General features: G+C 42.8%; 3 protein-coding genes across 3 annotated transcripts; 2 read left to right on the top strand and 1 right to left on the bottom strand.

Annotated features, from left to right (window-relative positions):
• The first annotated feature begins 7,710 nt into the window (after window positions 1-7,710).
• On the top strand, window positions 7,711-27,551 carry LOC135507811 (sodium/hydrogen exchanger 9B2-like). The gene is made up of 13 exons (XM_064927478.1): window positions 7,711-7,812; window positions 12,915-13,170; window positions 14,608-14,806; window positions 15,365-15,535; window positions 17,321-17,463; window positions 18,338-18,465; window positions 20,498-20,673; window positions 21,193-21,299; window positions 22,740-22,889; window positions 23,347-23,455; window positions 23,584-23,720; window positions 24,089-24,272; window positions 26,506-27,551. The coding sequence occupies exons 2-13, from the start codon at window positions 13,081-13,083 to the stop codon at window positions 26,562-26,564; spliced, it is 1,653 nt and encodes a 550-aa protein (XP_064783550.1). The 5' UTR covers window positions 7,711-7,812; window positions 12,915-13,080; the 3' UTR covers window positions 26,565-27,551.
• A 1,831-nt stretch (window positions 27,552-29,382) lies between these two features.
• Window positions 29,383-33,626, bottom strand: LOC135507812 (CDGSH iron-sulfur domain-containing protein 2B). Its single transcript, XM_064927479.1, has 3 exons — window positions 33,428-33,626; window positions 30,604-30,818; window positions 29,383-30,108 (listed from the first exon to the last, which is right to left on the bottom strand). The coding sequence occupies exons 1-3, from the start codon at window positions 33,528-33,530 to the stop codon at window positions 30,019-30,021; spliced, it is 408 nt and encodes a 135-aa protein (XP_064783551.1). The 5' UTR covers window positions 33,531-33,626; the 3' UTR covers window positions 29,383-30,018.
• Window positions 33,627-36,826: 3,200 nt separating this feature from the next.
• On the top strand, window positions 36,827-62,857 carry LOC135507810 (succinate--CoA ligase [ADP/GDP-forming] subunit alpha, mitochondrial-like). The gene is made up of 9 exons (XM_064927477.1): window positions 36,827-36,935; window positions 40,133-40,233; window positions 42,114-42,230; window positions 42,364-42,576; window positions 42,746-42,803; window positions 43,651-43,734; window positions 45,197-45,348; window positions 53,419-53,607; window positions 62,454-62,857. The coding sequence occupies exons 1-9, from the start codon at window positions 36,902-36,904 to the stop codon at window positions 62,478-62,480; spliced, it is 975 nt and encodes a 324-aa protein (XP_064783549.1). The 5' UTR covers window positions 36,827-36,901; the 3' UTR covers window positions 62,481-62,857.
• The last annotated feature ends 66,066 nt before the right edge of the window (window positions 62,858-128,923 follow it).

Genomic DNA, 128,923 nt, shown 5'->3' with positions numbered 1-128,923 from the left:
ATGAGATGTGGCCAGAGTCCATATCCACTCTGATCCTCTTATCTCTGACAATGTAATTAGTCAAGCAAAACGTTGGAGTGATGAATATTTGTGTACAGCACCTCCAATGCTGCAGTCATTGGTCTCACCAAGTGTGAAAAACATTAGGAACACCTGTTCTTTCCGTGACATAGACTTACCAGGTGAATCCAGGTTACCAGGTTACCTAATTGATGTTACTTGTGAAATTCAATTCAATCAGTAGCTGAAGGTGTGGAGACAGATAAAAAAATTATTAAGCCTTGAGACAATAGATGCAGATCGTGTATGTGTGTCATTCAGAGAGTGAATGGGCAAGACAAAATATTTAGGTGCCTTTGAACACAGTCAAGAACTCCAACACTGCTGGGTTTTTCACGCTCAGCAGTTTCCTGTGTGCATCAAGAATGGTCCACCACCCAAAGGATAACCAGCCAACTTGACACAACTGTGGGAAGCATTGGAGTCAACATGGACCAGCATCCCTGTGGAACGCTTTTGACACCTTGTAGAGTCCATGCCCTGGCGAATTGAGGCTGTTCTGAGGGTAAAAAGGGGTGCAACTCAATATTACGAAGGTGTCCCTAATGTTTTGTACACTCAGCGTATAGCAGCCCTGGTCAAATGTAGTGAATTAAAAAGGGAATATGGTGTCATTTGGGACTCATTCCTTGAATAAAGTCTGATTAAAGTGCTTCTCCATTTTAATCATATACTCCACTATTACTCAAGGACAGCACATACTGTGTTATATTATGACACACTTGAGGACTAATGACACAACAGCAGAGTGGAATATCTAAATGGTTCCAGCATGTCTCAGTAAGAGCCCAGTATGTAAGTAACTTTAAAGCTGTCAATGTTTTAGAGATGACCATGCAGTACAGAGTTGGTCAGGCAGGCAGCCACATAATGGCTTATGGTAGAGGTGGTGGCTTCCCTTTATGAGAAGGGTGTATTGCAGTTGTTTTACCATTGTGGTTTACCATTAGCCTGTGTTCCAGTCTGTTTCTGCTCTCTTGACAAATAAGGTGTTGGCGAGCGAGCAGAAACCAACTGGTCCATGTAAAAGGACCCATGAGCACCTACATGTGAAGTTCATAGGAGCATGTCAAATCTGGTGTCAAATGCTGCGTCTATATTTTTGAGAAATTAAGGCATACATACAATTGTCAACCATTTTCTATCTTAAATATTAGGAATAAGCGAAGGCTTTGATTTCTGGTCAAACAGATGGAAAAGGGGAATTAGAAAATACAGTTGAAGTCGGAAGTTACCATACACTTAGGTTGGAGTCATTAAAACTCGTTTTTCAACCACTCCACAAATTTCTTGTCAACAAACTAAAGTTTTGGCAAGTCAGTTAGGACATCTACTTTGTGCATGACACAAGTATTTTTTTTCACAGACAGATTATTTCACTTATAATTGTAACGGCCGTTGGTGGAAGAAGGTGAGGACCAACGCGCAGCGTGGTACATGTCATTTATTAAATAGAACTGAACACTAAATACAAAGTAACAAAAAGAACCGAAACAGCTCCGTCAGGTACAAAACAGAAAGCAACTACCCACAAATGTGGGCAAGAGCTACCTAAGTATGGTTCTCAATCAGAGACAACGATAGACAGCTGTCCCTGATTGAGAACCATACCAGGCCAAAAACAAAGAAAAACAAAAATATAGAAAAAGGAACATAGAATGCCCACCCTAGTCACACTCTGGCCAAACCAAAATAGAGAATAAAAGCCTCTCTATGGCCAGGGCGTGACAATAATTCATTGTATCACAATTCCAGTGGGTCAGAAGTTCACATACACTAAGTTGACTGTAACTTTAAACAGCTTGGACAATTCCAGAAAATGATGTCATGGCTTTAGAAGCTTCTGATAGGCTAATTGACATAATTTGAGTCAATTGGAGGTGTACCTGTGGATGTATTTCAAGGCCTACCTTCAAACTCAGTGCCTCTTCGCTTGACATCATGGGACAATTTGTAGACCTTGGAATTTTTTTTTTGTAGTCCTCCACAAGTCTGGTTCATGCTTGGGAGCAATTTCCAAATGCTTGAAGGTACCACATTCATCTGTACAAACAATAGTACACAAGTATAAATGCCATGGGACCACGCAGTCGTCATACCTCTCAGAAAGGAGACGCGTTCTGTCTCCTAGAGATGAAAGTACTTTGGTACGAAAAGTGCAAATCAATCCCAGAACAACATTAAAGGACCTTGTGAAGATTCTGGGGGAAACAGGTACAAAAGTATCTATATCCACAGTAAAATGAGTCCTATATGGACATAACATGAAAGGCTGCTCAGCAAGGAAGAAGCCACCGCTTCAAATCTGCCATAAAATGATGTCTCAAATGTCACTTTAATTAGTATCCCCTGTAGCTTCACAATCATTGCAAAGTTGCTTCCTTTTTCAGCCACGTCTTTGGATCGTGATTGGTTGACAAATAGTGCCTCCTACTAGGCAGGTGATGGCTGCATGAAGCGACTTGAAGGTGACTTCATAAACAACTGCATAATCTTTCATCACATGGATTTTGTAAAGTTCATGCAGTTGACGTGTAGGCGCAAGTCGGATAATTTCTAGCCCCATAATGCAACACACTTTGAAAGGAGATGGCCAACGATGGTCACCGACTAGACAAAATGTATCCGTGCCCAAGGTGTCATGCCTGACACACCATTCTTTCCCAGACATCTTTGAATCTTAATTTGAAAACGTGGTCACATAAAAAAGAGGGAGATTTGACTGAAATTCTGTTACCAAACTTTGCATCTGCATAGTTCTTTCAGTAATGTGTTTTTTCAGTGTAAATTGTTAAAGGGAGTCCTTGTGCAAAGAGTTGTATGGCTTGTTAAACTTTGAAATCAAAGTTATTTTATTTGGCGTACATTTTTTACTTAAATGTGACTCTCAGTGCAATTCTGTTACCGTGGAATTGGCCTGTACAATGTGTCTTCTCTGCTCTATAGGGACTGTTGACACTCATTCTATGAGGGGGACGATGCAGATTTTGACTAGATGGTATGCAGCTACGGTCATAAAATATGTTTTGTAGCATGTTAGGAGAACCGACACAAGTAGAATTAACGTAGCACGTTAGTAGAATTAGGTTAAGGTTAGGAAAAGGGATAGGGTTAGCTAAAATTCTCTAAGACAAGCCATGACCGAGGATGTAGGCTTGGCTGACATCCTGTTGAGTCACAATACAGGCTACCTCACTTCAGACGAGGTCAGGAGTGTAAACTTTATCCTGCCTGTCGTGCCAGGTGGGCGGGGTTTGCTCAACCAAGCACAGGTAAAGTAATTGACATGCATATGATTTCAAATTTGAACCCACGTGCATTTATGGTCTAGAGCGATTTAAAGACTTGCGAAGCTGGGTTTGGGTCTGCAGTAGAATGTCTGAATATTGGTTAATGTTTGATCTGTGTTAACATGCATTAGTAAGTCACTGGGTTGTGCTAAATGACAGCTGTAGTTTGTATCTGCTAATGCAGTCAGAGGTTAGTTGACAAATGTTTTTTTCAGGTAACACATTACTAGTTATGGCTGACGGAGAGTTTAAATGAAGTGTAACTGTTTTTTCCTCCTCCCTTTAGTCTGCCTAAAAAAGTCTGAAGAACTTTGAAGAAATATATTTTGATTTGGTAAAAGACCAAGTCCATATTATGGAAAGAACAGCTCAAATAATCAAAGAGAAACAACTGTCCATCATTACTTTAAGACATAAAGATCAGTCAAGATCTTTGAAAGTTTCTTCAAGTGCAGTTGCAAAAACCATCAAGCGATATGATGAAACTGGCTCTCATGAGTACTGCCACAGAAAAGGAAGACCCAGAGTTACCTCTGCTGCAGAGTATAAGTTCATTAGAGTTACCAGCCTCAGAAATTGCAACCCAAATAAATGCTTCAGAGTTCAGGTAACAGACACATCTTAACATCAACTGTTCAGAGGGAGACTGCATGAATCGGGCCTTCGTGGTTGAATTTCTGAAAAGAAACCACTACTAAAGGACACCAATAAGAAGAAGAGACTTGCTTGGGCGAAGAAACACGAGCAATTGACATTAGACCGGTGGAAATCTGTCCTTTGGTCTGATGTGTCCAAATTTGAGATTTTTGGTTCCAACCGCTGTGTCTTTGGGAGACACAGAGTAGGTGAACTGATGATCTCTGCATGTGTGGTTCCCACCATGAAGCATGGAGGAGGAGGTGTGATGGTGTCAGGGAATGCTTTGCTGGTGACACTGTCAGTGATTTATTTAGAATTCAAGACACACTTAACCAGCATGGCTACCACAGGATTCTGCAGCGATACACCATCCAATCTGGCTTGCGCTTAATGGGACGTTCATTTGTTTTTCAACAGGACAATGACCCAACATACCTCCAGGCTGTGTAAGGGCTATTTTATCAAGAAGGAGAGTGATGGAGTGCTGCATCAGATGACCTGGCCTCTACAATCACCCAACCTCAAACCAATTGAGATGGTTTGGGATGAGTTGGACTGCAGAGTGAAGGAAAATCAGCCAACAAGTGCTCAGGATATGTGGGAACTCCTTCAAGTATGTTGGAAAATCATTCCAGGTAAAGCTGGTTGAGAGAATGCCAAGAGTGTGCAAAGCTGTAATCAAGGCAAAGGGTGGCTACTTTGAAGAATCTCAAATACAAAATATATTTTGATTTGTTTAACTTAAGGATGGACCCACCTAAAACAAAATACCCAAATCGAACTGTGTGTAACTCCCGACCTGAAGCAAGTATATGCATATTCTTGACACCATTTCAAAGGAAACACTTTGAAGTTTGTGGAAATGTGAAATTAATGTAGGAGAATAAAACACATTAGATCTGGTAATAGATAATACAAACAAAAAAAATATACGTATTTTATTTTGGCCTTTAATCTTGCATTTCGAAGATGATGAAAAAAAAAATAGAATAATTTTTGTTTTGTATTTTTTGGGGTTTATATTATCTCTTACCAGATCTAATGTGTGATATTCGCCTACATCCTACAGTGATGTAGGATTCTAGGTGTAATTTCGATGTTGTCAACAAGACCACAGCAGTGTGTCTGCAAAGTGTCAGATGGATCCATTGAAGAATTACATAAGTCCGCCAGGTGTCCGTCACGAGTTTGCTGTGCTGAATTGGTCAATTGATACATTTTTAAGTCAATAACTATAGAGAACATACAAAAATGCTATGGTAATAAAATAATTACATTCACACACTCCCAGGAATGTCATACATGATGGACCATTATCTTCCCTACAGAAAAGACACTAACCTTCACACATCTAGATGGCTGTAATAGCATATGTAATAGCTACTGTGAAGTGGACACTGCAGTTAGATTAACAATAATTTAAGCTTTCTGCCCATATAAGACATGTCTATGTCCCGGAAAGTTGGCTGTGGTTTACAACGTCATTCCAGTCACATTATTTCATCTCGGTTTCGGGACACCTATTCAGCAGAGTTTTTAACAGTTTTTTTGGTTACTACATGATTCCATATGTGTTGTTTCATTGTTTTGATATCTTCACTATTATTCTACAATGTAGAAAATAGTAAAAATAAAGAACAACCCCAGAATGAGTAGGTGTGTCCAAAGATTGTTCATGTTTTATGATTATGTGGATTATGTTAAATTGTCTCTTGAAAAATAACAAAATGTCTTTTAATTGTGTCTGTTTTGTATCATGAATACCCAAAACGCAGCCTAAACAATAAAATACTGTGGCTGAGTTGATCCGTGTACAGGGCCGGCTCTAAGGGGGAGCAAAGCTGGGCATGGAGCCTCCAGATAGAATGGTAGTGAAGGTAGGAAACAACACCTCCACTACGCTAATCCTCAACACGCGTGCCCCACAATGGTGCATGCTCAGCCACCTCCTGTACTCCCTGTTCAACCATGACTGCGTGGACATGCACGCCTCCAACTCAACCATCAATTTTGCAGACGACACAACAGTGGTAGGCCTGATCACCAACAATGACGAGACAGACTACAGGGAGGAGATGAGGGCCCTGACGGAGTGGTGCCAGAAAAATAACCTCTCCCTCAACATCAACATTCAGGAGACAGCAGAGGGAGCACTCCCCCATCCACATTGATGGGCCACAGTGGAGAAGGTGAAAAGCTTCAAGTTCCTCTGTGAACACATCACTGACAATCTGAAATGGTCCACCCACACAGACAGTGTGGTGAAGAAGGCACAACAGCGCCTCTTCAAACTCAGGAAGCTGAAGAAATATGGCTTGGCCCCTAAGACCCTTACAAACATTTACAGATGCACCATTGAGAGCATCCTGTCATGATGTATCACCGCCTGGTACAGCAACTGTACATAAAAACCGTAAGGCTCTCCAGAGGGTGGTGCGGTCTGCCCAACTCATCACTGGGGGCACACTGCCGGCCCTCCAGGACATCCACAGCACCCGATGTCACAGGGAGGCTTAAAAGATCATCAAGGACATCAACCACCCGAGGCACGGCCTGTTCCCCCGGCTATCATCCAGAAGGTTAGGTCAGCACAGGTGCATCAAAGCTGAGACAGAGAGACTGAAAAACAGCTTATATCTCAAGACCATCAGACTGTTAAAAAGCCATCACTAGCCGGCCTCCACCCATTACCCTGCCCTGAACTTAGTCACTGTCACTAGCCGACTATCACCTGGTTACTCTACCATGCACCTTAGAGACTGCTGCCCTATGTACATAGGCATTGAACACTGGTCACTTTAATAATGTTTACATGCTGTTCTACTCATTTCATATGTATGTACTGTTTTCTAGTCAAGGCCATTCTATTCAACTATTGCTGTATGTATACTATTCTATCCTGCTTATTGTTAGGTTCTAAATAAACAGTGCAAAACTCACGGACGCTGAATAAGACTCAAACCAAGTTTATTCATCCACTGGGTCATACAGCTGCATAAGAAAAATACATATTTCCACCAGTGGTAAAATATATATCCCAAGAGTCTCCTCCTTCTCTCTAAACATGACATCTTCATTGCTAGGCAGGAAGTTAAGTGATGTGGGCAATAAACTGTTCCTTCGCCCTTAATGTGACCTGACCTGACCTCGGCCCGCCTCCTCACTAAACCACATCTCTCCACCCTGCCTGCAAACGTGATTGCCTTTCCTTTACTCAATACATTCCATGCTTAATTACCTCCACCATATACATTCCTCCTACAGATGGAAGTGGTTTATGGTAGAGAAATGAACATTCATTGGCAACAGGTTGTTGATATAGCTTGTATGGCTCTCTGGGCGGACCCCTCCTTCTGCCCACCAAGCCATTTGGTGGGGTTGTCTGCACAGGATCGGCAAAGACTGGAAGTAGTTAATTAAGCACTAAAACTAGCGAATTAGATCCGAGATTAATTTCTCTCCCTAGCCAGCCAACTAACGTCCGTCAACCGGCGAAAAAGCTAGGAGGTAACAGTGACGTAAGTATAATGCCGCAGTTTTACGAGCTTTGGTGTTTAGGTTCATCTAAATATTTTTGCAATTCAAAAGTGAACATTAAAATGTTTTTTGTTTTTTTAACTAGGCAAGTCAGTTTTTTAAGAACAAATTCTTATTTACAATCACGGTCAAACCCTGATGACGCTGGACAATTGACCGGGGTCTTGTCATCCCTCCTGCCCATCATAATCACGTACTCTGTGCAGGAGTGGACATCACTCATCCTTCTAGCCAGCAGGTACACGGACAGTTCATACATGGGCATGGCAGTTATTGCGGTTTTGAGGTGAGTGACAGTCAAATATCGTGACTACTTTATTGGTGTGATTTTTATTTACACGTGTACAGTAAGTCAGTTGTAGTTATTTTTCTGAAAGTTTACGCGCGGTAAATCGGTTCAGCTGGTGTGGAATAATAGCGAGGCACGGTGTTGGGTAGCTATGTTTTAACATTCTACAGGAATACATCCATTTTTTTAAAGGCCGTCGATGTGAATAATGTGAAATGTAAAGATCCGATAATGAAGCCAATTCGCTAGCTTGTTGCTAAGGCGTGAGACCATATGCCACAGTCTTGCGATTAATGTTAGCGTGCTAAAGTAGCTAGGTTCCAAAATGTGCCATATGGTGTCGAGCTAAACCTAGCATTGATTAGTGTTGGCCTCTTCAAAATTGGATTAGCTAACGTCGGTCAACGTAGTTTACTGGCATCAACAACGTTGCGGGTCATGTTGGTTATCATTTTCAGTAGCCTAATGGCTGGTTTGCAACAATGTGTTTTTCAAACTTTGCAGCTTTGACGTGCGAGACTTGACCACGGTTACATGCACACAACCATACGATTATTGTAGATAGACAGATAATAGTTATTTGAAAACGTTGACATGCTTTTGCAAGAATGACTTCCCTTATTATCCAGTTTACATCGATACATCTGAAATCACGGGACTTTTTAATTGATTTAACTAGGCTAGTCAGCTAAGAAAAGTTTAGGGGCTCCGGAGTGGCGCAGCGGTCTACCCAGGCCAAACCCTAACCCGGACGACGCTGGGCCAATTCTGCGCCGCCCTATGGGACTCCCAAACACGGCCTGTTGTGATACAGCCTGCAATCGAACCATGGTATTTAGTGACGCCTCTAGTACTGAGATGCAGTGTTTTAGACCGCTGCGCCACGTGGGGGAAATAAATATAGAAAATCGCTTATCACAGCTACCATGTTGGTTTTGCGAAACCTGTTTGATTCGGACATATACAGTATATGTGAAAACGATTTCTAATATGCATGCTTTAAGTTTGCTCAAGCTACCGGTGCTGGCTGGCACATGCGCAGGTCAAATACAGTGCTGGAACACCGAATTATTTTTAGTTAAGAACAAATTCTTGTTTACAATGACGGCCTAGGAACAGTCGGTTTACTACTTTGTTCAGGGGCAGAACGAAATATTTTACATTGTCAGCACACAAGAAATTAACAACAGTAACAAGGCTATATACAGGGGTTACCGGTACCAAGTCCATGTGTGTGGGTACAGGTTAATCGAGATAAGTTGTACAGTGACTACGGTAAAATGTTTCATAAACAGCGAGGAGTAGCAGTGTAAAAACAAAAGGGGGGGTTCAGTGTAAATAGTCCGGGTGGCCATTAGTAGTTCAGCAAGCAGTCTTCTGGCTGCGGGGTAGAAGCAGCCTGGGTGGCAGGAAGCTTGACCCCAGTGATGTACTGGGCTGTACGCACTACCCTCTGTAGTGCCTTCCAGTCAGATGCTGAGCAGTTGCCATAACAGGCTTTAATGCAACCGGTCAGGATGCTCTCGATGGTGCTGCTGTAGAACTTTTTGAATAGCTGGGGATCCATGCCAAATCTTTTCAGTCTCCTGAGGGGGAAAAGGTGTTGTGAAACTGTCTTGGTGTGTTTGGACCATGTTAGTTTGTTGGTGATGTGGACTAGAGGTCGACCGATTATGATTTTTCAATGCCGATACCGATTATTGGAGGACCAAGAAAGCCAATACCGATTAATCGGCAGATTTTTTCACTTTAATTTTATTTTCGTTGTTGTTGTAATAATGACAATTACAACAATGCTGAATTAACACTAATTTTAACTTAATATATAAAATAAATTTAGCCTCAAATAAATAATGAAACATGTTCAATTTGGTTTAAATAATGCAAAAACAAAGTGTTGGAGAAGAAAGTAATATGTGCCATGTAAAAAAAGCTAACATTTAAGTTCCTTGCTCAGAACATGAGAACATATGAAAGTTGGTGGTTCCTTCGAACATGAGACTTCAATATTCCAAGGTAAGAGGTTTTAGGTTGTAGTTAATATAGTATTTATAGGTCTATTTCTCTCTCTACCATTTGTATTTCATATACCTTTGACTATTGGATGTTCTTATAGGCCCTATAGTATTGCCAGTGTAACAGTATAGCTTCCGTCCCCTTCCTCGCCCCTACCTGGGCTCGAACCAGGAACACATCAACAGCCACACTCGAAGCATCATTATCCATCACTCCACAAAAGACACGGCCCTTGCAGCGCAAGGGGAATAACTACTCCAAATCTATAAGCGAGTGACGTTTGAAAAAGTATTAGTGCACACCCAGCTAACTAGCTAGCCATTTCACATTGGTTACACAAGCCATTAGGCTGATAGGCTTGAAGTCATAAACGGCGCTGTGCTTGCGAAGAGCTGCAGGCAAAACGCACGAAAGTGCAGTTTGAATGAATGATTACGGGCCTGCTGCTGCTCAGTCAGACTGCTCTATCAAATCAAACTTAATTATAACATAATAACACACAGAAATACGAGCCTTTGGTCATTAATATGATCGAAAACTATAATTTCGAAAACCAAACGTTTATTATTTCGGTGAAATACGGAGCCGTTCGGTATTTTATCTAATGGGTGGCATCCCTAAGTCTAAATATTCTTGTTACATTGCACAACCTTCAATGTATGTCATAATTACGTAAAGTTCTGGCAAATTAGTTCGCAATGAGCCAGGCAGCCCGGAGTGCAATGGTTAGAGCGTTGGACTGGTTAACTGTGCGGTTGCAAGATTGAAACCCCAGAACAAGGCAGTTAACCCACAGTTCCTAGGCAGTCGTTGAAAATAAGAATGTGTTCTTAACTGACTTGCCTAGTTAAATAAAGGTATTTAATTTTTTAAAATATATATATTTTTTTTAAATAATCGGCGCCCAAAAATACCGATTTCCGATTGTTATGAAAACTTGAAATTGGCTCTAGTTAATCGGCCATTCCGATTAATCGGCCGATCTCTAATGTGGACTCCAAGGAACTTGAAACTCGACACGGCTCCACTTCAGTCCAGTCAATGTTAATTTGGGGCCTGCTTGGCCCTCCTTTTCCTATAGTCCACAATCATCTCCATTGTCTTTCTCACATTGAGGGAGAGGTTGTCTGACCTCCCTATAGGCTGTCTTGTCGGTGATCACTGTTGTCGTCTGCAAACTTAATGATGATGTTGGAGTCGTGCTTTGCCACGCAGTCGTGGGTGAAAAGGGAGTACAGGAGGGGACTAGGCACGCACCCCTGAGGGGCCCCAGTGTTGAGGATCAGCGTGGCGAATGTGTTGTTGCCTACCCTTACCACCGGGGGACGGCCATCAGGAAGTCCAGGATCCAGTTGCAGAGGGAGGAGTTTAGCCCCACAGTCCTTAGCTTAGTGATGAGCTTTGTGGGCACTCGTGTTGACTACAGCTCAGCGTTCAATGAACAGCATTCTTACATAGCTGTTCCTTTTGTCCAGGTGAGAGGGCAGTATGGAGTGCGATTGAGATGGCGTAGTCTGTGGATCTGTTGGGGCAGTATGTGAATTGGAGTGGGTCTAGGGTTTCTGGCATGATGTTGTGAGCCATGACCAGCCTTTCAAAGCACTTCATGGCTACAGACGTGAGTGCTACGGGGTGGTAATCATTTAGGCAGGTTACCTTCCCTATCTTGGGCATAGGGACTATGGTGTTCTGTTGGGAACATGTTGTTATTAGACTCAGACAGGGAGAGGTTGAAAATGTCAGTGATAGCACTTGCCAGTTGGTCTGCGCATGCTTTAGGTACACGTCCTGGTAATCCGTTTGGCCCCACGCATTTGTGAATGTTGACCTGTTTAAAGTTCTTACTCACATCGGCTATGGAGAGCGTGATCATACAGTCTTCCGGGACAGCTGTTGGTCCCAATGCATGCTTCAGTGTTTCTTCCCTAAAAGAGAGCATAAAAGGCATTTAGCTCGTCTGGTAGGCTCGCGTCACTGGGCCGCTCTCGGCTGGGTTTCCCTTTTGTTTTCCGTAATAGTTATCAAGCCCTGCCATATCCGACGAGCGCCAGAGCCAGTGTAGTAGGATTCAATCTTAGTCCTGTATTGATGCTTGCCTGTTTGGTTTGTCTGAGGGCATAGCAGGATTTCTTATAAGCATCCAGATCAGTGTCCCGCTCCTTGAAAGAGGAAACTCTAGCCTTTAGCTTGGTGCGGATTTTACCTGTAATCCATGGCTTCTGGTTGGGATATGTACGTACGATCACTGTGGGGACGACGTCGTCGATGCACTTATTGAGGAAGCCGGTGACTGATGTGGTATACTCCTCAATGCCATTGGATGAATCCTGGAACATATTCCAGTCTGTGCTAGCAAAACAGCTTCATCTGACCAATTCTGTATTGAGGTTGTCTACATGATGAGATTATTATGGAAGAGCAAGGATCATTTTTTGTTTGTCAAGCACCAATCATCATGTCACCAAAATAAGACCCTATTTATTGGAAAGCGTTATCAAGCTCATCACGGTGCACTGTCACCACCCTGTGAATTTCATCATTTATTTAATCTGTAACCTAATAAACACAATTGTTTCCCAAGTTGTAGTGGGAGGACCAAACACCATGTCATCACGACTTCCAAGTTTACTCATACGTGATGGTTATTATACTGTATCAACATTTGTGCATAAAGGTGTATGTAACCACCGCCATTTCGCGCGGAATACATTTTACAGACACAAAAAGATCCCACCATGTTGAACAAACAAATGATCTGTCGGCATTTATAAAATTGTACCGAAGCTTAATGTTTCCATCACAGCTGTCACAATTTATTTTTATACAGTAGGACTTTACTCGCATAACTGAAGTTAAAGAAGAGGAAATTCTGCATTGATGCCCTTACTCCCAATCTCATTCCATACTGGTAGCAGAATGCTGAACATTGAAAACTGTTTTACAGTCCTGTTTATCTTCACCTTTGATTGCTCCTGCTCTTGGCTGGTTTCCACCTCATATCTCTACAGCCATGTTTGCCTCAAAATGCTTCTGGCCAGTTCAACCAAGCAAACACTCACTGTCACTGCCTGACTGATAAACAGGTGACGACTCACTGAATGGGAGCTAGTGCTGGACAGAGTCTGACCTTAGGATACAACAGGAGAAGAGCAGAGCAGCAGTGCATCGATGGCCCGCCCAACCCCTCAACAGGTTTGCTGTGAGGTTCGAGAAGAAGTGTGGAGGAGAAAGTGAACTGTACTAGATGCCATGATGGAGGACGACCAGCTGCCTACATCTTCTCCCTTGCTGGACCTAGAACACTGTCCCGGAGCCTCTTCAGTAACGAACCATGCAGAGGTATAGTATATCTAGTGCTTTGGCCAAAATGCTAATAGATAACCTTTTACATAATTTAATGATGCTGAAGCTATGAGAAATGGCTGACCGAAAGCTTTGGCGTAATCATAGACAATTCCACACATATTGATCTAGAATCAGTTTTGAAGGCATTAGTTTAAATGTGTTATTAGCAGTGTATTGTGCACTCTTATTTGGCACTATGCATTTATGGGGTCAAATATTTACTTGAAAACAAAAGTAAAATCATCATTGCTGACTTTCTGTTAGGTCATTTGATACACCTCGAGATGTCCCCTACCAGCAGATTTGCACATGATTTTTGCCAGCCTCTTTTTCCACAGTGTGGTATTTCTGTAAGTTGGATCAAAAGCCCTGTTCATGACATTGACTGTTCACATTGCGGCACACTCTTTGTAGTAAAAGTCGGTATCTACTCTTTAGGATAAGCATGAGAACTATTGTTTACTGGGGATGGGTTCTGACTTCTAAACTTGAAACATGAAATGTCCCTGTTCATGGTACTGCGGGAGAGAGGGGAGTGCAGAGGATGTTATTGTTAGACTTCAGGTATCATATTGAAAGTTGAAGGGCCACAGTCTGGTTTCAGTTGTTGGGTTTTAATTTGAAATACTTGCTACACCAGAAGTGAATGGTTATCTGTAGGAGGAATGTATATGGTGGGGTCAATTAAGGTTGGATATGAGCCAGGGACTTGGAATGTTACTAAGTAAGAGAAAGGCAATCACATGGTTGTGGTCACTGATAAGGGTGGATAGCTGTGGATTAGTGAGGAATGGGGGCTGAGGCCAGGTCACATTTAATGGAGAAGGAACAGTTTATTACCCATATCACTTAACGTTCTGCCATATCACTTAACGTTCTCTCTTGAGAGATTGCAATGATTTCAGCTCAAGAAGTTAATGCTACAATATGCAGCTTTTTGGGTGACCTTTCCAAATTCACATAGAAATATTAATTATAGATCAGTAATTCTCATTGAAAGCAAGATCTGTTCTCTGTGCACTATTTCTATGCTTCTGTTAAGTTTAGTTTTTGTCTTTTGGTTTTGTACACCAGCTGAAAATATAATCTTTTTGGTTATTGAAAATATATTTAACAGCGGTTTGAATGGTACATTGTTTCTCTATATTATACATTGCTTGTTATGTTACATAAACTTAAATTAAGCGTACTATTTGAATTTTAGCAACCAGAAAATGACGGGGCAATTTCTGCATATTGCACCTTTTAACTGGTTAGAGTACGATAGGAATCTTTATGAAATAATATAAAAATATCCAGTAGTTACTTTTTCAGAAGCTTGTATTGAAATGGCATTTTTGTAGTAAGAAAGTTTAATTTAAAAAGTATTGCTACGGACACATTTTCATATTGAACTAAGACCCCTTTCCTCTACGTCCATCCTCCTGGTAGTTCCTGGGTGTCAACCAGATTCAGGTGGTGGTGAGCCGGAGCCCAACCCCCCAGGTCACGGAGGAGACCTACTTTATCCCCCGTAACCCGGTGGTGGATGCGGGCACCAACACCGACCCCCCGGTCATCTGCTGTGGCAGGCTCCGCCGGGCATGCCCCTGCCCGCCCCGAGGCCTCCTGGCCTCCCTCATCACCAAGGGTGGGCACCAACATAGATATAGGCCACTCTAATATTGTCTAGAGTGGCCTATGGACACCAGAATAGAGATGCAATATAGGCCTAACACTAGAGTGGCTTCAATGTGCTGATAATGCCATTTTGGTCTGTTTTATTTACTTCTGGGCACCAGGGGGGGCTAATGCTACCGTAGAGATGTTACCATGGTGACATTGCTATGGGATCAGGGGTTGGCATCTTGTAGCATTCTGTGCTTGGGCGAGTGGAAAATGGTGGGGGTTTGTAGAACCAGTGTGTTTCTCTCTTTATCCAGCGCACGCTGTTGAACAGTGCCACAGTACCCAGAGGCATTTATATAGCACAAATGGAGTAGGTTTACAGATGGACTAAAGCACGACCCGCTGTTCCTGATATACTGCCATTTACAAGTTAACATTTAGGCTTAGTAGTAGACTTTTGGGACCATTGTACCTTGCAAACCAAATCAAGTACAGCACATGCAATCTATTATTTTATTTGGCAGGTAAAAGGCAAAAACTACTGGCTACGTACTGACTTCTGACCTCTCCTCCCTCCCAGTCCTCGTTGCATTAGTGCTGTTTGGCGTGGTGTGGTCCATCACAGAGAAGGAGTGTCTGCCGGGGGGGAACCTGTTCGGCATCACCGTGCTCTTCATCTGCTCCGTCACCGGGGGCAAACTGGTGGGCCTCATACGGCTTCCCAAACTGCCTCCATTTCCCCCGCTCCTGGGTAGGTAATGCGAATGGAAAGAGTGAGTGTTTGTGTGTGTGTTGTCGGTGATGGTGTCTGTCTTGTCTGTGAATGTGCAGCATACAAGTTATTTTCTGTAACCTCTACTTAATTTGACTTGTTGAGAATGAGAAGAAATGCCATCTTCAGGGAGTTGAGTGCCCTACATTCTCCTTAGCAACAGTCAGACACGCCATCGGCCTGGCTGCTGGTAATATATATCTGCTGATATAGTAGGTAGAATACACCTACTTACTATAATAAGCACACGTTCAGATTAAGCACACCTACTCACTATATTTAGCCTGCATGCACTTGCTTGTCCCCTAACTACTACTCTTTACTATACACGGATGGTCAAACACTCCCCCTATTATTCTGTCTGGCTTTGCCGACGCTGCTACATGTTACTATCATACCTAAACAGTGAAGTGAGTTTATATCACACCTTATCCCATTTTTAACCAAATTAAACACCCTTGTTGACTGATAGGAATTGAATGAAACATTTATTTTCATTTCTCAACAAACAAGAGAGACTTGGTTGAGCTTTGACCAAAGTGTCTCTTGATGCCGGTAACCACATGAAAAGTCCTGTAGTTTGCACAGACCCCTATAATAAGACAGTGGCCACTCATTTAGCCCGCAAGAAGGTAGAAGGCTGTCGTTCCGGTTCACAGCCTACTCCTCACTTTCAACAGTCCAGAAAAGAGATTGTAGATAATAAAGAAGTGTTTGTGCTGGGTCTTGAATTTCTAAACGTTGATCGTTAGCGTAGTCTATCCGACAGAGCCCACTCCCATAGTCCAGAATTGAAGTCCTGTTTGTTGGATATAGATCTTTGTTATTTAATGTCTCTCCAACCCCTGTTTTTCTTTATGTGAACCCAGACATGCTGCGTCCCCGTTTTATTGTTTGAGCTGAATACTTTTTTGGGCCTGCGTTGCCTGGGGACGCAGCATTGAAACGGAACAAAGCAGGAATTCTATTTCATTTTAAGCTTTGTTACAGCCTTGAAGGTATTTATTTTTTACTTAACTTAGGCTAACCGACAGTCGGTCCCACATTCTTATGCCTGTCAACTGGTTCCTCCCTGCTCAGACAGTAGTCATTGCTTGCGTCCCAAATGGGATGGAATTGTTCTGTACTTTCTTGATAATACACTATTAAGCAGGCATTTTATCCAAAGCGGTTTACAGCACAGTGATTTAAGTGCATACGGTTTTGCATGCCACCAGTGGGGAATCAAATCCACAACCCTGATGTTGGCTAATGCCACTCTCTTACCAACTGAACCACACAGGACCATATTGATCTTTCTGACCTTCAAAGGCAATTCAATTTCATACAGTAAATGAAAGACTCCACTGTATGCATGTCTTCAGTTTGTGCTATTCCTACATGGAAAGGTTTTTCCTTTACTCTCAAAAGACTCCTATTCCTAGAAGCCTTTTGATATCTTAAACCAATTGATCTTCAACCTTTTTAATATGCAGTTCCCAGACTATCAGCACAAAGAATGTCGTAAAATATGTATTTCTTGGCATTTGAACCAATGTGAAGATGGGAATAATAATATCTTAGCCTCTGTTTAGCTCTTTTTTTATATATATATTTTTTTATAAAAACACGTTTGTTTTCAGAACGACACAGCAAGACATCGTTTTTTTGTCCCTCTTGCTGTGAGAGAAAGTCCAAAGAATAACACCATGGTTGCTTATAGAAGTATTAACTTTAATAATATAATAGTATGATAAAGTATCATTGTTCTCTCATTCTCTACAGGTATGCTATTGTCGGGCTTCCTGCTGCGTAATATCCCCGTGGTAACGGATGCCGTGTACATCGACTACCGATGGTCCGCCTCCCTGAGGAACATTGCCCTTGCTGTCATCCTGGCCCGAGCAGGCCTGGGATTGGATGCCTCGGTATGTCAATAAAACACTCTTTCGGTGGAATATTCTATTCAAAGTGAGAGAGACTTTGTCATTTCTTCAAACAATCATCTTTATTCAATATCGATGAATTATTGCAATAATGAAACCGTCGACCCAACAGTCTTGGTTGTTGGGCCAAGAGCCTAACTGATAATGATAAAACCGAGACCTTTAATAGGACTTAAAAATGCTTAGTCAGACTGCTTCCAACTCCCATAAGCCACCTTGGTTATCTACATAGGATGGTGTTTTGCCCTCAACCCGGCTTAGTTTCCCAGATGCCAGGAAGATTACAACAACATTGTTCTAAGCTCTTTCAGGTTATATCTATCTTGGGTCACACACACCACATTTTGTCTATAGAATGCTTGATCTTATGCCCAGACTAACTGCAGGAAGCTAGAGTGGAAACCATCTCTTTACAGAAATACATAATTAAACAGAACAGAAATGTCCTATTTGTAAAGTATTAATCTCGAACTGTCAAACGAACCAGGTAAATATGTAATTTTTTGATCACACTCCATATGCCAAAGCGTTTAGTGTTTAGTCCTTTTCTATTTGTGTTCCTGTGATAACCTGTGTTAAAGGAGAAATCCACTCAAAAACGGTGTGTATTTTTTTCATTAGTCCACTGTTTGTTACAGTCCCAAAATGTTTTGCATTTCAGCAGTCAAGTTTTCAGGACCTTCAAGAAGCAAAGTGTCACTTGCCACATTTATGTCAACTTTACTGCTGACCTGCAAAACATTTGGGGCTAATGAAATGAGATTGTTCCTTTTAACTTGGGATTGTATCAACAGTGGACTAATGACATTTATATTTTTCCATTAATGTGTGTGTTTATATACATGTGTGTTCCCAGGCTCTGAAGAAGCTGAGTATGGTGTGTATACGCGTGGGAATGGGACCCTGCATCATCGAGGCCTGCACCATCGCCATCGCCTCCCACTTCCTCATGGGCCTTCCCTGGATCTGGGGATTCATCCTAGGGTAAACTCTCTGTCTTTCTCGGGTCTGTCGGTCAGTCGTCTAAATTCCACTTAGTATTCTGCAGCCTCCCGATGCATTTGTAAAACTAAAGGGCTACCTAACACCACTTGCATTCCATGAAGACCGGTATAGAGTATTTGGCAGCTACTGTAACTCACCGTGAACACTTGAAGTATACTTTATACCAGTCCTCTCCAACCCTGTTCCCGGAGAGCTACTGTCCTGTAGGTTCACTCCAACCTTGATCTAGCGCACCTGATTGTAATAATGAGCTGGTTGATAAGGTGAACCAGGTTAGTTATAACTGGGGTTTGAGTGAAAACCTACAGGAGGGTAGCTCTCCAGGAGTAAGATTGGATACCCAGCCTTTATATATTTTCATTTCATCCTCTGACTCTTAGCCCCTTGCACTCTGTCTTCTCTATTTCTCTCATCCTCTCTCCTCTTACTCTCTCTCTTGTCCTCTCCACTCATATGGTCTCTCACTGATCTATCCATCGTTCTATTCATCCATCCCTCTAAATACACTACCCTACCTTACCAAAAGTATGCTTGTCGAACATCGCATTCCAAAATCATGGGCATCAATATGGAGTTGGACCCCCTTTTGCTGCTATAACAGCCTCCACTCTTCTGGGGAGGCTTTCAACTAGATATTGGAACATTGCTGCGGGGACATGCTTCCATTCAGGCACGAGCATTAGTGAGGTTGGGCACTGAGGTTGGGCGATTAGGCCTGGCTCGCAGTCAGCGTTCCAATTCGTCCCAAAGGTGTTTGAATGTGTTGAGGTTGGGGCTCTGCAGGTTAGTCAAGTTTTTCCACACCGATCTCGACAAACCATTTCTGTAGGGACCACACTTTGTGCACTGGGCATTGTCATGCTGAAACAAGAAAGCACAGAATCATCTAGAATGTCATTGTATGCTATAGTGTTAAGATTTCCCTACTGAAACTAAGGGGCCTAGCCCGAACCATGAAAAACAACCCTAGACATTATTCCACCTACACCAAACTATACAGTTGGCACTATTCATTGGGGCAGGCAGAGTTCTCCTGGCTTTCGCCAAACCCAGATTTGTCCTTTGGACTGCCAGATGGTGAAGCGGATTCATCACTCCAGAGAACAAGTTTCCACTGCTATAGAGTCCAATGGCGGCGAGCTTTACACCACTCTAGCCAACGCTTGGTTTTGCTAATGGTGATCTTAGGCTTGTGTGCAGCTGCTCGGCCATGGAAACCCTTTTCATGAAGCTCCCGACCAACAGTTTTTGTGCTGATATTGCTTCCAGAGGCCGTTTGGAACTCGGTAGTGAGTGTTGCAGCCGAGGACAGATGATTTTTCCGCACTACGTGCTTCAGCGGTCCTGTTCTGTGAGCTTGTGAGGCCTACCACTTCACGGCTGAGCTGTTGTTGCTCCTAGACATTTCCACTTCACAATAACAGCACTTAGTTACCCGGGGCAGCTCTAGCAGGGCAGAAATTTGACGAACTGCCACACAGCTCTTCAGTAAGGCCATCCTGCTGCCAATGTTGTCTTTATGGAGATTGCATGGCTGTGTGTTCAATTTTATACAGCATTGATTGTGGCTGGGCTGTCAACATACTTTTATATGTATAGTGTATATCTCAAACTAATTCCTATTAGTAAAGCTGCATCATTAAACACTTTGTCTATACTCATTGTATTATCCCCCATAACCCCTCCCCTGTCTCTTCATGGTTTGTGATGTCTTCATATTAATCAATCAAATGCATTATTTTTATTTAACATCAGCAGTTGCTCAAAGTGCTTTTACAGTCCTTTGAAAGCATCTTCTACAGGGCCATATTATATGATGAACTCTCAGTGTGTCTCCTCTCCTGTCGGTTTGTACTGGCTATCTGCTAAATGGTCATATGACAATATTATTATCAGTATTCATATTACAGGTTGTTACTTCGGAGGTCGCTCTTCAGCCTGGCAAACACAAACCTGATGAATATGATATTATGATGATTAACCCTCACTTTGGCTCTCCTGTCTCTTGTAGATTTGTGCTGGGAGCCGTGTCCCCGGCCGTGGTGGTTCCCTCCATGCTGCTGCTGCAGAAGGATGGCTACGGCTTGGAGCAAGGCATCCCTACCCTCCTTATGGCTGCCGGCAGCTTCGACGACATCCTGGCCATCACCGGTTTCACCACCTGCATGGGCATGGCCTTCGCCACCGGTAGGGATCCAATCAGTCGGGAGCATGTTGATCTGTTCTTCTGCTCTAAGCCAATCAGGAGGGAGGTTGTTGATCTGTGCCTCTGCTCCGAGCCAATGATGCGAGAAGACCACTAGAAAAAGAATAGAACTTATCTGTTTTTGTTGCAGCGTTAATAGAAATCTTCCTGCAATCTGTCCTGGATCCAATAGATGACACCCTCACACTTCGGGAATCGAACCTACGATCCCTGTTGTTGCAAGCGCCATGCTCTACCAACTGAGCCACGGGACCATTAGTATGAGCAAACTGCATGTGTTCTGCTATTACTGTGTCTTCCTCTGTATTGCATGATTTTTATTATTGACTTCCTGCTGGAATCTGTGTCCTAAATGGCGTCGCATTCCCTATATAGTGAACTACTTTTGACCACGGCCCACATAGGTCTCCGGTCAAAAGTAACAGGGTGCCATTTGGGACGATCCTGTCTGTTTTGATATTAATTTCATATGTTTTGTTGTGCTGTGTGTCTCTCTGCAGGCTCCATGTGGTACAACCTGCTGAGAGGTATACTGGAGGTGGGAGGGGGAATGGTAGCTGGGGTCCTGCTGGGATTTCTGTTGCGTTACTTTCCCAGCAAAGACCAGGTACGAATCACCATTGAAAAGGACTCGGCTTTCAAATCAAATGTTATTTGTCACATGCGCCAAATACAGCGGGTGTAGCATTTCACTGTAAGGTCTAACTTACAAGCTCTTAACCAACAATGCAGTTTTAAGAAAATACCCCCTAAAATTAAAGTAACAAATAATTAAAGAGCAGCAGTAAAATAACAATAATGAGGCTATATACAGGGGGTACCGGTACAGATTCAATGTGGGGTGGGAATATGTAGGTAAGAGTTATTAAAGTGACTATGCATAGATAATAAGAGTAGCAGCAGTGTAAAGGGGGGGGTGCGCAAATAGTCTGGGTAGCCATTTGACTAGATGTTCAGGAGTCTTATGGTTTTGGGGTAGAAGCTGTTTAGAAGCCTCTTTGACCTAGACATGGCGCTTCGGTGCCGCGTGGTAGCAGTGAGTACAGTCTATGACTCAGGTGACACCGCATGGTATAGAGGTTCTGGATGGCAGGAAGCTTGGACCCATGTACTGGTCCGTATGCACTACTCTCTGTAGTGCCTTGCGTTCGGAGGCCGAGCAGTTGCCATACGGGGCAGTGATGCAACACGTCAGGATGCTCTCGATGATGCAGCTGAATAACCTTTTGAGGATCTGAGGACCCATGCCAAATCTTTTCAGTCTCCTGAGTGGGAATGGGCTTTGTCGTGCCTTCTTCACGACTGTGTTGGTGTGCTTGGACCATGTTAGTTTGTTGGTGATGTGGACACCAAGGAACTTGAAGCTATCAACCTGTTCCACTTCAGTCCCTCCGATGACAATGGGGGCGTGCTTTGTTCTCCTTTCCCTGTAGTCCACAATCATCTCCTTTGTCTTGATCACGATGAGGGAGAGGTTGTCCTGGCACCACACGGCCAGGTCTCCTCCCTATAGTCTCTCTCGTCGTTGTCGGTGATCAGGCCTATCACTATTGTGTCATCGGCAAACTTAATGATGGTGTTGGAGTCGTGCCTGGCCGTGCAGTCATGAGTGAACAAGGAGTACAGGAGGGGACTGAGCACGCACCCCTGAGGGGCATCCGTGTTGAGGATCAGCGTGGCAGATGTGTTGTTACCTACCCTTACCACTTGGGGGAGGCCCGACAGGAAGTCCAGGATCCAGTTGCAGAGGGAGGTGTTTAGTCCGAGTCCTTAGCTTACTGATGAGCTTTGAGGGAACTATGGTGTTGAACGCTGAGCTGTAGTCAATGAATAGCGTTCTCGCATAGGTGTTCCTTTTTGTCCAGGTGTGAAAGGGTAGTGTGGAGTGCAATAGAGAGGAAACTGGACTGTGAAGTTGACCTATAACGGAGCTCAGTTTTCTCAGTAGCGTTTCCCTTTCTCAGTAATGTTACTCCAGGGACATAGTCCTTGTTTGGAAAACCTTTAGTAATACATCCTTCCTTCTCTCTCACTCTTTCTACTGTAGGATAACGTAGTGATGAAGCGCTCATTCCTGCTACTGGGCCTGTCGGTGTTTGCCGTGTTCGGCAGCAACATGGCCGGCTTCCCCGGCTCGGGGGGCCTCTGCACCCTGGTCCTCGCCTTCCTGGCCAGCCTGGGCTGGAGAAGGTCAAAGGTCAGTCAATCACACACACATACAACCCCGTGCCGACCACTCGCTCAACCCGCCGTACTCTGCATCTTCTAGCTAGGCACTTACACTCTCACCCAAATGCCCCCCGAGCCCTTACCTCCAACACAGTGGACTCAACTAAAGCATTGGATGTTCCAGTGCAGCACAAACTACTGTCTTAACACACAGTGGGACCCTTCCAATCAGGATAGAGGCCCAATCCCAAATATACAGTCAGTCACATCTCATATTGTCTCTATGGGAGGCAGATTCTCCAGTAGAGTAACACAGTTGTGAAGTCTTGGTGTTTGCTGAACTCTCTCTGTAGTCTGGTTTGTGTCGTGGGTGGTTTTTCATGGTTTTAACACCCCTCCATTTGCTCTACTTTCACATTGTATTTGAAAACGTCAGTACTTTGAGAAACCGTAACGTGTGTCTGTCTGACTCGGTGTATGTGCAGGTCCCTGTGGAGGACATAGTGGGTATTGCCTGGGAGGTGTTCCAGCCACTGCTCTTTGGCTTGATCGGGGCCGAGATCCAGATCTCAGAGCTGGACAAAAACACTGTCGGTGAGAACACACACTACGTATACATTTATACCCGCTCATTGGAGATAATCTATTAGGGGTGTTTTCCTACTTTAACTTGAAAAAAGTGTTTATCATTCAACCCCCTCTTAACTTCTCTGTCCTACCAGGCCTGGGCATAGGCTCTCTGGCCATTGGTCTGCTGGTGCGTGTTCTCTTCACCTTCGTCTGTGTGCTGTGTGCCGGCTTCAACTTCAAAGAGAAGCTCTTCATCGCTCTGGCCTGGCTACCCAAAGCCACTGTACAGGTACTTAACGTTAAATAGAAACTACGGTGGCCTGGAGTGGTCTAAACCCCTGCCTCTGGAGCACATGTTTGATGTACTACCTCTGCCAGCATGGGCTCGAATCCAGCTTACTGCTCTTTCAACATTCTTCTCTCCATTTCGCTGTATCCAATAAGCATACAAAACAGGATCCAAGGATGAAATTGGCTTCACACAAAAAAGGCTTAACAAGCAAAATAACCATAACGTTTGAATATTCTAACTAGTGATTGCGTGACATGCAACACTTATTATTACCTATGTCTGCGTTATTTTAACTTTTATGACAGAGTTCCAGCTCTCACAATGTTGAGGGTGACGTGGCCAATGGGTCGATCTTCTCTCCCCAGGCGGCCATCGGCTCCACAGCGCTGGACATGGCCCGCACCAAGGAGGATAAGGAGCTGGAGAAGTACGGCATGGACGTGCTGACAGTGGCCGTGCTCTCCATCTTGCTTACCGCCCCCATAGGGGCCCTGGTCATAGGGCTCACAGGACCTCGCCTGCTGCAGAAACCAAAGAACGCTGCCTGGGGTGAGGACGCACACACAGAATGTGCAAACACACTGTCTGCATAAATGCACAGACAGAAGCACACAGCAACAGGAAGGACTGCCACACCATCACTTTTAAAATAGAAACACACAAAAACCCACACCTACTACTAACCTAGCTTGAGTGTCAGCTGTTATCCCCACATGATGTACAGAGGCTTGCGAAAGTCTTCACCCCACTTGGCATTTTTCCTATTTTGTTGACTTGCAACCTGGAATTAAAATGGATTTTTAGGGGGTTTGTATCATTTGATTTACACAACATGCCTACCACTTTGAAGGTGCAAAATATTTTTTGTTGTTGTGAAAAACAAGAAATAAGACAAAAAAACAGAACTTGAGCGTGCATAACTATTCACCCCCCAAAGTCAATACTTTGTAGAGCCAGCTTTTGCTGCAATTACAGCCGCAAGTCTCTTGGGGTATGTCTCTATAAGCTTGGCACATCTAGCCACTAGGATTTTTGCCCGTTCTTCAAGTCAAAATCGCTCCAGCTCCTTCAAGTTGGATGGTGTACAGCAATCTTTAAGTCATACCGCAGATTCTCATTTGGATTGAGGTCTGGGCTCTGACCTAGGCCATTCCAAGACATTTTAATTGTTTCCGCTAAACCACTCAAGTGTTGCTTTAGCAGTATGCTTAGGGTCATTGTCCTGCTGGAAGGTGAACATCCATCCCAGTCTCAAATCTCTGGAAGACTGAAACAGGTTTCCCTCAAAAATGTCCCTGTATTTAGCACCATCCATCATTCCGACCAGTTTCCCAGTCCCTGCCGATGGAAAAACATCCCCACAGCAGGATGCAGCCGCCACCAGCATGTTTCACTGTGGGGATGTGTTCTCAGGGTGATGAGAGGTGTAGGGTTTGTGCTAGACATAGCGTTTTCCTTGATGGGCAAAAAGCTCAATTTTAGTCTCATCTGACCAGCGTACCTTCTTCCATATGTTTGGGGAGTCTCCCAAATGCCTTTTGGTGAACACCAAACATGTTTGCTTGGACACTCTTCCGTAAAGCCCAGCTCTGTGGAGTGTACGGTTTAGTGGTCCTATGGACAGATGCTCAAATCTCCGCTGTGGAGCTTTGCAGCTCATTCAGGGTTATCCTTGGTCTCTTTGTTGCCTCTGATTAATGCCCCCCTTGCCTGGTCTGTGAGTTTTGGTGGGCAGCCTGCTCTTGGCAGGTTTGTGGTGCCATATTCTTACAATTTTTGAATAATGGATTTAATGGTGCTCTGTGGGATGTTCAAAGTGTCTGATCTTATTTTTTATAACCCAACCCTGATCTGTACTTCTCCACAACTTTGATATTTAAATAAAGTCCATTTATATGACGTCCAAATAAAAATCAATTTAAATTACAAGTCGTCATGCAACAAAATAGGAAAACCGCGAAGGGGGGTGTGAATACTTTTGCAGGGCACTGTAAACGGTGACACCCCATTATGGGTTTTAACCTCTACTCCTATTAAACTCAATTGTGCTTTTTTTAAAGCAGCTTGTCACAGCTTTGTCCACACAGTATAGGGAAGGAAGTGTGTTCATGAAAAGCAGTGTACCTTTATGACTGTAGCCTAGTGGTTAGAGCATTGGACTAGTAACCGGAAGGTTGAGAGTTCAAACCCCGAGCTGACAAGGTACAAAATCTGTCGTTCTGCCCTGAACAGGCAGTTAACCCACTGTTCCCAGGCCGTCATTGAAAATAAGAATTTGTTCTTAACTGACTTGCCTGGTTAAATAAAGGTAAAAAAAATGACTGAGATCTTTATTTAAAAAAAGCCTGGAATCCAAACCGATATGCATTGTTTCAACATTGTTGACAGTGGTGAAACGGAGCATGTCAGTCAGGCTCTCAGGCTAATAAAGAGAAGCTGTGGATTGGAGAATGATTTGCATCGTGGCTTCAGGTAGTCTTTGTTTCATGCCTCATGTTTTGTCTCAGCCCTGTCACCACACAATGGTGGCTTTTTTTTTGTTCTTCATGTTTGGAGGGAGATCTTTTTATTTGACTACACTGTGTGTCCTGCCCATCACTGTGTCTCAGACTGTACACTCGCTGAGACATTTTCCATATTGACCATTTGGCCTATAGTCTTATTTAGTTTATACTCACATGGAGGCACTTCAGTTTCTCTTGCACACACATGCATGCACACACACTGCAAAGGCAATTTTTTTTAATCATTATTTTTTTACCCTTTTTCCTTGGATATGTAGAGCGGGAGCAAAGCGGAACTATAACCGAGACCCCAATCACCTACGAGAGTACCCTCTGATGGCGGGAACCAGGAAGTACACTTCACCAAGGAGGAAATGACATGGATGGATCGTAGGGAAATGGGGGCACTTCAAGCGTGCATCTAAAATGGCACACTATTCTAGTGTAAAAATGGCACCCTCTTCTCTTTAGTGCTGTACTGTTTAGAGAATATGGTTCCTATTTCAGACTGGTGACACCCAGGATATTGCCTTTTGGACAGTGGGGTCTCATCTGTGTGTCTGTCCTTGGTGTGTTTGACATCCTGCAGCGTTTATATCTCCCCCGAGGGTAGTTTCCAGGCCTCGAACTACAGCTGCCACTCAACCAACAATCCATTATATCCAAGCATTATGCACTATACTGAAAATTCAGTAATGCTACTATTAAAATGATACCCTATCATTAAAAGTGGTTTGATGAGCTGAGCCACTAGAATTGAATGTTTTTTTGACATTGACTATCAGGCATAATGTGTGTTCATTATCATACAGTCATACACTGTATGTACGCCTTCACAGCATTTATTTTTTGTCCTTAGGCCTTACGCATCAATTATTTACCAGCTGCTAATGTTGTTTTCTGTGTGAATGTAATGTATTTATGAGAAGGTTGTTGTACTAGCTTGTTGTGCAGTTTGATTCAAAGAAAATATTATATTTCGCGTTGGACTATTGTCACTAGCTAGACTCCAGACGAAGGCAAGACCATTTTATTTATTGTACGTTACCATTTAAGCAATATTCAAATCATGCTGTGCACTAAATGTGACAGAATGTCACAAAAAACATGAATAATATGGACCCCAAGCTAAGATATATTTATGACGGGTCTTTCATGCAAAATCAGTGTGGCTCAGATAATAGCGTCACATTCAGAGCAATATACTGTAAATCTGTTTTTAAGAAAAGACTGCCAAACAGTCCGTTTATTTGTTCTATTCATTTTATCGTTATTATTCAGTATGTATGATTTTGATTCCATAAAGAGTTAATTGTGCAGTTGATTTAGAGATACTTTTGTAACGTTTGTATGGACTCTTGAAAGGGTCCCTTTAGGTTTTTCAGTAGTAATTTGTAATATATCATAGCATTTAAGAGTCCTGCTTTAACTTTTGAAACTTGAACTGTTAAATTGTAAAAAAAAATATTTTCTGAGATCAAAGCACATTTTCTGTTCAACCAATTCCATTTGCTCCAGATTACGTATATGCTGTAGGTCTAGCTCAACTGGGAAATTATTTTATATTGGTAGAAAAAGTCAACACTGGCCCTTTAACGAAAGTGGTAGTGTTTTGACACGAAGAACACATTAAGGACACCTTCCTAATATTGAGTTGCATCCCTTCCTTTTGCCCTCAGAACAGCCTCAATTTGTCCGGGTATGGACTCTACAAGGTGTTGAAGTGTTCCACAGGGATGCTGGCCCATGTTGACTCCAATACTTCCTACAGTTGGCTGGATGTCCTTTGGGTGGTGGACACACGGAGAAACTGTTCAGCATGAAGAAACCCATCAGCTTAGCAGTTCTTGACCCAAACCGGTGCCATACGATTTTCAAAGGCAATTAAATATTTTTGCCTAGCCCATTCACCCTCTGAAGGGCGCATTCAGAAAGTATTCAGACCCTTTTCTATGAGGCTTGAAATTGAGCTAAGGTGCATCCTGTTTCCATGGATCATCCTTGATGTTCTACAACAAGATTTGAGTCCACTTGTGGCAAATTCAATTGATTGGACATGATTTGTAAAGGCACACACCTGTCTATATAAGGTCCCACAGTTGACAGTGCATGTCAGCACAAAAACCAAGCCATGAGGTTGAAGCGCCAAGACAGGATTGTGTCGAGGCACAGATTTGGGGAACTGTACCAAAGAATGTCTGCAGCATTGAAGGTCCCCAAGAACACAGTGGCCTCCATAATTTTTAAATGGAAGAAGTTTGGATGCACCAAGACAATTTGATCAATTTAAGGCTAACAAAATGTCAAGGGATCTGATTACCTTCTGAATGCACTGTATACGCAATCCATGTCAAGGCTTAAAAATACTTTAACTTGTCTTCTTCCCTATATCTACAATACACTAATTGAGGTGGATTTAACCAGTGATGTCAATAAGGGATCATAGCTTTCACCTGGTCAGTCTTATGGAAGGAGCAGGTGTCCTTAACGTTTAACACAGCGTAGATGCTACATGTACTGTAATCACATTTTTGTGTTAGAGGTGAGCAACATTCTTATCTTTAATGTGGTGATATAAGGGGTCAGATGTTTCTATCACCATCAAAAAGCACAGGTCAGGTCCTAGCATCAAGGTTTTGGTATGGAAAGCAGACGCAAACAGTAACTGGTGCTGCTGGTGTCCTTAGGTTATGTTGGCATTTAAAAATGCCACCAATCGTTGTCAACATTTTTGTGTAAACTCATGGGAAGTGTGTTTCAAATGATTGTAAATCAATTCCCAAACTTCAAGGCCTGTTTCTTTCTTTTTTGCCATTTGACAAAACTCCTTTCCTAAAACAAAGTAACTCGGGTCAACTTTTATTTTACAGAAGTCCACAGGCGGGCACAGTTTGCCTAAATCCCAGTAAAACTGGTATTTAACATAAGGATCAGTAAATCAGTAAATCTCATGATGAATGTATTAAGAAATATTTGCAATACATTCAGCTTTAATGCAAAGTCAATCAGACAACTGACATGTCTGATACTGTAAAGGCAAAACATTGAATAGCTTAAATATTTGTAGAAAAACAAGGGTTCGTTGTTGAGTGGAGGAGTTTTGTGAAATTGAGATGTATATTCAACCTGACAATCTTAAGACAACAATATGAACACAGAATTAAGGCATGTTTTATAAGGTTAGGAACAAAGAAATGGCAGAGAAAATAAATCCTGGAAGTGTGTTTGTATGCAAGTGAAAGACTTCAAGCTTGCAGTAGTTCAGAGATTGAAAAGGCTAAGTATGCATATTTTTTTTCAACTTCACAAAATATACTGCTACCCTAATTGCAATCATGATTCAAGTTCCCCTCAATGTGATCCCAATAGTTTGGAACCGAGCGGTGCTACCAAGGAGACCAAAGTTAACTGTTTCTAACGAGAGCTGCTAACCAGACTGGAAAATGGCCACTGTACAAAAAGTTCTCAGGAGACAATAAGAGGGAGTGGTGATAGTTTGAAAGGTTTTATGCTACTCTGTGGTATAACCTCTGTTAATGTCCATTATTGTCAATTTGAAATAAATAAGATTTACAAAAGTGTTGATGGTAAAATCTTTGAGTTAACGTGCCACCAACATTTCTACAGCATATCACCACCAAAAGGAAAGTATGTGCCATTTTTTTTTTTACCAAAACAAAAGACATTGGAAGAGTGCAAAAGGTCATGCCCTAAAATACAGACTTTTTTTTAAAGAACCAAAGACAGAAGTAGGGAGTGAAGATGGCGGCTCCCTCGGTGTTAAAGATGGATTATATTATCTTCTTCTTGAGTATGAGAGGCCCCACGTTGTCTCCAGTCAACTCATTGTGCTTTATGTGTGATTTGTCACAAACAGGAAACTGCAACAGGAAACAACTTAATATTAGACTGATACGTACAGTACGAGGCATTGCTTATAGATAGGCTAACTTGAGCCCTTCCCCTCCATAGTTCACCATTTCTTAACAGTCATTTGCTTCCCTTTGGCCTCAAGACAGTGAGAATGGAAAAAGAAACTTGATATCTGCATAAATTGCTAAGGTTAGAAGACCACTAGCTATTGCTAAGTCTTTGCATCTAACATGATCTAAAACCAATCTCCATCCAACTCCCCCCACCCCATTCCCTTGGCACCGACCCATGAAGGCTGATCAGGGCCTTTTTCAAAAAGTGTCCCAGAGTAGTACTGCAATCTAAGATTAGGTTCCCCCTGTCCAGATCGATCATAATGGATAAGATTATCAGGCAGTATTGATCCTCAGCACTCCTGAGAGACTTTGAATATGGGCCCTGAAATTACTAAGAAGGTATAGTGTTAGCAATAACCATCCAACTCTCCCTCTAGTCTAATTTACCGTTTTGGAGCGCCAGCAGCGGCAGTAGCAGACATTTGTGCTCTTCAAGTCCTCAATATCTATCTCGTTGACCACTTTGGGGTTCTCCTTCTGGATCTTCAGGTTGATCAGGCTGTCCTTCTGCTTCTTCTTCTTGGGCAGGAAGGGCCGGATGGTGAGGTAGCTCAGCAGGGCCAAGATTCCCAGGAGAGGCAGCAACCGGAGCCAATCAAGGACTGGGAAGAAAACACAGGCAGGCACAGGTAAAACACGCAGTGATATTGGATCTCCTCAATTGTTCCACCCCTGTGGTTCCCATAACATGCCGCCTCGCCCCATAACATGGGGTTATCGCGGAGTCATACAATTACACAACATGTATAGAGTACCACAGTATGAATCATAAAACCTAGCGGTCAAACAAGGAAATGGTTCCAATCGTTTTCCCACCATTCATTTTTAAAATAAGGGCTTACCATGGCATGAAGTTTTGGTAACCATTTAAATCTCTAAGACAGGGTGACTTATCAATATTTTCACCTGTATTTACCATACAAAAATGAAATGCTAATTAGCTGCTAATGTGGCTATCATAAAGAACTACAAATGCCATGATGATCTGGACGAGACTGCCGAATTCAGGCAAAGGTAAGAATCTCTGGATTAACTGTCTAATGTTAGCTAAATTTAGTAATTAATAAATTGCCTACATTTTTTTCAATTCTGTCAACTTTCTTGTGCAATTTTTTATTTTACACAATACTTGTTAGCAAAGGTGTAGGCTTGAAATTATGTGCAAGAGCTTGCAGGGATTTGTAGTCTTGTGCGATGTCTACTTTGATGCTAATTAGCATTTTCTAATCAGTAAATACAGCTGAATATATTGATCAAAGTCATCTTGTCCAAAAGAGATTTACATGGTTATCAAAAAAATAAAAATAAATAAATAAATCAGGTCCATCCTGTCAATTATCTTATTTATTAAGATCTTAAGGCAAAACTGATTCTATATCAGCTCTCATACTCTCAGACCATCTTAGTATCTGATAGGCTGGCCTACCCATCGATGCACAGTTCCAAGAGGCCAATATAACAGTGCATAATGTCCCATGGATTATTCCATTGACTATGACAACTTTGAGGGCTGTGGATTTGAATCTCAGGGCAATTAAATTAAATGGCTTTTGATTAAAAAGAAGGGTGACTAAAGGGAGAAAGTTAATCTCATTATACGATTTCTCGACTTCAAAGAAGGCAAATGTAAAAACACCATCAAATCCGGACAAAATAATTTAATGAGGTGCTCACCCTTAAAGCTGCTAGACTGAATTTTGCTGCGGAGGCATCGTATATACAGGCATCAAATTCTAATCTTTTTTCCACTAATTGGTATTTTGAGCAATCACATCAGATCTTTTTACATCAGATTTTTTTCAGAGCTGATCTGATTGGTCAACAATTAGTGAAACAAATACCAGAATTGGTCTGCCTGTGTAAACACAGCCTTATATATATATTTTTCCACTAATTGGTCTTTTGACTGTCTAAACACAGCCATAGTGTCTTTAGATTCCTGCAGGGACCTTTCACTTGACTCCCATCTTTTCCTGAGAGTGAAAACATTAACATGACAAATGTAATATAGGGGTGGAAAAACCTCAGTACTTATGCTACTAACTTCAAAACTACACTGAACGGCAATGAAATTAACAATTGAGCGTCCAGTGCCATGTCAATTATTCCAGTCGCTTCGTGTTTATGCATCTCCTATAGATTTGCTACCGAAGACTTAAATCAATGTTTACAATGTCAATGAGCTTCAGTATGGAGCATCTCAGAGCAATGGGAGAAACCATAATTTACCACCACTGCTTTCCAGACCTGGGTTCAAATCCTATTTGAATTCATTTCAAATATTGTACTCTATCTGTGCTTGATTGGGCTTGCCTGGCTTAATGAACAAATAGAATAGTCCCACAACTGTAAACCCCTCCCATCTGGCAATTCAGACAGAATTAGGGGAAAACATTCAAAAGTATTGGAAAGATTTTGAAATAGTACCCATGTCTGTTGCTTTCTTTCAAAAAAACGTCATGCTTTTATTTAATTAACTCGGCAAGTCAGTTAAGAATAAATTCTTATTTACAATGACGGTCTACCCATGTCATCTGCACACTCAAGGATATCTGCCAGCCACTAGTTTAGGTAGGTGAATTTCAGAAGCTCTATACTTTTGCTTCATTGACTGATTGGTCTCAATGTGCCTGCCTGCCATGAGAGCAAGAATCATCACTGCTAATAGCATATACTTTGTTCATGTCAAGTAATGAGCTCCATCAATTGAAGCTTGGAGATGGTTGTTTATGCATACAGGAGTATGTAAAACACGCATAGCCTGTATATCAAAGTAGAAGCAGCCTCAACTTGGATTTTAATTTGTACATATTTTGTTGTAGCCTAATGTTTCATATGCTTGGAATAGTTCCCTTCCATAGCCAAGAGAAGATATATGCTACATACAAACGAAACACTTGTTTGACTGTACAATTAATAAGTTTCCACTCAGAGTCTGATACATGTTCTTGTACTGTTACAATGCATCTCAAAGTAGTGCACTGTTAAGCTACCCTTCAATGTTCAATCAATTTGACCTGAGCCAAGTAAGGAACTTTATTCAGTAGGAAGTGGATTAGCACTTTTACAGCCACACAGAACCCGAACATCTATAAGAAATTTGGAAAAACCGCACTAAAACTGGCGAACTACTGTAGCTAATCTTGTAGGCAGGCATGCATGGGGACAAACTATTCTGTCTTTCCTTTTTTTCAACACCGTAACAATTTACCTGTTAACCTCGCAAATCCTCCGATCGTCTCAGGAAGGGGGAACTTCTTGAGGTAGGCTGGAAGCTGGGTTTTTATGATCTTTGAAATAGTTTCTAAAACCATCTTGAATGAAACTATAGGCAGGTTTGAGCTGGATATTTCCTGAGGTCCGTTTGCGTCATTACGCTATTTTAGAAGCTCAAGTCTTGACAGTTGCGTACAAATTGTCCGTGCAAAAGAAATACATAGAGAAGGCGCGTAGATGTGTTGGTGAATAGAAGCAATTGCGGAAGATGATGCTAAAACATGTAGCAATGAACGTTGGCAGAGTTGGTGTCATCTGATTGGACAGTTTCTAATGGCGCAGATAAAGAGAAAGTAGCCTATTTCGTTACTTTGTTTGATACATAGGCCTGTGTGATGTTTGTATGACAAAGTATCTTACCGATGTTTTCAGGGAAAAAATACATTGTATTCCATGCTATTGTATGCTATTATATTTGTTATTTATTTATGCTTTGGCTTCAATCATTAATTTATTCATTGATTCATTCAGCCTTCCTAATCAAACGTGTAAATGTTTGTTTACTCATAATTTCACCCATATAATAATACTTTAAAGTTTGATTAGAACTCCAAGAGGAAATTTAATAGGCTGGGATATATATATATATGGGAATCCCAATCACGTCCGGATGTGATGCAGCCTGGATTTGAACCAGGTACTGCAGTGACGCCATTTGCACTCTTGAGATGCTGTGTGTGTGTGTGTGTGTGTGTGTGTGTGTGTGTGTGTGTGTGTGTGTGTGTGTGTGTGTGAGTGAGTGAGTGAGTGAGTGAGTGAGTGAGTGAGTGAGTGAGTGAGATATGGGTAGTTGGCTACAGATGGGATCCACCTAAAAGTTTAGGGGCTACATATATCTATGTCTCAGACATAGTTCATAATCTGAAATTATTTAAGTTTAAAATGTTTTTCTCTCTCTCCATAGTACATAATGGCTTGTCCTTGTCTCCTCTGTTCTGCAATCTGAGCTGATCTGAAAACACAAGGAGAGGTGAAGTCAATGTGGATGATGATTTGCTTACGCCTGTCAAATTATTTCACCTCACTCCTGATGAATGGAAGGACTATTGAAATGCACATAGGAAAAGCATGCAAGACGTTGTATTTTCCGTTTCCAGTTTATATTTACTTCCTTATGAATCCAAATATAGTGAACAAAAATATAAACACAACATGTAAAGACTTGGTCCCATGTTTCAAGAGGTGAAATAAAATATCTCAAAGACTTTCCAAAACTACAAAAAGCTTATTTCTCCCAAATGTTACATCCCTGTTAGTGAGCATTTCTCCTTTGCCAAGCTGATTAAAGAGCATGATCATTGCACAGGTGCACCTTGTGCTGGGGATAATAAAAGGCCACTCTAAAATATGCAGTTTTGTCACACAACACAATGTCACAGATGTCTCATGTTTTAAGGGAGCGTGCAGCAATGTCCACCAACCACCCGGACAGCTGATGAAACTGTGGGTTTGCACAACAGTCAGAAACGGTCTCAGGGAAGCTCATCTGCGTGCTTGTTGCCCTCACCAGCGTTGTGATCTGACTGCAGTTTGGCGTCGTAACCGACTTCAGTGGGCAAATGCTCACCTTTGATGGCCACTGGCATGCTGGAGAGGTGTGCTCTTAACACAGTTTCAACTGTACCGGGCAGATGGCAGACCGCGTGTATGGCGTCGTGTGGGAGAGCGGTTTGCTGATGTCAACTTTTGTGAACAGAGTGCCCCATGGTGGCAGTTCGGTTATGGTATGGGCAGGCTTAACCTACAGACAATGAATACATTTGCATTTTATTGATGGTAATTTGAATGCACGGAGATTCCCTGACGAGATTCTAAGGCCCATTGTTGTGCCATTCATCCACCGACCATAATCTCATGTTTCAGCACGATAATGCACAGCACCATGTCTCAAGGATCTGTACACAGTTACTGGAAGCTGAAAAAATTCCCATTTCTTCCATGTGTAACGGATGTGAAATGGCTAGCTTAGTTAGCGGTGGTGCGGGCTAAATAGCGTTTCAATCGGTGACGTCACTTGCTCTGAGACCTTGAAGTAGTGGTTCTGCAATGGCCGCGGCTTTTGTGGAGCAATGGGTAACGATGCTTCGTGGGTGACTATTGTTGATGTGTGCAGAGGGTCCCTAGTTAGTGCCTGGGTATGGGTGAGGGTACGGTCTAAAGTTATACTGTTGCATTGATGCTGTTGACCCGGATCACTGGTTGCTGTGGAAAAGGAGGAGGTCAAAAGGGGGGTGAGTGTAACGGATGTGAAACGGCTAGCTTAGTTAGCGGTGGTGCGCGCTAAATAGTGTTTCAACAGGTGACGTCACTTGCTCTGAGACCTTAAAGTAGTGGTTCCCCTTGCTCTGCAATGGACTCTGCTTTTGTGGAGCGATGGGTAACGATGCTTCGTGGGTGACTGTTGTTGATGTGTGCAGAGGGTCCCTGGTTCGCGCCCGGGTATGGGCGAGGGGACGGTCTAAAGTTATACTGTTACACATGTCCTGTATACTCACCAGACATGTCACCAATTGAGCATGTTGGGGATGCTCTGGATCGACGTGTACGACAGCATTTTCCAGTTCCCACCAATATCCAGCAACTTCGCGCAGCCATTGAAGAACAGTGGGACATTCCACAGACCACAATTAACAGCCTGATCAACTCTTATGCGAAGGAGATGTTTTGCGCTGCATGAGGCAAATGGTGGTCACACCCGATACTGACTGGTTTTCTGATCCACGCCCCTACCTTTAAAAAAAATATATATTTGTGACCAACAGATACATCTCTGTATTCCCAGTCATGTTGGCCTTTGTAGCTCAGTTGGTAGAGCATGGTGCTTGCTATGTCGGGAGTGTGGCTTTGATTCCCACCCATACTTAAAATGTATGCATGCATGACTGTAAGTCGCATTGGATAAAAGTGTCTGCTAAATGGCTTATATTATGTGAAATCCATAGATTACGGCCTACTGAATTCATTTCAATTGACTTATATGAACTGTAACTCAGTAAAAACTTAGAAATTGTTTCATGTTTCTTGAATATTTTTGTTCAGTGTAAGAATCAAATTTTCATAGCAGATTTTACCCTTCGGGTTTTCTATGATGGGCATAACAGGCACTTTAGTGTTTGAGGCATGCAAGCCTCATCCGAGTTGTTGATGAAAGTTTGAACTCCACTTTCCAGAATTCTTTGCTGTTTTAAAGCCAACCTTGAATCTTTGCCTGGATAAATTTCCATCTCACTGGTTGTACAATTTTTGTCAGCGACTTAAATAATAGGTATAATAACAACATAGTTAAATTGGTATGAACAAGTTCAAAAACGTTTGCAGTACGTTTTATTAGTTGGGCATATTTGTAGTCAGCCCTTTGCCTTTTACGTGTAGGTCCGTAGCCTCCCGTGTCATTGGTGAATGACCGAAGATGTCGAATAGTAGGTTGTTTGCCCGGCTGCTCTGTAAGTACAACAACATATGTGTTCTCCTCAAGTCTTTAAACTGTTTAGGTTTTGCTAAATTAAGTGCTTCACGGAGCACGTTTTGGACGGAATTTGGGGTTTCTTGCTCACAGGGTAGCCATGGCAAGCAGCGCAAGGGCCTCTATTACTGGCTAACTGTTTTAGCATTCTGATAGATAGCGCATCAATTTCCAGGCCACACAGTCCGCACTACCGAACTTTGACCGTGCTTGTCCTTTAGGCTTTATATTTTTGTGTCAATTCTTTAAATTAGATTAGGGCATGTAGTTAGCTATACTATAACGTAACTGTCATGTAACGTTAGCTGGCAATTGGTAAGCTAATGCTACCTAACGTTACTCCCCCATTGTATTGTAACGTTACAAACAGCTAGCGTTAGTAAAGCTTTCAATTTGTGATTTACAACGTTATCTCTTTATATGGAAGTAGCTACAGGCTGTTGGTTGCAGTGTTGGGGGAAACTATAGTACTAGTACTCTGAAAAGAGTTAACCAAGCTACCAATTACTTGACTGAAAGAACCATAGCTTTAGTGTACCTTCATTTAAGAAATGGTTTACTTTACTTAACTTAGTCACTTTGAAAAAGTAGTTCACTACATCCAAACTACTTCGTGGGAAAAAATGATCACATGAAATCTCAAATGTCAGACTAGAAATTGCTCGAACAGATCACATTTACATTTAAGTCAAGATCACTTTGGGATGATATGTTATCAGAATGTGTGATTTAGCCTATTAAACACAAACGATGTTTTAAAGTGAGTATTAGGAAGGTCTGATGCAGTGATGCCGAAAAAGAAAGGGACCTTACTTAACACATTTAATTAGATGTTCAGGAGGCTTATGTCTTGGGGGTAGACGCTGTTTAGAAGTACTCTGAAAAGAGTTAACCAAGCTACCAGTTACTTCACTGAAAGAAGCATATCTTTAGTGTACCTTAATTTAAGAAATTGTTCACTTCACTAAAGTTACTTCCTATAGAGGTCCTGGATAGCAGGAAGCTTGGCCCCAGCTTGGCCGTACGCACTACCCTCTGTACTGTCATGCGGTCGGAGGCCGAGCAGTTGCCATACCAGGCAGTGATGCAACTCGTCAGGATGCTCTCAATGGTGCAGCTGTAGAACCTTTTGAGGATCTGAGGACCCATGCCAAATCCTTTCAGTCTCCTGAGGGGGAATAGGCTTTGTCGTGCCCTCTTCACGACTGTGTTGGTGTGCTTGGACCATGTTAGTTTGTTGATGTGGACACAAAGGAACTTGAAGCTCTAAACCTGCTCCACTATAGCCCCGCAATGTTAATGGGGGCCTGTTTGGCCGGCATTTTCCTGTAGTCTACGATCAGCTCCTTTGTCTTGCTCACATTGACGGAGAGGTTGTTCTCCTGGCACCACACAGCCAGGTCTCTGACCTCCCTTAAAGGCTGTCTCATCATTTTCAGTGATCAGGCCTACCACTGTTGTGTCGTCAGCAAGCGTAATGATGGTGTTGGAGTTGTTTGGCCATGCAGTTGTGTGTGTGTGTGAGAACAGGGAGTACAGGCGGGGACTAAGCACACACCCCTGAGTGGCGTCAGTGTTGAGGATCAGCGTAGCAGATGTGTTGTTGCCTACCCTTACCACCTGGGGGGCGGTCCAGGATCCAGTTGCAGAGTGAGGTGTTTAGTCCCAGGGTCCTTAGCTTAGTGATGAGCTTCGTGGGCACTATGGTGTTGAACACTGAGCTGTAGTCAATGAACAGCATTCTCACATAGGTGTTCCTTTTGTCCAGGTGGGAAAGGGAAGTGTTGAGTGCAATAGAGATTGCGTCATCTGTGGCTCTGTTGGGGCGGTATGCAATTTGGAGTGGGTTTGGGAGGATGCTGTCGATGTGAGCCATGCCCAGCCTTTTAAAGCACTTCATGGCTACAGACGTGAGAGCTACAGGGCGGTAATCATTTAGGCAGGTTACCTTTGGTTCCTTGGGCACAGGGACTATGGTGGTCTGCTTGAAACGTGTAGGTATTACAGACTCGGTCAGGGAGAGGTTGAAAATGTCAGCGAAGACACTTGACAGTTGGTCCATGCATGCTTTGAGTACACGTCCTGGTAATCTGTCTGCGACTTTGTGAATGTTGACCTGTTTAAAGGTCTTGCTCACATCGGCTACCGAGAGTATTTCAACAGAGTCGTCCATCACAGCTGGTGCTCTCATGTATGCTTCAGTGTTGTTTGCCTCGACGCGAGCATAAAAGGCATGTAGCTCTTCTAGTAGGCTCGCTTCACTGGGCCACTCGCAGCTGGGTTTCCCTTTTGTAGTTGGTAACAGTTTAAGACCTGCCACATCCGATGAGTGTCAGAGCCGGTGTCGTAGGATTCAATCTTAATCCTGTATTGACATTTTGTTGCCCTCTTCTACCAAGCTTTCATGGCCAAATAGCAGATATATATACACACATTTTTTTTTTCTCCATTTTTCCAGAATCTCACACGTCTGTAGATTACACATTCATGGTCATTTGTTTCTTTCCCCTTATTTCTAACCGGCCTTTTGTGAAATAATAATCTCACCATGACTGCCATGCAGAACTGCACATACTAATGCCGTTCATAGGCTTCTCTTGGCGGGTTGGAGAGTTGGGCCAGTAACCGAAAGGTTGCTGGATCGAGTCACGGAACTGACAAGATAAAAAATATTTCTTTCTGCCCCATAGCAAGGTAGTTAACCCAGGTGCCGATGATGTCGATTAAGTCCCCCGCACCTCTCTGATTCAGGGGTTGGGTTAAATGCGGAGGACATGTTTCAGCTGAATGCATTCCATTGTACAACTGACTAGGTGTCCCCCTTTCCCTTCCTTCCAATTTCAATCCTGAGGGAATGAGCACAATGGGTAGCAAAAACTCGTTATCCAAGCGTAGTGGCCTACATAGTGTATGTGTGTTTTACTTCTCACAGTTGCTACTGTGTGCTGTAGGTTTTGGAACATAGCCGCTGGGCCTACCTTCAGGTCTGTTTTAATTGGATTTAAACTAATTAGAGGAACATCATGTGACAACAGCTCAGGCAACAACGCTGGACTATGTCTCCTAGATGGCAATCCTTCTCCCCTTTCCATCATGATGTGACTTTGACAATAGTGTTTTTTGGAAATCTCACCTGTGTGTGGTCTCACTTTCCTCTCCTTCTGCCTCCATTTGCAGTGCAGCAAAATGGGGTAAGGAACTGTTATACTGCTTCAAGGAAGCACCTCTTCATTGACAAAGACACCAAGGTCATTTGCCAAGGCTTCACTGGGAAGCAGGTGTGTATGCTACACAACACCCAGCCGACACTGCGTGCTTTCTGCATTCAACTGGGTTGTATTCATTACGGCACTCAAAGGAAATCTTAACTTTTACAACTGAAATGATTGAAAATGTGCGTTTCCTATAAGACAAGTCCAGGTAGTCCCTCCCTGTCTCAATCTGCTTTCATCCGTTTGGTCCCGAATGAACACAACCCTGATTGGGTTATTGTTTCACTGTCAACAGACATTGTTGAAGATCTGCCTGTGCAGAGTCAAAACAGCTCAATAATCTTCCCAAAACATTAATTGACAAAGTTGCCAGAGGAGCATGTAGGCATAGAAATTTAAAAATAACCAACTGTATCCACTAGTTAAGGATTTGAATTTGCGATGTTACATTGAGTTAAAAAAAATATTAAAGTAAAAAAAATAATAATTAAGCAGCAAACAGTAGCTAGCTATCTGCAACTGAGCACCTTATCCACAGACAACGAGTGGTCGTTAAATGACCCCAGAATCTCTTTCCACAATATCGCCTTGGATGAGGATGGAAGGTCTCTGTCAAAGTCGATAGAAGAGTATCGGCGTCATTGTCCAACAAGCGAACACCTCTCTCCTCTTTCACCTTGTAGGTTAATGACCGTCCCCCCTCCGCTCCAACAACTCTTCGACTTAATATAGTGTTATTAAATATAGTTCTTCTTAATGAACACTCATGCTAATTAGAAAGGGCTGAGCAATGACTCAAGTGTCGCTGCTGCTGCACACCGACTTTCATCTATGGTTTGCTTATCAAGCCATATACTTCAAATTCATTGTCCTTTCATTAGTGGATGATAGTTAGGACTGCCACCAATGGGGGAAAGCACAAAGTGGGCAGACGGTGCACGTTGCGTTTATAAATGAACAGAGGGAGTAAAAAAAGATGAGTCTGGTGAATGGAAGAATTATTGTAATGAAAAGATATCTGCGTTGCAAGGGAAAAAATTGCTGGCTCAGTTTTTCCTTTCTCTTTACTGCTGGTAATTATAGTTTTAACTTTAGGGTCATTGGTTTTGGATGTGTCGTAGTTGGCCCTCGTAGCCGCTTATCTATAGCGTTTCTTAACAGCCTCTGTAATTATTAACTGAGAAGGCTGATGGAACTTGGTAGGTTGAATATTCATAATGTTATTATTATTATATTACAACACATTATTGGACTCAATGCCCCTGAAAAAGTGAAGGTGGGACTGTGAGTGATTTATTTTTTATTGATGACCTCAAGAAATACGGAGACATGATGCCATTTGATTATGGTCATTTAGTGTGCCTGGGTTGGATTTCACTTGCAGGTGAATCCTAACTTACACTTAAGTTGAATGTTCACTTAGTCATGCATTTAGGTCAATGGGATACTAAGTGACAGTTAGACACCGTAAACTATGTACCAAATCTCCTCTCGGAGACCCCCATTCATAGTCATTGATTTACCTGCTGATGTACCTAGTCTTAATATGCTGGTGGTGTCTGTGTGCCCACCCATGTCAGCTTGATTCCTATGCCCCCTCCCTCTGCGGGCACCGGACACCATTCTGCCCAGTTGATTAATGGTGGATGGCAGGCCTGTTCTTCTCATTCCCCACTACATGGCTTTAATGATATCTCAAGGTTGGTGGATGGCGCCGCCAATGACTGGGACAATTCCCCTCTCTATCCATCACACACTGTTAGCTGCTCCCTCCCTACCCTTTCCCCTTGGCACTAACCCTTTGAACTGAAAGGAACTTCACAATATTGCTTCCATCTTGCAGATCTGCAGTCAAACATTGAAGCGGGCTAAGGTCAAGAGAAACGACTGGGTGGATTGGGACTTGCTGATTCTCTCTGACTCTTCCTCTTTCTCTCCCCCTCTAGGGGACGTTTCACAGTCAGCAGGCAATCGACTATGGCTCCCGGCTAGTCGGTGGTGTGTCCCCCGGCAAGGGGGGGAGGACACACCTTGGCGTGCCTGTCTTCAACTCTGTCAAGGAGGTTAAATGTGTTCCACTATTTGTGTTTCCCTAAAAGTGAACTGGTTCTGAACTAACTTGCCTGGTTAAGAAATTGTTAAATACATACATTGATGAATAGCAAGCCCTAAATTCACCATGTCCCACACCTGCAGGCGAGAGAGGGCACCGGGGCCGAGGCCACAGTCATCTACGTGCCCCCTCCGTTCGCGGGTGCCGCCATCATGGAGGCCATCGACGCTGGCATGCCCCTGGTGGTGTGCATCACAGAGGGCATCCCCCAGCAGGACATGGTCAAGGTCAAACACAAGCTGTTGCGCCAGAGCACCACGCGCCTCATCGGCCCCAACTGCCCCGGCGTAATTAATGTAAGAATATACACATATACACACTGGTATGTAGTATACACACATACAAGCTGCTGCGCCAGGGCGCTACCTGCCTCATTGGCTGCAACTGCTTTAGAGTGGTCAACGTAAGAGGCTGGAACACACACGCACTCTCTTGGTGTTAACATTGTGATTTCCTATTTTGCAGCCGGGAGAATGCAAGATCGGGATCATGCCGGGCCACATTCACAAGAAAGGGAGGATTGGTGAGATATTTTTGAATCATTGAATAAAATCTGCTTTTACTTGGCAGCTGTGTCATAATGCTGACAGACCAACATCTTGTTCTGTGATGGAAAGTTAACAGTAAGTTAGAGATCCTACAATACTTGCTTCAGTCTCCAAAATTACATGCGTGCAGTTGAATTGTGAGAGGGAGAAAGGACCTCTGCCCATGTGGCTATCAATGATAGTCGCTCAGTGAGCGTCCAAGCAGTTTCTCGCGGCAGACAGTTTGATAAGCTGTCAGTGCTGCAGCCCTGCAGGCAGCAGAAACAGCCATAGCAAATGTTTCTCCAGGTGCATTGGAGGCTGGTGGGAGGTGCTATCGGAGGACGGGCTCATTGTAATGTCTGTCTGGAATGGAATAAATGGAACGGTGTCAAAACATATGGAAACCACATGCTTGACTCTGTTCCTTTTGTTCCATTCCAGTCATTACAATGAACCTGTCCTCCTATAGCTCCTCCCACCAACCTCCACTGGTGTAGTGACTGCTGGGGAGCTGCATCGCTGCACAGACATCCTACACCACTTGCTGCTTATTGCGAAGGCATACTGTGTCTGTGTCCCCAATGCTACCCTGTTCACAATAGTCCCTGGGGCTCCAGTCAAAAGTAGGGAAGATGATGCAATTTGGGGTGCACCCATACAGTATGAATACAGGTCCTTTGCAATACTTAAAAATGCATTCTTCTTCCTTACCTCTCAAGAAGAAGGAAGGATGCATGTTAAGATAATTACAAGTTGTCCTCAGTCTCCCCTTATCTACTGACAGCAAAGGGAACTGTGTTGGCACCAGTGTGAAATAAAGGTATTTTGTTTTTCTGTCAGGCATTGTCTCTAGATCGGGAACTCTCACATATGAAGCTGTTCACCAGACTTCACAAGTTGGCCTGGGACAGTCTCTCTGCATCGGTACGTGGGACTGAACGTTATGATATACACATACTGCAAATGTATAGACCAGGGATGAGCAAGTTTGATGGGGGTGGGGGCCACTAAAACCTCTGAACTGATCATGAGGGTCCTCCGATTTATGAGGGGCCTCAGTGGTTCTGTGTACACACCCATGCAGTCAAAGCCGGCCCTAGCCTTTTTGAGAGGCCCAAGGAAAATTTCAAACCGCATAATTTCACTAATTGAAATTGTTTTCTCCCCTCTTGACGGCAGAGAGAAAAATCTGAAGTTTTAAGAGTAATTTCATGCAATTCTACACTTTTTCCACGGGCCTACAAAAAGGGCCGCCAGTTGCCCATCCCTGGTATAGACAAAATACTGTGCCTTCGGAAAGATTTCAGACCCCTTGACCTTTTCCACATTTTGTTACATTACAGCCTTATTAAAATTTTTATTAAATATGTTTTTTTCCCCTCATCAATCTACACACGATACACCATAATGACACATTTACATAAGAATTCAGACCCTTTGTTACAGCACCTTTGGCTGCGATTACAGCATTGAGTCTTCATGGGTGTGACGCTACAAACTTGGCACACCTGTATTTGGGGAGTTCCTCCCATTCTTCTCTGCAGATCCTCTCAAGCTCTGTCAGGTTGGATGGGGAGCGTTGCTATTTTCAGGTCTCCAGAGATTTTCGATTGGGATCAAGTCAGCGCTCTGGCTGGGCCACTCAAGGACATTCGGAGACTTGTCCCGAAGCAACTACTGCATTTGTATTTGCTGTGCGCTTAGGGTTGTTGTCCTGTTGGAAGGTGAACCTTCGCCCCAGTCTGAGGTTCTGACTCCAATACCTTGACTTTGTTGTCCGTAAACTATTTTTCCATATCTTTGGAAGTATGCTTTGGGTCGTTGTCCACCTGTTGTATTCGGCGCATGTGACACATAGAATTTGATTGATTATTTCTTGGATTGTGCATGTGTGCCGTTCAGAGGGTGAATTGGTAAGACAATATTTTTAAGTGCCTTTGAACGGGTTGTGGTAGTAAGTGCCAGGCACACCGGTTTGTCAAGAACTGCAGCACTGCTGGGTTTTTTACGCTCAACAGTTTCTCGTGTGCATCAAGAATGGCCCACCACCCAAAGGATAACCAGCCAACTTGACACAGCTGTGGGACACATTGGAGTCAACATCGGCCAGCATCAGTGTGGAACGCTTTCGATGCCTTGTAGAGTCCATGCCCTGATGAGTTGAGGCTGTTCTGAGGGCAAAAGGGGGTGCAACACAATTTTAAGAAAGCGCTCCTAATCTTTTGTGCACGAAGTGTAGTTATTTTTACTGCAACCATAAAACTTTCCAAGTCACATATAAAACCAATTAAACCTAAAAAATGATGAGTACATGGTACTCTATGCCTTCCGTCAGGTCTGACATTCATAAGCAGCGTAACAGTGATTTCTTATGGTTTTTGTTCAGGCATTGGCGGGGACCCCTTCAATGGGACAGACTTCATTGACTGTCTGGAGGTATTCCTGCAGGACCCTAAGACCGAGGGCATCATCTTGATCGGAGAGATCGGGGGCAACGCCGAGGAGAACGCTGCCGATTACCTCAAACAGCACAACTCTGTAAGAGGAGAGACCCACACGTTAAACATGCTACCAGACTGTTAATACTTTGCCAATGATCCACCAGTACTTTTGTGAATCATCCAGACCCTTTTTGAACGACGAGTGTAGTTCTGCAGGTACTCCCTTTCATCTCTTTGATTCCGACGACCCCCTCGGGAAGTCCCACTCCGAGCCCCCAGGTCCAAAATGTGTGCTTGGGTGGGTGGACATGTTTCACTATATTTGTGAGTACCAGAAGTGCTCACAAGAATGCTAAACTAACTTAAATAACAGAGAAGTGAGGACATTTTGCCGGTCCTTTACTTGTAAAAAGGCAATTTTAAGGGTAGAGTTAGGGTTGGGTGTTAAGGAAAATAGGATTTTGAATGGGAGTCATTTGTTGGTCCCCAAAAGTCCTCAAGTATAGTAAGACATACTCTGTGTGTTCTCACCTGCAAATGGATCTTGGAATTCTGGACAGGCTGAGGGTGTGAGCTATAGTGCATGTTTTTTATTTGTTTTATTTCACCTTTATTGAACCAGGTAGGCAAGGTGAGAACAAGTTCTCATTTACAATTGCGACCTGGCCAAGATAAAGCAAAGCAGTTCGACACATACAACAACAGAGTTACACATGGAGTAAAACAAACATTGTCAATAATACAATAGAAAAAATAAAGTCTATATACAATGTGAGCAGATGAGATAAGGGAGGTAAAGGCAAAATAAAAGGCCATGCCGGCGAAGTAAATACAATGTAGCAAGTAAAACACAGGAACGGTAGAGTGGAAGAATGTGCAAGGCTGAGAGAGAAATAATGGGGTGCAAAGGAGCAAAATAAATAAATACAGTAGGAGGAGAGGTAGTTGTTTGGGCTAAATTATAGATGGGCTATGTACAGCTGCAGTAATCTGTGAGCTGCTCTGACAGCTGGAGCTTAAAGCTAGTGAGGGAGACAAGTGTTTCCAGTTTCAGAGATTTTTGTAGTTTGTTCCAGTCATTGGCAGCAGAAAACTGGAAAGAGGCAGCCAAAGGAAGAATTGGTTTTGGGGGTGACCAGAGAGATATACCTGCTGGAGCGCGTACTACAGGTGGGTGCTGCTATGGTGACCAGCGAGTTGACATAAGGGGGACTTTACCTAGCAGGGTCTTGTAGATGACCTGGAGCCAGTGGGTTTGACAACGAGTATGTAGCGAGGGCCAGCCAACGAATCTCTTTGGGAATCTCAGACGACACGAAAGAGAGGTTGAACAGGCTAGTAATAGGCATGGCAGCAATTTCGGCAGATCATTTTATAAAGGGTCCAGATTGTCTAGCCCGGCTGATTTGTAGGGGTCCAGATTTTGCAGCTCTTTCAGAACATCAGCTGACTGGATTTGGGAGAAGGAGAAATGGGGAAGGCTTGGGCGAGTTGCTGTGGGGGATGCAGTGCTGTTGACCAGGGTAGGGGTAGCCAGGTTGAAAGCATGGCCAGCCGTAGAAAAATGCTTATTGAAATGATCAATTATTGTGGATTTATTGGTGGTCACAGTGTTTCCTATCTTCAGTGCAGTGGGCAGCTGGGAGGAGGTGTTCTTATTATCCATGGACTTTACAGTGTCGCAGAACCTTTTTGAGTTTGTGTTGCAGGAAGCAAATTTCTGCTTAAAAAAGCTAACCTTGGCTTTTCTAACTGCCTGTGTATATTGGTTTCTAGCTTCCCTGAAAAGTTGCATATCACGGGGGCTGTTCGATGCTAATGCAGAACGCCATAGGATGTTTTCGTGTTGGTTAAGGGCAGTCATGTCTGGAGAGAACCAAGGGCCATATCTGTTCCTGGTTATAAATTTCTTGAATGGGGCATGCTTATTTAAGATGGTGATTAGAAAGGCCTGCTTGCTGAAGAGTTTCATGGAGCATTTGACAGTGATGAGTGGAGGTCGTTTGACCGCTGACCCATTACGGATGCAGGCAATGAGGCAGTGATCGCTGAGATCTTGGTTGAAGACAGCAGAGGTGTATTTAGAGGGCAAGTTGGTTAGGATGATATCTATGAGGGTGCCCGTGTTTACGGCTTTGGGGTGGTACCTGGTAGGTTCATTGATAATTTGTGTGAGATTGAGGGCATCAAGCTTAGATTGTAGGATGGCTGGGGTGTTAAGCATGTTTCAGTTCACATATGGTGTCCAGAGCACAGCTGAGGGCAGAGGGTGGTCTATAGCAGGCAGCAACAGTGAGACACTTGTTTTTAGAGAGGTGGGTTTTTAAAAGTAGAAGTTCAAATTCTTTGGGTACAGACCTGGATAGTAGGACAGAACTTTGCAGGCTATCTTTGCAGTAGATTGCAACACCGCCCCATTTGGCCGTTTATCTTGTCTGAAAATGTTGTAATTAGGGATGAAGATTTCAGAATTTTTGGTGGTCTTCCTAAGCCAGGATTCAGACACGGCTAGAACATCTGGGTTGGCAGAGTGTGCTAAAGCAGTGAATAAAGCAAACTTATGGAGGAGGCTTCTAATGTTAACATGCATGAAACCAAGGCTATTACGGTTACAGAAGTCATCAAAAGAGAGCGCCTGGGGAATAGGAGTGAAGTGTTTACTTCCAGTTAGGAAGTTAACTGAATGTACTTCCAGTTAGGCTTCATGGTGCAGAATACAGCACACACCTTGGATTGACACACTCATTCCAGGCAGATGTGGGAGAGACTGATCTTTGGAGCATGGATGGAGAATTATGCAAGGCTTGAAAAGTGGTTAAGTGCCTTTCAGCAACAGTTATTGCCAAGTGTGTGTTTTACCCTCTAAATTTGTCAAGACACAGAATTTTGATTGAGAAAGTGTGTGTCTGTCTGGTGTTCAGCAGCTGAAAATTTAATTTGATGTGCTTTCAGCTGCCCTAATGCATGTAAATCTCTCACCACTCTTTGGCTGAGGCCAAAATGACTCCATATTTCCTAATAGCGTACATCTTTTGACCAGAGCCCTTTGGGCCCATGTCAAAAGTAGTGCGCTACATGGGGCTTACGGTGCCATTTGGGACGCAACCACTCTCTCTCCCTTCCTCATGTACAAACCGGCTCAACCAATCATCCAAAGTGTTGACAACCAGAGACCAATGGCCATAAAAAATACATCTATTTATTTAGAAATGGCATCCACTGTGTGCACTTCCAGTAATACCGTATGACGGTATGGAAATCTGGATACCGCCCAACCCTAACACAAATATTAACTGTATTGTACAACAGGCACACACATACATTTATTTGACGCTAATTCGTCATTAGATCAGCTCGGCATATTTTCAGACACTTAAGGGAATCATACATGAATAGTACAATACAATGACACTGTAGGGAATAGGGTGCCATTTGGGACTCAAAGTAGAATATAATATCACATTGGTATGCCCTTACCAATGTCTAGCTACTGGTATGCCATAGCTAGATATTTCAAAATGATCTCTTTCTTCAGACTTATAGATCGGTCGGTGTAGCACTTGTGAGGCACAGCTGAGCATAAATTTAAAGAATGATATTTTTTTATTTTACTGCTGTCATGGTTCTTTTTAAGACAACTGGGGGGGGCGTCCGTGATCTTCAGATCGGAAAGTCAGGCATCTTTCTAGAGCTCTGAGTTGGATCACTGTTCAAAACCATTCTTGAAAGCACGGAAGTCTGAGATTTCCGATTTCCCAGTTGTTTTGAACACCGCATTTAGTCTCAGCTGAGGGAGGGAGAAATCAGCGGAGGGTCCTCCTCTCAAGATCCCCGCTCTCTCTCCTTCCTTTCCTCCGTGTGAGACTAATCAGAAAGGGGACACCAGCTTCCACCTGATGATGAAACTCAAGTCGCAATGCAGCTGCCTCATGCACAAATTCATGTTGTTCCTATGACCAGAGAAAGTTAAATATTCCTCTATTAAAACAGACGAGATGAGCTGCTAATAAAAATGTAGGGCTATTGATAGACTTGGCTACTCATTCATTACAGCGCGGGTGGAAGTAGGGAGAAGTGCGTTTTTTTATGTTTTGTAATGGTATTGAATAGAGTGTTGACAGTGCTGAATAACTTAACATAAATTCACTCATAATAACAGCAGCTCTTTGCTGTATTCTTTTACAGCCTCCCTCTGGTCATTGTTTTAAAAGTTATGAAATCTCACGTAGGCTAGTATCAAACTTTGCTGTGGCCGGGGCTGTGGAAGCCGTAGGCACGATGATTTGAGACAAATTAAATGGTTAAAAATAGGAACACTTTGCCTACCCGATGCATAAGGCTTCTGAATGAAGTGCACCTACAACCAACAGCGCAAGAAATAAAAGCCAACCTTTATTGGCCTTTCTATTGAAAAGTTTGGTGATCGACAAGAAATACCTTGGAAAGATTGCGATCGACCGTTTGGTGACCACTTGTACACGATTTAATTTTAGGGGATGAAGATCAAATTGTCGAGCTTGAGTCAAATCGGTCTTTATTAAGTGTTACACTTGACATAAAATATGCCTAACAAAAAATGCGATGTATAAAAATAGACAACTAATTTACAAAAGATGTGCCAACCTGGTCTGTTTTAGTATACTGAATAAAAATATAAAGTCAACATGTTAAGTTTGGTACCATGTTTCATGAGCTGAATTTTTTGTTGCAAATTTTTTTTTTTTTTTTTTTGCTCACATTTGTTTACATCCCTGTTAGTGAGTTCTTATCCTTTCCCAGGATAATCCATCCACCTGACAGGTGTGGCATATCAAGACACTTATTAAATAGCATGATTATTACACAGGTGCACCTTGTGCTAGGGACAATAAAAGGCCACTCTAAAATGTTTGGTTTTGTCACACAACACAATGTTGTAAGAATTTTTTTTAACCTCTTTTTCTCTCCAATTTCATGATATCCAATTGGTAGTTAGTCTTGTTCCATCGCTGCAACTCCCGTGCGGACTTGGGAGAGGCGACGGTCAAGAGCCATGTGTCCTCAAACACGACCCTGCCAAGGCCCACTGCTTCTTGACACACTGCTCGCTTAACACGGAAGCCAGCCTCACCAATGTGTCGGAGAAAACACTGTACACCTGGTGACCGTGTCAGCATGCATTGCCCCCGGTCCGCCACAGGAGTCACTAGTGCGCGATGGGACAAGGACATCCCTGCCGGCCAAACCCTCACCTAACCCGGACGACGCTGGGCCAATTGTGCGCCGTCTCCCGGTCTCGGCCGGCTGCAACACAGCCTGGGAGGCGGATGTCTCCATTTTTGATGGAGTGTGCAGTTGGCATGCTGACTGCACAAATGTCCACCAGAGCTGTTGCCAGAGAATTTAATGTTAATTTTTCTACCATAAGCTGCCTCCAATGTTGTTTTAGAGAATTTGGCAGTACGTCCAACCGGCCACACAACCGCAGACCACGTGGAACCACTCCAGACCTCCCCATCCGTCTTCTTCACCTGCAGGATCTGAGAGACCAGCCACCCGGACAGCTGATGGGTGTGAACAACCGAAGAATCTCTGCACAAACTGCTGGAGATGAATCCCTTTTTCAACTGTACTGGGAAAATGGTGTCGTGTGGGAAAGCGGTTTGCTGATGTCAACGTTGTGAACAGAGTGCACCATGGTGGGGCTATGGTATGGGCAGGCATAAACTACGGGTAACGAACACAATTGCATTTTGATGGTAATTTGAATGCACAGAGATACCGTGATGAGATCCTGAGGCCCATTGTTGTGCCATTCATCTGCCGCCACCACCTCATGTTTCAGCATAATGCACAGCCCCATGTCGCAAGGAGCTGTACACAATTTCTGGTAGCTGAAAATGTCCCATTTCTTCCATGGCCTGCATACGTGTAACAGCCTCATCGACTCTATGCAAAGGAAATGTGTTGCACTGCATGAGGCATCTGTGACCAACCGATGCAGTTCTGTTTTCCCAGTCATGTGAAATCCATAGATTATGGCCTAATTAATTTCAATGGACTGATTTCCTTTTATATGAACTGTAACTCTGTCAAATCTGGAATTGTTGTTTGTTGCGTTTTATATTTTTGTTCAGTGTAAGTCACCTTTTCAGAAGGTCTTAAGCGCTTTTCTTTTTGAGACTTCTACTTCTAAATCCCACCTAGTATTCTTCAGCCTCCATGCATTTGTAAAACAAATGAGCTACCTAAGACGTAACACCTTTGGGCCCATGCTTTCAAACGAGACAGAGTATTTGGCAGCTAACCCACGTGAACACTAAATGTATCCTTTTCCCTGTCATCCTCGACTCTTAGCCACTGCTCGCTCTCTCTCTCTCCGAGGTGCTTTACGCACAATACAAAGCCCAAGCACAATGCATTCACTAACACACAGCGGTGGGGCATGTGTAGCGCACTCTATTCACATCTACTTTGCGAATAGGGGGCCTCATCAATTTGTAATTGTCTGTTTGTCGTCTTAATCTGACAAGATTGAGGCTCTACCCCCGAGCATACAGCAAGGCCCATTTCGAAACAACCCCTGCCGCCTCCTCCACCCCTACTCCTGTGGGGGAACAAACTGAAGAGGTAGGGAAACGACCTACTCCTTCTCTTTAGTTCCATTATTAAAGTAATAGATCTCTAAGGTTAACAATGTAGGACAAAGGCGGTGGGAACTTTCAAATGCTATTTCGACTTCTCTTATTACGCTCTGACTTCTCTGAGGGAAGATGAAGATTAATTGACTAATTACAGCCTAACTTGTTTAGGTAGGTTTTAAAAGTTGATTCACACAGGGGGTGGTTTGTTTGTCAAAGCTGTGAAATTCATTAGGATGGGACAAGCGAGAGCCTGAACTGGAGTGTTTAGGGCCTAGCTAGAAGAACAGCATTGGGCCTGCATTCATAAAGTATCTGAGTAAGTAGGAGTGCTGATCCAGGATCCGTTTTGCCTTGTTGACCATAATGAATAAGATTGTATGGACAGGAATGCTTTGTGAATAGAGATTCTAAAACAGACGTGGCCACCCCTCCTCCTGGAGAGTTACTGGGTGTTCAGTCTTTTGCTACAGCCGTACTTCAGCTCGTGAAGGTCTTGAAAAGCAGTTAAGTAGTAGAATCAGGTGTGGAACAAAAGCCTGCAGGAAGGTCAGTCTTTAGGAAAAGGCATGGCCACCCTCGTTCTGACCCATTTAGAGGAAAAAATGTTGGGCCACCTTACAAGAGGAAACATTTACCTTGAGTAATTAGTATCCTCCCGGTACCTTTTTTCCCCCTTGATTGCAGTCATATTCCCCCGTTTTTAGTGAACATTTTGCTTTCAGAGCCATCTCTTGTTAATACTGTACATTGTTAGTCAGGTTTTTAAAACCATTTTTTTTAACATTCATTTTCTTGGCCCGAGAGACGAGCGGGTTGGCTGCTCCGCTTAAACAATTATGCAGTGTCTTCAAGCATGTTGAAATGAATAGCGGTCGTCGGGCAGTGGTCTTGCTGTACATGCCTGCCAGTTTCAGTAGGGTTCCATTTAGAATGGTAGCAGGGAAGTAAAGACTTAAGCAGGAGGACCACCTTTCCTGGCTTGTCGGCCAGTTTGTTCTACACGCCGTGTTAACTCTCATCTGAAGAAGAGGGTATGAGGGAGAGAAAGATGGAAGGAGAGCCTTATCACAAGGCAAGTTCCTGAGAAGGAGTGTCTGAAGAGAGGACTGGCTTGTGTTCAGTTGGCAAAAAAAAATACTGAAATGGGTGGCTACTACAGTACCTGGTCGAATAAGAAACTCCACCAGGATGAGCTGAGCGGACAGGGCCAGAGCTAATCGGTGTCCGCGTGACTAATAACCTGCTTCTGCGAGAATGAGATCATGTGAAATGGCAGGGAGGGGTGTGTATCTGCCCATGCAATTAAATGGTCTCATTGACTCTTTCACACACATCTGGACAGAGCATGTAATATAGTATTGGCATGAATGTGAATATAGCATTTACTGTCCTTTTTATTTAAATAATAAAATAAGACTGTTCTAGGAATACCTATTTGAGGGTCTGTTAATAGGAAGACAATGTCTTTTGTTTTGGAACGTCTATTCTGTTATTTGTCTGAGAACACAAGTATGACTGAGGCTGTCTCCTTCTCCCCCCCTCAGGGAACGAATGCCAAGCCCGTGGTGTCTTTCATCGCCGGGCTCACTGCCCCGCCGGGCCGTAGGATGGGTCACGCCGGTGCCATCATCGCAGGGGGAAAGGGTGGAGCCAAAGAGAAGATTGCTGCCCTACAGCAGGCGGGCGTTGTGGTCAGCATGTCCCCGGCTCAACTGGGCAGCACCATGTTCAAGGTGAGACTAGAGAGATGTATTAAAGAGCTAATCTATCTTTACCATGGCTCGAGCTCTCTAGCCAACTCTATGGGTGAGATCCGTAGCGATAGATAAATGTCATTCAGTGGCGCGACGGACTACCATTCACCCATAGCTGGGGGAGGACGGCAAAAGGGTTACTTTGGTCGCTTTAGTCCCACATCCCAACTTTTCCTCTTCCCTCAAATATACTAAAAACAATCTCGACTAGGGTTGCAAAGGGTCGGAAACTTTCCCGTAAATTTCTGGAAATTCTTCATGAAATATTCCATGGGACGTTAAGCCTGGGAATTTGGGGGATTTTGCTTAAATTCGTCAAAAACGTTAGCTTATAAAACAACTTTTTAATTGTGTGATTACAAAAGGCAGTTATGGGTCTTGTGGCATATTTTGTTTACTGTCCCCAAGTCAATGGAATTCCAAACATCTGCATGCAGAGTGCATTTTTCCATCACGTGCAGTGCATCACATGTACAGCTGATTCTCAAGATCTTACACACTACTGAGATGCTATTGAGCCAAGGACTACATGTTTTCTGGTAAGTTTTGATTACAATACTGGGTGGGGTGAATATATTTGATATGACATACTTTTTTGGTTAACTAGTAAATAGTAGCATGCACCAAAGTGTTTAAATAATTTCTAACTTGTTAACAGTTTCTGCTAGTTAGTTTTTGCTACCAAGTGGGTTTTATCTTGCTTGAGCCTGCTAACTGAGGAGTGTTAATTCACCTGTTTACATACATGTTTCATTTCTAAACAACTCCTTTGTAAGATAGATTGTTAAATGTTTTATCTAACTGCTTATCTGTACATGGAATTGTATTTTTTTTATTTTGACTCATTTGTTTCCTAATCTTTAAAGGAAAATGCCACGGGCACTATCTGATGTGTGGAGACATTTCACTGCAGCTAATGTAGATGTGAAGAATGCAACAAAGATTCAGTGTCTGTCCAAGTGCATCAAGTTCCCTCAGCGTTCACAACAAGCAAACTCTGACAAAAGTCCTTCTACATCCATTCGAGGTGAAAATGATGAATCGGACACCTTATCAATAGCAACAGCTTATGGCCCTCCTGGAATCAGAAGTTTTTATTTGACTCAATGGAGGAACATAGTCAGAGAAATGCTGATGAATGTCTTACACGAGCTGTGTATGCAACTGGTTCACCTCTGATGCTCACAGGCAATGTGTATTGGAAGAGATTTCTGAATCTTCTTTGCCCAGCATACACCCCTCCAACTAGAGACATGATTTGTCTACTCATTTGCTGGAGTTCAAGTGAAGGTCAAGCAATTCATAGAGAAAGCAGACTGTGTTGCAATCATCTCTGATGGGTGGTCGAATGTCCGTGGGTAAGGAATAATTAACCACATCTCCACCCCTCAACCAGTATTCCACAAGAGCACAGACACAAGGGACAACAGACACACCGGTCTCTACATTGCCAATGAGCTGAAGGCAGTCATCAATGACATTGGACCACAGAATGTATTTGCACTGGTGACAGACAATGCTGTGAACATGAAGGCTGCTCGGTCTAAAGTGGAGGAGTCCTACCCTCACATCACACCCATTTGCTGTGCTGCTCATTCTTTGAATCTTCTCCTCAAGGACATCATGGCACTGAAAACAATGGATACACTCTACAAGAGAGCCAAGGGAATGGTTAGGTTTGTGAACGGTCATCAAGATTTATAGCAGCAATCTACCTCACAAAGCAAAGTGAGAAGAATAAGAGCACCGCATTGAAGCTGCCCAGCAACACCCGTTGGGGTGGTGTTGTCATCATGTTTGTCAATCTCCTGGAGCGCAAGGCAGGGTAGCCTAGTGGTTAGAGTGTTGGACTAGTAACCGGAAGGCTGCAAGTTCAAATCCCCGAGCTGACAAGGTACAAATCTGTTGTTCTGCCCCTGAACAGGCAGTTAACCCACTGTTCCTAGGCCGTCATTGAAAATAAGAATTTGTTCTTAACTGACTTGCCTAGTTTAAATAAAGGTAAAATAAAAATCTCTCCAAGAAATGGCCATATCACCGTCTGCCAATATGGACAGCCCCATCAAATGCATCAAAAATCGTGAAGATTTCTGCCTGAAGCCCATACACTTCGCAGCGTACATATTGGACTCCAAGTATGCTGGTGCAGAGATCAACAAGGCCTATGGTGTCATCACTACCGTGTCTCGCCACCTTGGCCTGGATGAGGGCAAGGTTCTTGGCAGTCTGGCGAAGTACACTTCCATGCAAGGTCTTTGGGATGGAGGTTTAATAATGGCAGTCGTGCCAACATATCTCATCAGTCACCTGGTGGAAGGGACTTAATGGTTCTGAGGCTCTTTACCCTTTTGCCTACATCATCATCCAAATCCCACCAACATCAGCCGCCTTAGAGCGCAACTGGTCCTTGTTTGGGAACACACAACAAAGCACGCAACAGGCTGACCAATACAATGGTTGAAAAATTGGTGGCCATCCGGGAAAATTTGAGGCTTTTTGAGCCTGACAACGAGCCATCCTCCACAAGGTTGGAAAGTGACAGTGAAGATAAGGCCTCAGTCTGCTGTTCAGAGGAGGTCCAGGGAGAAGACACGGAAACCCGAGAGGAAGACAACCAAAGCTTTAGTTTCTAGACTAATTTTAGAGATGTATGTTGAAAACATTTTTGGGAGATGCGATGGATCATTGGGGACCATTCAATATTTATTTAGTTAGTTTCCTGAACTCATTTAATTAAAGTTCAATTCATAACTAAATGATTTTTGATTTCAATTGTTTTAATAATTTGCAATGATGTCTACTCATGATAAGGTAAAAGGTCTCCATGTGATATGGTGTGTGTATATACACTGCTCAAAAAAAATAAAGGGAACACCAAAATAACACATCCTAGATCTGAACAAATTAAATATTCTTATTAAATACTTTTTTCTTTACATAGTTGAATGTGCTGACAACAAAATCACACAAATTATCAATGGAAATCAAATTTATCAACCCATGGATGTCTGGATTTGGAGTCACACTCAAAATTAAAGTGGAAAACCACACTACAGGCTGATCCAACTTTGATGTAATGTCCTTAAAACAAGTCTAAATGAGGCTCCGTAGTGTGTGTGGCCTCCACCTGCCTGTATGACCTCCCTACAACGCCTGGGCATGCTCCTGATGAGGTGGCGGATGGTCTCCTGAGGGATCTCCTCCCAGACCTGACTAAAGCATCCGCCAAGTCCTGGACAGTCTGTGGTGCAACGTGGCGTTGGTGGATGGAGCGAGGCATGATGTCCCAGATGTGCTCAATTGGATTCAGGTCTGGGGAACGGGCGGGCCAGTCCATAGCATCAATGCCTTCTTCTTGCAGGAACTGCTGACACACTCCAGCCACATGAGGTCTAGCATTAGGAGGAACCCAGGGCTAACCGCACCAGCATATTTGTCTCACAAGGGGTCTGAGGATCTCATCTCAGTACCTAATGGCAGTCCGGCTACCTCTGGCGAGCACATGGAGGGCTGTGTGGCCCCCCAAAGAAATGCCACCCCACACCATGACTGACCCACCGCCAAACCGGTCATGCTGGAGGATGTTGCAGGCAGCAGAACGTTCTCCACGGCGTCTCCAGACTCGGTCACGTCTGTCACATGTGCTCAGTGTGAACCTGCTTTCATCTGTGAAGAGCACAAGGCGCCAGTGGCGAATTTGCCAATCTTGGTGTTCTCTGGCAAATGCCAAACGTCCTGCACGGTGTTGGGCTGTAAGCATAACCCCCACCTGTGGATGTCGGGCCCTCATACCACCCTCATGGAGTCTGTTTCTGACCGTTTGAGCAGACACATGCACATTTGTGGCCTGCTGGAGGTAATTTTGCAGGGCTCTGGCAGTGCTCCTCCTTGCACAAAGGCAGAGGTAGAGGTCCTGCTGCTGGGTTGTTGCCCTCCTCCACGTCTCCTGATGTACTGGCCTGTCTCCTGGTAGCGCCTCCATGCTCTGGACACTACGCTGGCAGACACAGCAAACCTTCTTGCCACAGCTCGCATTGATGTCTCATCCTGGATGAGCTGCACTGCCTGAGCCACTTGTGTGGGTTGTAGACTCCGTCTTATGCTACCACTAGAGTGAAAGCACCGCCAGCATTCAAAAGTGACCAAAACGTCAGCCAGGAAGCATAGGAACTGAGAAGTGGTCTGTGGTCACCACCTGCAGAACCACTCCTCTATTGGGAGTGTCTTGCTAATTGCCTATAATTTCCACCTGTTGTCTATTCCATTTGCACAACAGCATGTGAAATTTATTGTCAATCAGTGTTGCTTCCTAAGTGGACAGTTTGATTTCACAGAAGTGTGATTGACTTGTAGTTGCATTGTGTTGTTTAAGTGTTCCCTTTATGTTTTTGAGCAGTGTATATCGAATGCAAAAAACATCTACATTTAAATGGTACTAAAGTTAATTTGCATATATTCCATGTTAATTCCTACAAAGTTTACTCTGAATATTCCCAAAAATGTGCAACCCTAATCTCGACATACAAAAGTAGAAAAAAAAAACCAATGAACTTACAGTAACCTTTATGTTGTTTTCAGTCTTTGGGTTCGTTAACAAGTAAGGTTGTGGGACTTGTGGATTGAACTTTTTTAATACGTAATAAACAAAAGGCAACGGTGAGGGGGAATTAATGGCTGTTGATGCCGGGGCGGGCAACTTTTCTACGCTGCTGCTGCCTATATTTCAATTTATCACCGGAGGAAGCCGGTTTTAACAAGACGTATAAAAAGTTCAAGCTTGTATTACACCCATTCATCTTATTCTTTCATTACGAGCGAGCGCAGGGTGGCAAACCCAAACACCCAGTTATTGATTTGCGTGGCGGTGGCACTGTTTTCGTTTTAATTCATAATCATTGCGTGTAATGTTGAACTATTTCCCGGCCTGTTAATTTCCCAGCGATTTTGTGTTCATACATCTCTGTTAATCTCATTGGCGCTGCTGTAATCGGTGTAATAATACACACGACACAACAGAGCAAACAAACAAAGTAGTGCCCGATGGGGGTAATTAATTTGGTTTGGTTTAACATGCTCAGCTCTCAGTACAGTACAAGGCCCAACTCTAGTGTTTTGTTTGTGCTTGTCGGTGAAGTTCTCCTTGTGTCCACACCTAGATTCAAGTATTTGTTTTCTTTCAAATACTATAAATGCTCTAGATTAAACTTGCATGTCACCGAAAGAATAGTCCCAAATGTGCAAACTCCACCCACCTAGCATTCAAGGCAGACTGTGTCAAGCCCACATAAACCTCCAGTCACCCATGTGTGCTGCTTGCTCCGTTTTTCACTCTTTCTCATGGCCTCCCTTGACAAAATGTCCCTGTTGCACACCAGCACTCTTCATCACTCCCTCTCTCCTTCCTCCTGCCCTCATCTCTCTTCATCTTACCCCACCTCTCCCCTTCTTTCGGTATTGAGCACCTTTGACACACACACAAGGACGATCGCAACTCTTTCTCTCTCCTGTTCCTCTTACTCTACATCTTTTGTTTACAGGCTGTATCACAACCGGCTGTGATTGGGAGTCCCATAGGGTGGCGCACAATTGGCCCAGCGTCCTATTGTAAATAAGAATTTGTTCTTAACTGACTTGCCTCGTTAAATAAAGGATCAATATAAAAATTAAAAATAAAGTCGTTTCCCCTCTGCTTAAATACATATCTCAAGCAAGCACTATTTCTCCTTCTCCTCTGTCCTTGCCCTCTTCAAATCAAATTGTCACATGCTTCGTAAACAACCAGTGTAGACGAACATTGAATGAAACGCTTATTTACAGGTCCTTCCCAACCATGCATATATATATAGAAAAATAATAATGAGGAATAAATACAGAATGAGTAACGATAGCTTGGCTATATACACGGGGTACCAAGTTGAGTAATGAGGTAATTGAGGTAGATACAGTGGGGCAACAAAGTATTTAGTCAGCCACCAATTGTGCAAGTTCTCCCACTTAAAAAGATGAGGCCTGTAATGTTCATCATAGGTACACTTCAACGATGACAGACAAAATGAGAAGAAAAAAATCCAGAAAATCACATTGTAGGATTTTGAATTTATTTATTTTAAAATTATGGTGGAAAATAAGTATTTGGTCACCTACAAACAAGCAAGATGTCTGGCTCTCACAGACCTGTAACTTCTTCTTTAAGAGGCTCCTCTGTCCTCCACTCGTTACCTATATTAATGGCACCTGTTTGAACTTGTTATCAGTATAAAAGACTTCTGTCCACAACCTCAAACAGTCACACTCCAAACTCCACTATGGCCAAAACCAAAGAGCTGTCAAAGGACACCAGAAACAAAATTGTAGACCTGCACCAGGCTGGGAAGACTGAATCTGCAATAGGTAAGCAGCTTGGTTTGAAGAAATCAACTGTGGGAGCAATTATTAGGAAATGGAAGATATACAAGACCACTGATAATCTCCCTCGATCTGGGGCTCCATGCAAGCTCTCACCTCGTGGGGTCAAAATGATCACAAGAACGGTGAGCAAAAATCCCAGAACCACACGGGGGGACCTAGTGAATGACCTGCAGAGAGCTGGGACCAAAGTAACAAAGCCTACCATCAGTAACACACTACGCTGCCAGGGACTCAAATCCTGCAGTGCCAGACGTGTCACCCTGCTTAAGCCAGTACATGTCCAGGCCCGTCTGAAGTTTGCTCGAGAGCATTTGTATGATCCAGAAGAAGATTGGGAGAATGTCAGATGAAACCAAAATAGAACTTCTTGGTAAAAACTCAACTCGTCGTGTTTGGAGGACAAAGAATGCTGATTTACATCCAAAGAACACCATACCTACTGTGAATAATGGGGGTGGAAACATCATGCTTTGGGGCTGTTTTTCTGCAAAGGGACCAGGACGACTGATCCGTGTAAAGGAAAGAATGAATGGGGCCATGTATCGTGAGATTTTGAGTGAAAACCTTCCATCAGCAAGGGCATTGAAGATGAAACGTGGCTGGGTTTTTCAGCATGACAATGATCCCAAACACACTGAACGGGCAACGAAGGAGTGGCTTCGTAAGAAGCATTTCAAGGTCCTGGAGTGGCCTAACCAGTCTCCAGATCTCAACCCCATAGAAAATCTTTGGAGGGAGTTGAAAGTCCGTGTTGCCCAGCAACAGCCCCAAAACATCACAGCTCTAGAGGAGATCTGCATGGAGGAATTGGCCAAAATACCAGCAAACGGTGTGTGAAAACCTTGTGAAGACTTACAGAAAATGTTTGACCTCTGTCATTGCCAACAAAGGGTATATAACAAAGTATTGAGAAACTTTTGTTATTGACCAAATACTTATTTTTTTTCACCATAATTTGCAAATAAATTCATTAAAAATCCTACAATGTGATTTTCTGGATATTTTTTTTCATTTTGTCTGTCATAGTTGAAGTGTACCTATGAGGAAAATTACATACCTCATCTTTTTAAGTGGGACAACTTGCACAATTGGTGGCTGACTAGATACTTTTTTGCCCCACTGTATGTACATATAGGTACGGATGAATTGACTAGGCAACAGGATAGGTAATAAACAATAGCAGCGTATGTGATGAGTCAAAATTATTTAGTGCAAAAAGGGTCAATACAGGCAGTCCGGGTAGCTATTGGTAAACTATTTAGTAGTCTTATGGCTTAGGGGTAGAAGCTGGTCAGGGTCCTATTAGTTCCAGACCTGGCGCATCGGTACTGCTTGCCGTGCGGTAGCAGAGAGAATAGTCTCGATCATTCTCCCTCTGGACTATGAGTGGACCTTGTGCCACCTTCCACCCTTCTCCCTCCTTCCATCCATCAGAGTGCCTGAAGCCTCGTGGCCACCATGTCAGAAGCCCTAACACAGCCCCGCTCATCCCCCGGTCTCTTTCTCCTTCCCCCTCTTCTCTCTCTCTCTCTTTCACAGAAAGTCAAGGGCCCGGCCTTGATCGGCGCGTACAGATACACTTAATCCGCCCAGCGTGAGACTGAAGGGCGTCTTCCCTTAACACTCCTGAGTGTTACATTAGATAACACACGCACAGCCCGCCAAGTTGCTCTAGCACTCTGTCAAAGTTGAGGCGTTGAGCCGAAGTAGACATTTTCAACCACTTGGTGGCAGTAGACATTCAGGTATTTTGGAAGTAAGGCATTTTCCAATGGGCAACATCATGCATGTGTGTTTCAGTCCTGATAAATGACATTTGCATAAAGGAAGCTTTTTCCTCTGTGGCATGGCGGAATTCTAGGATGGGAAGGAGAGTATTTGTTTTATAGTCCTTCCCGTCCGTAATGTTCTCTGTCCTTTTGGTTATGTGCTTTTACGTCTTATTTTCCCTGTCGTATAATATCACTATGGATCTTGATGCTTTGGTGTGAATATACATGTTTTCTGTGTATGGACTACTCTACACTGAACATGAGCCTTGCATAGCCTTATTCGGTTTGTAAGGTATTTATATTTGCATCCAAAATAACGATTTTGAATGTTATTTGTCTAGATCTCCTTCATTAATCCCTGATGAGAGGGAGAGAAATTGTCTACATCCCAAATGGCACCTATAGTGCCCAACTTTTGACCCGAGTCCTATGTAGGGAATGGTGGTGCCATTTGGGACGAAGTTATTCCTTCCCCCACCTCCCCAGGAAGAAATTGCCTAGTCAGGGTCTACTAGCACCCCCTCCAATCCCCCACCCCGTGTAGCTTCCAGATGTAAACAAACTGTGAATCTACATGAATAAATAATTATTTCCTCTCCTTCCCCCTGTTTCCCCCTCCTGTTTGTTCTGTCCCTCTCTCCGCAGGAGTTTGAGAAGAGGAAGATGTTGTAAACGGGGAAAGGCACCCCCCCCCCCCATCTTCCTGACCGAAGCCCCTACTACCATACACACTCACTACGCAGTGTTTTTAAGATGTTTTTGATTTCAGCTATGAATTCATACTATTACACAGAGTAAATATATCAGTATATCTTGATGTCTTTTAAATATGTGATACCATGTCTTTTAGAGGACAGTTATTGGCATCTGTTATGGTAGCTTCTGATGTGTTTAGTTTGACAACAGAGGAGGAATGCCAAGGTAACGGAGGTGATCTGGTTCCTGTGTTGTCTTTCTACTACTACACTCTCCTACTGTAACCAAGTATTCCATCAAAATGTCTGTTCTCACTGGCTATACAGCTGAATAAGAAAATATCTCGAATACGGTTTTGGTTGTGGGCTCATTTTTATGTTCGTCTCTCTCTCTTTTGCATGCACACACAGGTTAGCATGACGGTGTTGAAGTGTTATCACACTGTGGTATTATTGGGTGCATATGACGTGTGGTTCTGCAAAGTTTTACAGTGTAATAGCATTAAAAACAATATCTGTTTGAAAGTGGTATGTAATACTAGACTTTATTTGGAAGATGTTTTTCTTTTGTTCCAATTTGAAAAGGTTGCCACTGAACTAAATTCATCCAATCACACTCCCCCGTCATGCAGTGTCACTCCCTGGCGAGGCCAGTTAAGAGGCAGGATATACAATCCAGGGATTTGATTTGCTATAATCGAGCTAACATGTCACCCATTAAGGGATTTGCATGTGCACACATTTTCTCTTCGCCTCATTAGAAGAGGTGGTGTGTAGGAGGCCTTTTATTGGTCCTACAGTATAATTGCATTGCTTCATTACATAATGACATGTAAAAACGGTATATCAGACAAATGCTAATTCCTTCTCAATTCACACTTCATAACTCCTCTTGAAGCTGTGGTTTAAGGGATTAATACTAACGTTGTGTTAACGGAAGCAGCCCAACTGTGATATTTGTTCCCCCCACTAACTGGTCTTTTGACTAATCAGATCATCTCTGAAAAAGATCTGATATGATTGGTTAAAAGACTAATCAGTGGAGGGGTTTATTGGCTTGTTTGTCAGTGCAGGTGACAACCGACCTTCAAATCCCCTTGCATCATAACTACTAATTATTATTCGAAGATCAGACAGTCGGTCACCATTTACTCACAATATAGGACCGAACAGTTGTATGGTACTGAGCTGGCCTAGTTAAGCATTCACAATAGTAGCATAGTGTGAATCAGACATTACATTATGACCATCACAGCCTCAGTCAATAGGCCCACTTGTAGGTTACATTCAATTAATTCATTGTTTACCTTGTCCAGGCTAGTAGAGAGCATACAGTGCCTTCAGAAAGTATTCATACCCCTTGAATTTGTGTTACAGCCTGAATTTAAAATGGATTCAATCATTTTATTTTCACCCATCTATATACAATATCCCATATTGACAGAGTGAAATCCCATTTTTAGAAACTTTAGCAAATGTATTGGATGTTAATCCAGAAATATCTCATTTACATAAGTATTCCCACCCCTCTGTTATGACACTTCAGATTGAGCTCCAGTGTAACCATTTTCCTTTGATCATCCCTAAGATGTCACTACAACTTGATTGGCGTCCACCTGTGTCCAATTCAGCCCAAATCCATTGCATGTGTTGCAGTCACATGAGAAGGAAGGCTAATGAAGAGGACTGTAGCTATATTGGGAAGATGCTCTCAAAATGTTAGCACCTAGAGAATACATGTTTCGGAGGTGGGCAGGATGATTATGAGATGGAGTTGCGTCGGGATATGGGTTGCGAGTGAAGTCCGGAGAGGCGTAATATTGGGACAGGGACACAGAAAGGTAGAATGGGGGGAGAAGAGAATGAGGAAAGCAGAGGTTGAATTTGAGAAAGATGGCGAGAAACATGGAGTTGGGGTGTCGAAGCAGATTGGTGTTGAGTGCAAACCGAGTGAGCCGTGTGCCAGACCAGGCTCTGGAGGTGAAATTGAAGTGAAGGGGTGTGGGTTAAGTGAGGAGGAAGGTGTGGTGAAGAGCTGGGAATCCGAGCTTGGCGTCAATGGACATGATAAAGAATAATCTGGTCCCGTAGGAGTGACACTTTTGAGAGAAAGTGTATCCTTTTTTTGGCTGATCCGTTTATGGTTTCAGGGTGGGTGAGAAAGGAGTTGGGTGCACATGAGTCTGTGAAGGTAACCTGTAGTGGACTTGTGATGTTTGTTTGTTTTTCTTCTGACCAGAGGGAGAAGGGTACTCCGTGTCACGCAACTTGGGTCAAGATCCGTTTCTTGCTTTGCTCTTAGGAAGAGGGCACCATTGAATGGTGTGTTTTCTGGGGTAGCGTTAAGTGTGGAGCTAGAGCAATTGCAGTTGAAGTTTCCTGGTGTTTGATGCCTGCCGTTTGGTGCGACGCAGATCCGGTGGTGAGCGTGGTGAAACAGTCACTGCCAGTCCTTTTTGAGTCAGTCTTTACCCGACAAGTCATAGTTAGAAAATATCGGTTATCCTGTTAGAGCTTTTGTGCCGCATCCACTGTGCTGTTTCATGTGCAACGTTTATGGTCATGTCACAGCATTGTAGGAGCGAGATTCCAAGAAGTGGAAAGTGTGCAGGAGGGCATTGGGATAGAGGATTCTATAGTTTATGTGGATAAAGTTGTGTGTGTCAACTGTAGGGATGCATATGTTGCTGGGGATTGGAAGGGTCTGGTGTGAGAGAGACAGGTTGAAGTGACCAGAGTCAGAGTAGTGCAGGTTTCATATGCTGAGGCAGTAAAGAAAGTAGAGGAGGATGGGTCGAGGGTGAGGGATCCTGAGAGGACACCTGTGAGTAGTAGATCTGTGCCAGCACAGAGGGATAGGCCAACGAATGATATGTGCTTCAGTAAGTTTGGGAAAAGTTTTTGGGTATTTGAGGTTTGAAGAGTTACAGGGTGTGTTGAGTGGTGGTGTCCCATCCTCCCAGGCCGACTGCATGGTGCAGGAACAGATGGGGTCAAATGTTGTATTGAGTTTTTAATGTATAGGGTTAGTTGGTAGGGTAATAAAAAATGTATTTTTATTTTATTTTTCCCATGTTGTATAACAAAGTGTATTGGATTTATACTATAGTTGGGGGCGGTATTGTAACATATTGGATGCCAACCGCCGTTAAATGCATGTCAGACTGGTCTCGACCGGGCACCGAGGTAGATTGGCTGACCGAATTTGAAGTGGAGGTAGTACAGGGCTTAGCATGTCTTTCTCGGAGGCTAGAAAGAGATTTTGGCTTGGAAAAGTTGAATATTTTCAGAAGCAGTCGGGTAATTGGTTAAGGGAGGAGGATTGGAGGGAAAGAGAGATTGAAAAGACTGAGGGAGGCAGAGGATGGGTTTGAATCTGTTGAAGCTAGCAATAACAACGGAGAGGGTATGCCGAGGAAGATTGGTGAGCCGGACACCAGTTTGAGTTCTGGAGGTGAAATGGCGGGGTAGAAGGTGTTGTGAGGATATATGAGTTATGCTGTTAAGAGCTTTTGTGCAGAATCCACTGCGGTGTTCTAGGTATCACCTTCATGGGCTTGTCACAGCAGTGTGTAGGAGGGGGATTCCAACATGTGGGAAGTGTGCATGAGAATATGGGACGGAGGAATGTGTTTGTTTGCGTGGAAAAAGCTGTGTCAACTGTAGCTCATGTTGCTGTGGACCCGACATGTCCGGTGCGAGAGAGGCATGTTGAGGTGGCCAGGGTCAGAGTTGGTCACGAAGGTTTCGTATCCTGAGGCTTTGAAGAAACTAGAGGAGGGTTGATCAAGGGTGAAGGATTCTGAGAGGATCCCTGTGAATAGTAGATCTGTGCCAGAACAGAGGGACAGGTCAATGAGTTTTATATATATATATATATATCACAAAAGTGAGTACACCCCTGACATTTTTGTAAATATTTGAGTATATCTTTTCAAGTGACAACACTGAAGAAATTATACTTTGCTACAATGTAAAGTAGTGAGCGCTCCCCATTCACACCTGAGACCTTGTAACACTAACGAGTCACATCACACCGGGGAGGGAAAATGGCTAATTGGGTCCAATTTGGACATTTTCACTTTGGGGTGTACTCACTTTTGTTGCCAGCGGTTTAGACATTAATGGCTGTGTGTTGAGTTACTTTGAGGGGACAGCAAATTTGCACTGTTATACAAGCTGTACACTCTACTTTACATTGTAGCAAAGTGTTATTTCTTCAGTTTTGTCACATGAAAAGATCTACTCAAATATTTACAAAAATGTGAGGGGTGTACTCACTTTTGTGATATACTGTATGTGTGTTTTAGTAAGTATGGCCTCTTAGCATTCATAGCAATGGTTATCAACTGTACCGCAGAGATGGAACGTACAGTCACAGAAAATAGATGTTGTGGTGGCAGCTGCAGAGAAGTACTTGGGGGGTATGAGATTTGACTTCAGAAGAGTTACAGCGTATGTAAAGTGGTAGTGTCCCGTCCTATCATGCCGTTGGCCTGGGGAAGGATCAGATAGGGTTAAAGTAATGGAATAAGGTGATGGGTTTCAATGAGTATAGGGTTAGTTAGTAGGGTAATTAAACATAGATGTGTGTTTATATAAACATTATATATGTATTGTTTTCCCTGGTTCAACTTTCCCATTATGTATCATAAAGTGTAATGGATCTATACTATAGTTCAGTTTGGGGCGGTAATACAACATATTGGATTCCAGCCACCATTAAACCTCACTGAAGAAGTGCATGTCAGAGCAGACACTATTCCATGAAGTCCAAGGAAATGTCTGTAGAATTCCAAAATAGATTTGTGATGAGGCCTTTAGAAAGTATAAACACCCCTTGACTTATTCCACATTTTGCATCACTGGCCTACTACACACTACCACATAATGTATTTATTTATTATTAATTTTTACAAATTAATTATAAATGAAAAGCTGAAATGTTTTGTCATATTCAACCCCTTTGTTGTGGGAAGTCTAAATAAATTCAGGAGTAAAGATGTGCTTAACAAGTCACGTAATACGTTTAATGGATTCACTCTGGGTGCAATAAGTGTTTAAAACCCCTTGGAGTTATTAATCTAAGTAACATAATAAATAAAAAAAACATCAAAATCCATCAATTTAAGCTAGAGATATAGTTTAAACTAGATATATTTTTGCATTGGATGTATCTTAATCCACTGATCCGCTGATGTTGCACTTCTGCATCTGCGGTGAAAGGTGGCAAAGCTAGAGCGGTGTCTGTGGAAAGGGGAGACTCACGAACATGAATATGTTCTCCATTTTGCTTTACGACCACCACGTGTCAGGGGACTCATCTGAAGTCTGTACTGTCTATATGCCAACTTCTGATTGTAGTGTCCGAACCGTTTGGGCTACGAACTAATGTGACCCCATTGTGAATAGGGGAGATTCTCATGAACACGATTGTTTGCTCTACAGATGCCACAGGACTCATCTGAAGGTAACCAGTAACGGGTTAAAAAGAATAATGGAAGTACAGTGCATTTGGAAGGTATTAAGTCCCCTCCACTTTTCCCACATTTTGTTATGTTACATCCTTATTCTAAAATGGATGAAATGTTTTCCCCATCATTACACACACTACCCCATAATGACAAAGCAAAAACAGGTTTTTATATCTTTTTTTCCACATAAAGAAAACAGAAATACATTATTTACATAAGTATTCTGACCCTTTGCTATGAGACACAAAATTGAGCTCAGGTGCATCTTGTTTCCACTGATCATCCTTGAGATGTTTCTACAACTTGATTGGAGGTCACCTGTTGTAAATTCTATTGATTGGACATTTTTTGGAAAGGCACAACCCTGTCTATATAAGGTTCCACAGTTGACATGACAGGGCATGTCAGAGCAAAGACCAAGCTGTGAAGTTGAAGGAATCGTCCTAGCGTGCCGAGACAGGATTCTGTCAAGGCACAGATCTGGGGAAGTGTACCAAAAAATGTCTGCAGCATTGAAGGTCCCCAAGAACACAGTGGCCTCCATCGTTCTTAAATGGAAGAAGTTTGGAGCCACCAAGACTCTTCCTAGAGCGGGCCTCCGGCTCTTCTCTGGGCCTTGGTCAGAGAAGAATGGGAGAAACTCTCCAAATACAGGTGTGCCAAGTTTGTAGCGTCATACCCAAAAAGACTCGAGGCTGTAATCGCTGCCAAAGACGCTTCACAGTGTACTGAGTAAAGTGTGTTAATATAATATGTACATTTGATATTTCTGTATTTAATTTTCAAGAAATGTGCCAAAATGTATAAACATGTTTTCACTTTGTTTATTATGGGGTATTGTGTGTCAATGGCTTAGGGGGAAAAAATGCAGTTGAATCCATTTTGAAATCAGACTTCCACATTTTGTTGTGTTACATAAATCCAAGGGTATGAATACTTTCTGAAGACACTGTATATTTTAGTGAAGATGGTGTGATCACTAGTTGACTCTTTCAGCCCGAGATTCATTCCTCTCCCATTTAGGCATATTAACCTTGGAAAGAAGTTGCACAATAGGTAACAAAGACATACAGTATAGAAAGACATGAAGATTAGGCCAGTTAAGCCAAGGCCTACATATATAGACTAGAAAATGTAAGTCTGCCATTGAAAATTGAGGAACAGCGTTACAGATGGACAACTGAATATCTTCTCTAAATATGCAGGGATTGGAGTCGGTTGATGAAGCTTTAAAATGCCCCCCTATACCGAACGTCTCTGAAGTCTGTTTATCTTCAACCGGTAGGTGGCCAAGATTTATTATGTGTACACATTGTTAGCAATTACTTTCTAATCTGCATTAGAAAAATTACCATACTACCAGTGGAATTTGAATCTTATTTGTTTTGGGGCTCAGGAGTTTCTATCTGTTACTCTCTTTATAACTGTTGCCAAGTGAGCACATAGCCAACGGCAAGCTTTTTATCTAGCTGCGCATATCTAATGAGACGGGCGAGAGGAACTCGCTGCATGAGTCCTGGCCGTCACCCTCTGAGCGACAGCTTCGATCGCGGAGATCAAAAGGAGTAATGCCCCATGTTCACTAGCACAAGGTGCTGCGCGGTGAAACACCGCTTCCCATTCATTTCCAATGGAAGGGAAGCAGAGAAGGCGGGGGACCTTTGGGCTGTGCGAAGGTGGCGTGGGAGGCGATGAAAAATAAACTTTTCCAAACTTTATGCCTGAGTGACAGGCGATGAGGCAAAAATAAGCCGAGGTTTCTTCCTCACTGACCCTTTCCTATTTTGAAGTATTCTCTCTTCTCTTTTGAAATTTCTAACTTTAAAGAAATAAATTGTACATTATCTACATGCATGCACACTTACACTCAGGGAAGGCATTATAGGGGTCCTGGCCCGCCCTGCTGTACCTCCTTGCCTGTCCAAATAAAAAATATTGAAATATTGATCATTTATTTGACTGAGAGGCACATCGACAGAAAGAGGCGTCTTGCTCAGATAAAGCATCCCGAGCGAGTGAAACAGTGCCCCCCTGTCACAATATGTGCAGACCATGTATATAATGCTGTATGGATAGAAATAGCATGGTATGTCATACTATTTATGTCCAGACAGCATCGTATAGTAACACAGAGGGGGTCTGTTTTAGTCGCTTGGATGATTTTTCCGGTGAGATATTTTCTTGCAGAGGAAGAGGCGGAAGCCAGTGTGCTCACTTGCCAAAATCTGTCCAGAATAAACCCAATAGGTTTATTCCCGCCTTTAGGACAAAGACTCCCATTGTTAGGGCAGAGACATGAGCATCTCGTAATTACATTTAAGTCATTTAGCAGATGCTCTTATCCATAGCGACTTAAAATGATTGCATTCATCTTAAGATGGCTAGGTGAGACAACACATTACAATTGTATCAAGTGTATTTCCCCCCAACAAACTACGTATCAGTAAAGTCAGTGCTCGTGGGAAAAGAGAAGTGCCTTTTAAACAATTGGGGGGAGGTGGCCGTTGGGGGCACCAGATCTCTGGTTTCAGCCACTTAGGAAAGGAATGTTGTCAAGCGCTCTGTTCGCATGCTGGCTTCCCCTAAAGTAAATGTTTGTTTCGGCAAAATTACATCATTTCTCCTGTCTAAATCAAATCATTCAAAATACTTTAAAATGTTGAGACAGGAAGGGGAGGGGTGTGTGGTAGAGATATGTTGCGTGTCCGGACAATTCTTGGCTTTCATTGTGTGAATTGTTTGCCCCTTTGTATTGTTTATTTGTATAAATTCCCCATTACATGTCACAAGTAGGCCTAGTAAATGTTACATCATTTGGTTACATAAATTCTGTTAAAACCTCTTGGTGTTAGGGGGCAGTATTTTCATTTTTGGGAAAAAAACGTTCCCGTTTTAAACGGGATATTTTGTCAGGAAAAGATGCAAGAATATGCATATAATTGACTTTGGATAGAAAACACTCTAACGTTTCCAAAACTGTAAAGATATTGTCTGTGAGTATAACAGAACTGATGTTGCAGGCGAAAGCCTGAGAAAAATCCAATCTGGAAGTGCCCCAGGTTTTGAAAGCGCTGCGTTCCAATGACTCCCTATTCAGCTGTGAATGTACCATCAACGAGCTTACGATTTCTACATATTCCCCAAGGTGTCTACAGCATTGTGACGTAGTTTTACGCATTTCTGCTGAAGAATAGCCGTAGGCAGCCACATTGCGTAAGTGGTCACATGGTGGCTCCGAGAGAGACTCGGGTAAAATACAGAGGTAGCCATTACTCCAATCGGTCAGAGTGAAAAACGAATTGTCCCAACTGATATATTATCGAATAGATATTAGAAAAACACCTTGAGGATGGATTCTAAACAACGTTTGCCATGTTTCTGTCGATATTATGGAGCTAATTTGGAATATTTTTTTGACCGCAATTTCCGGGCGATTTCTCAGCCAAACGTGAAGAACAAACGGAGCTATTTCGCCTACAAAAATAATCTTTTGGGGAAAAACGAACTTTGGCTGTCTACCTGGGAGTCTCGTGAGTGAAAACATCCAAAGTTCATCAAAGGTAAACGATTTAATTTGATTGCTTTTCTGATTTCCGTGACAAGTTTGCCTGCTGCTAGCAAGGCATAATGCTATGCTAGGCTATGATAAACTTACACAAATGCTTGTCTAGCGTTGGCTGTAAAGCATATCTTGAAAATCTGAGATGACAGGGTGATTAACAAAAGGCTAAGCTGTGTTCCAATATATTTCACTTGTGATTTTCATGAATAGGAATATTTTCTAGGAAGATTTATGTCCGTTGCATTATGCTAATCAGTGTCAGATGATGATAACGGTCCGTTCACGGGCCGTTCACTACAGGTTATTAATACGTGTATTAATTAGGCTACAGTCATTTGCCATTCTCATTCTCATTGTTTACAGAGTTCACAACCTGCTTCACTGGTGCGAAATAAGTTTTGGTTAATTTCATAACCCAGCATATACAAATGTAGTAATTGTCTTTGGAGTGCTCTTTGTAAGCAATGATCATGTGTCTGGTTTCTCTCTCCTGATGACAGGAGCACGAATGCTCCTGTCCGCCTGGGCCCGCATAGAAGTAGGCCTACCTGGCCTACCGTGTACAAATGAAGGAAAGTGCCCATTTGGGATATTTGATTTCTGATTATTTTAACTCACAACTAATAAGCTGAGCTTCTCAACATTGTGAATGATAAAAGTTCCTCACAGTGTTCTAAAAAATATTTTCAACACTCTCCGGGCCTCGCTAATCACCAAGCCTCGATGTGAAAGAGCAAAATATCATGACCTGATGATTCCATATATCTAGTGGAAACGTCCTAAAGAAACAGCTGTCTGTCCTGAGCTCACTGGTCTGACACTGACAGTCCGACACTTCGGACACACCGGCAGCATCAATGCTCAAAATAGTCTGGGTATGTATGGAACAAAAGTTCAACATTCACCTTCTGCTACCATTTCTGTCAAGTTTGACAGAAGTTTGACAAGTTTGCCTGCTGCTAGCAAGGCATAATGCTATGCTAGGCTATGATAAACTTACACAAATGCTTGTCTAGCGTTGGCTGTAAAGCATATCTTGAAAATCTGAGATGACAGGGTGATTAACAAAAGGCTAAGCTGTGTTCCAATATATTTCACTTGTGATTTTCATGAATAGGAATATTTTCTAGGAAGATTTATGTCCGTTGCATTATGCTAATCAGTGTCAGATGATGATAACGGTCCGTTCACGGGCCGTTCACTACAGGTTATTAATACGTGTATTAATTAGGCTACAGTCATTTGCCATTCTCATTCTCATTGTTTACAGAGTTCACAACCTGCTTCACTGGTGCGAAATAAGTTTTGGTTAATTTCATAACCCAGCATATACAAATGTAGTAATTGTCTTTGGAGTGCTCTTTGTAAGCAATGATCATGTGTCTGGTTTCTCTCTCCTGATGACAGGAGCACGAATGCTCCTGTCCGCCTGGGCCCGCATAGAAGTAGGCCTACCTGGCCTACCGTGTACAAATGAAGGAAAGTGCCCATTTGGGATATTTGATTTCTGATTATTTTAACTCACAACTAATAAGCTGAGCTTCTCAACATTGTGAATGATAAAAGTTCCTCACAGTGTTCTAAAAAATATTTTCAACACTCTCCGGGCCTCGCTAATCACCAAGCCTCGATGTGAAAGAGCAAAATATCATGACCTGATGATTCCATATATCTAGTGGAAACGTCCTAAAGAAACAGCTGTCTGTCCTGAGCTCACTGGTCTGACACTGACAGTCCGACACTTCGGACACACCGGCAGCATCAATGCTCAAAATAGTCTGGGTATGTATGGAACAAAAGTTCAACATTCACCTTCTGCTACCATTTCTGTCAAGTTTGACGCGATAAAATCCAGAGTATGCACCACACCGAACGCACTGCAACTGCATCTGCAATGCAATGCCTCAAGGCAAACGCAGTGTTTCATTGGAAATGAATGGAATTCCGGTGTACCAAAATGCAATGACGCTGTCGGTGGGATCGAAGCGTGAGGGCCTGAGTAAGATAGTTGTTGCAAGTTCGCTAGCGAAGGTTCAGGCCTGACCCAGTTGACTGATTTGATACAATGTTACACCTCACTAGTGGTAGAGAGCTGAATGCAATTGAAAGAATCTGTATTTTCATCAGGATATTTTCTACTGTTTTTATTTTGTCGGCTTTAGGACTAGGTATTCTATTTAGTTGAGGATGGAAGTTAAAGGCCTACTGCTGGGCTGGCCTATAGGCGCTCTTTTCTTTAACCGCCAATTGTTCAGTGTATCAATGTGTCCATATCGCAGAGGCTGGTTCTCTCACATTAGTTAAATTTTTAAAATATTTTCATCATTTTAATTTAGATTATGATTAACCACGTGTCAATGATTTTGAGAAACGAAAACGTTATTATTCAAATGCTCAGATAAAAAAATAATCACAACTGGCACGCAGTTTGGGTAGAAATGGTAGGATAAATTGTAAGCATCCCCAAACTAGAAACTCACGAGCCACCTATGGTCTTTGCAATAACACCCATTTTTTTAAAAATAGGTGGCCCCGTGAAAAAAACATGCCAAATCAAATGCCCTTCCAACTGATTCATTCTGGCACTGGCCCTGCACACATCTAAACTAGATGATTTAATTCCAGCCGTTATGAGCCTGTCCTCCCTGATTTCACCATGCACTAGCCATCACTGGATCCTGCACTCAAACTAATGGCACACACCTGTTTGTTTGAAAGGACCTGGATGGACCTGATAAACTGCAAACAAATTCTTAGAATTTTGAAAATGGTGGATTGGAGGAGGAGAGACACGTTCTCGGTTGAACTGTGTAACGAGGTGACTAGAAACTAATGAGACCGATTGTTTGACCGCAAGTGAGAGTTGTTTGATATTGTTGAATCTTGTTTTGCTGTTGTAGAAATGTGGTAAGAGGTTAATGGGAAATGGTGGCGAGTAGTGAGGCTGAAATGGAGAAAAGGTTGGTGATGCAACATCTGTGCTGGAATGAGAACAATATGGGTGTCAGTTTTGATAGTATGGAGCGGTCGGATGATGGTCAAGGGCCGGAATGGTCGGTAGTGGAAAGACATAGGAAGAAGAGATCATGATACAGAAAGCAGTGGCTCGTCTAGCAAAGAAAACAAAGAGGGCCAAGGTAGGAAGCAAGAGTAGTGATGTGTTGGAGTGGAAAGTGCTGATATTGTTTGATGAGACCACAGGGCCTCATTTACACCCTATCTGACTAACTAATGCTGTAGAGAAAGAGGCATGTGAAGTGAAATTAGCATGGTCCATTGTAAATTGTAAACTGTTAATATTGTGTGTTTGCCAGGCTCAGCAAGGGAAGATTTTGAAAATGTAGAAACTTAATGGGATGAAGATTAAAAGCCATGTACCTGGTGCTTATGCTAGGTTAAGGGGATTTGTCACTGGGGTCCCAATATCTATGTCCACAGATGATATTAAGAAAATGTGAAGGGAGGCAGAGGGATTGAGGCCAAAAGGTTGATCAGTAGGAAAGAGGGACAAAGAAGTGAAAGCTTATCATTGATGCTGAGGTTTGAGAAAGTCTTGCTGGGAAAAGTACAGCTAGGATTCCTTAGTTTCAATGTTAGAGATTTTGTCCCATATGCACTGCAGTGTTTTCAATGCCAAAGAATGGTACATGTAGCTGCTCAGTGTAAAGGAAAGAAAAGATGTGCCAAGTGTGGAGGAGCACATGATTACGGTGAATGTGGAAGCAATGTTAAGTGTTGTAATTGTGGGGGAGAACACAGTGCAGCATTTGATGGATGCCAGGTATCGAGAGAGAGGCTCAGAGATCTAGGATCAGCCATGATGTATTGTATGCAGAGGCCATAAAACCAGATTGGTGGAACTACAGTGCGGACTGATGGAGCTTACATGGATGTACCTGGTTTAAGTGGACCTACTGTCGGGGCTGGTGCTCCTGATAGGTCTGGCATGGTTTCGAGGCCTGTTCAGAAATCTTGTGCTCATGAATGTATGGTGTCAAAGGACACTTTGATAATGAATAAAGTTGACTTCTTAGCTTTTATTGGTAATGTTATCAATACGACTCGGGTTGTGGAAAGCAGAAATGCCACGTTGAAAGTTATTGTAGAGACGGGAAAAGAGATATTGGGGGTAGCAGATGTTACTGTTGAAATGGTTGTTGAGATGCTGAACAATCCTAAGGGTGGAGTGTTTCAGAATAATATAGGATAATGTTTAATGGGGTTGGGGAGGAGGTGATAGAAGTTTAGGGATTTATTTGGTTTAGAATTTTATTTTCATGGCAGTACAGAATTGGGCAGATCATGATTGATCGTATATTCCAGCACAGTAGGTGGCGCAACAATTGTTTGCAGACTGCCCAGGTATTTTACCTTTATTTAACTAGGCAAGTCAGTTAAGAACAAATTCTTATTTTCAATGACTGCCTAGGAACAGTGGGTTAACGGTCTGTTCAGGAGCAGAACTTGTCAGCTCAGGGATTTGAACTTGCAACCTTTCAGTAACTAGTCCAACGCTGTAACCCTGCCCTTTTTTAATTAGCATTAGCATTGCCTCCTCCGTCATATGAATGCAATTGGAGAGTTAAAAAACTGCTCTTTTTTTCATTTAGTTCTAACCTAGGCAAATAAGAACATTTTAAATTGCAGTTATGTCTAAAAAATTAGCCTTAAGCTAATTCAGCCATTTATCTATGGCAATTGCTGTTTTTATTATTTAAATGTATCCGTGCTAATGTCTTGCTGATGTTATGGAGAACAGTCATTTGTAGGCTAGGCAAAGTATGTGTTTGGTGCTTCATGGGCATTTCTTTTTTATTAAACACGATGTGGAGGAACAAAAATACTTATGTGCTGTATATTATGATGCAAGAAGGCTGCAAGATACAGCTCACCAACAGGTAGGCCTAGGTTTCACACCTGGGGTGTTCTTCCATGACATGTTTCTCTTTTCTTCCCATTTTAAATGGACTGCACTCAGGCAACCACTTTGTCAGTTGGTATCTCAATGTGCTCAATAATTTGAAGGTAGTCTTTTCAGTCTTCTCACAGCCACTGTCTGCATGCAGGGCGCTTTGAGTGTGACGAGAGATAATTTCCAACGTGACTTTTGAACCATAAATGAATTAAATTACATTTGGGTTGTTAAGTGCAGCCTGGAAGTTATTTTAGTCAAATGGATGCTGTTTCAAAAAGGAGTCGTCGATTTGTGTTTTGAACATTTTAGTGATGAATTATGGTCTGAACTTATTATTTCAAACAAACCTGATAGCAAAAAAAATCTATATGTTCAGAGTGAGATGGGATCACTACCTAGGTACTGTTGTTGTGAAGTTCTATAAGGGACTTTTCAGACGTTCTGCTGTTTTGAAGGTTTTGCAGCCAGTCAGAGCAGCAGAATGTGTTCCATTCAATACATCCAGGTGAATTCCTGAAAGTTGTGCCATCTCTATGGCAACGGGGCAGCAGTATACTCGCCAGGCGAATGACCAAGGCCCCTCTTTAGACCACAGGGGCCTGTCCATCTTTATGAATACAGTCATTGTGACTGATACCCAACCACAGACCAACCCCGAGGCAAGGATCTCATTACCTGTCGAGTGCACATCTTCGACTCCATCGGAGAGACACACACCGAGAGGCAGTATTTAGAAAAAAGTATAACCCCTCCTCCCCCCCAAATTCCTTCAGGCAGACAACCCCTAATGAACTTGACGGATTGCCCTAGCAAGTGCTCTTCACGCACAATGCTACACCTAATGCGTAATGTATTCAAAGAATACGCAGTTGGAATGTGCCAGGAAGTGCCTTGCATTTAAATGAGCTCCCAGCTCGTTCATTAAATGCCTCTGCTATTAAAACCGGTCTGATTCGCTTTCTCTCCTACTGTTCCGAGAGGCTGGCGGTATTTAGCTAAATTCCCAGAGTGTATTCCAGGGCATCTTGTACAATGAGGAGAATGTTGACGGGATACAAGGTGGGTGGTTAACTCTGACGGTTTGCCACTCAAACATAACAGTAACAATAGTGCAGAGGTGCCATGCCAATCAGTGATACAAGATGGGTCTTCCTGGACACATACAGGTGGTGGTTTTAGTTAAGCGTTACCCCTGACCCCTAGATGGTAATTAGCTGGATGTAAAAGAAACCATGCAATTACCAGACTATACATTTATCTGATTGCTCTCTGTATGTATGTGAAAAGTGGCATTGCTTTGACAGTCTTGACTCTACCTGAGAGTGCAACAACATATGATTGTCACACTCTCCATGAATGAATACCTATGAGAGAGGTCAAGAGGTGTTGAGAAGGGTAATGCAAGGGAGGTGTATTTTTATTTAACTAGGCAAGTCAGTTAAGAACACCTTTTTATTTTCAATGACGGCCTAGGAACAGTGGGTTAACTGCCTTGTTCAGGGGCAGAACGACAGATTTTTTACCTTGTCAACTCAGGGATTCGATCTTGCAACCTTTCGGTTACTGACCCAACGCTGTAACCACTAGGCTACCCTGCCGCCCCAAGAGAATGTGAGATGAAACAGAAGCAATATGCAATTTGCATGAGCTAGTATTGTTTTAATTGAACTGCTGGCTCTGAAAATTGCTCTGGGAATGGGAAAAAGAGTGGGGTATGCAAAATACTAGGGAAGCTCGGCTATCCTTTTTCAAGACATTGTAAGATTATTTCTTGTTGCGATGGGGAAAAGATTTTCACCCTTGCACGGGTGTTTGACTTCCTCAGAGAACAAGCTATTGCTTTTCTTGTCTGTGACACCTTGCTTGAACAAATGTTCAGCACCGTTTAAAAGAGAATAGTCTAGCGCTTATGCACCTAAAGTTGGAGGTTTGAAATGCATTTGTTTCCTTTTCCTACACTAGTAAAAGCTTGTAGGCCTATGATGTATTTGGACACTGACAAACGTAAGTGCAGTCCAGTGGCAGTCAGTGCGTTTTCAGATGAGGGAGGACAATATATATTTTTTAATGAACATGGCCTTATTTCTATTACAGCATATACCGCCTTGCACACTCTTGCCTGCATCTAGGTTATAGTGGGTGTAATCATTAGTCCAACAGTTGCAGTTGGACAAATTCAGGTATGTTTTGTTCCGTTTGCTAATGTTTAAGAAAGTCTTTTTTAACAGAATTGGCGGAACGAATACAACCCGGATCCCGCGTAAACAGTTCAGTTTCATAGCAGCCACATTGTACTCCTTTTCACAATTACATTATGCTCTCTCCTCCTTTCACATCTTCCATTTGCTTGTGGACTTCAATGCACAACACATCAGCTCTATGTGACCAGGTGAAAAAACCAAGCCAAACTGCTACACACAGCCTACATCGTTGTCCCCATATTAACTAAAGTAACGTCCTAGTCAACATAGCTAACTAATGTGTTAGTAAACCTGCTAAAATCATGCAGTAACGTTACAGTGTGTGGTCAGTAAGCAGTTACACCGGCAGGCCCCGGTGGCAATAAATTAATAAAACCAAAAGCTTACCTTGACTTGGAAGAGTTCCAGTGTTGTGTTGGCCAGTCAGCTAACATAGCATCCATCTGTTTGAGCAGGGTGTTTCAGTAGGCTAAACTAGCTAGCTGCATTTACTAGCTGAGTAAATGAACCGGAAAGTGAAAAAAACAAAACAATTCTCCTTCATTTAGGAAGACATTTAATTTGTTCAAAACTGTTCAACTATTTTCTTTCTCCTTGAGTCAACTACTCGCCACATAGTGCTAACTAGCTGTAGCTTACGCTTTCAGTACTAGATTTATTCTCTGATCCTTTGATTGGTTGGACAACATGTCAGTTCATGCTGCAAGAGCTCTGGTAGGTTGGAGGACGTCCTCAGGAAGTTCTCATCATTATTGTGAGAATCATGAGCCTCCTAGGATTTGTATTGAAGTTAATGTACTCAGAGGAAGACCAAAGCTAGCTGTCCTCCAGCTACACCACAGTGATACCCTACAGAGTGCTGCTGAGGCTACTGTAGACCTTTGCAAAATAGTGTTTTTAATGGTGACGTGACTATATTTAGTTTAGTTTTATATTGCACCACCTCAGTCACCGGCTTCATCAATAAGTGCATCGACGACTTCGTCCCCACAGTGATCGTACGTACATATCCCAACCAGAAGCCATGGATTACAGGCAACAGCCGCATCGAGCTAAAGGCTAGACCTGCCGCTTTCAAAGAGCGGGAGACTAATTCGGAAGCTTATAAGAAATCCCGCTATGCCCTCAGAGGAACCATCAAACAAGCAAAGCATCAACACAGGATTAAGATTGAATCCTACTACACCGGCTCCGATGCTCGTCGGATGTGGTAGGGCTTGAAAACTATTACGGACTACAAAGGGAAACCCAGACGTGAGCTGTCCAGTGACGTGAGCCTACCAGATGAGCTACATGCCCTTTAAGCTCACTTTGAGGCAAGCAACACTGAAGCATGCACAAGACAACCAGCTGCTCTGGATGACTGTGTTAATGCTCTCGGTAGCCGATGTGAGCAAGACCCTTAAACAGATCAACATTCACGAAGCAGCTGGGCCAGACCGATTAACAGGACGTGTACTCAAAGCATGCGTGGACCAACTGTCAAGTGTCTTCACTGCCATTTTCAACCTCTCCCTGTCTGAGTCTGTAAAACCAACATGTTTCAAGCAGACCACCATATAGTCCTTGTGCCCAAGGAAGCGAAGGTAACCTGCCTAAATGATTACCACCCCGTGGCACTCACGTCGGTAGCCATGAAGTGCTTTGAATGGCTGGTCATGGCTCACATCAGCAGCATCCTCCCGGACACCCTAGACCCACTCCAATTCGCATTCTGCCCCAACAGATCTACAGATGATGCAATCTCAGTCACATTCCACACTGCCCTTTCTCACACTGCCCTTTCTCACCTATGTGAGAATGCTGTTCATTGACTACAGCTCAGCGTTCAACACCATAGTGCCCACGAAGCTCATCACTAAGCTAAGGACTCTGGTACTAAACACCTCCCTCTGCAACTGGATCTTGGACATCCTGACGGGCTGCCCCCAGGTGGTAAGAGTAGGCAACAACACGTCTGCCATGCTGATCCTTAACACTGGGTCCCCTCAGGGGTGTGTACTTAGTCACTCCTGTATTCGGTGTTCACCCATGACTTCGTGGTCAAACACGACTCCAACACCATCATTACGTTTGCTGACGACACAACAGTGGTAGGCCTGATCACTGACAACGAGGAGACGGTCTATAGGGAGGAGGTCAGAGAACTGGCAGTGTGGTGCCTGGACAACAACCTCTCCCTCAATGTGAGCAAGACAAAGGAGCTGATTGTGGGCTACAGGAAAAGGCGGGCCGAACAGGCCCCCGTTAACATCAACGGGGCTGTAGTGGAACAGGTTGAGAGTTTCAAGTTTCTTGGTGTCCACATCACCAACTAATTATCATGGTCCAAATATACCAAGACAGTCATGAAGACTACCCCCCCCCCCCCCGTACACTGCTGCTACTCGCTGCTTGTTTGTAACCTATGCATAGTCACTTAACCCCCATCTACATGTACAGATTACCTCAACTTGCCTGTACCCCTGCACACTGACTCGGCATCGGTGTATATAGCCTTGTTACTTTTATTGTTATTTTTATTGTTACTTTTTATTATTACATTTTATTTTAGCCTACTTGGTAAATATCTTCTTCTTGAACTGCCCTGTTGGTTAAGGGCCTCTAAGTAAGCATTTCACGGTAAAGTCTACACTTGGAATCGGTGCCTGTGGCATAAAGTTTGATTTGATATTAAAATGATCACTTTTTAAACGTTTAAATTTGTATGAAATTCACTGAGGATGCCCCTCCCCTTCCTCCCCGGCGGAGCCGCCACTGGTGTAGTCACTGTTTGTGGGTTTCACCGTTTGGATTTCACAGAATCAGATGATAGATGTGCATAGTTCCCCCACATTCGACCATTTCTCTCTTTTTAAATTTTTATAATTATTTATTAACATTACGTAACATTAAAATAATGTGTGTTTCTGTAGCATGAGGCAGCTTGATGTACAAGTACACGAGATGCTATTCCCATGCCATTACAAAAAGGAAAGGAAAGTTACGTATGTGCCATGTCTCATTATCGTCTAATCATTAGACCCTTCTATCTAAACGGTGGGGACATGGAGTTGTTTTCCAACACTTCTCCTTTGTAGAATGTTTAATGATGGCTGGGGAATGGTTCTCCCGCTGTGCAATGATGTCCAAACCACCTGGTGATGAGTGCACTCCTTGGAACCTCTCCCAGTGTGTATGCGTGTGTATCATTCTGTTGTGTGTATGAAATTGTGGGGATTCTGACAGACGTTCTCAGGAATGGGTTGCCATAGAAATTCATTTTTAGCAGTTGATACTGCACCAATAGGTATTAGGATGCAACTAAGGGTACAATTTAATGCAATCGTTTGTAAATATTTATTGAGCTCAAGGTTGAATAACTTTTTACGTGTATATATTTTCCTAAGGTTAGACAAAAACATACCTTTTTACCTCAGCAAAGTGGTAGTGTCTCACTACTGACTGAACTAAGCCCCTCTCCCCAAAAATAACATTTCCATCTTAATATCAAACCAAGTGGCAGGGCGGTCTGTTTTTCAAATTCATTAGTAGGCCTTTAACCTAGAGTATGTTGACATATTGGTCTTCTTTTCTCTAGTAGATGGTCTTTTTGGCAAAGTTCAGGCTCATACAGGAAGTGCCATAATCCATATTTGGTTCACCAAGGCCTAGTGCCGTCAAAGACTTGAGAATAGCCATGAAGCTCCTCTTTGCAGCAGGTGCCTAGCTCTCACTCTGTTCCCATCACTCAAACTCAGTGGTTCTGCTACCATACTCAAAAGTGACCCGGGAAAGATAAGGATCCATTGAGAGTTCATGGAGGATCATCTTCTGAGAAGATGCCTTGATCTGCCCAATTTTTTAAAGGGTTCATAGAACAAGGTACTGCACCTGCTGTCTGTAGCTTGTTCCCACCTGTGATTCATACTATACCCCCTCTGTGGAGACTAGGTGATTCACATTGGCTCTGTCCCAAATGGCACCTATTCCCATGTGAGGATGTTTAATGATGATCAGGGCTCTGGTCAAAAGTAGTGCACTATACAGGGAATAGGAAGTCCATTTGGGATGCACCCCATGCGACTCACCTGCTCTTTGACGGTGAGAAAGGGGGAGGAACATCTTCGATTCCCCTCGTAGGCCCTTCCTGGCTCCACTGCAGTTTTGTGAATCTCATCAGAAGACCACTGATCTCAGCCGTTGGATCCCTAAACATGGATTCACCTTCCAGTGCATGTAGTCAAATGAGTAGCTTTCACAGGCCTGTAAGAACTACTTCAGTGCCTCAGTGTGTTAGTATTCACTGCAGTTTGTGATGGTTGAGAACCTTTTCTAAACTGGACTTTTGTGACGGTTTTGCAATGATCATGGATCCACAGAGATAAAATATTTTACTTCGTGGTACCATGCCTTGTGAAAACAGCTTATGGTCTTGACTTTTTTTTATCACCAGCAGAGCGAAGGAGCAGAAGAAATTCGGCACTGACGAATCTCTGGCTGACGCAATCGCATGCAAATTACATTTCCGTCTCCCCTCGTGAGTACGTCTGACTTTCCCATTAGAGGAAGTAAGTGGCTCAGGCACTGTTAAACGTGTTACAAGGTGGAATGATGTCGGACCAGCAACAGCATAAACACCATGAGACAAGCCAGTAAGAGTAAACCTCAACTCCCCTCAAGGAGAGTGTCCATCTTTACTCCTCCACCTCTGTCTCCTCTCCTCCCCCTTGTCTGGCGGCTCTATGATCCCAGAGTTTTGAGCCAGCACAGTTGTTGATTTAAAGCAACTTCATTTATCAGTGCCGTGGCAACTCGTGAGAGCTTTGAGAGCAGCAGAGGGAGGGAGGAGAGGAGTGAGGGGAGAAAGAGACAGTCTGGGATGGGCGTCTCTGAGCCTTTTTATTATAAAACTGTTTACTCTATCAGTCATCCATCCATGTTATGAGCCCATCACTCATTCTCACTTGGTGATCTCCCGATCGCAACAGAAATGGAATAGAGATGGACACGTTTTTCTGCTCATAATAATCAAATACCCACTGTCAACGTGTTTTTATTCCAACACTGTCACTCTTTGGTGAGGACAATTGAATCGAAACACACTTGTTTGCCAAGGATACCAAAGTTGTAATAATGTTTTGGATGCGTTTCGGTTATGTTCTTACCAGTATAAAGATTGTTGTCCCTGGAGAAATAATAAATGCTGTATTCATCTTTATGGCTGTAGTTGTTACACGGCAGTTGAATTGGTTTATATAGTGAAGGGGTCATAATTGTAAGGGTAATTGGTACACTGTAGTCGTATTGCTGTGTAGTGATTGAGTCACAACTTTATGGTTTTGTCGTGATAGTTGTTACACTATAGGCATATTGGCTTTATAGTTGTGCAGTGATCGTTGGTACACTGTTGTATTGGTATGTAGTCACAGCTCTTCTTTGAATAACCCAAGCATCCATTCAATGCATCTGGTCCTCTCAGCTGAAATGCCATTTATTAATATGCCAGTGGTGCTCATTGAGGTGTCTTCCAATTCTTTCCCTCAAACTTATTCTTCCTCTGAGGCTGTTTACCCTCAAGGCTTTCTTTCAAGTGTTTTCTTTTTTACATTCCTCAACTTTTGTTTTTTATGTTGCTTCTCAGAATGTATTTGCACCGCTTGCATATGAAAGGCATTCTGGTTTGCTTCCAGTGTTTGATACTGATCTGTTCCTACAGTACACAGAGTTGTGATGCTTGTTGGTTTGTCATCTAAATTGTCATTGTGGGATTCATTTAAAATACTCTTTGGGTGTGGGAGTTTAAGAGAAGACTTTTAGTGCAGTTTGGTTTATTTGGGTAACTGGCTATCTTAATTAAAGGCCCAATACAATTCTTGGTTGTCCCTTGTGCACAAATGGAATTGACCGAACAACTTTGGCATTGTTGTTCTTTTAGATTCTCATCAGAATCATCGACTGTCCGCTCCAATCTTTCTCATCTTTTGTGTCTATACCTGCACTCTCTCTCTACCAACTCTCGCTCTCCTCTACTCACAGTCATTCTGTAGTGTGGGCCCAGTACCCATCTTGATGCATGGACTTCCTTAGCCACGGGAGCATGACAACTCTGCCCACAATTCTGAGAAATTGAAACTTTATTTGAGTCTGATGGGCTACTTTGGAAGTATTCAGAATATGAAGGCTGCCACGGTGAATTTTCACCGGTTTCAAATTGACGAGAGTGTAAGGGTAGAGAAGACAGACCGTCAGGTGAGCATAACCTCTATCTACAGGCTTACATTTTTTATTTTTAAATGCCATGCCATGGTGAGTTTACAAGAATTCCGAAGTTCACTTCAAAATAAGGTCCATATTCATATGCCATTATGTCTCACTAGTTGATGAATTGGTAAGGCTAGCATTCATCCCAGTTTTAAGAATATCAACTTTTGTGCTAATACCGAGGACGATATTGAAAATAAGTGTCATCCTCTGGGGTTCTTCGTACTTTTAAATTGCTTTTAACTGAAATATTTTTTTTACCCCAAAATAAGTACAAGTTAGTTTTTATTATTTATACTCAATGTGGATCCCATGGTGTGTGTGTGTGTGTGTGTGTGTGTTTGCAGAACAAAAATATTAACACAACATGCAACAATTTTAAAGAGTTTACTGAGTAAGAGTTCACATAAGGAAATAAGTCAATTGAAATACATTCAGTAGGCCCTAATCAATGGATTTCACATGACTGAGAATACAGATCTGCATATGTTGGTCACAGATACATTTAAAAAAAAAAGCTAGGGGTAGTGATCAGAAATCCAGTAAGTATCTGGTGTGACCACCATTTACCTCATGCAGCGTGACACATCATCTTCACATAGAGATCAGGCTGTTGACTGTTGCATGTTGTCCCACTGCTCTTCAATGGCTGTGCAAAGTTCAATGGCTGTGCAAAGTTGCTGGATATTGGCGGGAACTGGAACACGCTGTCGTACACGTCGATCCAGAGCATCCCACACATGCTCAATGGGTGTTGACATGTCTAGTGTGTATGTAGGACATTTTCAGCTTCCAGGAATTGTGTGCAGTTCCTTGAGACATGGGGCCATGCATTATCATGCTGATAATGGCGGTGGATGAATGGCATGACAATGGGCCTCAGGATCTCGTCACTTTATCTCTGTGTATTCAAATTGCCATTTGATACAATTATATTCTGTTTTATGTCTGCCCATACCATAACCCCACTGCCACCAGGGGGCTTTCTGCATGCCCACTGCCTGGTACAGTTGAAACTGGATTCATCTGCGATGTTGTTCTTGGAAACAACATCCCCTTTGCCGCCGTTCCCGTCGGAGGTGAGCGTGCAGTCGGAGGCGGAATTGCTCTGCTGCTTGTGTTTGAATTTAAACGAATCACAGCGGGTAGGCCAGTGGCCATCGAAGGTGAGCATTTACCTACTGAAGTTGGTTACGACGCCGAACTGCAGTCAGGTCAAGACCCTGGTGAGGATGCCGAGCATGCAGATGAGCTTCCCTGAGGCTTTGTGCCAAAATTTGGCCAGTTGTGCAAACCCACAGTTTCATTAGCTGTCCGGGTGGCTAGTCCCGCAGGTGAAGAAGCCGGATGTGGAGTTCCGGGGCTGGTGTAGTTGCACGTTGTCTGCGGTTGTGAGGCCAGTTGGACGTACTGCCAATGTCTCTAAAATGATGTTGGAGGTGGCTTATGGATGAGAAATGAACATCCAATTGCTCAAAACTTGAGACATCTGTGGCACTGTGATGTGCGTCAAAATGGCACAATTTAGACTGGCCTTTTATTGTCCCCAGCACAAGGTGCACCTGAGTAATGATCATGCTGTTTAATCAACTTCTTGATATGCCACACATTTCAGGGGGATGGACTATCTTGGCAAAGGAGAAATGCTCACTAACAGGGATGTAAACTAATTTGTGCACAACATTTGAGAAAAATATTTTTGTGCGTATGAATTTTTTAAATATTTTATTACAGCGCATGAAACAAGAAACCAACACTTTGCATTAATATTTTTGTTCAGTATAGTTTGTACTTTAGTTCTCAGATCATTTTCAATGTTTTAGCTCATTGTTAAACGGTTCCTATCTAGACTTTCAAAACGGATGATTCGTTTTCTTTACTTCTGAACATTGACTTCAAAAGACCGACTTGGATTCCCGTTGCATTTCTGTTATGGATCGTGCCTTTACCTACCTGTTTGTTTTTAGTCTCTCCTCTGAGATGTCTAATATTCCTCCTGCGTAACAGCACTGACCCAGCAGCATGATGAGTCTATCGTTTAAATAGAATTCCACCGGTATCCCCCAGTGAGCTTGTCAAGATTAAAAACAGAAGAGATGGATATCATTTCGAGGAAAGGTTACAAAGTACTTGCTTGTGCAGAGAAAGCATTATTCTGAAATGCCCAACGTCTTTATGCCTTTTGATTGCTGTTTGTTAGCCGTCATGCTGTTTTGAGTCTTGTCTTCCTCGCAGACTCTTAGTATTTGCTGATTTGAGTCTCTTTGGCGGCGTTTAGACAAGAAGCCCAATTCTGTATTTAAAAAAATATGTTAAATCACGAATTGGACATTTGACAACTCCGGAGATCTGGTGTGACAATATCTGATTGGTCATAAGACCAATTAGTGGAAAAAATATCAGAATTGGGCTGCATGTGAAAATGCAGCTTATGTGGCAAGGTGCTTGTAAGCTATGCAGCCAAACTACTGACAAACGTGTAACTATCATCTCGCTATTTATACAGTACCAGTCAAAAGTTTGGATTCTTCATAGTAGCCACCCTTTGCCTTGATGACAGCTTTGCACACTCTTGGCATTCTCTCAACCAGCTTCACCTGTAATGCTTTTCCAACAGTCTTGAAGGAGTTCCCAAATATGCTGAGCACTTGTTAGCTGCTTTTCTTTCACTCTGTGGTCCAACTCATCCCAAACCATCTCAATTGGGTTGAGGTCAGGTGACTGTGGAGGCCAGGTCATCTGATGCAGCACTGCATCACTCTCCTTCTTGGTCAAATAGCCCTTACACAGCCTGGAGGTGTGTTGGGTCTTTGTCCTATTGAAAAACAAATGATAGTCCCACTAAGCCCAAACCAGATGGGATGGCATATCGCTGCAGATTGCTGTGGTAGCCATGCTGGATAAGTGTGCCTTGAATTCTAAATTAATCACACAGTGTCACCAGCAAAGCACTCCCACACATGACACCTCCTCCCTACTTCACGGTGGGAACCATGCATGCGGAGATCATCCGTTCACCTACTCTGCGTCTCACAAAGACACAGCAGTTGGAACCAAAAATCTATAATTTGGACTCATCAGTTTAAAGGACAGATTTCCACCAGTTTAATGTCCATTGCTTGTGTTTCTTGGCCCAAGCAAGTCTTTTCTTATTATTGGTGTCCTTTAGTAGTGGTTTCTTGGCAGCAATTTGACCATGAAGGCCTGATTCACACAGTCTCTTAACAGTTGATGTTAAGATGTGTCTTACTTGAATTCTGAAGCATTTATTTGGGCTGCAATTTCTGAGGCTGGTAACTCTAATGAACTACAGCAGAGGTAACTCTGGGTCTTCCTGTCCTGTGGCTGTCCTCACGAGCGCCAGTTTCATTTGTTTTTTGCAACTGCACTTGAAAGTTCTTGTCTTAAAGTAATGATGGATTCTTGTTTCTCATTGCTTATTTGAGCTGTTCTTGCCATAATATGGACTTTTACCAAATAGGCCTATCTTCTGTATACCACCCCTACTTTGTCACAACACAACTGATTGGCTCAAATGCAATAAAAAGGAAATAAGTTCCACATATTAACTTTTAACAAAAGTTTAAAGGTGCCTATGTCATGAAGCTCATTGAGAGAATACCAAGTGTGTGCAAAGCTGTCATCAAGGCAAAGGGTGGCTACTTTGAAGAATCTCAAATATAAAATATATTTTAAATTTGCTTAACATTTTTTTTTTGGTTACTACATGAGTCCATATATGTTATTTCATAGTTTTGATTTCTTCACTATTATTCTACAATGTAGAAAATAGTGAAAATAAAGAAAAACCCTTGAATGAGTAGGTGTCCAAACCTTTTGACTGGTACTGTAAAAATCATCTAGAAATGGATTAGTACGCCAGCCGAGCATTTCGTGTTGTCAGCTAATTAACTACCTTCTGCCCACTCATTGACTGACATGGTGTCAGTGTAGAATAGAAGACGACTATCATTATCGGAGCTGCATCAAGATGGCGGCCCCCATGTACTTGTTTGCATAGTTCTCTGTATTGTATGTTGCTCTCCTTTACTCTTTTTTTTTAAAACTTTCATCATTAGCACAGTACACATGATCCCAATTCTAGCTCCAAGACGCCAGCAATTTGAAAGAACAAAAATGCAGATTGTACTGATTTATTGGCATGTTGAACCAATCTGTTGCACACCGTAATTTAAACATTCAGTGGCTAGTGGTAAAACGATGACATATCTGAATTCCAACATCTTTATGCACCTTCGCCATTGGTCTGCCAGAGGGAGTGTTTACTAGTAGGAACGGCTGTCATTCAATGTGAGCATGAAGAAAGAACACTTGGGCCCATCTCCACAAAGCATCTCAGAAACGGTCCTGGGAAACCTGTTAACTTGTTTTTAAGACTTAAAAAGCTCCCAGCTCAGAGTAGGTTTTTGGATGATGATGATGATGATGATGATGATGATGATGATAAACACTGCCCAGACAAACTGGGGCCGGGGTAAAATCAACTTAGAAAATCTCAACTGGTAATCAAAACAGTTTGAGGTACTGCAAAGGAAAGATGGCGATGACGCTCATTGACATTGTTGCAAATGATGAGGAATAACCAATCACGGTGAGGCATCGCCAGTTTTGAACTCTATAGGACACTTCAGACAACCATGGTGAATGTGACTGTACATCAAATGTTGCAATGGTCAAATATTTTATATAGTTTCTGACAATCACTTTGCCTACTCTTAATTATTGCCTGATATATTGGCATGCTTAACCTTTTTCTCCCAACCAATTCTGATGGTTGTTGAAAGCGGAATCTTGACAATATTATCGTTCTATCAACACACTGCACTTCCCACAGTTGTTAAACAACTCTAAATAACTTTGGCACAGTAGGCATCAAGTAACATGCCGATAATGTTGTGTACAGTGTTATGAAAGCTCTATCATTTCCATCGAACACAAAGTTAACGTAAACCCTAGATGCTTTGCCCAACATATAGGCATACCCAATTTTGACTCGCTGCATGTTTCTATTATCAAGATACCTGCTGCTAACCCTTAACTGGTTAGGACAACTCATGAGGTCTCCTAAATATGTCTATCTGTCGACTAGGTGGGACTCTTAGGACTAAAGAGGCTTCATGCATAGATTTTTTTACCCATAGGAGTAGGAGTAAAATGTATCTTCTCAGCACCAATTTTCTGCTCTTGGGTGCTTTGTGGATACGGCCCCAGTGCCCTGTTTGAATACTCTTAAAGTGCATCCGTTTCCCCTTCTTTGAAGTAGCCTTGTCACGGACTAATCATCTGTTGTGACTGGATTGGTGTAAGAAAGCTTCCCATTTGTATTTGCTTTCACCTCTTAAAACGTCAGATGATCAATTCAAGGAAGGGAGTGCAAGGAAGGATGCGTTTTGAGAGTATTTGAACCGGGCCCTTGACTCTTAGGTAAGGATGAGTTACTTAAGCTTGTATCCATACTGTATGTGCTGCAGAGAATTCTAGTCTTCTATGTGTGACATGGCAGCGATAGAAGACTAGAGTTGGCTACATTACACACAGTATGGAGACGAGGGTAAGACAGTGGCAGTACAGCCTTTCCTCTGATGAATAAAGAACAGGCCTTCCCTGGAAGTGGCTTTTACTGCGACGCTTCAAAACGTGCCTCCTTAGTGCTGGAGCAAGGCAGTGCGAACCGGTATGATGAAGAGTTGTTTATTTAAAAATGTTTTTACTTCACTCTCTCTGCGAGGCATCGGCTCGTAACCTAAAGGAAAGAAAAGGGTGGGAAGGGGAGGCAAGGACATGAATTGTGAATGAGAGATTTGGCAGAGAAGAAAAGTATTGCGTAGCATATTCAGGTTGGGGAGTACGCAGTTAGGGAGGTTATGAAGACAACTTGTCAGAACACAACTTGCATGTACTGTAAGGCTGACTGTTCCTCAGTGGAATTATTCTGAAACTTAGGCTATACCAACAGAGTATAACTTGCTGAATAGTGCTGTGACTGGGATTGCCCATGAAATTCAGGCATCTGTCACATTTTATGCAAAAATGCTGATCAATGTGCATTGTGCCTATCAAATAAATCAGTACATTCTCTTGGACTGTGAGAGGGATGGTGAGAAGGTAGTGAATTGAATTTTAAACCTACAGTACGTTTTATGCTGCCAGGCAGTCTCTCACCATATTAGCTTCGTAGCTTTCCGTTTTCCACACACAGCACAGTACTATAGTTTCAAGTGTTATCACTTTCAAACACGTAGATGTTAGCATCTTGCTACATTTTATTGTGCAGTCTATTTGACTGCGTTCAGCCTTTACTTATTTATATGCAGATCACACAAAGTTGGATTCTGGAACTACAAATGAGAACTATATTAAATCTGTTTGAGTCTGTTCCCGAGCGAAGTCTGGCAGCTACATAAATTATGGTGGGTTAAACTACCCTGGCAACATTTTGGGAGCTATTTAATCTGAAGAATGCTGAATTTATATAAGTTAATTACTGCTCCTGGGCAATCAAAAAGCAAATGCAGTTCAAGACGGGGCCTCACTGTACTGTATATCTACAAGGACTACTAAGTGCCGTTGGAGAACTGCCTGGATCTGAAATAATTTTGCTGCGTTTTTTCTCGGATCAATAACTCCCAACTTTGGAAAGACAGAGCTTGATGCTTCTTCCCAGGGCAGGCTAACCACCTCAGTAAATACATCTGCATTCATGCAGCTCTCTGTTCAATCACAGAGCTTAGTCTCCAGCATTACAAGATAACCTCCTGTGGGTGTTCCAAGCGAGGCTATTGGCATATCCTGCAAAGGGAGAGTCCTACAGACTGCTCTCGAGAGCCTTCATTGCAAATTGGCAAGGGCTGTCAGTCTATTGGTGTATAGACGTTTCATGTCAAGGGTAATATTTAAAGAGGGCTTTTTTTTGGTTGTCCCCATCGACCTCATTAAGAGTAATTACGCCGCCCCAGAATTTGCAACAAAACTCCAAATTAATTAATTGACACTCCCCTCCACTCTAGAATGATTGCTTAGCATTCCATAGATTTTTTGTGGAAATATTTGAAATTGTATAAGCCGCCAGTAGGTATCACAACTCTATGCATGTGTAATAATTTGTACCTATCCTGTAGTACAAAATATTCATACCTGACTTGATGTAACTCCCCTATGAATACATATTTTACTATTAAATGGGACTCTTGAGTGTTAACATTCCAAGTCGTCTTCATAAATTACACAGTGTGGTTGTTTGCACAATATTGTCGGAGTTGTTGACTGTGTGTATTGCCATGATGTAGGCTTGGCATTTTCTTTATGTGTGTATGTTGATACCAGAGACTTTATATTGACCTACTGTACTCACGACTCTGATTAGGACTATCGCATGCAGAAAATGTCCTTTCCATGTCTATGTAGCCTCTAATACCTTTGTCCCAAATAGATTATATTAGCCCTAACTCATAAACCCTGATCGCCGACAGGGCCTTTCTTGGCTAGTTAAGCTTATATCCCTCCAGATTGTCCCCTGCTCTTTCACCCGGGCAGACAACTAATCAATGGATTTCTATCAAAATATAAACAGACTGCTGTCAAATGAGTAATATCACATTCATATCCTCAGCTAGTTTTATGACCACACTCGCTGGGTCCGGGCTTGTCCGCCCTCAATCTTGCCAAAAATAGAAGTTACTGTCGTTTGCCTGAAATGATATTGGCAGAGCTTTAAAAAGAGGAATATTAAAAAGTGTGTTTTAATCAATGGCTGGGATGGGGCGGTGTTATGATTGAGTCATGAATCATCCTCCCCTCCTTCCTCGTAATTAATTGAGGGGTTTGCCACGTCGTTTTACTCTTCATTTTGTCCGTGTCATCCTAATGGTCATCGGTCAGCCCACCCCCCCACACACACACCCTTGAAATGTGTACCTCCAGCATTGCAGCCCCCCTTTTTTTACATTTTTTTTAACCTTTATTTTACTAGGCAAGTCAGTTAAGAACAAATTCTTATTTTCAATGACGGCCTAGGAACAGTGGGTTAACTGCCTGTTCAGGGGCAGAACGACAGATTTATACCTTGTCAGCTCGGGGATTCGATCTTGCAACTTTTCGGTTACTAGTCCAACGCTCTAACCACTAGGCTACCCTGCCGCCCCAAACTGTGTAATTATCGGGTCATCCACGCCGTAACGCCACCTCTCTACATCGCCATTAAACACCACAAAAAAACCTTTGCCATTTATATACAGTAATTCAAAACATCAAAGAAATGCAATTTAAAAAGTGGCTTTACATCTACTCTAAATAATGTTTCTCATCTCTCCCTCAATCACCCTCCATTCAAAGCCATAATAACATATTCCAGTCATATTTCTCCCGTAAAAGCGGAACCTCTGACATTGAATTATACTGTGACAACGCCAATGAATGACAGTGTCTTTGAGGTGACAGGTTGCGTGTGGTCCTGCCTATTCAGAGTGTCTTTTTAAAGACCCACCACCTCCTACTCCTCTACTCAGGCTTTTGTACATTTGCTGTGAGGTGATTGGCAGTTCTATAGCTGTTCTTTCAAATCAAATGTTATTGGTCACATACACATGGTTAGCCAATGCTATTGCGAGTGTAGTGAAATGCTTGTGCTTCTAGTTCCGACAGTGCAGCAATCACTGTAATCTAACAATTCCACAACTACCTAAAAAACACATAAAAGTAAAGGAATGGAACAAGACTATATATACAGTTGAAGTTTACATACACTTAGGTTGGAGTCATTAAAACTTGTTTTTCAACCACTCCACAGTTTTCTTGTTACCTCTTGATGCTCGTATCCCGTTACCGGGATCATTTTCGTCAACATCCGCTGAATTGCAAAGCGCCAAATTCAAATTAAATTACTAAAAATATTTAATTTTCATAATCACAAGTGCAATATAGCAAAACACAGTTTAGCTTTTTGTTAATCCACCTGGTGTGTTAGATTTCAAAAAAGCTTTTCGGCGAAAGCGTACCAAGCGTTTATGTAAGGACATCTCTCTCAGTAGACAAAAACATTACGAACAGCTAGCAGCCCAGGTAGATTGGTCACGAAAGTCAGAAAAGCAATAAAATGAATCGCTTACCTTTGATCTTCGGATGTTTGCACTCACGAGACTCCCAGTTACACAATAAATGTTACTTTTGTTCCATAAAGATTATTTTTATATCCAAAATACCTCCATTTGGTTGGTGCGTTATGTTCAGAAATCCATAGGCTTGAGTGGTCACGACATCGCAGACAAATTCCAGATAGTATCCGTAAAGTTCATAGAAACATGTCAAACGTTTTTTATAATCAATCCTCAGGTTGTTTTTACAATATATAATCGATGATATTTCAACCGGGACTGTAGCTTCTTCAATAGGAGAGAGAGTGAAAATGGCTGCTCCAAGCTGTTGCGCATGCAAAATGTTGCTGGCACCCAGCCATACAATGACGCGATGTGATCTTTCTCGCTCATTTTTCAAAATAAAAGCCTGAAACTGTCTAAAGACTGTTCACACCAGTAGGAAAAGGAATTTGGTTGATATCGCTTTAAATGGAGCGAAGACAGGCAATGGAACAGAGAGCTTTCAGGAAAAATAGCACCTCCAGGTTGGATTTTCCTCAGGTTTTTGCCTGCAATATCAGTTCTGTTATACTCAGACAATATTTTGACAGTTTTGGAAACTTTAGAGTGTTTTCTGGGCCTGAGAAATAGGCAGTTTCATTTGGGTATGTTTTTCATCCAAACATCAACATACTGCCCCCTACAATCAAGAGGTTTAACAACCTATAGTTTTGGCAAGTCGGTTTGGACATCAACTTTGTGCATGACACAGAATTTTTCCAACAGTTGTTTCCAGACAGATTATTTCACTTATAATTCACTTTATCACAATTCCAGTGGGTCAGAAGTTAATAGTATAAACACCATGGGACCATACAGCCATCATACCGCTCAGGAAGGAGACGTGTTCTGTCTCCGAGAGATGAACGTACTTTGTGCGAAAAGTGAAAATCATTCCCAGAACAACAGCAAAGGACCTTGTGAAGATGCTGGAGGAAACGGGTACAAAAGTATCTATATCCACAGTATAACGAGTCCTATATCGACATAACCTGAAAAGCCGCTCAGCAAGGATGAAGCCACCGCTCCAAATCCGGCATACAAAAAACAGACTACGGTTTGCAACTGCATATGAGGACAAAGATCGTACTTTTTGGAGAAATGTCCTCTGGTCTGATGGCCATAATGACCATTGTTATGTTTGGAGGAAAAAGGGGGACGCTTGCAAGACCGAAGAACACCATCACAATCATGAAGCATGGGGGTGGCAACATCATGTTCTGTGGCTGCTTTGCTGCAGGAGGGACTGGTGCACTTCACAATATAGATGGCATCATGAGGGAGGAAAATTATGTGGATATATTGAAGCAACATCTCAAGACATCAGTCAGAAAGTTATAGCTTGGTCGCAAATGGGTCTTCCAAATGGACAATGACCCCAAGCATACTTCCAAAGTTGTGGCAAACTGGCTTAAGGACAACAACGTCAAGGTATTGGAGTGGCCATCACAAAGCCCTGACTTCAATCCTATAGAAAATGTGTGGGCAGAACTGAAAAAGCATGTGCGAGCAAAGAGGCCTACAAATCTGACGTAGTTACACCAGCTCTGTGAGGAAGAATTGTCCAAAATTCACCCAACTTATTGTGGGAAGCTTGTGGAAGGCTACCCGAAACGTTTGACCCAAGTTATATAATTTAAGGGCAAGGTTACCAAATACTAATTGAGTGTATGTAAACTTCTGACCCACTGGGAATGTGATGATTGAATGTAATAAATGCTGAAATAAATCATTCTCTGTACTATTATTCTGAAATTTCACATTCTTAAAATAAAGTGGTGATCCTAACTGACCTAAAACAGGGAATTTTTACAAGGATTAAATGTCAGGAATCGTGAAACTGAGTTTTAATGTATTTGGCTAAGGTAAATGTCCGACTTCAACTGTAGATATTTCGATGGATGGATGAGCAATGACAGAGCGGCATAGGCAAGATGCAATAGACGGTATAAAATACAGTATATACATATGAGATGAGTAATGCAAGATATGTGAACATTATTAAAGTGGAATTTTTAAAGTGACCAATGATTTCAAGTCTGTATGTAGGCAGCAGCGCCTCTGTGTTAGTGATGGCTATTTAACAGTCTGATGGCCTTGAGAGAGAAGCTGTTTTTCAGTTTCTCGGTCCCAGCGTTGATGCACCTGTACTGACCTTGCCTTCTGGATGGTAGCATGATGAAAAAGCAATGGCTCGGGTGGTTGTTGTCCTTGATCTTTTTGGCGTTCCAGTGTCATTGGGTGCTGTAGGTGTCCTGGAGATGCAGGTAGTTTGCCCCTGGTGGTCCAGACCGCACCACCCTCTGGAGAGCCTTGTGGTTGTGTGTGTGGTGCAATTGCTGTACCCGGCGGTGTAATTGTGACAACATATAGGAACTCATGTCCTTCTATTCACCTGACCGAGAATTAATCAAAATAAAATGCCGACCGTATTATCTCCCAAGAGAATTCTTCTCGGTTATTGTCACAGCCATGTATACCCAGCTTGCAATGAGGAATCGGCCCAGAAGCGGCCCTCTTCCGGGGGGCCGGAGCGGATTGAATTGGGTGTTGGACTGGGCCGGAAAAAAAATGAATGACTGAATCGTTTGTTTCCGTCTACCGGAATTCAGTCGACTTTGCCGACATCTTAACAGAATCTCCCCCCAGAAGCGGCCCAATGTAAATAAATGTATACAAAGTATTTTAAATATTACTATTATACATAAAATTATTTTAAAGAATTCTCCCCCTTTTGTCATAGCCAATTGTCTTGTCCCATTGCTGCCACTCCGGTGCGCCCTCAGGAGAGGCGAAGAGCTGTGCATCCTCCGAAACACTGTGTTCGTATACATGCGCCTGGCCCGCAAACAGAACTCTTAAAGAATTTAATTGTACATTTTTGGGGGGATCACAGAAGCAATGAGAAAATATGGAAATAATGAAATGTTAATTATATAAAGCAGCCCGTGTAATCATCTGCCAGTGAGTAGCCACAATTGGCCCGAGCCCCAAGTAATACATTTGGGACACAAAACTCGCACCAGAATCAGGACGAGCACAATCCCTGCTTCCTAGCCATACGTAATACTACCGAATGCAGCCCAAACTCGGGCCACATGTCGGCCGAGTCTGACTCTCAGCCGAGTGCCACGACTTTCAGCCGGAATCGGCCCAGATCCACTGTGCTAGCTGGGTATCCTCCCTCAAGCCAATACCACGACGGCCCTCAGGGAACTTCACTGGACTTTATGCAAACTGGAAACCATATTTCCTGAGGCTGTATTTATTTTAGCTGGGGATTTTAACAAAGAATTTAGGTAGCCTTGATCTAAAATTTTCTATCAGCATATTGACTGTAGCACGCTGCTGGCAAAACTCCGGATCACTGCTACTCTAACTTCCGTGACGCAAACAAGGCCCTGCCCCACCGTACTTTGGGGGCAAATCTAACCAAGACTTCATTTTGATCCTCCCTTCTTATTGGCAGAAACTCAAACACAATGTACCAGTGCTAAGGACTATTCAACCCTGGTCTGACCAATTTGGCTCTTTAGCGTGTGACTGCGCAATTGTGCTTGTGTTTTTGTTGTTGTTGAGAGCATTGAGTGTGTTTTGGGGTGTCTGTGTGTGGTTAGCTGCATGCATTGATTAAGCAGGCCCTGGACCGATTTGAGATAGGGCTGGAGCAGATGTTTGTGCATTAAACTCTGGTGCTCGAAGGCACTCTGGCACGGCACGCCACGCTGCTACTCTAAGTACTGGCAGATTAAAGCATTCATGATAAATACATCTCAGAAGCTCTCTTCCAGACCTAGTATACATCCCAAATGGCATGCTATTCCCTATATAATGCACTACTTTTGACCAGGGCACAATTAGCCCGATTGGCCATTGTGGTGGTGTAGTGTGTGTGTGATATAACAGGAGTATACTGCACTCTCAGGCTTGAGCTATTGTGTGTCATATATATATATATATATATATATAAATATGGGCCCTGCACTGTATTGGGAATAGGGTGCCATTTGGGACACAGTCCATGGCTCTTATAGCCTAGCCCTACAGGTTGGTGCATATGGGGATAAGCTCACAACATCCTCAAAGACTTTATTTGCAAAACCTCAGACTCCCGGCCACCCCATTTTTACAGCAGAACCTTTAATACGATGAGAAGCACATTTATAATATCACAGCATAATCGAGGATAGTTTAAGACTTCAGTTCTTTCTGTAAGACATACAGTATAAGCCCATTAAGGCAACCTTGAGGCACCCTTGCGGTGCGAGCGATGGAGAGCTCCTAGGAAGGGCCCCCGCAGAAGATTAGGGTGAGTTTTATTTAGTTGTGAGATTGATCAGCTTGAACTTTTGCCTGACAGTAATGATGGCTGCTCTCTCTCCCTCTCTCTCTCTGTTCCTCCCTCTCTTCTCGCACTCTATCTGAGCCCGATCTGAAATCTATAGCTGGGCCACATTTCCACCTCTACGGATGACAGGGCTCACTGAGGTGATTCTTCTCTGGATGCCCCGGCTCTCACCTTCTCTATGCCCTCAACAACCAAATACTATTTGAACACTGCTTTGGTCCACTCCGTTCGGAGTTCCCCTGTGTCATCCCTGGCCCCATAGGCGTGTCACAACCTGTCACAACCTGTCCTCTTCTCTTTCCCACTGTGTGTGTGTGTGTGTGGGGGGGCAAGCAAACTTCCAAAGTTGTGGCAAAATGGCTTAAGGACAACAAAGTCAAGGTATTGGAGTGATAATCACAAAGCCCTGACCTCAATCCTATAGAAAATGTGTGGGCAGAACTGAAAAAGCGTGTGCGAGCAAGGAGGCCTACAAACCTGACTCAGTTACACCAGCTCTGTCAGGAGGAATTGGCCAACATTCACCCAACTTATTGTAGAACGCTACCTGAAACATTTGACCAAAGTAAAACAATTTAAAGACAATGCTACCAAATACTAATTGAGTGTGTAAACTTCTGACCCACTGGGAATGCGATGAAAGAAATAAAAGCTGAAATAAATCATTCTCTGTACTATTATTCTGACATTTCACATTCTTATAAAGGGGTGATCCTAACTGACCCAAGACGGGGAATTTTTACTAGGATTAAATATCAGGAATTGTGAAAAACTGAGTTTAAATGTATTTGGCTAAGTTGTATGTAAACTTCCGACTTCAACTGTAAGTGTTCAGACCCTTTGCTATGAGACTTGAAATTGAGCTCAGGTAAATCCTGTTTTTATTGATCATCCTTGAGATGTATTCTACAACTTGATTGGAGTCCACTTGCGGTAAATTTTAAATTGATTGGACATGATTTGGAAAGGCACACACGTCTATATAAGGTTCCAAGGTTGACAGTGCATGTCAGAGCAAAAACCAAGCCATGGGGTCGAAGGAATTGTCCGTTCAGCTCCGAGACAGGATTGTGTCGAGGCAAAGATCTGGGGAAGGGTACCAAAATATTTCTGCAGCATTGAAGGTCCCCAAGAACGCGGTGGCCTTCATCATTCTTAAATGGAAGAAGTTTGGAACCACCAAGACGACTCCTAGAGCTGGCCACTCGGCTAAACTGAGCAATCAGGGGAGAAGGGCCTTGGTCAGGGAGGTGACCAAGAACCTGATGGTCACTCGGACAGAGCTCCAGAGTACCTCTGTAGAGATGGGAGAACCTACCAGAAGGACAACCATCTCTGTAGCACACCACCAACCAGGCCTTTTATGCTAGTGGCCAAACGGAAGACACTCCTCAGTAAAAGGCACATGAGAGCCCACTTGGAGTTTGCCAAAAGGCACCTAAAGGACTCTCAGACCATGAGAAACAAGATCCAACTCTTTGGCCTGAATGCCAAGCGTCACGTCTGGAGGAAACCTGGCACCATCCCTACGGTGAAGCATCGTGGTGGCAGCATCATGCTATGGGGATGTTTTTCAGTGGCATGGACTGGGAGACTAGTCATGATCGAGGGAAAGATGAACGGAGCAAAGTACAGAGATCCTTGAAAACCTGCTCCAGAGCACTCAGGACCTCAGACTGGGGTGAAGGTTCAACTTCCATCAGGACAATGACCCTAAGCACACAGCCAGTACAACGCAGGAGTGGCTTTGGGACAAGTCTCAATGTCCTTGAGGCCCAGCCAGAGCTCCCCTTGAACCAGTGATGTGCAGTGATGCTCCCCATCCAAACTGACAGAGCTTGAGAGGATCTGCAGAGAAGAATGGGAGAAACTCCCCAAATACAGGTGTGCCAAGCTTGTAGCGTCACACCCAAGAAGACTTGAGGTTGTAATCGCTGCCAAAGGTGCTTCAACAAAGTTCTGAGTAAAGGGTCTGAATACTTATGTAAATGTGATATTTCTGTGTTATTGTCATTATGGGGTATTGTGTGGAGATTGAGGGGGGGACTATTTAATTCCCTTTAGAATAAGGCTGTAATGTAAAAAAGTCAAAGGGTTTGAATACTTTCCGAATGAACTGTCCACTGAGTGTACAAAACATTAAGAACACCTTCTTAATATTTAGTCACCCTTTCCTGCTTATCATCTATTAACCTTTTATTCACATTAATAAAATGTTTGTTTCATTTGAGGACTTTATCATTCCAAATCACCATCATCTCTATAGAGCTGCTGCCCATGTTGTCTGACAAAATCGCTTTTATTAGTTCTTCAAAGTAAATAAGGCATACTTTTATGACTGCTGAATGCCAACGATCAATCACTAAGATCATGTAATTTCAGCTAGTTATCTCGCAAAGCAACTGTTCTCTATCCCTCTCGATCATGCATTATTTTCTTTCTCTGCCCACACTAACCTAACATACCGTAGCTGGCGAATTTTCAGGCTCGCAAAGCAACTGCTTTCTATCCCTCTTGATCACGTGTTCTCTTTTGTCTCTGTGTCTGCTCAGCACAGACTCAAAGTTTAAGCGAACGCGCAATGGATTAAGGTTATTGTCGTTGATTGCCACCGTTTCTGCGCTGAACAAGAATATTGTCCTGTTGGAAACTACAACTCCCTAGTACATCACACCATTCATGATTCGTCTGATTTATCTCTAGAGAAATTGAACATCAGTCTCACAGGAAGAAAAAAACTAAATGGAATTCAAATAATTGAACCTACCTCGGTTCAGTCTGTTGTTCCCACATGCTTCAAGAGGGCCACCATTGTTCCTGTTCCCAAGAAAGCTAAGGTAACTGAGCTAAACGACTACCGCCCCGTAGCACTCACTTCCGTCATCATGAAGTGCTTTGAGAGACTAGTCAAGGACCATATCACCTCCACCCTATCTGACACCCTAGACCCACTCCAATTTGCTTACCGCTCAAATAGGTCCACAGACGATGCAATCTCAACCACACTGCACACTGCCCTAACCCATCTGGACAAGAGGAATACCTATGTGAGAATGCTGTTCATCGACTACAGCTCGGCATTTAACACCATAGTGCCCTCCAAGCTCGTCATCAAGCTCGAGACCCTGGGTCTCGACCCCGCCCTGTGCAACTGGGTACTGGACTTCCTGACGGGCCGCCCCCCAGGTGGTGAGGGTAGACAACAACATCTCCACCCCGCTGATCCTCAACACTGGGGCTCCACAAGGGTGCGTTCTGAGCCCTCTCTTGTACTCCCTGTTCACCCACGACTGCGTGGCCACGCACACCTCCAACTCAATCATCAAGTTTGCGGACGAGACAACAGTGGTAGGCTTGATTACCAACAACGACGAGACGGCCTACAGGGAGGAGGTAAGGGCCCTCGGAGTGTGGTGTCAGGAAAATAACCTCACACTCAACGTCAACAAAACTAAGGAGATGATTGTGGACTTCAGGAAACAGCAGAGGGAACACCCCCCTATCCACATCGATGGAACAGTAGTGGAGAGGGTAGTAAGTTTTAAGTTCCTCGGTGTACACATCACAGACAAACTGAATTGGTCCACCCACACAGACAGCATCGTGAAGAAGGCGCAGCAGCGCCTCTTCAAACTCAGGAGGCTGAAGAAATTCGGCTTGTCACCAAAAGCACTCACAAACTTCTACAGATGTACAATCGAGAGCATCCTGTCGGGCTGTATCACCGCCTGGTACGGCAACTGCTCCGCCCACAACCGTAAGGCTCTCCAGAGGGTAGTGAGGTCTGCACAACGCATCACCGGGGGCAAACTACCTGCCCTACAGGACAACAACCACCCGAGCCACTGCCTGTTCACCCCGTTATCATCCAGAAGGCGAGGTCAGTACAGGTGCATCAAAGCTGGGACCGAGAGACTGAAAAACAGCTTCTATCTCAAGGCCATCAGTCTGTTAAACAGCCACCACTAACATTGAGTGGCTGCTGCCAACATACTGACTCAACTCCAGCCACTTTAATAATGGGAATTGATGGGAAATGATGTAAAATATATCACTATCCACTTTAAACAATGCTACCTAATATAATGGTTACATACCCTACATTATTCATCTCATATGTATACGTATATACTGTACTCTATATCATCTACTGCATCTTTATGTAATACATGTATCACTAGCCACTTTAACTATGCCACTTTGTTTACATACTCATCTCATATGTATATACTGTACTCAATACCATCTACTGTATCTTGCCTATGCCGCTCTGTACCATCACTCATATATCTTTATGTACATATTCTTTATCCCCTTACACTTGTGTCTATAAGGTAGTAGTTTTGGAATTGTTAGCTTGATTACTTGTTGGTTATTACTGCATTGTCGGAACTAGAAGCACAAGCATTTCGCCACACTCACATTAATATCTGCTAACCATGTGTATGTGACAAATAAAATTTGATTTGATTTCTTTTTCTTTTTTTTAACAACTAATTGACCAACATTCCGGTTAATTGCTCAGCACTAGTAGGATAACAAGCAATTGTTTCTATTTTTGGATATACACACTATATGTGGGAGTCAAAAATGATGTAACAGTCTGACATGGATATACTGTATTGGTCAAAAAAGGACCTTCCTTATTGATAGCATATGGGTGAGGTTTAAGGTAAATCTGTTCATTAGCTAGTACCCGTATCAACCCCCCCTAGAAGAATTTCCCTTTCCTTTGCCCGCCCCCCCCCCCCACACACACACACACTCTCATCGCCTTTACATTAAATAACCTGACATTGTATGTCCACTAGAATATCTAGAAGAGGGGGAAATAAGAATTAATATTAATGATTGATGTCCTGCCTCTTCCACCTCCTTCCCTGGCAATCCATTGAATTATATTTGTTTGGAATGAGGGTTGTGGCACTTTGATGACTACATACTATGTATGTACCAAATGCCACCCTATTCCCTATATAGTGCACTACTTTTGACCAGGGCCCGAAGGGGGTCATTTGCCACTGCCATCTGTTGTATGTCGCATATTGAGGTTTTTTGTGGAGATCCAGCGTTTCATAGCCACTCAAAGTAACATTTGAGGTGATCATAAAGCCTTAGCTGCTAATGCATTTAATTGGATCCTCTTTCAAGGTATAGGATCTCTTGCCTTTGAAAACCAAGTCTGCATACCTAATGGAACCCTATGGGCCCTAGTCAAAAGTAGTGCACAATGTAGGGAATAGTGTGTAATTTCGGATCAAACCAAATATCACCGACTCTCCCCATAGAGAAGAATCAGCATTTCCCTTTTCATCCAGACTACACTTTCCACAAACCCCCAAACAGGTAATTTTGTCTACGAATTGGGACCATTAAGTACAGTACATGCAGCAGCTGTTGCAGCCAGGTCTGAAATAATCGAAGGTATGAAATTGCAATTATCTGCTAAGAAGAATGATCAGGGACTATCTATCTTGTGCTCTTTATCATTCCAATCCCATTTCAAGCCTGGAGTTTTTCTTTCCCAAGGCTCTGGCTCTGTTCATCCAACAGCTGTTTTGTTGCTATCCCAATATCCAAATTACAATAATAGCTTTTTCCTTTCTATCCTGTGCAGATTAAGTCCCAATCTACACAAGGGCCTAGAATTGCATCGGAGTGCAGGTGCCACCTTTCTTACTCATTATAAACGGTGTATTTGTAGAGTATAACTCGTCACCAAAAATATTTATGTTTTTTATCTTCATTACTGTTGCCTGGCTAACCAGACTCCTTGCACCAGTCAAACGCTTAGCCAAACCCACGGACGTTCGTTTCTTCTCCTCACTGAGTCTGGATCGGAGTACAAAGCCTGACTTTTCACCGACTGCGAGCACAATCGGGGTCATCTAATTGGTCCAGAAACCAATGGGTTGAGCCAGAACACACGTGGGTGTGTCATTGTCTTTTGATACTCTGATTGGCTAGCGTTGATCCAATCGACGTTACTTTGTTTTGTACCATGCCTCTCGTGCCCCACTTTGTCATCATTGAAGGCATTTGTGGTGGTCTCAGACTAAAGTATGTAGCAAATGACATGAATGAATGAAGAATCAAAATAATTTAGTGTGAGACGTCAGGATAATATTACTGCTAATGGGAATGCCACATATAAAAGGAGCTCCCCCAGTTTCTAGAATAAACAGCAGCTCCAAACGCTGATGTACTAACAAGTTCTTCATTATTGTTATCTGCTTATTGCATATTGTACACATCTGACTCTCCTTTAGCTATGAAACCCTTATTTGTTATGAGGCAACATTGCATTACTCTGACTTGTGTGAGCTGTATCGCATTACAGCATAATGGCTTTTTGGACCTTGGGGCGAAGTTTGATTACTGAATGATCATTACTGCTGTACTTTGAGGGGGCTCAGTCGAGACCGATTCGGAGGAAATGGCTCCCTTTTCCAATGTTAAATGTTCTAAGGACTATATCCAGATATGTAAGTCCTGGGGCCGGTTGTATCTGTTGGTCGTAACTCTACGTCCCACGTGAAATGCGCTCTACGGCGGACCTATAAATTATACCTCTTGCACAACGTGGGTGTAAGCCTTCAATGAGCCAAGCCTAGGTGTAGATTCGACGCCTTGTCGGGAACCGGTGTAGGGCGTTAGTCACAATTAATCTTGATCATACCAATAGAAAATGAATCAACCTCCTGCAGGCTTTTAGAGTGTGCAAGTCATTAGCAATACTCTTGATTTAAGCAACATTTATAGCCTGCTAAATTTTTCTGGTCAGTGATGGCTCATCTATTCGTTTGCACATCGATCACCTCCACTTATTTGCCCAGCCAAGATCAATTAACAAAATATACAGATGGAGATTCAGTGAAACAAAAGTTCACATATTCTGTGCGCGAAATAAATATTCCAAACATAGTCCGAGACAGTTGTGGGATGCGATAGATCCCAAATGAATACAAACACTAGCATCAAAAAACTTTTTTTACGCAATGTGGCCAACGCAACAGATCAGAACGTTCAACTTAAAGTGTTCAGTAGGCTATACAATGGAATGTTCCAGTAGCGGGAAAACACCATTATCAAAAGTGACTGCATATATGATTATGAATGTAATGCTTTTATTATAAAGGTGCATTGTTTATGCCAAACTTGAAATTCTGCCTACTATGCCAGTTAGGCTAAATACCCCTTGTAAAATGGATTAATAATGTGTTTAATTTTAAGAAGTTATTTGGCCACTTTAGATGTGAAACAAATCTTATCAAAACATATTAACCTGTGGGCTAGGCTACATGTGGTGTGCGACCAGTGGTGTGAAAATACTTTAAAGTGCTACTTAAGTTTTTTTGGGGGGGGGGTGTCTAATTTACTTTACTATTTATATTTTTGCCTACTTTTACTTCACTACATTCCTAAAGAAAATAAATGTACTTCTTACTCCATACATTTTCCCTGACACCCAAAGTTACTCGTTACAGTTTGACAGGAAAATGGTTCAATTCCCACGCTTATGGAGAGTACATGTAAATAATGTCTATCCGTGAATGAAAATAATAATTGTGCCCTCTGGGTTGCTAATATCAGGACTTTGAAATGATTTCTACAATTACTTTTGATACTTAAGTACATTTGAGCAATTCTATTTACTTTTGATACTTAAGTTAGAACCACCCATCCCGGATCCAGGAGAATTGTCATCAACTACACTAATTAGCATAGCGCAACGGTGAAAAAATATTACTAGAAAATATTCATATTTATGAAATCACAAGTGAAACATAGTGAAACACAGCTTAGCCTTTTGTTAATCACCCTGTCATCTCAGATTTTGAAATTATGCTTTACAGCCAAAGCAAGACAAGCGTTCATCGATAGCCTAGCATAGCATTATGTCCAGCTAGCAGCAGGAAGCTTGGTCACGAAAAGCAGTCAAATTAACGGAAATAGCGGTCACGACAACGCCAATTTTTTTCAAAATTATGTCCATAATATCGACAGAAACATGGCAAACGTTTTTAAAAAAATAATCAATCCTCAAGGTGTTTTTCAAATATCTATTCGATAATATATCAACCGGGACAATTGGCTTTCAGTAGGAGCGAGAGGAAGAAGAATGAGCCACTGACGCAATGTAGTTGTTTACGCTCATTCTTCAAAATAAAGCCCTGAAACTATGTCTAAAGGCTATAGACACCTTAGGGAAGCCACAGAAAAAGGAATCTGGTTGATATCCCTTTCAATGGGCAATAGAGATGCATAGGAAGACAGGGGTTTTAAAATAAGAGTCACTTCCTGATTGGATTTTTCTCAGGATTTCGCCTGCAATATCAGTTCTGTTATACTCACAGACAATATTTTTACAGTTTTGGAAACTTTAGAGTGTTTTCTATCCTAAGCTGTCAATTATTATATGCATAGTCTAGCATCTGGTCCTGAGAAATAGGCGGTTTACTTTGGGAACATAATTTTTTCAAAATTAAAAATAGTGCCCCGTAGTTTCAAGAGGTTAAGTATATTTAAAACCAAATACTTTTAGACTTTTACTCAAGTAGTATTTTACTGGGTTACTTTCACTTTTACTATTAAGGTATCTTTACTTTTACACAAGTGTGACAATTGGGTACTTTTTCCACCACTGTGATACGAAAGTTACAAAAGGCATTGTTTCTTGCCTTATGCTGGGCATCATTCACAAGTGATGATATATCATTCACAACCGATAGGCTAATATTGTCACCCATCAGACTATTCTTGATTTAATCTTGTCTTTACATATACCAAATAATATATGTGTGAGATTTGATTTAGAATGGACCATTATCATACACCTGCCAGCAGCACAGGCAGCTGGAAACAAATAAGGTCAATATCCTTCCAGGATACCCGGGCCAGGTCATTTAGAAAGGCCTGCTCGCAGAAGTGTTTTAGGGAGCGTTTGACAGTGATGAGGGGTGGTCGTTTGACCGCGGGCCCATAGCGGATACAGGAAATGAGGCAGTGATCGCTGAGAACCTGTTTGAAAACAGCGGAGGTGTATTTGGAGGGAAAGTTGGTCAGGATAATGTCTATGAGGGTGCCCATGTTTACGGATTTAGGGTTGTACCTGGTGGGTTCCTTGATGATTTGTGTGAGATTGAGGGCATCTAGCTTAGATTGTAGGACTGCCGGGGTGTTAAGCATATCCCAGTTTAGGTCACCTAACAGAACAAACTCTGAAGCTAGATGGGGGGTCGATCAATTCACAAATGGTGTCCAGAGCACAGCTGGGAGCAGAGGGGGGTCAATAGCAGGCAGCAACAGTGAGAGACTTATTTCTGGAGAGATTCATTTTTAAAATTAGAAGTTCAAACTGTTTGGGTATAGACCTGGAAAGTATGACAGAACTTTGCAGGCTTTCGCTGCAATAGATTCCAACTCCTCCCCCTTTAGCAGTTCTATCTTGACGGAAAAGGTTGTAGCTGGGTATGGAAATCTCAGAATTGTTGGTAGCCTTCCTAAGCCAGGATTCAGACATGGCAAGGACATCAGGGTTGGCGGAGTGTGCTAAAGCAGTGAGTAAAACAAACTTAGGGAGGAGGCTTCTGATGTTGACATGCATGAAACCAAGGTTTTTTTGATCACAGAAGTCAACAAATGAGTGTGCCTGGGGACACGCAGGGCCTGAGTTTACCGCCACATCACCCAAGGACCAGAAGGGGAGTAGGATGAGGGTATGGCTAAAGGCTATCAAAACTGGTCCCCTAGAGTATTGGGGACAGAGAATAAAAGGAGAAGATTTGTGGGTGTGTTAGAATAGATTCAGGGCATAATGTGCAGACGGGTATGGTGGGGTGCGAGTACAGCAGAGGTGAGCCCAGGCACTGATGAGAGGTTGTGTGAAGAGAGGCTGTATCTCTGGATAAGCTGGTTATAATGGGTGAGGTCACCCCATGTGTGGAAGGTGGGACAAAGGAGGTATCAGAGGTATAATGAGTGGAACTAGGGGCTCCATTGTAAACTAAAACAATGACCTAACCTAAACAAATGTATAGAAGGCATATTGACATATCAGAGAGACATACAGCGAGGCATAAAGTAATCACAGGTGTTGATTTGGAGAGCTAGCTAAGACAACAACGGGTGAGACAACAGCTAATCAGCTAAAACGGCGATGAATGGGCAGAGAGGGTCGGTTAACTACTCACAGAGCCTGAGTTCGCAGCTGGGGCCGACAGATTAAAAAAATAATAATACTAATATATATTTTTTTCATAAATAAAAGTAAACAGAATGGATTACCGTGATTAATGAACAGTCCAGCGGGCATCAGCTATGTAGCCAAGTGATCATAGGGTCCAGGGGGCAACAATAGATGGAACATTTAAGCCGCCGAGTAGTTGTTACTACGCTAGCACGCGGGCGACACAGCGTTTAAAGTTAGTAGCCCGAGGCTAGTAGAAGCGTCTGCTCCGACGTCCGACGGAGACCGGTTGAAGGCACAGCGGATAGAGTATTCATCCGCAGACCTGTCGTGGTGGTGCGCCGTGTCGACTAAGGATCCAAGCCAGATGGCGAAAGAGGTATTGTAGTTGTAGTAATTTAGTTTTCTATCCGGGAGATGTGCCTGGCTCATGGCTAACTGGTGCTAGCTTCGGGGCAGGGGCGTTAGCCACTATAGCCACTCGGTAACATGGGTGATCCGGTGCCAAGGTCCAGAGTTTACGGGGAAGGATCCGGTGTAGTAGTGTGTTCTAGCCGTGTTTGGGAGGAGTCCGGGGTGAACAACTGAGTAGGCCGGGAGGTGGGCCTCAGGGATAGCTTCGGTACTAGGTAACTCGGTGGGTGCTAGCCAGCTGTGAAGATCAGGAGAATGGTCCAGGGATTACGGCAGGAATCCGGCGTTGTAGTGAAGAGACAGTTTGGTAGGCTGGCAAATATTATCCAAGCTAAAAAAAGGGCTGGTACCTTCGCAGAAAGTAAAGGCCGCTAACAATGACTAAATAGCTTGTAGCTAATTAGCTGGTTAGCTTCTGGTGGCTCGGTGGTTATTGCTATAAGGTCTAGAAATTAAAAATAATATCGGTTCCGTATCACATTGGGTGAGGCAGGTTACCAGAAGGTATAATTGAACTAAAATGGAGAAAAGATTGAAAATAAAATCGAAATATATACAAAAAATACAAAAGTACACGAAAGGACGAACAAAACACGTCTGCACTGCTACGCCATCTTGGAGTATTCTATTACCAGTCTGTCCAAGGTCCCAAAAGATTGGAAAGCTGCTGCGGTCATCCCCCGCTTCAAAGGGGGTGACACTCTAGACCCTAACTGTTATAGACCTATAGCCATCCTACCCTGCCTTTCTAAAGTCTTTGAAAGCCAAGTTAATCATCAGATCAATGATCATTCAGAATCCCACTGTACCTTCTCCGCTGTGCAATCCGGGTTACGAGCCGGTCACGGGTGCACCTCAGCCACGCTGAAGGTACTTAATGATATCATAACCTCCATCGATAAAAGACTGTAGTACTGTGCAGCCGTCTTCATCGACCTGGCAAAGAAATTTTGACCGTGTCAATCACCGTATTCTTATCGGCAGACAAAGCCTTGGTTTCTCAAATGACTGCCTCGCCTGGTTCACCAACTACTTCTCAGACAGAGTTCAGTGTGTCAAATCGGAAGGCCTGTTGTGCGGACCTCTTGCAGTCTCTATAGGGGTACCACAGGGTTCAATTCTCGGGCTGACGCTTTTCTCTGTACATATCAACAATGTTGCTTTTGCTGCTGGTGATTCCCTGATCCACCTCTACGCAGACGACACCATTCTTTATACATCTGGCCCTTCTTTGGACACTGTTAATAATCTCTTCGGGCTAGGTGGCACGCTAGTATCCCACCTGGCCAAAATCTGGTGAAATTGCAGAGCGCGAAATTCAAAATACAAAATTCGTAATATTAAACATTCATGAAAATACAAGTGTCTTACATCATTTAAAAGCTCAACTTCTTGTTAATCCAGCCGCTTTGTCAGATATCAAAAAGGTTTTATGGCGAATGCACTCCATGTGATTATTTGAGGACAGCGCCCTGCATACAAAAGCATGAAACATTTTCCAACCGCTTGACTCAGTAATCCAGTTTCCCTCTTTCAAAATGCATACAAATTAATCCCGAAAGTTACCAATAAACTTCATCCAAACAAGTCAAACAACGTTTCTAATCAATCCTCAGGTACCCTAATATGTAAATTAATAATAAATGAACATACTATTCAGACTGAGAATAGTATGTTCATACCGGAGATAAATAACGAAGTGTGTGCTCTCACCGACGCGCACCACAACACTACAACCAAAATGGGAGCCACTTAAAAAAACTACAAATTCTAGCTAATTTTTCAAAAACCAAGCCTGAAACTCTTTCTAAAGACTGTTGACATCTGCTGGAAGCCATAGGAACTGCAATCGGGGAGGATTTCCATTGATTTCCACATAGACAGGCATTTTAAATGGTGTCACCTCCCAAAAATATTTTTCCAGATGGATTCTCCTTGGGTTTTCACCTGCTATATCAGTTTTGTTATACTCACAGATTATTTTATTTTAACAGTTTTGGAAACTGTTTTCTATGCAATACTACCAATTATATGCATATAGCTTCTGGGCCTGATTAACAGACAGTTTACTGGGCACCTCAATCATCCAAACATCTGAATACTGCCCCGTATCCCTAAAAATTTAACAAACCTCCAAACAAGCTTCAATGCCATACAACAACTCCTTCCGTGGCCTCCAACTGCTGTTAAACGCTAGTAAAACTGAATGCTTGCTTTTCAACCATTTGTTGCCCGCGCCCGCCCAACTAGCATCACTACTCTGGACGGTTCTGACTTAGAATATGTGGACAACTACAAATACCTAGGTGTCTGGCTAGACACAGACTTGCCCAGGGACAGGTTGAAAATGTCAGTGAAGACGTTTGCCAGTTGGTCAGCGCATGCTTTGAGTACACATCCTGGTAATCCATCTGGCCCTGCAGCCTTGTGAAAGATGACCTGTTTTTAAAGTCTTACATCGGCTACGGCGAGCGTGATTACACACAGTTGTCCAGGAACAGCTGGTGCTCGCATGCATCATTGTTGCTTGCCTCGAAGCACGCATAGAAGTAATTTAGCTCATCTGGTAGGCTTGGGTCACTGGGCAGCTCATGGCTGGGCTTCCCTTTGTAGTCCATAATAGTTTGCAAGCCCTGCCACATCCGACGAGCATTGGAGCCTGTGTAGTAGTATTCAATCTTTGTCCTGTATTTACGTTTGACCTGTTTATGGTTTGTCTGAGGGCATAGCGGGATTCTTTTATAAGCATTCGGGTTATAGTCCCACACCTTGAAAGCAGATGCTCTACCCTTTACCTCAGTGCGGATGTTGCCTGCAATCCATGGCTTCTGGTTAGGGTATGTATGTACGGTCAATGTGGGGACAACGTCATCGATGCACTTATTGATGAAGCCAGTGACTGATGTGGTAATACTCCTCAATGGCATCGGATGAGTCCTCGAACATATTCCTGTCTGGGTTTAGCATCAAATCCCGAGATGACAAAGTAAACGCATGTCTTTCTGCTCCTGAACAAGGCAATTAACCCACTGTTCCCCGGTAGGCTGTCATTGTAAATAAGAATTTGTTCTTAACTGACTTGCCTAGTTAAATGCAAACATTAATCTGCACAATCTGACCACTTCCACATTGAGCGATTCACTGGTATTTCCTGCTTTAGTTTTCACTTGTAAGCAGGAATCAGGGGGATAGAATTATGGTCAGATTTGCCAAATCGAGGGAGAGCTTTGTATGTGTCTCAGTGCGTGGAGTAAAGGTGGTATAGATGTTTCTTCAACACTGGTTGCACATGTAACATGTTGGCCTTTCCTGTGGCGGTGAGAGCCAGTCTCATCCTAGCGCTTTTCGGACACTTTTTTAACATTTTTGCCTAAAATGACACCCAAATTGAACTGCCTTCATCAAGGGAAATTTGTGGAAATGTGAAATTATTGTAGGAGACTATAACACATTAGATCTGATGAAAGAAAGTGCATATTTTTTAAAATCTTTATGTGAGAGGCCACACTGTTATTCCAGTTTAGGTGACATGTAGATTGGCCACTAGATGGCAGCAGTGTATGTGTAAAGTTTTAGACTGATCCAATGAACCATTGCATTTCTGTTCAAAATGTCAATTCTGCTCAAATGTGTCTAATTGGTTTATTAATACATTTTCAAATTCATAACTGTGCACTCTCCTCAAAGAATAGCATGGTTTCGTTCACTGTAATAATTACTATAAATGGGACAGTGCAGTTAGACAAGCTTAAATTCTTGTTAATCTAAGTCCTGTGAAATGTACTTGTTACCTACAACCTCATGCTTATCACATTAGCGCACGTTAGCTCAACCCTCCCGCGGGGGACAATGATCCCTTGTAAGTTAATTGAAATGCATTCCAGATGACTACCTCATGAAGCTGTTTGAGAGAACGGCTAGTGTGTGCAAAGCTGTCATCAATGCGTAGGGTGGCTATTTGAAGAATCTCAAATGTAAAATATATTTTGATTTGTTGAACACTTTTTTGGGTTACTACATTATTTTATATGTGTCATTTCATAGTTTTGATGTCTTCACTATTATTCTACAATGTAGAAATTAGTAAAAACAAAGAAACCCTGGAATGAGTAGGTGTGTCCAAACTTTTCACTGGTACTGTATATAGTGCTATTTATATTGTTTTATTACCAACACTGTATATGTGACTATTAAACAATCTGATCTGAAGTCAGAACCTCTGGATAACGTCAAGTATTCATTCAAAAACTTAATCATGGACACTTACTGACAGTTTGGCTGCTTCGCATGGTGTATTGTTGTCTCTACCCTCTTGCCCTTTGTGCTGTTGACTGTGCCCAATAATGTTTGTACTGTGTTTTGTGCTGCTACTATGTTGTGCTTTTGTCATGTTGTGTTGCAACCATGCTATGTTGTTGTCTTAGGTCTCTCTTTATGTAGTGTTGTGGTGTCTCTTGTTGTGATGTGCGTCTTATATTTTTAATTCTGGTAGGCCATCATTGTAAATAAGAATTGGTTCTTAACTGACTTGCCTAGTTAAATTAAGGTATACTTTAAAAAAAATGGTTGTCGAACCAGGTTCATGCCTCGCGCAGTGCTCACACACACGCTGAAGACATTGGTAGCTAGCTAGATTGTTTTTAGACAAATTGCTATGTATTACCGTTCTGATCATCGCTGCTCTGTGTCATCATAGCTTCAAATATTGCTGTCTGAACCACTGTTGTTGTTGTGGTCTTTTTATATTCTTGTTTGAGTTTCTTCTTTCCCTGCACCATTTTACTGCCCGGTGGATTCCAATTTTGGGCAATGTATCAAATTTTCATTCCTGGTGAAAGAATCCAGTTGCCTCTGGATGCTAGAGTCTGCCCAGATATTCAAAAGCTCTTGGACATGATTTGTTTTTTGGCTTTACAGTTAAACGGTAAAGACACAAGGTCTATTTGTTGCTTTACTGTTCGTGGTCAGATTGACCTACTCTTATAAAAATGGTGCTAGTGACTCATGCATGGGTATTAACATGCGTGAGACCAATCATTGAGTATGGCCATTTGTAACCCCACTCACCGGTCTACTTGGTTCGAGGTTAGTGCCAGATATCAAACGAGGCTGAATATTCCACTTCGTTCCAGGAATCAAACGGGCCACGGGCAAATGGAAATTAAATAGGAACCGTTATATTCACAGCACAACACGGCCCTGCAGGGAAAAAGCGCCACAAGGTGACAACAATGCCTGCCATGGAAGTTTTCCAGTTAGTTCAAAATTATAGTGTAAGTACAACTTCAAAGCCCCAAAGGATAATAAGATGATCCAACTTTTCAAATAAATTTTTGGCTAGCCACAACAGTCAACAAACTAGCTAGTTTTTTAGCTTGCAAGGACACTCACTAATTTGTTTGTAGTTTAGCTACCACATGTTCTTGTCAAACTGTGGGTGTGTCAGAGTACATACTGGCATTCAAAATTGGTAGCCATCTGGGTATGCAAAAATATAAATTATGATAGTATGCGAAATTTCATGAATTTCGTATGCGTTAAATGCCAGGATGTCATACTAATTTTGACTTTTCTTCTAGTAGAAATCGCTACACACTATTGAGGAAGAGGATCGTCTTTTGAGACCCACGTGTTTTTGACAACAGCTGAGGACACGCTCTACCAAAATGAACGAATGGCGAGATTCAACACAATTGCGCATTAGATGATGCCTTTGCAATATGGATGAGCCTAGTATGTTTATTTGCGTGTACTGCATATATTATTTGACTAAACACACAGCAAGCAGTTTAAGTAAGTATTAGTCAAACCAGATTTTAGTAGTCAAGCCAGTGTCTCTCCACACAACATTTGCATTTTCAAAAGCTCAAGCTGAGACAACCTGCCGCCACACCACAGTATATTCGTGGTTGTTTTTAACTCTAAGCCAATAAAATTAAGTATGGTTGGTTAGCGCTTGCAATGTTGATATTGGGAGGGACACTCGCACTCTAAAAATGGGAAATGCCTATTTAGCTATAACTGAAATATAATTTGCAGTTATAGCTAGGCGGATGACTGGTGTTCTTCTCGCACTCTCTCTTATTTATCTATCAAACAAATTGACTTCATTTTTCTCTCTCTACCCAAGTAATGAGGAAGGCAAATCATAATTATTACTTTTTCATATGACAATTTCAAAAAATATCTATTTTGCAATGATGGACCGCCCTAAACATTTTAATTCATGTAAAACCCACAGTTTGAAAGACTGTAATGCAATTTATTTATTTTTTACGAGGAAATGGGAGGAGAGGAGGAAAGGTAGCGTAATTGAGAAAAGCTATTTATTTAGTTGATTTAAAATTTCACAGTGCATTTAATTATGTCTCAGTGAATAATTCCTTTCAGTTTCTCCACCCCCCCCCCACACACACAACCAAGGGGATGTAATTCCCAATCTTAAACACAGGAATCACACATTCATTTTCCCCCTCTTCCCTCCTCATCACTCCTCTTCTCCACTCTTCTCCACCTCCCTCTTTTTCACTTTATTTCCCCACTCCACATCCCATTCTGTTCAGCTGCTAGCAGCCAAATTAACAGCCAGCTTAATCCTACAGAGAATACTGTTGCTGTTGCCACGGCGCCTGCCCGTTGATTGACGCGCGGTTAGATCTAAGTGAACGCGCCCCAGTTAGCGTTGATTGACACCACTCAGGTGTGCTTTACCGCACAATCGGCGGCGGTGTGGGCCAGGGTGGAAAAACTGGGATTTTACTATTGACGGGCATAAGCCCGCCAGTGAGAAGATTAGAGATGGGTGTCAGAGAACCCAGAGAACTGCTTCTTGATTACACTTGAAATCAGCTTGCAAATCATGGGATCATTGTTTTTTTTCTCCATTCTCTCCTCATCTTTTATCATAGGCCTTTTCTCAGTCAGATTTTCTCAATTCCTGCGTCATCTCTCTTCCATCCTCTCTGACCTCTTTTTGAATAAGGTCAAAGGTAATTGAGGAGGTGATGAGAGGAAAAGTGGACAAAAATGCACCGTATGAAATGAGACTTCTCTAATCGCGTGTCATCAGGCAATATATGTTTACAGGGTGGTATACCAAAAATGGATAAAGTGAAACTAAATTAGTTTAAAATGTGCAAGACATTGAAAAGCGATATGTTACTTATCCTTTTACCTATACAATGTTTGAATGCTTTTCTCCTTCGGGAAAACAATAGCTGATTCAAAGGGGGTTTGGCAGATGTCAAAACTGATTTCCTCGAAGGACTCCGGTCGGATACATTTGTGCTTCCTCGCCTTTGGAGATCAAGGAGGGGAGGACCGTCTTACCTTTGCCTACTAACGAATTGAGGCTCTCCTCGACTACTTATTGGCTTTCGGGTCATGGAGGAGAGTACTTGGAGGACCTTAAGTGTCTGCATCAACAGGCTAGGTGTGGCAGTGGCTAAGTACACGGAGAGGGAGATGGGAAATGCAGACGGGTGGTGGCGAGGAAGGATACATCGGGAGATGTCACTTCACATATGGTCAATGTGGCTAATGTGTTTCTTGTGTCACTTTGTCGAAGATGAGTTGCGCCATTCAAAGAGCGCTCGGTTGTCAGAACAGCAGTACATTTTCATAGAAGTGCTGCGGGGTCTTGACTGTGCCATTGAAACCAAGAGGCCAAATGTTTTGTGCGGGTCCGACACCTTGTCTTGACTTCATATCAATATCAGAATTCCAGTCATTGTTTTCAAGTGCTTGTTTCTTCGTGCCATGTTGTTTTAACTCCTTTGCCTTTGTGTTGACTTTCTCTCTCTCTCTCTTTCTCCTCTGAACGTGATTACCGACCGTTCCTTGAGAGCCCATCACCGTTGACGCCGCCATCCATCTTGACGTGTGATCCATTAATGACATACGCTACACTTATCACTGTCCATGGGAATGGAGTCTTTTTTATAATATCAGACAGAGCTTTGCTGAATTTGTCACCATCATATTTCAAATCACCGGTCTGGAGTGTTGAGAGAGAGAGGGACCAGCAGCAGCAGGAAGTGTTACTTAGATTAGAGGTTTCTTTTGTGTCCCTTTTCTTTGTCTGTCAGGAGCAGGTGGCAGGCAGATGGACGTGTTCTCACTGACTGTCTGTCTGGTTGATCCACCACTTACAGCCTGTAGCCCCTGGCTGCTTGTGACCTGTCACTGTGCAGGCTGATCCGAATGACAACTGTACTTGTTACAGGCTTCAGTACAGAGAGTCACTGTGAGACCCCCCCCCCCCCCATTCTGGCACTTCAGGCAAGCAGGCTTGAGCAAATGCTCGATGAGGCGGTGACTTTGCTGTCTGTGAAGGAGACTGTGTGGGGTGATCACACGTCCTCTGCTCATCTTTAATGGAGCTGCAAGAAGTTAACTTTAATGTGTTTTGTTGGTACAGACTCATAAAAGGTTGACTGGAGGTGGATCAGATCAGAGGAGAGACAACCACCTTGTCTCTCAACTTGCTGGCGGCATCAGCGCCGGCCTCCCATCAAAGTGGGATTACCAATGTAAATCTGGCTAATTGAATCTGCATGTGGACGCAGGCCGTGATTTAAGAAGCCCCCTTTTGTCGGACGACTCTCCCTGCTCAATGAACGCTACATTAACTGTTAGTGCTTCCTTAACTCATATCAAACGCCAGGTAGTCACGCAGCACTTGTCTGTTGGACGGAAAATGGGGCGGATGAAATACGGCGGGGATTTTGGGTAACCTTGTGCGAGGAGGTGTTAAAGTCTCAAAAGCTCCTGGCGGGCCAGGAGTTCTTTGCACTGCGTCGGGTTGTCTCACTGTCAACATCTCTGATTGATTAATGGCTGAATATCTATTAATGGATGAATCTCTTGTAATGACACTGCAGTGTCATAGTCCCCCATAAACACATGACCAGCTTGGCACAATAATGATTTGGGTGTATATAATATTCCAGGTCAAAGGGTCTGGCTCTGTTCTTGTTTGTAAACTGATGATGTGGGGCTAGTATGTAACATTAAGACCTTCGGACTATAAGGTTCTGTGATATTGAGCTTTAAAGTTTTCACATATCAGAACTTTTTTGTAGTACATTTTTCTTTTATAACCCAGGTCTTCACCTTAAAGATACCTAAAGTGCAGAGTATCAAAATCCTAAGACATTTGTACATCTTTTTTTTTAGGAGGGTGCAATCGCAGATAGAACCTCATGGCGCTGAAATGTCAGCCTGGGTTCAGCTATAAGGATCTATCTGCCACAGAATGTAAAAATTATTTCAATAGAAAGATAGACGTTTAATGACTTAAATAATGAGAATACTCTTCTATCTAATCACATCATCAAATATATTAGTTCATGTTCATCACACATTTGTTAAAGTGATTGTTCTTTAAAATGACAAATCAAATGACATTTTATTTGTCACACACATGGTTAGCAGATGTTAATGCGGGTGTAGTGAAATGCTTGTGCTTCTCGTTCAGACAGTTCAGTAATATGTAACAAGTAATCTAACAAATACACAATGACTACCTGTTAGGAAAATTATGATTAAATGACTGAACAATATTCTCATTTTAAATAGAACTGTAATTAAGTAAACTTATACTCTGTTTTATTATCTGATTTACAATATGAGTTCATAAGAAGGGATTGTGTGACATGGACAAGGAGTAATTAAAGTTCATGAACACCATTCCAACTAGGCAGAAAGGAATGGGTTGTGGTTTAAGTAAGCAGATAAGGTAGTTAACCTATGGTTGAACCGACGAAGCTTAGCACTGGGGTGTTTTAGATAAGACAGTGAGTGCATTCCTAGGTTTTCTGTTAATTAGAACTGTCAGCTAAGTGGTGATCGATAATGTTGAGGGGTAAAAAGCTATTTCAGTTGTGTTGTGTGTCCTTTGTATGTGCTAGTGGGTCAGAATGAACTTTGAATGAACTTTTAAAGTTCCATTTGTCTCGGTCGAGAGGAGGAGATTCATTTTAGAAGCAATGAAATGACGTCATGTTATTGTATATAAACTGTTGCTCGTGGTAACGTGGCAGCGTGCTCCGAGAATAAATACTGTTGTCTATTATTGATAAGACTGGTCTCCGTCTATTTTATGCAAACAAGAATCTTACAAATTCTCATAAAATAGATTAAGGGAATTCAATTAATGAAAACATATTGGAATAATTAAATGACACACATGAGATGGTAGTTTGCCCCCGGTGATGGGTTGTGCAGAACGCACTACCCTCTGGAGAGCCTTGCGGTTGAGGGCAGTGCAATTGCCGTACCAGGCAGTGATACAGCCCAACAGGATGCTCTCAATTGTGCATCTGTAGAAGTTTTAGGTGACAAGCCAAATTTCTTCAGCCTCCTGAGGTTGACGAGGCTCTGCTGCGCCTTCTTCACCACGCTGTCTGTGTGGGTGGACCATTTCAGTTTGTCCGCGATGTGTACGCCGAGGAACTTTACATTTTCACCGTCTCCACTACTGTCCCATCAATGTGGTTAGGAGGGTGCTCCCTCTGTTTCCTTAAGTCCACGATCATCTCCTTTGTTTTGTTGATGTTGTGTGAGAAGTTATTTTCCTGACACCACACTCCGAGGGCCCTCACCTCCTCCCTGTAGACTGTCTCGTTGTTGGTGATCAAGCCTACCACTGTAGTGTCGTCTGCACCCTTGACGATTGAGTTGGAGGCATGCATGGACACGCAGTCATGGGTGAACACGCAGTCATGGGTGAACAGGGACTACAGGAGAGGGCTGAGAACCCACCCTTGTGGGGACCTAGTGTTGAGGATCAGCGGGATGGAGATGTTATTTCCTACCTTCACCACGTTGGTGTGGCACTTCAAAGTTCAGGACCCAGTTGCACAGGGCGGGGTCGAAACCCAGGGTCTCAAGCTTAATTGAGGGTACTATGAGGGTACTATGCTGTTGAATTCTGAGCTGTAATCAATGAACAGCATTCTTACATAGGTATTCCTCTTGTCCAGTTGAGATAGTGTAGTGTGATGGCGATTGCATTGTCTGTGGACCTATTGGGGCGATAAGCAAATTGGAGTGGGTCTAGGGTATCCGGTAGGGTGGAGGTGATCTGATCCTTGACTAGTCTTTCAAAGCACTTCATGATGATCGAAGATAGTCATTTAGTTCAGTTACCTTAGCTTTCTTGGAAACAGGAACAATGGTGGCCATCTTGGAGCATATGGGGACAGCAGCCTGGGATAGGGATTGATTGAATATGTCCGTAAACACACCAGCCAGCTGGTCTGCGCATGCTCTGTGGACGCGGCTAGGGATGCCGCCTGGGCTGGCAGTCTTGCGCGGGTTAACACGTTGAAATGTTTTATTCACATTGGCCACGTTGAAGGAGAGCCCAAAGTCTTTGGTAGTGGGCCATGTCGGTGGCACTGTATTGTCTTCAAAGCGCGCCAAGAAGTTGTTTCATTTGTCTGGGAGCGAGACGTCAATATCTACAAGGGGGCTTTCTTTTTGTAATCTGTGATTGTCTGTAGACCCTGCCACATACAGTTGTTAGAATTAGTTCCTTGTCAATCATTGGCTCATTGGTGAAATTAGCATTCAGACAATATAAGTAAATCATTCATTTATTAATGCAATTGCAGACAGAAGTTGACAACAGGAACAAAGCACACATGTTTCTGAGTAAGTTCTGCAAAATAGAAAAAGGTCAGAGTTGTTTTATTATGCCTACAGTCATATATCTTAGTGATGTCACTGCCTTCTACTCATGAGACCAAACCCATGATTACACAACTATACAAACAAGAGTTTCAGTGTTATCTAAAAGCTCAGCAGTAAATGTCCACTCCCCAAGTTGATTTATAGTGGAATGTCTGACTAGTCTCATCTCTTACACTCCCCTGCAGAGTTCTCAGTCCCAAAGTTTCTTTATAAGAGGCAGAGACTAGAATAGTCGGTGGAACAATATGAAACATTTTAATGAATATATATTGTTAATCTGTAGTATAAGACCCTCTAAATGTAAGGAGGGAGGTGTCTTATAACCCTTCCCCTTCTATTAATACAATATACGCATAATCAATGATTATAATACATCAAACATTTGGTACAGCCCCTATCATGACCCCAAGGTGAACCCGGCACAGTTGAAGTCGGAAGTTTACATACACTTAGGTTTTTCAACCTCTCCACAAATTTCTTGTAGACAAACTATAGTTTTGGCAAGTTGGTTAGGACATCTACTTTGTGCATGACAAGTCATTTTTCCAGCAATTGTTTAGACAGATTATTTCACTTATAATTCACTGTATTACAATTCCAGTGGGTCAGACGTTTACATACACTAAATTGACTGTGCCTTTAAACAGCTTGGAAAATTCCAGAAAATTGTCATGGCTTTAGAAGCTTCTGATAGGCTAATTGGCATAATTTGAGTCAATTGGAGGTGTACCTGTGGATGTATTCCAAGCCTACCTTCAACCTCAGTGCGTCTTTGCTTGACATCATGGGAAAATCACAATGTTGCGGTCTCCTAGAGATGAATGAACTTTGATGCAAAAAGTGCAAATCAATCCCAGAACAACAGCAAAGGACCTTGTGAAGATGCTGGAGGAAACAGGTACAAAAGTATCTATATCCACAGTAAAATGAGTCCTATGTTGACATAGTTGAATGTGCTGACAACAAAATCACACAAAATATCAATGGAAATCAAATTTATCAACCCACGGAGGTCTGGATTTGGAGTCACACTCAAAATTAAAGTGGAAAACTAAACTACAGGCTGATCCAACATTGATGTAATGTCCTTAAAACAAGTCAAAATGAGGCTCAGTAGTGTGTGTGGCCTCCACGTGCCTGTATGACCTCCCTACAACACCTGGGCATGCTCCTGAAGAGGTGGCGGATGGTCTCCTGAGGGATCTCCACCCAGACCTGGACTAAAGCATCCGCCAACTTGCATTAGGAGCATTGTCTTGCATTAGGAGGAACCCAGGCCCAACCGCACCAGCTTATGGTCTCACAAGGGGTCTGAGGATCTCATATCGGTACCTAATGGCAGTCAGGCTACCTCTGGCGAGCACATGGAGGGCTGTGCGGCCCCCCCCCCCCAAAGAAATGCCACCCCACACCATGACTGACCCACCGTCAAACCGGTCATGCTGGAGGATGTTGCAGGCAGCAGAACGTTCTCCACGGCGTCTCCACACTGTCACGTCTGTCACATGTGCTCAGTGTGAACCTGCTTTCATCTGTGAAGGGCACAGGGCGCCAGTGGCGAATTTGCCAATCTTGGTGTTCTCTGCACGGTGTTGGGCTGTAAGCACAACCCCCAACTGTGGACGTCGGGCCCTCATACCACCCTCATGGAGTCTGTTTCTGACCGTTTGAGCAGACACATGCACATTTGTGGCCTGCTGGAGGTCATTTTGCAGGGCTCTGGCAGTGCTCTTCTGCTCCTCCTTGCACAAAGGCGGAGGTAGTGGTCCTGCTGCTGGGTTGTTGCCTACGGCCTCCTCCACATCTCCTGATGTACTGGCCTGTCTCCTGGTAGCGCCTCCATGCTCTGGACACTACGCTGACAGACACAGCAAAGCTTCTTGCCACAGCTCGCATTGATGTGCCATCCTGGATGAGCTGCACTACCTGAGCCACGTGTGTGGGTTGTAGACTCCGTCTCATGCTACCACTAGAGTGAAAGCACCGCCAGCATTCAAAAGTGACCAAAACATCAGCCAGGAAGCATAGGAACTGAGAAGTGGTCTGTGGTCCCCACCTGCAGAACCACTCCTTTATTGGGGTGTTTTGCTAATTGCCTATAGTTTCCACCTGTTGTCTATTCCATTTGCACAACAGCATGTGAAATATATTGTCAATCAGTGTTGCATCCTAAATGGACAGTTTGATTTCACAGAAGTGTGATTGACTTGGGGTTACATTGTGTTGTTTAAGTGTTCCCTATATTTTTTTGAGCAGTATAATTGAGTGTATGTAAACTTCTGACCCACTGGGAATGTGATGAAAGAAATAATGGCTGAAATAAATACTTTTATTCTGACATTTCACATTCTTAAAATAAAGGGGTGATCCTAACTGACTTAAGACAGGGACTTTACTAGGATTAATTGTCAGGAATTGTGAAAACCTGAGTAAATGTATTTGGCTTAGGTGTATGTAAATTTCCGACTTCAACTTTACGTCTCGTATTTGAGCCGTTGAATTGTCACTCTACTTTATCTCTAAACTGACACTTTGCTTGTTTGATTGCCTTGCTGAGGGAATCGCTACACTGTGTGTATTCGGTCATGTTTCCAGCCGCCTTGCCATGATTAAATGCGATTGTTTTCACTTTCAGTTTTGGGTGAATGCTGCCATCATTCCACGGTTTCTGGTTAGAGAAGGTTTTAATAGTCACATTGGGTACAACACCTCCGATGCACTTCCTAATAAACTCACTCACAGAGTCAGCGTAAACGTTGATGTTGTTGTCTGAGACTATCCGGAACATATAGGAGGCGGCAGGTATCCTAGTGGTTAGAGCGTTGGACTTCAAATCAAAGTTTATTTGTCACGTGCGCCGAATACAACAGGTGTAGGTAGACCTTACAGTGAAATGCTTACTTACAGGCTCTAACCAATGGTGCGAGAAAAAAAGGGGGAAAAAGTGTGTGTGTCGGTAAGTAAAGAAATAAAACAACAGTAAAAAGACATTTGAAAAAAGAGTAGCAAGGCTATATACAGACACCTGTTAGGCTTATTGAGGTAGTATGTACATGTGGGTATCGTTAAAGTGACTATGCATATATGATGAACAGAGGCAGTGATGCAACCTTTTGAGGATCTTAGGACCCATGCCAAATCTTTTTAGTTTCCTGAGGGGAAATAGGCTTTGTCGTGGTGTGTTTTGACCAATCTGCTTTCTATCCCTCTCAATTATGTATCCTTCTGTCTTTTCTTTCTTTCTCCTTGTCTTCACCACACTAACATAACATTGCTGGCATAAAAGGAACACATAGACTGGACAAGTCGGCGTGCAATAGATTATGTTCATTGTAGTTAATTATCACGTTTTCTGTGTTAAACTACGTAGAATATTGGCCTGTTGGAAACTACACCCTACTACATCTCACAGTTCAGGCTTGATCTGATTATTTGTCAGAGAAACTGAGCAATGTGTGCATTGAGCTCACAGAATAAAAAAAAAAAAAAACTTCAAAGTGTTTTCTATGTGAGGGATAGCGTTTCAAGCATTTAGCCTGTAGTAGCATATGTACACTGAACATACCCTTTTTTAAGTGTGTGTATTTTGATTGAGAGAAGCTTAATGCATCTCCCACAGCCTGTCAGTAAACCACCGTCAATTTCACATTTTTGGGATGAACGCCATTAGTTGGACTGACCACGGACCGAGAGCAATGCTTAAAATACAATTGTTTTGGAAGTTAAGGATTGTAAAAGTGCAGATTCAAGCCCACAATTCATATCACCATGGGGAAACTTGCACATTGAAGTCTAGGAGTCGAGTTTACATTTAGCTGCAAAAGTGCCTGATTATCCGCTCAGCCAATTTGGACGTATCATGGTTTTCATTTGGTGAGTTTTCCGACCAGAGACTGGTCTGCCATAGTACAGTAAATTGCTGTATCCTAATTGCGGTGACAACTAGCAAGCATGATATCAGTGGCTGAGCTGAAATGCACTCTGTGCTGTGGCATAACTGCACAGGCTGTACTTGAAAAAGAGACTCCGGAGTCTGCACACTTAACTTATGGCTGAGATCCCGCTAAAGAGATCGATATCACAACAGCCTGTGAAGGTGCAGGGCGCCAAATTCAATCAGAAATCTCATAATTAAAATTCCTCAAACATACAAGTATTTTACACCATTTTAAAAATAGACTTCTTGTTAATCCCACCACAGTGTCCGATTTCAAATAGGCTTTACGGCGAAAGCACCACAAACGATTATGTTAGGTGAGTGACTTTTCACAGAAAAACACGGCCAATTTTCCAGCCAAAGAGAGGTGTCACAAAAAGCAGAAATAGAGAAATTAATCACTAACCTTTGATGATCTTCATCAGATGGACTTCATGTTACACAATACATGTATGTTTTGTTTGATAAAGTTCATATTTATATAAAAAAATCTTAGTATACATTGGCGCGTTATGTTCAGTAGTTCTAAAAACATCTGGTGATTTTGCAGAGAGCCACATCAATTTACAGAAATACTCATCATAAATGTTGATGAAAATACAAGTGTTATGCATGGAACTTTAGATAAACTTCTTCTTAATGCAACCGCTGTCAGATTTAAAAAAAAGCTTTACCGAAAAAGCACACCATGCAATAATCTGAGTACAGCGCTTAGAGACCAAAACAAGCCAAACAGATATCCGCCATGTTGTGTAGTCAACAGAAGTCAGAAATAGCATCATACATATTCACTTACCTTTGATGATTGTCATCAGAATGCACTCCCAAGAATCCCAGTTTCACAATAATTGTTGGATTTGTTCAATAAAGTTCATCATTTATGCCCAAATACCTCCTTTTTGTTAGCGCGTTCAGCCCAGTAATCCAAATTCATGACACGCGAGCAGACGAAATGTCAGAAAGTTCCGTTACAGTCCGTAGAAACATGTCAAACAATGTATAGTCTCAATCTTTAGGATTTTAACATAAATCTTCAATAATGTTCCAACCGGACACTCTGTAAAAATGCATTGGAACAGAGCTAACTATCACGTGAACGCATGAGACTGAGCTCGTGGCTCTCTTGCAGACCTCATTCCCCTCTCATTCGCCCCACGTCACAGTAGAAGCATCAAACAAGGTTCTATAGAATGTTGACATCTAGTGGAAGCCTTAGGAAGTGCAATATGACCAATATCCCACTGTATCTTCAATAGGGAATGAGTTAAACTACAAACCTCATATTTCCCACTTCCTGGTTGGATTTCTTCTCAGATTTTTGCCTGCCGTATGAGTTCTGTTATACTCACATACATCATTCAAACAGTTTTAGAAACTTCAGAGGGTTTTCTATCCAAATACTAATAATATGCATATCTTAGCTTCTGGGACGGAGTAGCAGGCAGTTTACTCTGGGCACCTTATTCATCCAAGCTACTCAATACTGCCCCCAGTCACAAGAAGTTAAATCAATGCAAATTTCAGCGTTTTTCATGTGCCAAGCTTTGGGTCATAAAAACATACGTCAGTATCCTGGTCCCAGATCTGTTTGTGCTGTCTTGCCAACTCCTATGGTTATTGTCACGCCAATTGGACAAAAAGATCTGGAACAAGGCTATTTCATCAGAGTATACCGCCAAACACAATGAAAGGAATTGCCCTAGTGAGTAACTAACTACACATGCTAAAAATAAACTGCTAAAGCTGGAGATAGTTGCCAAGAAATGAAAGTGTCACAACCTGATCAGTTTCACCTGTCCTTGTTATTGTCTCCACCCCCTCCAGGTGTCGCTTGTTTTCCCCAGTGTATTTATCCCTGTGTTTCCTGTCTCTCTGTTCCAGTTCGTCTGGTATGTTTCCAAGTCAACCAAAGGTTTTTCCCGTACTCCCGCCTTTGCCATTCGCTCTATTTTTTCTCTCTTTCTAGTCCTCCTGATTTTGACCCTTGCCTGTTCTGGACTCTGTACCCGCCTGCCTGACCATTCTGCTTGCCCTGACCTTGAGCCTTTCTGCCACTCTCTACCTCCTGAACTCTGATCTGGCTTTGACCTTTTGCCTGTCCACGACCATTCTCTTGCCTACTCCTTTTGGATTATTAAACATTGTAAGACTCCAACCATCTGTCTCCTGTGTCTGCGTCTCGCCTTGTGTCATGATAGGAAGCGAGAAGCTCAGGGAACGTGAACACCAAGCACATGCACAGATAGGGGTTTACCTGTCCCCTCCAACTCGCCAAGTGCCCTTTTGGGGGGTGGTATATTGTATACAGTTTTTGTGGTTGTTACCCGCAAGTCATCGTGACGTTGTGAAGTTTGCCACCGCCTACCTCATTCGTTGGTTAGTTGTGCATGTCTGACTGCCTTGTATTGAGCTCGCGCACGCACTTTTGCACCCCATTTCCCAGTCTGCCCTGTACGGAGATTGCATGCGCCTGGTAACCAAACATGTATGTTTGAGATGCGGTCACCATGTGTGTGTGTGGGTGGCATGGTACCTAGTTTAAACATCAACACTACTGCCACAGCAGCTGCAGCATAACATTTGATTAATAGAGGCAGAAAGACAGAGGAGCAGCTGCATCTTGGACCCTCTGATCCAACTCCGTCCCTTCTTCAGTCGGGAGTTGGACATGTGTGTCAGAGCAGCAGCAGCACAGGTAGTCTAAACCCTAGCTAACCCCCATATACTTACATATCCAGGCTAGCCACCTGCCCCCTGAAAGGTCTGAACATGGTCCTGATAAACACTATAGCACATTACACGCGTAAACTGGTCAAGACCTAGTAAATATGACAATGATATTCAACTTTCCTGTCATCCATTTTACAAACAACTTACCAAGAAAGTCTCAACAGACCTCCTCCAGCGCCAACTTTTATCAGTTTAGTTTTTTTTCCCTGCATTCTTTCTCTACTTTCTGATTTGCATGCAAGGAGAGCAAATGACACAAAGTGGAGAAAAAGCAGTGGAAAGAGAGAGAGAGAGAGAGAGAGAGAGCTAGCTCACCTGAGACACTGCATTGTTTTATTTATGAAGGCTCTGCCAGCTCACGATGGAGACAAATTACCTTTTAACAATGTGAAATAGAATTTTGTTTACAAGGCTATGCTTCCCCCTTGGTTTTTCAAATGAGATTTCTCACAGCCTCCCCATTTATATCGCAGATCATTATCATCTCAATCTTTCAAAACCAATCAGTTTGAAGAAGGGAATGGGGAAGAAGAAGAATGAATCTCTGTCCATAAAATGGAGCCATTAGGTATATTTATGAATTTCGTGCCACAGTCCAATGCCAGCCCATTCCCTTCATGTAGTCTATTTGCATGTGGGGCTATTTGTCCCGGGCTTTATTTACATCCTAAATTATTGGCTGTATAATTAAATCAATTGCTGATATACAGTAGGTCAAGCACTCTGTTGGTTCAGTGAGAATATTTACGCGGTATCGGAGGTGTTAATACAACGAACACAACTTGTCCTCACAATATAGCATAACCACTTTGAGTATAGTCTGCCACTTTGAGGTAGTCTTCAACTATTTTTACCAGGCCGAACAGGAATATTTGGGGTCTTTAACCGCCATCTGGACCGAGACAGAAGGGTAAGAGGAGCTGAGCCTGCAGCGATTTTGTTTTGCTCGGTAGTCGGACAACAAATCCCCCAACTACATCACAACCATACCCCAATATGAGAGAAACCTTTCAGCCACGCCTACCCTTGGCCTTGATTTTCAAACATCACCACCCCTGGATACCTGCACATGACATTTAGGAGAAGCAAAGTCCCATTTCTATAGCATAAAAGCACATTGCCTCATTCATAGTCAAAGTGAGACACAAATGCTTATGCTATTAGCTGAAACAACAGGTGTTCTGATATACAGGTTTTTTTTATGCTCTCGAAAGCACCTTCTCTCTGCACTGTAAATCCTCAATTCCATTATTTGGTGCGCTCAACCATATTTTGTACATTAAAGTGATGGATGTCAAATGTAAAACTCCAAGGTTCGGCCTTGTTGTCTTCCGCTCCTGCCTTCCCTTCTTCGTATGCTACCTCTTCCGGATCAGCCTGGATCTATTTTGTGTTTCGCTTTCTTGCGCTTTTAAATACTCGATAACCGGTCTGGTATAATTGGTTGTCTTTTTGTGCTTGCTGCCTACATTTTGTCTACTCGCACTCTCGCTCTATGTTATCCAACATAAAACTTTGGTGAAATTTTTTAGTCTTGTTGTCCTACTTCTAACGGCCC

Source organism: Oncorhynchus masou, chromosome 21 (genome assembly GCF_036934945.1).
Source record: "Oncorhynchus masou masou isolate Uvic2021 chromosome 21, UVic_Omas_1.1, whole genome shotgun sequence".
Classification (NCBI taxonomy): domain Eukaryota; kingdom Metazoa; phylum Chordata; class Actinopteri; order Salmoniformes; family Salmonidae; genus Oncorhynchus; species Oncorhynchus masou.
The sequence above is the reverse complement of the archived record's forward strand: the minus strand, read 5'-3'. Positions and strand labels throughout refer to the sequence as shown.

Bases quoted from the DNA above. Each gene is read 5' to 3' on its own strand.
- LOC135507810 (XM_064927477.1), top strand. From the start codon at position 36,902: ATGTCGAATAGTAGGTTGTTTGCCCGGCTGCTCT. The intron at 45,349-53,418 runs GTAAGAGGAGAG...TCCCCCCCTCAG, and splicing joins ACCTCAAACAGCACAACTCT to GGAACGAATGCCAAGCCCGT. The intron at 53,608-62,453 runs GTGAGACTAGAG...CTCTCTCCGCAG, and splicing joins TGGGCAGCACCATGTTCAAG to GAGTTTGAGAAGAGGAAGAT.
- LOC135507811 (XM_064927478.1), top strand. From the start codon at position 13,081: ATGATGGAGGACGACCAGCTGCCTACATCTTCTCCCTTGCTGGACCTA. The intron at 15,536-17,320 runs GTAGGTAATGCG...CATTCTCTACAG, and splicing joins TCCATTTCCCCCGCTCCTGG to GTATGCTATTGTCGGGCTTC. The intron at 20,674-21,192 runs GTAGGGATCCAA...GTCTCTCTGCAG, and splicing joins GGGCATGGCCTTCGCCACCG to GCTCCATGTGGTACAACCTG.
- LOC135507812 (XM_064927479.1), bottom strand. From the start codon at position 33,530: ATGGTTTTAGAAACTATTTCAAAGATCATAAAAACCCAGCTTCCAGCC. The intron at 30,819-33,427 runs GTAAATTGTTAC...TTTTCTTCCCAG, and splicing joins AGGATTTGCGAGGTTAACAG to TCCTTGATTGGCTCCGGTTG. The intron at 30,109-30,603 runs GTAAATTAGACT...TTCCTGTTGCAG, and splicing joins GCTGCTGGCGCTCCAAAACG to TTTCCTGTTTGTGACAAATC.